Raw genomic sequence first — 121,896 nt, 5'->3', positions numbered from 1 at the left:
GAGTGTTAGCTTTTTTCATTTATTTTTATTCATTTATTTATTCACTTATTCATTCAACAAATATTTTTGGTCATGTCTGTACCAGGCACCCATTTAGAACAAGTTCCTGATCCAGGCATTCAGATGAATAGGAAAAACAAGATCATGGAAATGGGTGGTGAGGGAGACTGATTGGCATCAGAAAGGAGGGTGACTCGTTTCCACTGGATTTCCAGGAAGACCTCACTGAAGACATGAAATTTGTTTGAAGATCTAAAAATAAGAGGTAGCCAGGCATACAAAAAACTAAGGGAAGAAATAATGTTCCTGGCCCAAGGAACAGAAATGCAAAGTCCCTAAAGCAGAGACAGACTTGACAAGAAGCCAGTGTGGCTCTAGCTTAGTGAGCAGAGGGCAGGGTGATAGGACATGAACTCTGAGATGGAAGGAGGGGTCACATCTTAGAGGTCATGAAGACCAAAGTCAGAGATTGGTGTTTTATTACAAGTGGAAGAAAAAGCTGTAAGAGAGTTTTAAGCAGTGAATTAATAGGGTCTGTCTACATTTACATCACTCTGGCTGCTGTGTGGAGAATGAGTTGTAGACTTGCCACAGTAGAAACAGGAAAACTAACAGCAAAGCTATTTGTAGTGGACCAGGTAAGAGGAGGTATGGACCAGGGTAAGAGCAGAGGAAAAGACAAGCTAACAGTGAAAAATACTAGGTTAGAGACTGAGGAGGAGATGAGAGAAAAAGAAATCAACGCCACCTCCTAAAGTTTTGAACTGAAGCACTGTGTTGATGGCTCTGCCACTTCTCAGAGAGGAAAATCTACAGTTCTGTGAAGAGTATGAAATCCAGGTAGGAGAAAGTAACTTACCAGAATAATATACCTGCTAGATTGGAGGAAAAAAGAAAATCAATCCATGTTGGCTGGGCTGCAATTAAGGAGGAAAGAAAAATGGTTCTCCTAGAGTTATCTTTCCTATGCATAGGAGACCAGCAAATAGGCATAAGTAGTTCCATGGACAGTAGCTTGGGGAGGGCGGTGATTGAGTTTAGGTGCAGAAAAACATAGATTCATGGCAGCTTGTACAGAATATTATAAAACACTGATATATTTAATTTCATCATATAAGTTAGGAAATAGTTTACTAGCAGAAATATGCATAAATTATAGAACTGGAAAAGTTCCTAGTATATGGTATATGTTCAAGAAATATTTGTTGAATGAGTGCAAATATGTGTAATATATAAACCAATGAGCATGTGCTCACTAAAAAAGTGACCAACTAATTGGGGAAAATGGGATGACTGTAATTGAAAAACAATTTTAAAAAATTAAGAATATAAAAAAAAGTGACCAACTAAAACACATACTATGTATAGGTATGTTTATTGACATTTTCTTACTAGACAAATGGTAGCAAAAAAAAAAAAAAGGTGAACATATAACAACAGGGTTCCAGCAGGTATATAGTTGGAGAACCACTGGGACAGTAAACTACATTCTTTTTAAATTTTTTGTAAGGTTTTATTTGTTTATTTTTTAGAGAGAAAGAGAGGGAGAGAAACATCAATGTGTGGTTGCCTCTCACACTTCCCCCACTGGAGACCTGGCCCACAACCCAGGCATGTGCCCTGATGGGGAATCAAACCAGCGACCCTTTAGTTCACAGGCTGGTACTCAATCCACTGAGCCCCACCAGCCAGGGTAAACTACATTCTTAACAGGAGCCAAAATTAGATCCAGTAATTAGCTTCTGCATAAATTATTTAATTCAGGACTCTCAAACACAAACATCTACAGATCCTAGAAAGGAAATGAGTGAAAAAGGGATCCAGAACGACTGGAAACGATGAGCATGGAATAAGCTAGACGACACTTGCTTGGTTCCAAGAAACAGGATTTCTCACCTCTAGTAGGTGGTTGCTGTCATGCTGCAGTGAGTGTTCCGTATTGCCAGACTTGTCAGTTTTTTAATACCTTTAAACATTGGCAATTCCATTTTTTAGAAAATGTTGTATATTATACACACACACACACACACGCACACACACACACAGATGTATCTCCACGGGCCAAATTTTGTTCTTGGAATTTTCAATTTGACCTTGAATTCAATAATATCATTTTTCAATGGTTCTTAACATTTTAGGCCACAAACCCCTTTAAGAATCTGATGAAATTATGGATACTTATCTCAAAAAGATGTCCATGAAATGATGTTTTGCATAAAATTTCAGGATGTTTGTGAATAAGGTTGTAGACTATAAGGATTCCATAGACCCTGTTTAAGAATCTTTCCTTGAACAAATTCAGAAATTAAAATACTATAATGATGTCTCTTTTTTCTTTAACTGCCAGAAAGCTCAGATGCAGATCTGTGGCTCAAATATAATGATTGCATAAAATCTTCTCATATCTACTTTTCTGTTTGATTTTCCTCCTTAGTCCTGACCTTCTAAATTTTCTTCTAGGTTTTGAAATTATGAATTCTTTATATTTTAATTTTAGTTTTCTATTTTATTGCCAGCATTTTCACAATCTTTTTAATTTTTTTGAGAAATAAATGAATAACAATAGTTAATTGCAACACGAATAATACTAATTTGCTCGTATACTTCTGTATCAAGCAAAAAATAAGAGTCACTGTGAGCCGAAGATGGTCCTCACACCTTTCTTTCTTTTCTCCTCTCTTTTCTCCTTGTTGGTTATTCCTCCCCTCGCCTCCTGGATGTTTACATCGCCCAGGTTGCTCAGAGTTCTTCACAGTTGTCACTATCCCAACTGTCCCACAGGAGGACTCTCTTAGACCCCTGTTGATGTCTTTCTCTTCCAGCAGCACTTCTTAACTGTCCATCTCATCTTGACAATCATACCCCACTTTATAATACTACTAAATATTTCACATGACTGTGCCATATAGCATTTGGTGTTTTGCCTCTGTTTTATAATGCCCTCAGCATTGATCAAAATGGTGAGCATAAATAAACCTTAGTAGACACAGACACAGTTCAACTGTACTGTTGCTGATTTCCAAGCCCCTATTTTTCCATTTTTTTTCTAATAGGGCAAATCACTCAAGGAACATGTCATTTTTAAAATAAGCTTTCACCTGGTGATGAAATGAAACTGGGATCCACAAGGAAACCTGAGGATTTGGGGAGATGAAGGATATTCCTCTTTGGAAGCTGTAAGAACTAACACTGTAATTGATTTGCCTGGATTCTAGGGATGATTAAGTGGCTATAGATCACTGAGAAATAAAAGATTAACTAGAGAATATGTTCTGTGCTATATAGTAATAAGCTGGGAGTTTATAGTCTTTGATAATTTTTCAACCCATTTTACATTTTTATTAAACTAGTGTTATTAGGCTACAAGTTACCAAACTTTAGATGTAGCTTCTTACTCATTGCACAACATAGCCTTCAAAGAAATGCTAATGTAGCTTCTAAAGGTTAATGTTGCTAGTGTCAGATTTTTCCAGGCAACAGTTTAAAAGGCTTGACATTTGCTGAGTAGCCTCTGAGAAAGATCCTCTTATTACAGGTGTTCTTCCTCCTGGAACATAGCATTTATTGGAGCTAGATTCATTCAACAAACGTTGATTGAGTGCTCTCTATACACTAGGCATAATGGTATGGAAGAAAAGGAGTCTCTGTCTTTGAAACAGTAGAAGTACAGAGATTAAATAAAAACAAACACCTACCCCTGCCCACTAGTGACTTTGGGATAGGGGTTGGGGAATAAAACCTTCCTGGAGGAAAAGACAAAGAAGCTGAGTTTTCAGAGATGGGTAAGATTATGAAGTTTACATTTCTGACATTTGTCAACACCATCTGTTAACTGTCCATTATTTCTTACTTATTAAATTTATATTGCGTAAACTGTCATCTAAGGACCAATAGCTTCATAACTTAACATTTAGCAGATGCAAACTACTACTGGGTACTAGTAATTATTTGAAAAACTATGCTTAATTCAGCTGGTGAATTCATTGTAAAGAGTTTAATTGTATAATTTCTTTATAAAAAAAAAAAAGGAGAGACATTGTGAGCTGGAGACATTCCTCACACCTTTCTTTTCTCTGCTTTTCTTCTTCTTGGTTATTCTTTTCCATGATTTTATGACCTGTGGAATAATAAGGGTTACTAAATAACTACAATTTAGGACATATGATCAATGCATTCAATCTTTTTCATTATCAGTTACAGCTGTATACAAGGCTTCAAAAATTGTTAACTGCTTGGGGTAAAGAGGAAGATGATCTGAATTTGAGAAAACTGTCCATGAGCTAGTTGTTAATAAATCATTAATTTTTAAAGTTATTTTTGTTTATGTCTTAAAATTTTTTATATATTGATTTTATTGATTTTAGACACACACACACAGAGAGAGAGAGAGAGAGAGAGAGAGAGAGAGAGAGAGAGAGATTGATTTGTTGTTCCACTTATGTATGCATTCATTGGTTGATTCTTGCATGTGCCTTGACTGGGGATCGAACCCACATTCCTGGCATATCCAGACAATACTCTAACCAACTTAACTACCAGGCCAGGGCAAATCTTTATTGATTTTTTGCATGAGGTTCTTCTCTTTAGAAGAAAGGAAGAAAAATAATTTGGTTATAGAAATGAATGTAAAAGTAAGAAAAAGTGAGAGAACCACACAGAAAAGACCAAACTGTAACTTGTCTGACTAGAGCAGATAAATTAAGTTGAAGGGAAGCAGATGAGGTGATATGATAGGAACTGAAATGTATGAGTATTGCGACTGCTCTAGTGAGTGGGAACCCAGTTATAAACCCTGGCATCCAGACTCATCATTCAGACTTCTTCTACCATAATTTGGTGTCTGTGCTTTATATTGTCATGAATTTGAAAGCATCTGAGAGACAGAGTAAAATAATAGATGATATTTGCAGTTTCCATAGAGATTGTTTAAAAGAAAGACACAGCAGTTACAATGGTCCAGCATTTTCAAAATCTTTTTTGCGCTTCTCACAGCAATATGTAATTTTTAAATCTTTTTGGGAAATTTTAAATCTTTAGGTAAATTTTATATTACTAAGTTTTAAGAACATATATTTTGATATGCATAAATTAAAATTGTTACCCAATTAAGTTTATTGAGGAACTGGCTGTAATTCAAAGCAAGACTAACAACAATCGAGAATAATCTTAAAACAACATTATTATTCATATTATTTCCATAACCTATTCTTATAGGTTATACAAGGACATTTTGTTACACATTAGTTGAAATGTGCATTGTATAGTATATATGAGACATAGAGTATTTTGTCCCTCCAATGGACCAAGACCTAAAAAAATCTTACAGCACCTGTCCTAGGGAAATTGGTTAGCCACTTCCAATAATTCCTGAGGGCACGTTTGTGGCTGAATAAGGGAAAAGTGGAATCAACAAGTCTCTTGTCAGAAGTAGTCTCCACCATTGAAAGCAAGGAGACTGTTCACAGAATTTTAAATAAAAAAATGAATTTTTTAAAAGATGGCATGATACAGATCAAATTACTGAAATAGAAGAGCATTAAAGATGGCAAAAGGGAAGTAAGTGCATCTCTTCATGTACAGATTAGCTGTGGGCTAACAACAGCTTGGCTTCTAATGCAACCAAATGCAAAGCAATTTGGGCAATAAGATGCTTCTTCCAAAAGCAAATATATTTTTGTAAAAGCAAATCTATAACACCAATGAATTTTATGATGCATTATAATGATTTTTTTTACACCATAAGTAAATATAGAATATGGAGGTTTAAAATTATAAATGGGCTTTTTTTCAGATTGCCCATCCTTAATTATTTTTTGAAAATCATTGGATAGACTTAAGTTCGATTTACCTTTTTTATCAACTTAATTTACTCTATCAACATGATTTAAAAATTCAAATTAATTCAGGAAATCTTTCAAAATGAATCAAAACATTCCTTTAATAGAAAATTGCTAGAAATATTAAATGGTTGAGATAGCTTCATTTCATAGCAACAAGTCTCATATCAATGGTATATTTTTCTGACTGTGAATATATATTGTATTATAAGATTATAATTGCATTTCAAATTTTCATAATTTATAGTTTTTTCTACATGTACGAATAACAGATAAGTCAAATCTAAGACTAATAATTTTTACCAATTTGAACTACCATAGAGAAAAGTAATTAAAATTGAGGATCTTTGTTAACAGCTCACCAGTCATACGCAATTGTTTTTTATTCTGCTTTATTCTTTGTAGTTAAGTTTTGAGATGGACAACTAACTTGCTAAAGACTAGGCATATAGTCCCAAATATATTACGATGATTTAAGAAGAGCAAAACAAGATTTCTGAGGCTAAAGTAAGAGCACATACTTCTTAATGATTATATTTCCCTTTTATTAAATTTTAGTCACTTCTAGGAGGCTTGGAAAGACAAGCCATTCTTGATTGTTCAGAGATCAGAGAGGGCTTTCTGCTGAGTTTTTATCATCCTGAATTCATAGAAGAGTGTATAAGAAAGCCAATACTAAACACTTACAAATATGTAATACCAAACTGGCCACTTATAAAATTAGTCTCCATTCACATAACACAGAATTCTCTATGCCTAAAGCTAGCCTCACCTCTATGCGCTTCATTCTTAAAGTATCTGGAAAATAATAATAAAATACAATGCAAATCAAGTTTCAAGTGAAAATGCAAATATTGCACAAGATGTAAACTTTCTTAAAGTTACCAAATGTCATCATGGAGAACTGCTAGGAACCCAGGCAAATGAAAATTAAACTATTCAAGTACTGGAGAGGAGAAATGCAAGAGGCAAGATGACAAGACTGAAGCTTCAAGAGAGAATTATTTGAATATCAAAGAATTAAGAGAGGCCGTTAGGAAACTATGGATTGAGGAGATCAAGTCACTGTCAAAAACATTTCTTTGTCATGTTACACTGCAAAGTACCATATTTTTGCTCATTCTGAAACTGAGGGTCCTTATGACTTGGATTAAATTTACCTTTGAATTCAAGTTCTAGAAATCCTCTCCTTCTCCTCTGTCACTCTGTCTCTCTGTCACTCTGTCTCTCTGTCTCTGTCTCTGTCTGTCTGTCTGTCTGTCTCTCTCTCTCAGAGACTGAGTCTTTTACCTGGATAATTAGCGACCCTCTGAGGCAGCAGAAGGCAATAGCTGGGGTCTGACTAATGGTCAAATGGTCCGGACCTCTGGCAGCCTAAAGATATCTTGACCTAAGTGATGTTTCAGCACCTGAGCCCTAAAGTAGAATGACCCTCTGGCTCCTTTTCCATGAAACCAGACAGGGATGCCAGAGCACACCTCAGAACTGTCCTCAAGACCTGATGATTTCGTACCCTTACCCCACTTCTGACCAATCAGCTCCCAACATGAATCCTTAACCATGATATCTTATGATTTTTACTCTATGTGATCTGTAACCTACACACTGCAGGCGTGTAGGGTCTTTAGAGCATGAGCTTGCCCCCACTCCAGATTGGCCAATTCCAACAAACTTCCCTTTTGTACTGCAAACTCCTGCATTTCTTTTGACCAATGTACACAGACAGACAAACTCAAGTATTGCGGTCCAGTAGCAATGTTTCATTCATTCTAAAAAATGAACACATAATTGCAATTAGAATCTAAATGTTAAGTATGATATTTATTTTCACAATTGTATTGCATTTTTAAAGTAAATACCCATCAAATATCTTTCACCTTGTTCTCCTTCCTCCTACTCCTTCTTGTCTCTTTTTTTCATTCTTTCTTCAGTAAATATTAAGAAAATTGGAGCCCAGGGTTAAGAGCATCCACCTTAAGTGGACTCTCCCCAGGACCAAATAGTGTCAGATCATGAGAACCTTCTGGGGAAAAAGTAAAAAAAGGAATGAGCTCGAGCCATTTCAATCTCAATAATCTGCAAAAGATGAAAGAGTAGCTACCTTTGGGAGAGAGATTATAACACTTGCTCTGGAATGCCATCATCTTTTGGGGGTGGAATATCCAAATTCTATGGTTTTTCTCCAGTTATCAACCCTTAACCTAACACTGGAGGAGTCTTTTAAACCACAGAATATGATCGGTGATATTTTTTAGTCTCTTTTTATCTGTACCCATCTTATTCACTTAGAATTGCAAACTCTTCTTCAAAATAATGTTTTTAAAGCTTAAATAATATTTCCTTTTTTCTTTTATCCCTTTTTATCTCCTGAATCATCTTGCTTCTCCTGCCTCCCAAGTGTTTACATTCTAGCTAAGGTGTTTGCCCTTCTTTTACTCAATACTTTCTCCTTGAAGGTCTTGAAAATCAGGGATCCTGTCTTTGAATTGCTTTATTTATTTCCTGGAAAATGGGTACATTTTATAGACCTTTCTATATATTTTTCTGCTCCCCCCCCCCCATTTTTTTCTACATGAAAATCAAGTTTAAACAAATGAACAGGCGCAATATGCAAAATCTCCCAAGGAAGAAATTCTCCAATTGCTATTTTGCAGTGTGTGGAACCATCTCTCATATTCTTCCCTTTCACTCTGGATTATTCCCTTTCACACTCTTCCTAATCAATGTATTTTTTTTTGTAATTGTTAATTCTAAGTATCAGAATATATCATCGCCAAAATAAAATTTCAATGTCTCCCTAGCTTAAATACTTGAAAAAGGGCATATGACTAAACAACCTTGCTCATTATAGTTTTCAGCCATAACCATCCGTACAAGTGAAGATTAGGAAATATCGATGCCCACCATCCCAGTACATCCTGATGAACTGTAGGTAGTCTGTTCTTGATCATTGGTCACCCCTAGTTCTAGTATAGATGCATAATAAAAGTGAGTACTAGGCGTACATTGCAGGTTGAGTTAGATTAGGGGCTATCTATACTTGCAAATTATATACTTCAGACACCCTACAATTGGCCTTAATAGATTATTTCAAAGAAGTTTTCATCTATGATGTAGCTCCAAATATAAAATGTGAAATGATTATTTCTTATGAAACATACTTTATACAGAATTTCATTACACTTTACATAAACAGATGTTAAGTAAAATGTGCTTCATCGATGAAATTATAAATTCAACTTGTTTCATGATATCCTTTATTTTGTTTATGCAGAATATTAGTAATATTTTGTTGAAAGAAGCTATTTTCCCATCTAAAATTCTACTGAAAGCAATAAAAAAGGTTTATTATTTTAAAAACAAATTTATAAAGTTTTTCTTCCTATACTTCATTTAATGAGTTAAAATATTGTTTTTTCTCAAACATGAACATTTCTAACTTTTACTATATTAAAAACCATATCACACCTTATAAAACTATGAGTACTATATTTTTATTAAAAATTTCTTCTAGGCTTTTTAATAAATAAACCATTTGTTCTAAGTATATGAAGAACATAACATGGGAAGCTACTGTAAAATATAGAGACTGCAGTACAATCTACTTGGAATATAACTGTACTTCTCTTTCAGAAAGCTTGGTGCTATTTTTCACCTCAAGTTTTTCTTTTCAGGAGTGCGTTGTTTGGAATTCATATTACTCTCTTAGCAAAGTTAGAGTCTTTGTTGCCTTGACAGGATATGCAAGCCTTGATTCATGGTTGCATGGAACTAAACTATCACAGTATATTATACCACTACTGAAACCATTTTACCGGCTTTCTGTCATATTACAAATTGATTTTAAAATACATTTGCCTTATAAAGGCAACAATGGCAATGCCTGTGCTTAACTACTGCATAAACCAAATTTAGTGATCTGTTCATTCTTCATTCTTTCATGGACCAAGTTTGCTCTTCAGAATGTCCGATTGCCTGCAATAATTTACTGCAGAGAAACTCTTTCCTATGTTTCCAGAATCTGTAAACTCTTTAACCTTGTGAATTCAAGAATAAGTCAATTTAATCTTATCCTACTACAGTAATGTATTTGTGTATATGTACTATTATATTTGTATACATTTGATCTTAATTGTAATGTGTAATCACTTATCTATGCTCACTTGATTGTAAATTTAAGTGAAGCACAACAGAAATGCATGCACATACTAACTTATTGACAAAAATTGCACACATATTTCAGTTTATGGAAAAGAAGATGCTATATTCTACTGTTTTATTGTGTCATGAGGTCTATACTGGTATCCTTTGTTTTCAAAGGTTAATGGCAATTTTATTTAGAAGAGCAATGCATAAAATACTGTTTAAAACTGGTATTAGCACCATTTCAAAAATGATATATTTGTTAACCAGTAATACTTGAAATACAAGAAATACTCATTTCAAGTAATGCTTAACAATTTTTGAATGATTATAAGACACTTAGCAGCGCTGAACTTGTCAAGATGGCTTGATCTGTGAACATATTAGTTCTGTAATTTTATTTAAAGAGATACAGTATATAAATGAGAATAAGAGGAAATATAAGGCCATAGTTCTGTTTGATTTGATATTAAACTTATTCTTTGAGTGAGCAGATTAAATAGTTATTTTAATTCAATAGTTTAAAAACTTATCTTTAGGTATGGATTTTCTTTTTACTGTGTCATATAATAAAAAATTACCTTAAGTCTGATGATATAGCTATTTAAATTACAGAAGTTTTTTTTTTTTTTTTGCAGGGGCAGGGGGGGTTCTTGGTTCAGGGACTGAGAGAAAGAATGAGTTAAATTTTATGATTCTCGCCCAATGTGTCAAATCTTCGTTCTGGCACCCTATAATTCAAGAAAGAAAATTTAATTCCTACTTGGAAGTGAAATGTAGAGGAGAAATTTCAAATCAAGCCACATTGTCTATTGATCATAATGGGAGTTGCACCAAATCTTGAAAGGTTATTTTAAAGGAGGTATTTTCTTCTACAGAGGCAATTGTGCACTGACAATTGAAGTTAATAATTTGGTTTTAATTTGAACAAATGTGGGGTTGGCTGAGTTCCTCTTATTTTAAGTTTGGACAAAGAGAAGTATAATAGTAATATTTCACATGCATCATTTACAAACTGCTTTTACTTAAGGTATTCTCACTTGATTCTCACATAAATACTATGAGAAGGCAATTATTATTTCCCCCATTTTAGATTTAATAAAAGGGAAACAGATTGTAAACTCTATGAAAAAAGTGTTGGTTGACCTTAGTCACCCCTGTATTTCCAGCACCTAGGACAGTGACTGGTATATCATAAATTTTCAAGAACCATTGATACATGAGAACAACAGTAAGGACTAATTAATGACTTAACTAGGGTCATAAACCTAGCAAATGGGTGGTCCAGGGCTTGAACATAGGTCTTATAGCTCCAAGGATACTGACCTCTTTTTCTGAGGGGTTTGTTTGTCTGTTGTTTTTGCCAATTTATCATATGTAGTTATCCCATCCACCCCTATTTCCCCTTCCTTTATCCCTTCCAAAAATGCTAATGAATTCTTTTTAAAATATGTATACATTTAAAATATATTTCTCATAAATAGGGATGGAAGGAGACTTGACTTGGGGTGGTGAACACATAATACAATTTACAGATGATGCATTTTAGAATTGTACCCCTGAAACCAATGTAATTTTTTAATTAACGTCACCCCAATAAATTCAATAAAAATAAATAAAATATATTTCTCCTTTTAGTTTTAAATACTATTAACCATTAAATACCACTGGGAAGCAAAGTGTATTTTTCCTTTTCTTGTTCTTTCTCAGTTTTAGTAATTACTGCTTTCCCAGCATCCACATTCACCTAAAGCAATAACCAGAGAGATGTGAAAATCTTTGACACCAAGTCACTGAATGTGGAAATAGAACTCTATTGAGAAGAAGATATGATCAGTAACAATTTCAGGTGATATATTTTACCCACAAGGACTGTCATTTCTTGCTCTGGGGGGGATAATCCAATGTTTCATGGGCTATTTGGACAGTCTGAGAGTGAGACAATATAAACCTGCCACACTTTCTAGTGCTATAGCCCTTGCCCATTTTCTTCAGGTAGCAAAAATGTTTCCCCTTGGGGGCAGGAAGTATCTGATATTAAAACAAAACAAAATCAGAAGCCTTTCGTACTCAGGCCTACTTAGATAAAACAAAAGATTAGATTTCAAACCACACTTTCACCAATGTGAGCCCTTCCCATCTTTGTTAACAATTTTTTTTCATATGAGAAAAAAAATGGTTGTAACTTTCAAAGAAGTTATTATTTTATTTATTTTAATTTTTAAAATTTAATCTTTTTAATTTTTTTCCGTTACCATTCAGTCCCCTGTTACACCCCTCCCCACAGCGACCACCACACAGTTGTCCGTGTCCATGAGTCCTTTTCCTTTTTCCTCAGTCCCCCCCCACCCCCCCACCCCCAGTAGCCGGCATCTGCTCTCCATCTATGAGTCTGTCTCTGTTTTGTTTGTTAGTTCAGTTGGTTCATTAGATCCCACATATGAGTGAAGTCAGATGGTATTTGTCTTTCTCCGACTGGCTTATTTCGCTTAGCATAACGTTCTCCGGGTTCATCCATACTGTTGCAAAGGGTAAATTTTTCTCCTTTTTTTATGGTGGAGTAGAATTCCATTGTGTAAATGCCCCATAGTTGCTTTATCCACTCGTCTATTGAATGACACTTGAGCTGCTTCCATATCTTGGTGATTATAAATAACACTGCAATGAACATAGGGGTGCTCATGTTCTTTAGAATTAGTGCTTTGGGTTTCTTCAGATATATTCCCAGAAGTGGGATTGCTAGATCAAAAAGCAGATCCATTTTTAATTTTTCATATTTTCCTAATCAGTTCAAGGTTCTGGACTGCCAGCCCCACACTACTTTTTATTTTTTATTTTTTGGCCATATACTGATGTGCTCTGGCCCTGATCAGTAAACAGTAATGTGTGCAGTTACTTCACTTGCCAAAAGAGACCTACCTGTTTAGACATGAAATATCATAACCTTTAAACTCAGTTAACATAGTTTTGGCAGATGGTGTGGGGAGGGGAATCTAAGCAGTACCCACCAAGGGAAAGAGTTAGTCATGGAGAACTTGCAAGGTGCAAATGACTTGTAAGTCTCCAGGGATGGAATTTACCCTAAGTAAAAAGAATGAAGAGCAAGTTTGGTCCAGAAACAATGTCCCCAGCATTAATTGGCCAAGGTGATTCTGAGTACAGTATAATCTCTGCCACTTAGTCTTCTTTCATTCATTCATTCATTCATTCATTCATGTGAATATCTGCTACATCCCTGGTGTTATTCTGGGTGCTGGAGGCATAGTAATGAACAGAAAAAAATCTTTGCTCTTTTAGAGCATGCATTACATAAATATATCTAATCAATTACATGAATAAGTTAAATATAAAATGTTTAGCTAGTGATACCTGCTAGAAAAACATAAGAAAGGTCAAGTGGGGTAGGAAGAGTTTCTCTCAACCAGTCCCTCATAGACTTGTGATGTGAGTGTAAAAATCACAACAAAACCAAAAGAGCCAACTTAGTACTCCATTTCTGAGAGATACTGAAGACACTCAATTAGTTGAGTAGGTACAAAGCTGGGGAAAGGGAGTTCTTTTTTTTTTTTTTCCTATTATTTTATTTTTATTTTTTAAGATGATTCAGTTTATTGATTATAATATTACATTTGTGCCAATTTCCCTTCCCTCTGCTCCCCTCCACCCGGTGGCCCCCCTCCCTCCAGTTGTCCCCCCCTTTTAGATCATGTCCATTAGTTGTGCATACAGTTCTTCTCAACCTCCCTCTGTCTATTCCATTCCCTCCTACCATGATCCTTAATTCCTATATCATCTCCCTCCCTCTCCCCATTCCCCCTCCCTGTTGACCTCCCCCCAATATGTTCCCCGTACCTATAGTTCTTTTTCCACTCTCGTTGCCTGTTTAGTTTGCCTTTGTTTCAATTCCCTAGCTTCTGTTGTTTCTTGTGATGCAGTTTTCATTTTAGATTTCATTGTCTTGATCCTCCTTTTTCTAAACCAGTCCCTTTAACATCTCATATAACAGTGGTTTGGATCTAATGAACTCTTTCAGTTTTATTTTGTCCTGGAAACACTTTCTCTGTCCTTCTATTCTGAATGACAATTTCGCTGGATAGAGTATTCGTGGTTGTAGGTTTTGGATTTTCATTACTTTGAATATTTCTTGCCAGTCCCTTCTTGCCTGTAGGGTCTCCCTTGAGAAGTCAGCTGATAGTCTAATTGGGACCCCTTTGTACATAATTCTTTTCTTCTCTCTTGCTGCTTTTAAGATTCCCTCTTTATCTTTAATTTTTGACATTTTGATTATAATGTGTCTTGGAGTGGTTCTCCCTGGGTTCAGTCTCTTGGGAACTCTCCTTGCTTCCTGGACCTGCAAGTCTATTCCCTTCCCCAAGTCTGGGAAGTTCTCCTTTATTATATTTTCACTCAATTTTTCAAGTTCTAGTTCATCTTCCTCGCTCTCTGGCAAACCAATGATTCTTATGTTGGGCCTTTTATAGCTGTCCCAGAGGTTTCTGATCCTCTCATCGTTGCTTCCCATTTCCTCTCACTGCATTGGTTGACTGCTTGTTCCTTCTCCATATTCCAGTTTGTTGAAATGAACTCTGGATTTTTTTTCCTCACCATCTGTCTCGTATGTGGTTTTGTTCCTTTCGTTATGAGTGTTTTTCGCTTCTTTCTCATCTTTTTCCAGATCTTTTGTGAATTCTGTAAGCCACCTGATAACAATGGCCCAGAACTGAGCATCTGACAGGTTTCTTATCTGTTCATCTGTCAGGTTCTCCATCTGTTGCCTGGTGAGCTGTGCCACCGGGATTTCTATAGTTGTCTGCCTCATTTTGACAGATGCGTTTTGTTTTCTTGGGCCGGCTGTAGGGGGCAGTGCCTGTGTACTCGTAATGACCCAGCGACCGGCGCCGTTTGGCAGCCTTTCTTGCTGTGCCGTGGTGCTTTGTCGTCACAATCCAGCGACCGGTGCCTGTCCGCAACCTATTTCGCAGCCCTGTGGCGCTTTCTTTGGGGGCGGGGGTCCAAGATGGATTCACACAGTTATTCCGCTAGGAGACCGGGATCCGTCCTCCCGCCCCCCTGGGCCTCACTGTTCAAGGCGATGTGGTGGTTGCTTTCCCCAGCGTTGGGGTCGCGAACTGCCGGGGGTTCGACTGCAGCCGGGGTTGTTCTCCCCGCCGCTGTCCCAGGTGCGACCGCAAACAGCACCGCCCCCTTTCGCTCCCCTTACCTGCCCAAAGGGAGCCGCTGGTTTATAACTTCATATGTTGGGCTTCCGTGTAGTTTTATTTTCTGGAATTTCTAGTTATCCTTTGTTTTGAAGTAGTTGTATTCCTCTCTAGTTGTAGAGGGAGACCCTAGCGTGTCCGTCTAAGGCTCCATCTTGGCCGGAAGTCGGGGAAAGGGAGTTCTTGTTTGAGTAGAGCAGTGTCGATGATTTGGGATGGGAGGGGTTATGGGGCCCAGAAGGACTGCAGATCTCAGGAGTCTGGGTTAGGCCAGGCTTCTGAGCCAAGGCAGCAGGAACCCCCGTGTGGCTCAGGTCAGAGGCAGACAAGCATTGCATTTGTGAGTAAATGTGAAATACAGCCTGAAGATGTCCACGGTGAGGCAAACAGGGGAGATGCCTTATCTCACACATGAGTAGATGCACTGATGGATTGGTAAATGTTGAACAACTGGCTTTCTGAGTGTAATTCTGGCATATGTTGATGGATATTTGTGTGAATGAGTAAGAACAAAAGTGAAAATTGCTTGTTAATGATATGCATGAATTGTTCATTGCATAAATAATTTTAAATATTGGAGGAATAAATCATCACTTTCTGTCACAATACAAGAGCTACAGGTTTGACATGTCTACCTGCATTATTAACATCATCTAAGTCTAGAAACAACAACCAACAAAACAATACATCAAGCTCTGACTTGTAGCTGTGGCCAATATCCATTGTGTAAATACTATTATGTGGCTGATTTCAAGCTACCTGGGTAATGTTACTGAACATGGGGTTGAAAAGAAATGTTCAAGAGTACACGATTGTATCCTGTAGCATTTCCACCAAATTTAAAAAAAGAAAAAATAGACATAAAAAACATGACAGACAAAAATGTAGTAAAAATTTAGGAAGTTATGAGTTTTGAATATTAATTACCTTTGCTTTAAGAAATAATTCAACTCTAGGTTTAAATAATATGCATTCTGATAATGGATCTGTTGAACAACCAGCTAGTAAAATGCCTATCAATATTGACTCTTGTGAGGCTGTACACCCCATCTACCACACAACTGGCAGATGCCAAAACTACCTAAATGTGTTGTTACTATTAATAATGTGATTTAACTTTATGCTCTGGTTCAGATTTTCCTGAGAAAGACAACTTAAAACAATACTTTGGTTCTTTAATTTTACTTTGTTTTGATTTATCTGGTACTTTTCTTTGAATATTTAAGCAACATATTTCCAAATTTCTCTTAGGTACATAAATGAGCAGATAATCATTTCAGCTATTATTTGTTGATTTCTGCTAGCTTTCCTCTCAGTGTCTTTTCACTGATTCTTCCCCAAATTTTAGGAGTTCTTTAATGCATTCAGCTCTGCACTACCTATAACCATTTCTAGCTAATATGTATCAGGTTGAATCAGATGAAATTGCTGTTATCCAGCCATTTTTTACCTATAAAAGCAGTAATTTCAATCTAATATCTTCACTTCAGTATCTTTGTTCTAGTCAAACTATGTTCATATGATTTTGCCCATCTGAAGTAATCTTCCTACTCCCTTCAAACTTCTCTATCTTCCACAAAGATATCCATGATCATAAGCATTTTCTCCCCTGGCCTTTGTGATACTTATATATGCATGACACAATTGAACACTTGATTATAATTTGCCTCATATTATTTGTATTGTTTCTTGCATTAGTCTTGTCTGTTACCAGACAGTAAATTCTCTGAGGGGAGAGACCTTAACTTAAACTTCTTCTATAATCTTACAATTCATAATTGTTCTGAAAATAAGTCTACTCGCTGGCATTTCAACTGATTTGGCTTTAAACACTGTCCTTTGAAGTTGAACTTACTTAAAACCAAGTTACATAGTTGCTTAAAATGGGCTTTGAAGTCAGGCAGAACTGGACCTGTTTATTTGCTCTGCACTTAGAAACTGTGTGCTTTTGCGATAGTTCTTAAACAACAGAGAGCCCATTTTCCTCTTCTGTACCATTTTTGATTAAGAATTTTTGATAAATCTGGATTATAGACTGTTTTCTGGAAGTTTAAAACCAATGGCATATATTTTTCTCATGGATTCCCCTATTTATTGAACACTTACGGTGTGTAAGGCATGCTTAAATACCATCATGAACTGCTTCATGGTGGGACTACAGTCTGAGAAATGCATCGTTAGGCAGTTTTGTCCTTGTGTGAACACAGAGCGTGCTGACTTACACAAACCTAGATGGCATAGCCTACTACATACCTAGGCCATATGATGTGGCCTATTGCTCCTAGACTACAAATCAGCACCACATGTTGCTCTACTGAATAATGTAGCCAACGGTATCCCAATGGCAAGTATCTGTGTATGTAAACATCTAAAAATATAGCAATATTTCAGTAAAAATACGGTATAAAAGATAAAAGATGGTACAGCTGTAGAGGGCACTTACCACGAATGGAACTTGTAAGACTGGAAGCTGCTCTCGGTGGGAGTCAGTGAGTGAGTGGCGAGTGAATATGAAGGCCCAGGACGTTACTGTGCACTATGGTAGCCTCTATAGACACGGCACATTTAGGCTACACTACACTTATAAACCAACATGAAATTGAATCCAGCACAAACCAAAATGATGTGATTAAGAGACACAGTAAATGTGAGATGTATGAGGCTACTGCCAGCATAACACAGCACACTGTTTCACAGCACATTTCTTTCTTTTTTTAAAAGTATTTATTAATGTGTGTATGTGTGTGTGTGTGTGTGTGTGAGAGAGAGAGAGAGAGAGAGAGAGAGAGAGAGAGAGAGATCTATTTGTTGGTACATCAGGAAAATGCTCTAACGAGCTGAGCTACCTGGCTAGGGTTACAACACATTTCTTTCTATGTGTAGAAAGAGCACACTCTAAAATAATGATAAAAGTATAGTATAGTAAATATCATACACATACCAGTAACATAGTTTATCATCATTATCAAGTATCACGTGTTGTACGTCATCGAAGGTACCATACTTTTACATGACTGGCAACTCAGGTTTCACACACCCCACCCCCACCATGCTAGTGATGTGTTGCACTATGACTTTAAAACAGCCATGGCATATTAGACAATGGGAATATTTCAGGTCCACTATAGTCTTATGGGGCAATCTCATATATATGATTCATTCTTGACCAAGATGTCACTATGCTGCGCATGACTGTAGACTAGGTTACCTTTCACTTGTCCTTTAAAAAAAATTTAAATTATGGCACAAATTTTGATTAAAATGATTACAGAATTTTGAAACACAATGGAACTCAAACTAGGCCAATACTCATTTTCTAAATGAACATTTTATGTGCAAACAAACAGCTGCCCGATTTCAACAGAATTTAAAGCAAGCTGTTTGTAAATTTTACTGACAGCTGTTTTTGGTGATTTTTGTCAACAGAATTTTCCTGCTTTGCATCGCAGCATTCTTTTATTACAGTGTCCCCTCAAAGAATAACTTGCTTGCTTTAATCACGTTTACAGAGATTTATGACTTGATGCTTATTCAGTGGTAGAGCTTCTCAACATAAAATGTCAGTGAGCCTGTTATAAATTGCTTCTGGCATTCCTACTCTATCTTTTATTTGGCTCAGAGTATTTCCACCTGAAAGTGATAAATTCCTGCTATAACCACTTTATGTGCTTCAGTAATTACACTGTACAGAAAAAGGGGGTTTCTACTGAGGTGTCTTCTTAAAAATAGCAGGCAATAAAAGGCAGCGGAATGGGTTGAACCCTGAAGTCTATTGAACAAAAACAATGACCAGTGAAATATCTGTGTCAGCCTGAATGTGATGAATGATCAGGAAATACAGAAGACACCAAAACCTTTAAAGCCACTGCTGTGGGGACATATTAATGTAACTATTATCCTTAGACTGGCTACTTTTGGTCCTATGACAGAAATTTGGCAAGTACCCACAGGAATGGAGTTAACATCCTTTCAAAAACCTTCTCAAAATATCTAGATGCTTCCTTCTAGAGCTTCGGTAATTTTTCAGTAAATGCCAAGGTCTACATGACTTTGAGACTATCTCTATATGTGCAACTCAAAGAGACTGCAGCGTGTCAAAACATTTCGGTACAGTCCACTGCAGCCAATAACCTAATCAATACATATATGAACAACTGTACCCATCAAAGAGGGATTCACATTAATCACTAGGGCATCCATGGGTGCTGGGTTCTATTAGTTTTGTTTCTACTGTTTTGTTTGCTTCATAGAAGCTGTCTATAGCAGACAGGACAAAATTACTGTTTTTTAATTGCTGAGTTTTTTTTTTTTTTTCCCTCTTAAATAAGGAACAAAATGTGAAGAAAAATGCTCCAAGGTAATTAAACAAAACTACAAAGATTTTCATTATTAGGTCCCAATATCATGCTAAGGATGGTGTTAGAAATCCAGTGGATACTTTATTTGAGATGATACTAAAACAGATTATGATCATTAAACAGAATTCAAGCTTCCTTTCAGAGTTATTGCATCATATTTGCAGAGGAATGGCTACAGCAAGTATCTTTGCTCCAATAGTTAAAGAATAAGTGATACTTCTTGCTTATTCATAAAAGAATTTTAATGCAAATGTAACTCGTTTAGTGTAACTCAGTGTTAAGACCACTACTAAAGATGAAAAAAATGTATTGAACATCTATTGTGAGTTATCCTTTAATATATGTATTAAATGAAGTTCAGTAAAGTCCACTGTGAAGGGATTTCCATCAGTTGTGCTGCACTACTTGGTTTAGAAGTTTCATAACTTGCAATTGCTTTCATAACAACGCTACGAGTATCAGGTTGTATACATTAATCCTAAATTTACAAAAGATGAGACTAAGTCCCAAGACAGGTTAAACAACGGACTTATGGATGCAATCCTAGGAAATAGCAAGGCTTGGTGTGGAACCCAGTTGTGCTGGACTTCAGAGTTCTATGCACTTAGTCATTACACCCACACTGGATTCCAGAAAAAAATAGCACAGAGCTCATGACTTTAACCTTGGTTAACAGCCTTTTCACATAAAATGGCTAGCTCTGTCAAATGTGGAGAGCAGACATCACATCCTAGATGCTATGGAGATTTGTTCCACTCCATCAATTACATTTGATTGATCTTTGTCAATTATTCTCAAGCTGAATTGGGGGTGGGGGGTGCTGGGGTAAGGAACTCTAGGTTTCTTGCAAGAAATTCTTGCAAAGAAAATTTATATCTGACAGAGAGAATGTACTCAAAGGTGTCAAAGTGGTCAATCCCACTGTATTACACCATAACTAAGTGCCAGAGAAGAATTAGTGTAAATGTTGAATTTGTGAGAGAGCTTCATGTTCCATGGGAGGAGAGTCTGAGTATTATGTGTGTCCCATTTTGCTTGTTATATATGTTTATCCAAGTGACTATGAGGAAGATTTACTACTTTGTACAATACTTTACAACAGAAGACAAAAAAATTAGCATTTAGAATGCTTTCAATAAAGCATTACATGGAGCTTGAAGATCAGGAAAGAGATCCAGGCCAGAGATGCCTTTGGAGTATTGTAATCAAAGCAATGAGGGAGAGAGCATGGAGAGAGAAGGGTGTGTAAACCGGCTAAAGCAAGCCAATTTGTCTGCTTCAGAATTCCCCCAGGACTGAAGTGATTACACTGGGGTGGAATGAATAATTTTGAAAGAGTCTAAGGTACTGGGGAATACTGCTTAATTGGAAGAGGAGGAGAATAGACTAGGAGTGAAATCGAGCAACAAAGCTAAACTTTGATGTACTCAGGAGGTCCTTGCAGGAAAACAAAAGGCAAATAAGATACCATTAAGCCCTTTTTAAAAAGTGGAGAAAGAATATTGTTAATGCCTTAAGCCAAGGCTTTACTAAGACCCCATAGCTGGACTGGATTTCCCTGGGGAAGTTTTGCTTGGACTAGTTCCAAGATTTTACACATTGTTGCTGAGTTTCATTCTGAATAGGATGCCCGTCTTTTTACCTGCACACATGTATGGACATGAGAAAGAACTGTCTTTTCATATGCAGGATACAGGGCTCAGAGGAAGAGTTGATTCAAAAACACATATACATCTCCATTAAAGCCAAGCATCACCCCTGAAATCAAACAATTATTTAATGGAGGAAATGGGATTAGAAGTGGGACTACGTGGCTCTTGAAATCTCCAATGTACACCATTACACATTGTGGGGTCTCTCCAAGTTTATTTAACATTTTATGTTTTCTAGAGTTTGATTTCATGTAGGCTCTGCAAGGCAGTAGCTAAACAAGGTTAGTAACCAAGGGTTAACTTCTTGGCTACATCTGAGTTAAAATCTTTTTTTGGTTAGTTTAAGGTGTTACCATAGGTCAGTCAAAATACTCCATAAGATGTTGTTAAGTTTGACTCATTCTGCTTCTATGAACCGAGTGTTTATTTGCAAACGTTTTAGATGGCTAGCTACAGTGTACCCTGAAGCTTGGAGGGGCCTTGGAGGGACACACGTAGGCTATGGGAAAAATCCAGGTGTGGATGATACAATTGGGCCACTTGTAGAGTGAAGATGGCGAAAAGTGGTAGATTTGAGAGTAAGTTAAGGGGGAAAGCTGGCAAGGGTTTGGCAGTGAATTGGATGTGAAGAGTGAAGGGGAACTCATTAAATGTTATCTGTAAATTTTGGCGATCAGTGAAAGATCCTCAAAGGGTGATAGACACACTCTTTTAACAAAAGGCTCGGAAAGAGGGAGAAAAAGGTTACTTTCTTAGGAATAAAAAGAGTGGCACTTTCAGCGTCACGAGCGAAGCTTTTTCCCAGCTCAACAGTAGTTGAAACAGCATTCTGTACAGGTAACGCGCAACTAAACGTTTCTGAGTTTATAGTTTTTCATCGGTGAAGTTCAGCTGAGGGTGCTAATCTTGTTCTAGGAGAGCAGGAACAGGCTTTTCTCATTTTTTTCGATCTTATTTATTTATTTTTGCGTTTATCCCCCCGGGAGAGAGAGGGCGTCCCCCTGGGCCCGCCCCCTCTCCTCGTCCCCGAGGCCCCGCCCACAGAGCTTCGGGAGTGAGGTCGCGGCTCCGCCCCTCCATCCCGCGCGCCGGGATTTTGGCGGGTTTCCTTGCCCCTGCCCCGCCCACACCGCGCGTCCCGCCCTCAGGCGTTCTGTCCGTTCAGACGCGGGAATCTGTGGGGCTAGGGTTCAGGCTAGAGGCCTGTGGCGTCTCGGTCGTAGTCCGTGTCCGCCTTGCCTGCCGCTTTCCGAGGAAGCTTTCCTGCGAAGGCGGGGCGATGCCGGAGAACCGGCAACTGAGGGTCCGCTCGGGGAATGAGCCTCGTCCCGCGCCCACCATGGAGCCGGCGGCTGGCGGGGCCTGGGCCCACAGCCGCGCCGCGCTCGACCAGCTGGAGAAGCTGCTGCGCTGTTCGCGTTGGTAAAGACAGACCCTCGAGGGGGTTGCCAGGAGGGCAACGTGGCAAGGGTCGCCCCAGTCTTGGGGGTGGGGGGGTCTCTCCAAACGTCCGGTTTCCTACTTCCGTTCCCGTCGCGCCGTCGGTTAGGCGCGCTGAGTTAGTACTTGCCCGGGGATCTGGTGTGAGTTGTCCCGTTCCTGGCTCCCATTCACGTTTCTGGGTGCCCTTCTTTATTTTTATTTTGGCAGCAAAACCAATTAAGATGGTAGTTCTCGAATTTGAGCGGGCAAAAGAATCGCCTGACGCTGTAGTTAAAAACGCGGACCCCGGGCCCCGCCCCCAGAGTTTGAATCTGTGGCGCTGGGGGCGGGGCTCAGGCCTCGGCACTGTTTACCGGGCCCTGGGTCTTCGTCGCAGGCCGGTTCCAGAGTCAACGCTGAGTTTCAAGCAGCTGTTACTCTTCGCTGAGCTGGCTTCTTTGATGTTTTCTCCGTGGCAGTTGTTTGGGGGGAGGGAGAGCGTTTGGCGGGGGAGGGCTTTGTTGAATGTAGGTTGAAGACTGCAGTGTGATGAACACGGACACTATTTCTCCTTCAATTTCTCATTTCCTTGGTTTGGTCAGACAACGGGCGTGCGCTTCCAGCTCTTACAGAGGCGACTTATTATCTTCCTTTGCTTTTTGTTTTCTTTCATGCTGTTATACCATGTGAGTCAACTGAAGATATCATTTTCATGACTCCTTGCTTCCCCTTTTCCAGCAGGTCTTCATGGTATGGAAACCAAGAAGGATTATAAAGCCCAAGAAGGGCTTGTCTCTTTTCATTTCTTCCAAAAGCGTTTATCGAGCACCTGCTATGTGCACAGCTCAGGATTTCTGCATCACTGTCACTCTGGCAGGTTTTCTCTTTTTGTCGCTGTCCCCATCATAGTTCCTTTTTTGGACTGTTTTGATATTTTTCGCCTCTGGTTTTCAACTTGCAGAATGTAGTTATATATAAAGTATAAGTGACAAAGGCTTTTTCTTGAAACAGGAAAGGTCTTAATGGTCACAATTTTGCACTTGTTTTGTTTTACAAAAATTTGAAGGCCTGTGACAAACATGACATTGTGGCACTCCTTGGAAAAGCGGCGCTTTTGTTGAATGAGTCTATGGAGACATTGAGAGTTGTGTGTGTTTTACACAGCACAGGGGTTATCCATCTGAGAATAAGAAATTTAGAACTGGCTTCTGCTGGTTGCTATCAAAGGAGCAATTTTAGTCATAACTGAATTGTCAGTTCAAGAAAAGTTAGGCGTTCAGGTGGGACATTTCTGTATGGGAGGCAGTAGGGCAGCAGCCTAGTGCGTCACTTGGACTGTACAGTCCGGCTGCCTGATTTTGGGTTCCAGCTTTGACACTGTTGAATGGCCCAAGTCATTCAGCCTCTCTGTGCCTCAGTTTCCCCATCTGAGTGATGGTAGTGCTCGTTGATAGTATGTTCTTAAAAAGTTACAGATCACCGACAAAGTGCCAGACATATTTTAGGCATTTGGTATCATTTAGTGAACAAAGTGGGAAAAAACTCCAACCTTATGAAGGTAAAATATTATGAGAGGGAAGCACCTAAATGAAATTACACATGTAAAGTGATAAGTAATACCCAGCTTGCTGAATGGTTTGGGGGGAATGAGAAAAGTGATTTATATGAATAATCTATGGGTTGTCCTGAAATCTAATAAAGCCAGTTTCACTTTTTATCCCCTGGCAAATATTTTTCCAGTTCCTAATGAAGTGAGCGGACAAGAAGAGCCGCAGGACTGAAAGTAGACATCAGTAGCTAGGTCTGGACTTTTAACACAACTCATCCCTTGACTGGAGAATAATGCTGAACTCTGGTGATTAAAAAAAAAACTTAATACGTGAACCACTGATGGATTAACTAAATCCTAACTATTTCTTTGAATGCATATTTTAACATAGGGCTCTGCAAACTTTTTCTGTAAAGGGTCATACAGTAAATATGCTAGTCTTTGCTGGCAAGAGTCTTATTCTTATTTTTTTACAACCATTAAAAACGTAAAAATTTTTAGCCCAAGGGTTGTACTAAAACAGCCTACTGGCTTGATTTAGCACTTCAGCAATAGTTTGTCAAACTTTGTTTTAACAGGTAAAATGTCTAAGTTAAAAATACTTTTGGGGGTAAAAATTTCATGTGACATGGATTTCATAAATGATTTTGCGTTCCTCCCTTGGTATCTGCATGCTTGGCACTGCCTGTAGTGAATAAAGCATGGCCAGGTGCTCCTTACCCATAAGGGAAAAACATTCTTTTCGCCTATGCCTCTGTCTAGTAGTTGCCTGACATCCTTACTCAAAAGGAGCAACTCAAGACGGTCTGTATCTTGCTTTTGCTACCCACCATTCAAAGCAATGCCATTATTAGAAATTGTGTGTCAGTGTGTCCTTTTACAGAGTTTCAAAGCTCTGCCCTGTGTGCTAGTGATTACCCCATTACCCTCACATTCAGCTCGCAGCTGGATCTATTTTGCAGCAAGCATCATACTTGCCGGTGACAGTAGACTGTCCGCATTACAGGGCATCCTTTCTTGACCTTTAGACAGTATGGCTCCAAGATGAAGCTGATTAAATTGTTCGGTTGTGACATTTGTGTTAGGTCCAAGCTTCACAACCAGGTAGAAGAAGCTATTTAAAGATTTGGGAAAATGAAACAGGAAGTCTATCATTTGAGTAGCTGGCAGAAAGCATAGTAATGTGTTCCTAAAGGAAGCAGGAAATGATAATAGGAGCTGCAGTGTTAAAAGCCCAGGTGTCATATGATACTATCTTATGGATTAAAATAGGTACTTTGACAATTTATTGGGGGCATTGGCATTTATGACAATTTTAACTTGGAGTTCTAGCACCTTTTAAATCAACTTTTAGTAAAAAGTCAAAAAGTAATCTTGCAATTTTTAGGAGAGTTGATTTTATTTTTCTGAATTATCATTTAAAAGGTGATCAGGTTTTGAGGCAGCATAGCTTAATTGTTAAGAGCATGGATTTTGGACTCTGGCTTCAAATCCTCACTCAGTAAGCTGCTTTTTGGTCATCTGCAAAAGGAATTAGTAGTTTGTGCCAAATAAGGTGGTTGTGGGAATTAAATGAGTTAATATTTATGAGGTACTTAGAACAATGCCTGTTAGGTTCTAAGTGCTAAATGAATATTTGTAAAATAAAGGATAGATTTCCTGACTCCAGCAGGCAGCTCTTGTCTTTTCAGGAGTTGCCAATGTTCAGAGGCATTTCTATAGGCTAGTGAACCGTAAATGAGATGATTACTCCTTTCAGTTTGCTCTGGCGCTGATTATTTATTAGAACAACAAGCAACCACTGAAGCATTGTATTAGTGCGGATATGGTGAGACATTTTCTACTCTTAAGGAGCATGTGCTTAATAAAACTAAGGGACAAAATATGTACATGCTTTAGGGTAAATCACGATGAAAGCCAAAGGGATGCCAACAAGAGTACTTGGGTAGAGCCAGTGGAGGAAAGCTTCATGGGCTTTGAATTGGGCGTTGGGTAGGTTTTTATAAATGGAGCCAAGTCGGGGATTATCAGCAAATACTATGCTAAGAAATAGTGTAGAATAGAAGTGGAGTGAGTCAGGTGGGCGAGGAATTAAGGCGGGGCCAAATCACAGAGTGATTAGTAGCCCAACCGACTATTCAGTTGGTTCAGATGCAGGCATACCTTGCTTTATTGTGCTTCACAGATGTTGCAGTTTTTACAAATTGAAGGCAAGGCCACGCCCCCCTGCCCTCCACCCCCCACCCCATGCACACCAGTGAGAAGATTACGACTTGCTTTAATGTGGCATTCAGTTTATTGCAGTGGTCTGGAACGAAACCTGCAATATTTCCAAGGTCGTCGATTGTCGGCAGCCGTCCGTCTCGAGAGACGATGGTGTAGCTTCTTAAGAGTCTATCTGCACCGCCGAGAATGGCTGTGCAGTCCAACTCGGGAGTGACACGGTATCTGTCTCCTCCCGTGTTGAATCGACATCTTGTGATGACGCTGGAGTGTCCTCTCCAGTGAAGCTGAAGCTACAGAGCCTGGGCGGGGTGATATGGAGGGTCTGCTGTTGCCCATGCAGCAGACCCCCCCTCTCTTCGCAGCTGAAGGGTCCAAGGGAAAGACAGAGTCAATACAGCTTGGCTTCAGGTGCGCCGCAGGAGTTGCCGGTGTTGACTACAACGTCAAACCGCCTTAGGGACTCCGGCTCCGGATTTTCTGTCGGGGTTTACTCCCTTAGCCTTTCCCCTGAAGAGGTATGCCGCAAGGCAGCGGAGGTTTTTTGGAGTCAGAGTTTTCCTTCTCTGTATTTCCAAGGTATGCCTGTAGTTACTTGCAAGGAGCGCCGCATTTTGTGTAGCTATCCTGAGAGTGGTGTCCTCATCTATAAAATGATGGAAGTGGACTGATTTTTAAGGCTCCCTCCAGATTCCAGAATTGTTAGGTCCATTGAATGCCGTTTAAAACTTTCTATTGAAGTTTAACATACACACAGAAAAGGGCACAAATCATTGGTGTTCAGTATGTATCATATAGCCCTCCAAATTGTGGGATTTATTTACTTACACGGTTTTTTGGTTGTGTGATCGATACCTGTCTTCAGTTATAGTACACATTTCTTAAGGACAGGTTCACACTTGTAGCCTCAGTGCTGGGCACATAGTTTCTTAGTGTTTGTTGAATTAACACAGGAAATAATTAAGTTAGGGCACCATTTAAGGGTCTTTGAAAATGAAAATACTAGGAGGACCTGGTTAATTCACTTGAATCACCAAGAAATCCCTCCTAAGTTCCTGCAGTTAATGACCCATAGTAAACATGACTGAAGTCCAGGCAGGTATAGAAGGTAGTACAGGTCTTTCCCCTGGGATTTAGAGCTGGAACCACAACATGAACAGTTCCATCACCATTCCCCACACACCAGCTGTTATATAGGGCTTGTGATTGCTAGAGAAACTTAGCAGCCACATTGCGCACCCTTTAATACTGCCCCCCACCGCATAGAGATGGTCTTACAAATGAAATTATTGCTCCACAGGTCTGAGGCTCAGAGGAGAGCTTTTAGGCTGGAAGTGGAAATTTGAGTCATCTGCATATAGATGGTAATTGAAGGCATTCTTTTGGAAGTGAGCAGGGGAGGGTATATAAAGACCTATAACTAGGTCATAGCCTTGAAACTTAACATTTGAACATCAGATAGTGGGGGTGAAGTCCAGCAATTATCTACTGTTTTGCTGTGGAGAGAAGGGAATAGAAGACAGTAACTGAAACTATTTCAGTTTAGGTATACATAATATTCTCTGTGGCTTACCTATCTGCCTCACGTGGTAGAGTCTATTAGTCATTAGTAGATAGCATTCTGTTGTCTATTTGACTTTTGGGATATTCGACTCATTGATTTATTTAGTAGTTATTGACACTAAACAATTAGACACTTTCTTATTTTCTCCACGTGGTTTGCTTGAATGTGGCATATTATAACTATTCAAAGTAAGATGCTTCCCTGTCATTATCCATACCCTTAACTTGTTAACAGTTTTGTTTATTCTCATAAAGATAAACACAGCAAATTGCTTAACTGGCTTGGAGAACCTGTTCATTTTGGTGTTAAATATGTTGTTCCACATTTAAAAATACCTTGGAGATTTTCTAAAATATAAGAGGACTGTGGTAGCTATTTTGCCTGGTATTAAATAGCAGTTGATATTTTATGGAAGCTTAGGGAGCCATTCAGTTAAGAAATAAGTCTGCCTTATTTCTTATGGAAATAATTGCCACTGAATTTACTTTCCTTTTTTTCTTTGCAAAGAAAATTTTCTATCAGTAGGACCTTTTTTTAAAAAAAAAAAAGTTTGTTTTTACTACTTAGTTTTCCCCTAAGTTATAATCCTCTCACTGCACTGATCTTTCCAAAGCAACTACATGTGAAGTAACAGAACTATGACTGCGATGGGAACTTTCAAGGTATAGATATCCTGTTACCATGCCAATGCCTTTTATTCTTCCAAATTTCTTTCTTTCTAATATATATGTATACCAAACAAAAAAATAGGGGAAGGATCAAATAGAATTGTTACTAAACAAGGGTGGGCAGAAGTAGGTTTACAGTAGTGAGTGGCAATCGAGTTAATAAAGCTGTTGTAACAGTAACTTGCATGTCTTTTTCCATATGAACAACTGTCAACCTACTTTTGCCCACCCCGTATTTGCATTTTTGTGTATAGCCTTCCGTTTGGTTCTTTCACTTTATTGAAATTCTGCTATTCATGTAGCACCATGCTAGGCAGTTAACTGTTGGGGAAGCTCAGAAAAAAATGAAAGTCAACATCTCTTGTATGGAGGTCTACAGTCTGTTTTGAGACTAAAAAAATGGCAGGGGGGAGCGGGGATCAGGCAGATAAAATACAAAGTATTTTGATTTCAGCTTGATGCCATCTCTGGAACTTCAGAGCATTTTGTACTTCTCTTAAGTTATGTAGTAACTTGGCTTACATAACTACCCAGCTAGGTTATAAGACCCTTAGGAAAGAGTGTAACACACTCAACTTCATTTTGACAAGGAGAAAATCCTCAGATGTCTTGAATTAAATGACAGCAGGCCAGAGGGTAGAAGGAAGAGGCAGGAAGGGGTTCATCAGTTAACTGCAGTGCAAAACCAGCAAAGACTGCTCACACTCCTTACCGTATGCTGGAATTATTAAGCTAATGTCCAGGTGGCTATAGCCCAGGTGACCCAGAAGAGAGAATAGTGAAGCCCTGCCTGTCCCCAGGAGCCTGCGGCTTGTTTACGCACAGCTGTAAGGGCTCTGCGGGCCTCTCCCAGGACCAGCCGCTCTTCCTCTTCTCACGTCCCCTTTGTTCCGAGCTAAAGTAAACTCTTTTAGAGCGGCTTACACCTTTCTCTTCCCTGTCTGATGTATGAAATGCTTGCAGTCCTCAGGACGGTGGACGTGGCTGTTTCCGTGCCGGTCTCCTATTTTTGCTCGCAGTGGCCTAATCAACCCTTGCTTCTTTAAAAAAAGACTTTCAGGCATGGAGTTTTAAGTTTTTTGTTGTGTTCTTTACATTTCTGATGCGGGGTATAGATTTTGCATAAGTCATGGCATGGAAACTAACATCCAAGAATTCCTGTGCTTCTTTGTAGTGACATTTTTATTACATTATCCTGGACGGTATTTGGATAATGAGGTGGGCTTGAATAGTTTTGGGGAAGGAGGAAGTGTATTCTAAGTGGGGGAGAACGGTTGGAGCAGTTGTGGGCTTGGAGGTGGGCGTAGGGTGTCTGAGAAGTGTTACAGACACTGGCCTGGTGAGAGCGATGAGGTTTTGGTGAGCAATGATAGAGAAGGTGAGGGGGACCAAAGTTTTGCCACGCCAAAAACCACCCCGTGGGATATTGATTTGAAGGTGGTTCGTGAGAAACAGAGGACTTGGAAAGAACCTCTGACTACTCTCCCTCTACCTGCCTAAAGGTATTCAAATAGAAAAACCTGCTTAAAGAAAGGAAACATCGCCATTGGGTTGGGCAAAAAGTTTGTTTAGTTTTTTCCATAAGGTGGCTCTAGTAGTGTTTGTCTTTCACTTCATTAGAAACAATTTTGTTAGATTGTATTGTGACAGCTGTCATATCAGCATGTATTCAAAAGTATCAAAATTGGTGAATTTTTGTGTAGCCATTTTAATATTGAAGGTGGAAGAAGATACACAACATTTTTGGTGTATTATGGTTTATTATTTCCGAAAAGGCAAAAATATAACTGAAACACAAAGATTTGTGCAGTGTATGGGGAAGGTGCTCTGAAGGATAGAACGTGTCAAAAGTGGTTTGAGAAGTTTCTTGGTACTGTTGACATTTTGGCCAAATAATTCTTTGCTGTGGGGCTGCCTTATGCATTGGAAGATGTTTAGCAGCACCCCTGGCCTCTACCCACTAGAAGCCAATAGTGGGAGACAGGAACATATTAAAAATACCCAAATAAATAGTTTTTGGTGAAAATGAAAAATAATGTCTTTTATGGAAAAAAACTAAACAGATTTTTTTGCCAACCCAATATAAACTAAATGTGGCAGACAGGGAGAAGTCTATCAAAGCCTCTTTGTTTAATGTCCTCCTGTTTCCCATGTTTCCTGGGTGGCCCAGCAAATATTTGTTGACATCTTTGTTGTTTCTCATCTTCCTGGGAATTGCAGACCCGTTACTCCCCTCCTCCTTTGTCCAAAATGGTACATAAACCTCAGCTGCCCAGTGTCTTTTTCTGGGTCTTATGTCTGTGGCACCCTTGCATGTACATCCGTAATAAATTTTGGACATTTTCTCCTGTTAATCCGTCTGGCGTTAATTTGATTGTTAGCCCAGCTGGAAGAACTTGGGTGGTTGGAGGAAAGTTATTTTCTGTGCCCCCACAGTTGCCTGGCTTGGGAGTTACGAGATGGTGAAGAAATCCTAAGCTTTTAAAAATTGAAGGTAATACATACGTATGCCAAAAAATTTTTAAAATATAGTATATGGTCATTAAATACTTGTTAAATGAATGACAAGTAGGTCTGAATCCTCTTCTTTTAAGAACCCACTGTTTCTTGTGTGTGCTTTTAAGAGGTTGCCCTGTGTTATGGAAGCATATCTACCTCGGAGGAGGGGGTTACCCTGTGTTTATGGGAGCGTATCTACCTCAGAGGAGGGTGTACCTAACATTGTGTAGATGTGTCAGGGTTTATTGAACCATTTCTTGGTAGAAATGTAGATGTTCCCAGTCTTTCGCTGTAATAAGCTGTGTTGAAGTGCATGTCCTTGTCTATGGGCATTTATATTTTAAGTTTGTCATAAAATTATTCATGAACACAGTTGTAAAGTCAGTAGGACAAAGATTGTCATGACAGTGTCTTTTTTGCCTTATTCCTTGCCACCCTTGAGTTTTATACCACAGTCACTACCTCTTTCATCTTTTTTAGTTCAAATACTTACGTCTGCATTTCCAAACGATGTTTTTATTGCTCTTTCTTGACTTTTTCTCTATTTTAGATATTATTTATTAATTTCCAAATTCTACTCTGAAAGATGAGTTTTCTCATTACCTATGATCTATTAAGTTTTTTTTCTGTGGAAGATGACTGGATATGAAGTTCGAAATACAAAGTAAGTCTCAAGTATTATTTTGATGGCCAAGCATCCTATGTTACTCTTGAGATTCTTGGGCTATTCTGAGTCTTATATATATGTGACATTTAATTTTATTATTTCTTAATCTCTGGAAGCTTTATCTTGTCTAGATATATTTGCGGTTTTGAATTTTCAGTTTTGTGAGGATCTGAGGGTATATCATAGATAAATTCCTGGTAGTGAAATAGTTGAGTGAAATTTTGGTGCATTTACAATTTTGATAGACATTGCCTAGTTACAATAAAAATTTTCTATCCCAATATATCTTCTCATAAGCTCTAGATGTTGCTAGAATATCTGACTTTGACACACATCAATGCCACTATCTGTGTTGTGTTTCTTTCCTTTGAGCTTGTGGGGGCATAAATATAACTTGTCTTCTACCTTCTAAGGTCTTCTAGCCGGGCTAATAATCAAATTTACATGAGACGGATTAACTGGAGAAAGTTTCCAAAATTTATTACAGATATACATGCAGGGGTGCCATCAGACATGAGACCTGAAAAAAGATGCAGCTGGCAGTTGAGGTTTATGTACCCTTTTGGACAAAGGAGAAAAGAAGGTAGGGGTCTGGGACTTCCAAGGAGAAGTAGGCAATTAACAGGTAGATGAGAAAGAGCAAACATGTCAACAAATACTTGCTGGACCACCCAGAAAAAATGGGAAACGGGAGGAAGTTAAACAAAGTGGCTTTGCTAGATTTCTCTCTGTTTGCCACATTTAATTTATATTATGCTGGTAAGGTGACACTTCTTCTCTCTAAGCAGGTTTTTCTACCTGAATTCCTTTAGGCAGGTAAGGAGGAGGGTCAAAGGTTCTGAGTCTTTTGTGTCTTAATAACCAGCTTAGAATCAGTATCCCAAGAGGCATATTTTGGGGTGGCAAACTTTGGTTCCCCTCAAACTCTTCCATTAATATTCCTTTGAAGATGGCTCTGCTCTCTCCCAGCTTTGGCTATAACTTGTCTCCCTGCTCCTTTCCCCAATACATAAGCAAATACTTTTCAGTCATTCTTCCATTGTCTTTTCACGCCTATTAACAGCAACAAAAATATTCTATTTCACTATACCTAGAATAATTAGTGCAACTGATCAATTTTCCATAGGTGTTAGATTTATTGCTAATTACGCTATAGCATCTTATTGTTAAGAGTACAGAGTACGAGCTATACAGATAAAGGCTTCACAGTCATCTCAGGAAGGAAATTTAAGTTTCGTCGTCGTCGGCAGCCGTCCGTCTCGAGAGATGATGGTGTAGCTTCTTAAGAGTCTATCTGCACCGCCGAGAATGGCTGTGCAGTCCGACTCGGGAGTGACACGGTATCTGTCTCCTCCCGTGTTGAATCGACATCCTGCGATGACGCTGAAGCTACAGAGCCTGGGCAGGGTGATATGGAGGGTCTGCTGTTGCCCATGCAGCAGACCCCCCCTCTCTTCGCAGCTGAAGGGTCCAAGGGAAAGACGGAGTCAATACAGCTTGGCTTCAGGTGCGCCGCAGGAGTTGCCGGTGTTGACTACAACGTCAAACCGCCTTAGGGACTCCGGCTCCGGATTTTCTGTCGGGGTTTACTCCCTTAGCCTTTCTCCTGAAGAGGTATGCCGCAAGGCAGCGGAGGTTTTTTGGAATCAGAGTTTTCCTTCTCTGATGTACCCTGACTGGAAGATCGAACCAGCGACACTTAGCTCGCAGGCCGACGCTCAATCCACTGAGCTAAACCAGCCAGGGCCAAATTTAAGTTTAGAAACAGAAGAATTAATGCATTGAGTCAAATATTGTCAGAGAAAGCCAGAATGCTGTGGACTGCATCCTGGGGGGTGGGCTGACAGATAGGAAAAGAAGCAGTTTAAGAAGTGCTGAAATAGGCAGATAAATAAGAAAATGAAAACCTTTCCTGAAAGGTTTCAGGAAAGAAGGTGATGTAAATGTTGTTTCACAGAGAGATGACAGAGAATGAGGATCGGAAATGCTTTGGAGAGCAGGTTCAGCAGTGGGAAGTTAGAGCCAGCAAGGTAAGGAGATGGATTTAGCTGGCATACAGCCCCTTTTAAACAACTTCTGTCTTCAAGGAAGGGGAGAGAGCCGGGGCAGAAGATAGAGTGGGAGGCATGGTCTAAAATATGTATTTTTTTAGGTTGAAGGAGAGAGTGTGTCTGCATGGTTAGGTGCAGGTGGGAGAAGGGGACTGTAATGATGAGAATAGAATATTGGGAGCCAGAGACGATACAGGCTCTAGGGACAAATAGACCAGCCCATTTTAAGAAGGAAAATGACTGAAGGAGATCTTTTCATCTTTGCCTGGAAGGAGGGATAAGATTATGAGTGAAGAGGTAGAAGTGAGCCCAGGTGGTGAAAGGCTCATACCATTTGGCTCCATTTAGGAGCACGGAGATTATTTTGAATAGCTATTTATTCATTTGTTTGTTTACTCACAGAAGATCTAATACATCACTTTTATAGAGGTACAGAGGTAAAGAAGCTGTCACATAAATTTATAGAGATATATTTGTATATTCTGTTTTTTATGATCATTATTCATAGCCTGGGAGCCGGTGAGGAAGGAGTGAGTGGCCTGTGGACCCTTGTAGCATTACAGATATGCATACCTGAGTGCCGAAGAGGCCCTGGAAGTAGGGTGGTGGTAAAGACATCTCTGAAGTATTGGGTTGGCCAAAAAGTTTATGTGGTTTTTTCCGTAAGATGGCTCTAGTAGTGCTTAGTTGTCTTTGACTTCATTGGAAATAATTTTGTTAGAGTTTATTGTGACAGCTGTCATATCAGCGTGCATTTAAAAAAACTTATAAAAATTAGTCAATTTTTGGGTAGTCATTTTAACACTGAAAATGGAAAGATACACAACACCTTCAGCATATTATGTTTTATTAGTTCAAGAAAGGTAAAAACACAACTGAAACGCAAAAAAGTATGCAGTGTATGGAGAAGGAGCTGTGACTGGTTGAACAAGTCAAAAGTGGTTTTGGAAGTTTCGTTCTGGAGATTTCTTGCTGAACGATACTCCATGGTTGGGTAGACCAGTTAACGTTGATAGTGATCAAATCGATACTTTAATTGAGAACAGTCAGTGTTATACCATGCGGGAGATAGCCGACATGCTCAAAATATCCAGATCAATAAAGTTACTGGTGAAAATGAAAAAATGTGTCTTATTTTACAGAAAAAAATAATATGGATTTTTTTGGCCAACCCAGTGGTTTACTCCGTGGCCTAGGCTGGATACTGAGTTCAAGGGGCTAATGAAGTGAGTGGAGTTCTTTCATGGTGGAGAGCAGCGTGCAGGTGGAGCTCTGGTTGGGGTGATGGGGTAAAGAGGTAGAGGATACTGTGATAGGAGGATGTGAGTGCTCAGGGGCAGAGCTTGTAATGAAGTAGCATTTAACACACTTGGTTGGGAGAGAGTAGGTTTGTTAGGTCAAAATGAACAAAAATTATAGAAGCAGCGTGAACATTGTGTTACTGGTGAAAATGAGTTCTTTTGTAGTGCCAAGAGAAAGGAGTTTCAAACACCACATGGATGGAAAAATTTAAAGGTGAGGGCAAGATTTTATTGGGGTTAAGGGAAATAGTACACTCTTGGGGAAATAGAGGTTGGGCAGGCTCTAGCAGCAACTTCCCTGCAGCTTCTGTTAATCCTCCATATGTTTTCCTGGTTCTTGATAATGATTATGGTGCCATTCAGACCATCCAGTCCAACTTTCTGATTCTTTCTGTGCTTAAATTGCTCCCTGCCCCCGTCCAGTCCCTTTCTGTGACCTGCTGGGGTTCCATGCCCTCTGTCCAATCTGATTACCGTTCTAGTTTTTCCCAAGCGAGGCTCTGCCCCTTTATGTTGCCATTTTGATTTTACTGCCATGTGCAAAAGTAGAAACACCTCTTCCCCCTGTGCCATCTTGACTTCTATCACACGTGTCAAAAATTTCTGTTAGTCATTTGGTTGCTACTGTGCATGTGCCAGCAGAGGAATTTGGCCCCCTCCTCCCTCCGATATGCAGTACCATGCCAGGCCAGCAGCATCCTCGGGGGGATTTCCTGTCTGCTTTGGGGACCACATTCCCTCCTCACTAAGTCCCCTGTCCTCAGCAGTGCCCCGGAGTGTGTGAATGAGTCTGTAAGTGCTGTGGCATCCAAGTAAGCTTAATGGAATGCTGTCCTAGTATCTAATTCAGCTTCCCAGTTTATTAAGTTTAATATCTGATTTCCTTTGCTCTCTCATTAATAATTAGCTAATTACCTATGCTAACAGTTACCAGAATCACAAAATTGGCTGGCACATCACAAGTCATCATCACTATATTTTATGTAATATGATAGAAAAATCACATATTGTGAGTTTTTAAAACATAATGGGTGGGTTTTATAATGTCACTCAGCACCATTTTTGGTAACTTGAGAATAACATAGTGGGTTCAGAGTCTTGTTTTGTTAATTTTTAAAATCTTTACTGAAGACATAGTTTCACTGCCTGTTTTATTTATTTATTTTTTTTTTGAGAGAGAAAACTATTGATGTGAGAGAGAAACATCTATTGGTTGCCTTCTTGTACGTGCCCTGACCAGGGATTGAACCTGCAACCTGTGTATGTGCCCTAACTGGGAATTGAATCGACAACTTTTTGGTCTATGGGACAGTGCTCCAACCAGCTGAAGCCACACAGTCCAGTGCTGCATACTCTGTTTTTAGCACTCTTTTTGAAAGCTGAATTTCACTTTAAGTTCCTATGTATTAAAATATGCAGTGTGATACTTTTGATCTTACAAGAAATGTATTTAAAATTGTTTTTATTGATATGTGGTATGTGTAAAGAAGTAACTGGATAACGCGTAAATACCTAAAGGTCCTAGGATTAGGGTAATAAACCAAGTACAAAAAAACCGTTCATCCTTTAAAATCTTCTGTTTGCTCTTGCTACCTTCTGCCCTCTGAATATAATGACTTGGTGTGTGTGTTTATTAGTAAGTACCATTACCTTCTTAGGATTATCAGCTATACCAGGTCTTTTGATGGACAGCGTTGGGAATAATTGGGTTTCTGTCTCACTTTCCACAGTGCTGTGAATCTCATTCAGTCTGCAGATTGATTGTCAGCCTGATGATTCCTATTTGCACTTGCTTAAGAACAAAACAGTTGACTTCCTGTGAACTGAAAGAATGGCTGTGTTTTTGACAAGGCACCTATGAGAATGGGTGGCTACTTAACAGTAGCCAGCACCAATGTTTTGTTATGAGAACATTGAATTCTTAAGGGCAAGGTGATTGGGTGTCCTGATTTTCCTGGGTCCCTTGTGATGAGGCCTGCTGCTCCAGCATCCTATTCAGTTACCACTCCTCTTCCCTCTCAGAAATGCTCTCATTTGGATGATACATTGTATGGTCATTCAGCTATGGGTCTCATTTGAGATTTAGGATTTACTCTTCAAATCATTATCAAATCAGGTGAAGATGTATCTTAGTAGTTGAAGCAGCCTGTGCTTGGTTTTGCCTGTTGTAAGAAGTTTAGAGATGGTTGAATAAAGCTACTGCTTACTGTGACCTCTCTGTATATGTTATAAAAAGTGTTACAATTTGTACCAAATTTAGTAGTTGGTATTTGAATTCAGCAGATATGTTATGATACAATATTTAACCAGGATGAATACATCTTAATATATTCAGCTTTGAGAAAAGAAATATGGCAGTGTTGGGCCTTGGATTTATGAAATGTTGGGTAAAAACATTGATCTACCAATGACTAAATCTTGATTTCCTTTTTCAAACAGCAATAATATTCTGAGGGAGCCTGTGTGTTTAGGAGGATGTGAGCACATCTTCTGTAGGTAAGTAGTTATGGCTTGATACATACTATATTGATACATATGTAGCAACAATGTTGTTTTTTTTTTACTATTAACAGTCATGTAATCATATTGATGATATATTTCTTACGTTTGTATAACTGTCTTAGACTGCAAAGTAACTTACTATACATGATCTCATTTTGTCCCTTACAACTGCCTTAAATTACAAAAAAGAAAAAACTTAAAGGAGATGACTTGATCAAAGTTAGAAAGTTTAATAAGCAGTTTTGCTAAACTTGGGGGGAAAATTAATTTCTATTATATAATTCAAATATGTCTCTTTTTTTCCTCCCAGTTAGTTTTGAATCTAGACTTTCCAAATTATAAAAGTCTGGTTCTTATAGTTACTGTATCCATTTCCTAGGGCTGCCATAACAAAGCACCAAGAACTGGGTGGCTTAGAACAACAGAAATTTGTTGCCTCTCCCTTCTGGAGGCCAGAAGTCTGAGAGCAAGGTGGCAGCAGGGTCGGCTCTTCTGAGGGCTGTGAGGGAGACTTTGTTCCATGCTCTCCCCTGCATTCTGGTGGAGAAGCTGGCTGCGGGCAGTCTTCTGCATTCCTTAGCTTGTGGAGACATCACTCGGGTCTTAGCCTTCATGTTTCCATGGCCTTCTTCCTTGTGTGCATGTTTATCTTTGTCTCCATATTTCCCCTTTTTATAAGTATGTCAGTTATATTGGATTAGGGCTTACCCTGATGATCTCATCTTAACATGATTTTCTGCAAAGACCCCATTTTCAAATAAGATCACATTCACAGGTGCTGGGGGTTAAACATTTTGGGGGACATAATTGAACCACAACAGTTACTGTGAAATTATATCCATGTTATAATATGAACGCTCTGGTTTATAGATCAGATTATTAGATTTTTATTTCATCCTGTTTCTTATTCAGGAGAAATCAATTTAAAGAATGAACATCTTAGTTTAATTGTCTTTGAGCAGTGTTAATATACAGCCTCCTTTCAATCAATCTTTTAATTAGTTCAAGATATGACTGAAACTCTGGCATGAACAAGCTGCAATGTAAAGTTTAAGCACATATGAAAACAGTTTACTGTGTGACTTTAGTGGGCTGGGGATATGTGGGAGGCAGCTGTGCTTGGGGGTCCCAGTTTTGTTCTGCTATATGGAGAATATCTGGACAGAGGATGAGGATGGAAATAGTCCCTATTGCCAACCTGGATTATGAAAGGGATTTCAGATCTGCTATGTTCAGAGCAGATCTGTTGATCATCATTCCCTTTAACCCATTCCTGCCTCAGTGATCTTCACAGTAATAGAGGTACTACTGACTGCCAGGTTGCTCAAGGCAGAAACCGTAAGTTGTATCTAACTGCTCTTTCCTACCTTATTCCACATCATTACATTCTGCCAGTTCCATCTCAAAATGTTCCCTGACTCCTGAGTTTCCTCACTTATCTCTCTGTTTACTGCTGCTTACACTTTGGTCAAAGCCATCATCATATTATCTCTCCACAGACTACTGTTAGAAGTTCATAACTGCTTCCCTTCCCCGCTTTCCTCATTCTTGTCCGTGATCTTTTAAAAGTGTAAATCACAACCATACCACTACAGTATTCCCTCACTTATCGCGGGTATTACGTTCCAGACCCCCCTGTGAAGTAGGAACCTTACATTTATTCTATACTCTTTAACCTACGTAACTTTAACAACATACGTATACAGTACCGCAAAATCCCGCGATATAGCGAAAAATCTGCAATAAATAATTAAATATAATATTTTTAAAAATCCTTCGATACATTGAAGCCGCGATAGTGAGGGACTACTGTATTCTCCTTAAGGTCTTTTAGTGGCTTCCTATTGCGATTAGAATAAAATCCAAACTCTGCACTAAGGTCTTCAAGACCCTGGATAGGACCTAGTTCCTGCCTGCCTCTTGATCCACACTTCCCTCTGGCTCACCTGTTCCAGCCATGCCCTTTAAGTTCAGGCAACGGCAAGCTCACTCCTGTCCCAGGACATCTGCATGGTCTCACTGTGCCTAGTATCAGATTAGTGACAAAACTGCTGGAGCATAACAAACTCTGTGAAATTATATGTAAAGTGTGTGTGTGTGTGTGTGTGTGTGTGTGTGTGTGTGAGAGAGAGAGAGAAAGAGAGATTCATACCTATGGTTAATTGGATTCTAAAGGAATGTGAGTCTTAAAACAGCCAATGAAAGATTAAGAGAGGCATGAGATCATCTAAAAGAGAAAATGGTCGTCTTTAGGTGACATAAACATAGGAAAGAAACAATTCAGTACAGTTTTGGTTTATTTTGATTCATGATGCCAGGAATTAGGTAGTTGTTTGTATTGTCTGCCAATATATAAAACTGCTGAGCAATGCCATAAATACCTTGCAGTTTTAAAAGTTGGTTTTGATATTCCAGTCCAACTGAAACATACAAATGGGGGAAGGTTGGAGAGGCACAGATTTTTGTATCATTGATAGTGTTGTGTTGTTTCAAGGTACTTTTTACCAACTCCGTATAAAAGTAGTCCACATACTCACTTTAAGAAATAAGTCATTTGAGACATGGCAGGGGGATTCGGACATTTTGGTCTCAGACCACTTTATACTCTTAAAAAAATTGAGGACCCCAGAGAGCTTTTGTTTGTGTGTGTGGGTATGTATGTGGGGTATGTGTATGTATTTACCATATAAAATAGACATTTTAAAAAGGCTAATTCATTTAAAACCAACAATAATAAACCCATTACCTACTAACACAAATAACACTTTTTTTTAAGGAATAATAACTTTTACGAACCAAAGAAAAAAATAGCGAAAGGAATGGCACCGTTTTACATTTTTGAAGATTCTTGTATCTCCTTATTGTTTTCAGTCTGTTGTGATAATCTAGGTTTGATTAAAGTACGTGAAGAAAATCTGATCTTACGTGAATCTGTTGTTGAAAAAGGAGGATAAATAATTATGTATATTCTTCTTTGGTACTTATATCACTTCTTGGCAAGTGATAGTTTCTTAAATTTGAAACAGTGTAGAATATACAATCATGTTAATGGACTTCTTATCTGTTACATTAAATTCCATTGGTGTAATCCTGTACTTTGAATGGTTCTTTTATCCAAGCATGATTTTATGACATCATACATTGGTCATTTGGGGAATATTGGCTCACCCAGTTATGCAGATTTACTGAGAAATGACATATTTCCCCAGAATATTGGGTTAATGTCTAAAAATAATTTGAGAACAATTATAAGACAGACATTATATTACAGAATAGATAAAATAGATCTGAGTACTGGTGTAGTGCTGGGTAAGTGTCTTTAACTGGATCTCATTTTCTTCATCTGCAGATGAGGTAACTTTTAATTTTATAGATTTTTTTTTTTTTTTTTTTTAGAGAAATAGAGACTCCAATTTTGTTGTTCCATTTTAGATGCATTCATTGGTTAATTTTCTTTATTTTTTATTTTAGAGAGAGGGGAAGGGAGGGAGAAAGAGGGAGAGAAACATTGATGTGAGAGAGAAACAACAGTTGATGCCTCCGCACGCACCCTGACTGGGGACTGAACTCACTACCCAGGCATGTGCCCTGATCGGGAATCAAGCTTTCGACCTTTCTATTTGCGGGACTGCACCCAGTCAGCTGACACACTGGCTGGTGCTGTTGGTCGATTCTTGCATATCCCCTGACCAGGGATTGAACCTGCAACCTTGGTTTATCAGGGTGATGCTCAGAGCAACTAAGCTACCTGCCAGGGTGGTTATGGTTTTGATGAGTGGATTTGAATATATTTCACTAGTTTCCTCAAATTATTAAATTCTGCATAACATTTGACTTAAATCTCCTGAAGACTCAGTTTACATACTTTATGTGTTCAGGTTCCAAGTGAAGAGTTCTTAACCACGAGCAAACAGACTCAAAGAAGTTCATTTAGAGAAAGGAATTCTGTATTTGTTGAATCCAGTGATCTGGACTGTCTTTTCCAGCCCCAATATGGTTTATAAATTGATTTTACAACATTTGTTGAGTTACTTTGATTCAGAAATCATGCTTGGACCTAGAGATACAAAGATTAGAAATGCCTCAGGCTTTTTCTTTTCTTTTTTAAAGATATTATTTATTATCTTTACAGAGAGGGGAAGGGAGAGAGAGAAAGAGAGGGATTAAAGAAACATCAATGTGTGGTTGTGTCTTGTGTGCCCCCAACTGGGGACCTGGACCACAACCCAGGCATGTGCCCTGACTGGGAATCGAACCAGCAACCCTTTGGTGCACAGGCCAGCATTTAGTCCACTGAGCTACACTAGTCAGGGCAGGCTTTTTCTGAAGGGAGCTCATATTGTAATAATCCCCTATGCTGTAAATGAGTGGATCACCTGGAAAGGAACCTAGTGTTTCGGGGAGATGAGTATTTTTTTAAATTTTATTTTTTATTTTTGGTTTTTCAATTACAGTTGTCCCCTTTTCCCCCAATTTCTCTCCCCCACCCAACCCACCCCCTCTCCCGCAATCATATCCCTCCCCGTTGTCCGTGTCCATGAGTCATTTATATATGTTCTTTGACTAAACCCTTCCCTTACTTATCCCCCTTCTCTCCCTCCCCCCTCTACCCTATTGACTGCTATTCTGCTCTTTGTTCTATTTAGTTCTTTTGTTTGTGTTATTCTTAAGCCAGGGCAGAAGGTTTTTATGACTATACGTTACCCAGTCCAGCTGGAGCCTGTCTGGTGAGACTAAGGAAGAAGTAGATGTATAGGTTTCTTATTTTGGAATTCACCAGCGACTTCGGAGGAGATTGTGACCCCTCCTTTTGTTTTCACAAGAGCTTGTGTATGTCTTCATTAGCTTTGCAAAGGGTTTTAACCCTCACAGGTAGGAAAACCCTTCTAATTATGAGACTGTAACTCCTGGATAGATAATCCAAGGGAATTTAATGGAATCTACATTTATGCAAGTACCTGAAAGAACCAAAGATCTTTTCTCAGAAAGTACTAAGCCTTTAGAAACTCGTCCAAAAATAAAACAAAAAGTACCTTTCCTGGTCTCTTTGTGGTAACTGTAGGTATTTTCATGGAGCGCAGTGTTAAGGGTTAGGATAGGGAGGTTGAGGTGCATGGCTGTTGTGTATTAAGTTTTAAATGTGTTTTTTATGTCTTTCTCTGTGCTCTCATCCTTTAGAAGCTATAGATTTATTTGTAGGGAAAAATACAGACTAAGAATGTCTGGCTGCATAGTCTCTGCATTGCAGATAACCTGAGCAACTTTAGATTTTGTGTATTATACTCTAAAAACACTATTTTAAAAATTATAATTGGCCATTGTTAGAACAGCCTTTTCTTCATTTATTTCTCTTCAAACACTGTTTATATCTATTTTTGAATGCATTGATAATTATACATATGTGTTTTTAATCCTTTTTAAGTAACTGTGTAAGCGACTGCATCGGAACCAAGTGTCCAGTGTGTAATACGCCAGCCTGGATACAAGATGTGACGATAAATAGACAATTGGACAACATGATCCAGCTTTGTAGGAAGCTTCGAAATTTGCTGCATGGGAATGAGGGTTCAGGTGAGGAATATCACTGTCTCTCTTAGTTACGTAGCTGGTGAATTCGTATTGGTCATACAAAGATCAGGAATTCTGAATGGTATATTTCAGGTTTTCCGATTTGTGGTGTTTGGAATCATTTTGAGTGATACATACCTCAGATGTAATTAAGTCTGACTCCCTTTTTTATAGATGAGAAACCAAGGTCCAGAGAGGTTAAATGATCTTGCCTAAAGCCACACGTAGTTAGTACCAGAAACAGCGGAACAGCGCCCATTTCTTCTAATTGTCAGTCCAGAGACATTTTTTACCGGCTTCCCTGCTTTTTCAGTTATGACAATTTCTGTGTAATATATATAGAATAATGATTTTGTCCTTACCCTCACTTAAATACACTTTTACAAGACAGAGTACAGCCTTCTTGCATGGAGCACTTTTCTAGATTGAATTAATTAGACAAGCATATTTTGAAAGAGCAAAAATCTAATATTCATCTTCATTCTATTTAAATAGGGGTTAATGTTTTCCAAATTGTTCTTAGACTCTGTATATTAACTGTGTATCTTCCTATTGTGCTTTCTTCTGAGAACTAATTAGCTGTCGAATGTCAAGTATTTTGAAGCTTCATAATTAGATTTTGGAATTGTCCTTTTATTGACCAGATCTCGGCCTTTTAACTTGTGTTTCTTTATAGGAGAACCTTTTCTTGATTGGCAGTATGCCACGAAGGATTGATAATGCTCTTATAAAAGGGCTGGATTTCTGTTTTAAAGTCTTTTGATCTTAGTTTTCTGAAGTGCTGTCAACTATTAAAAGTGAACTGATTGGACAAAATGAAGAAATGAGACAAACACTTTTTGAGTCTTCTTAACCAGGTCCATATTTTTAAGAAGATTTAAAATCATAGTTACCTACAAACAGTTTTCTTCATCTAGTTATCTGATTATTATATTAGACTCCATTCTGTTATCATAAAATTGCTATAGTGATAAAGTTTTATTGGTTTTCAGATGTAATTATATGCATACACATTTTAAAGTGCTTACCTTTTTCAAAATACAATATTGTGTTGTAAATCTCTTTAGAGCACAATGAGGGAGAGTTTTATTATTAAGTTCATCTGTATCCTTTTCCTTCTTACTCAGAGACAGTGCAGTAGTGTTTTATTTTTTATGGAAGAGATTAGTGTATGGTCTGGTCTGCTTCCTCAGCCCCATTACCCCCCATCACATTGATTAAAGCACCAAGTTCTTAATCAAGAGTCCATGCGTCTTTGGCAGTGATGGGGGTGGAGGGAAGGATTAGTGAGCCTCTTAAGTGTACAGTATGAAAAATGTTCACGTCTCTGTGAAAGTGGTTTTCATGAGATTCTTACCGGTGTCTGGTCTGTTAGGAATGTTGGCTAAGTGTTGGAATTTGGGGTGCTACTGCGAATTCTGTGTCCTGTTGAGAGTATTTTGATTTGATTCTTCTCCACTTGCTGTGTAGTGATTATTATTGTTAACATAATGATATCGGCTTGCTAGGGCTGCCATAACAAAGGGACGCACCACACACTGGGTGGCTGAAACAACAGAAATTTCTTCTCTCACAGTTGTGCAGGCCAGAAGTCTGCAATCAAGAGACTGCTAAGGTTGGCTTCTTCCAGGTCTGTCAATGTATTTTATGTGGTACCTTTATATTAGTTTATCTAGCAAGTACTTCTAACACTAAAGTGATTTAAGGTGAATGAGGTGAGTAGTCAGAAATGATAGTTGGATTGAATAATGGTTGATCTCCTTTATAATGAGGAAATGGGAAATGATCTTCTCATAAAATAAGAGTATTAGGTTAAGTGATTCCTAAGGTCTAGCTCAAAAATCAGATGGTTAAATGGTCAAGTGTTGAAAATGAATTAAGAGAAATGGTAGGACATCTTCCACATTTTCTCTTTTTAAACCTGTAGTTCACAATTTATCTTCCAAATGAACCTTGTTATTTGCATTTACTATAGAATATATAATTACTGTAATTAAGGTGGATAATTAGGAAGGACTTATCAAGTCATGAACATAGTGGATGGTATATACTGGAGATAAAGAAGGCTGATTTACAGTAATACTTTCTAAAATGAGCTTCTAAATACTCAAACAGATTTTTCTCGGTTCAGTGTATTTTAAAGCGAAGAGACAGTCATAAATTTTTCTGACAACCATTTATGGATAATTTTGCCTTATTCTTTATAACATAATCTGCTTCCTACTAATGGAGTTAAATTTAAAAGTTTTTATTTTCTCTTGGCTCCATCATATTAAATCAGACTTTGCAGGTGCTGGTCAGGTTCTGTGAAATATATATTGATGTTGGTGACATTGAAAAAAATTATGATTATGCTTTCACGGGATCACAATTTTATTTTCTGGTTTCAGGAGAGATGTTGGTCTTTCTGTGGCGAATTATTTAGTGTTTCAGATATGCTATGACTTTTTTATAATAGGTGAAGATGAGCATTTGAATAGCTTTTGCTTTTATTATTATTTTTTTTTTAGATAGAACTGAATACTTACAAAATAATCATTCTTCAGTGAAGGCGTTAATGTTGCACAGATGGTAGCAAAGTAGTTTCCTTTGATTTTTTTAATAAGGGGCTAGTCCGTCGAAGAGATTTCTCAACTTCTGTTGTGAAACCTATAATAGATGATAATTTGAAAGGCACACAATGTACATCATTATAATCCTTTGATGTAGATTAATGATAGCTAAATCACACTTTCTAATTGCCTCCCTTTTCTATAGTTTATTATTCAATTTTAAGAATAAACTTGGCTAAGCAGCTCCTTGGCAACATGTGCACCTCTGTTCCTGGATAGTTTGTAGAGTACTCAGAAATGTTTAAATTCAGAGAACAGAATTCTTTTAAATGTCATCATTGTGAAATTTACTTTGTAGTGGAAGGACTGGTATTTTTTTTTTTTTCTTCTTGAAATGAATATGATAATTTATTATGCTTAGAGGCGTTCACCCATAAAAACTGTTGTAGCTGTTAATAGTGCGGTTTATGTTCCAACAGTGGTGGAGGTTTTGCTTTTGATGGTCTTAGAGATGCTGTGTAAGACCAGAGTTTGCACGTCTGTGGTTGTGCTGCTTGCTTAGTTAGGACAGTATGTACAATGAAAATATTGTTGAGGAACTTTCGTATTACTAGAAGACTAGTAAAATTATTGTGTACCTATAAATTACATGACTATATGCTGTCTTCATTTACTACTTTATAAGTTAAGAAATATGTACACCTGAGTGAAATTTGTTGTTTTTTTAGATTTAGATGTTTTAGTCAATTGAATGTGTTGCTGCTACTTAAAAGCTTTAATTTTTTGTTAAATGCCTAATTCTACATTTCATAAGTTTCATAAGCATTGAGGACTTCAGGATTTGACTTTTCAGTTGAAAATGTCATTATCTATATTTAAAATACATTAAAAAATAAATACAAGCTTTTACAGACTACCAGAGGATTAACCTTTCGTCTTTGTAACCCTCAGTCTTTCTTAAAGAGTAACCATGTTAGCATTTCATTTTGACCTTTTCCTCTAGACTTGAGATTATATCAGAAGTGACTTAGTTTTGAAATCTACTTATCACTGCAGAGGAAAGACCTTGTTGAGTTTAGACATTAAGTCTCTGTGTGAATGGATCCCTCATTCTGTTTGTTTTGATTTCCAAGATCCTGTCCTAATAATACTTTTGTGAACCAGGTGAAGTTCAGCTAGGGCATTAGAAGGGATGCCAGAGGGTCTGCCCTTACTCAGACACACACTTGCTCTCAGCTGGGTTTACCAGTTATTGTCTTCCAGTGTAGTTCTTCCATTTCTCTACCAGGAGGGAGTGGTGTTTTGTTTTGTTTTTAATTATTTTTTTATTTTTTATTTTTTATTTTCTCTGCTTTATTGGTTCTTTCTCATTTTTTGTGTATGATGATGAAGATGGGATGCCCGGTGCTTTTCTCCGTCCCCACTTCCTGGGACTGTTACTTCCGTTCTTGGGCCTCCTGTGGGGTTAGGTTGCTGTCCCCAGAAAGTTGCTCCAGAGACGATTCCATGAGATGATGAGGATAATAAACACCGAACACGTTGTCTGGAGCAGAAGGACTGCTTGGTAGCCATTAGCTGCTTGTCCAAGTAAAATACTGCACCCAAACCCATGTGTTAGGGTTTGCTTTGAGAAAAACGTGGATGGTTTGTCTGAATGGGGTTGAGCAGGGCACAGCCTGCCTAGCTGTCCACGGCAGCCCTGGGCCATCAGTACGCCCAGCATATCCTTTTCTTTAATGCTGCACCATAGCTGATCAAAACCTTGATGGAAAAAGAACTTGGAGATCTTCTGCCCCAGGCCTCTGCCTTCAGACAAGTGAAGGTCTCAACCATGGGCATGAGATAGTAGTGGTACAGTTGAATCCTGAGTGGAGCCTGCTCTAGGTTGGGTGGTCAGGGAAGGCTTCTCAGAAGAGGAGACAGCTGGGTTGAGATTTGATGGCTGAGAATGAAGCGCCTACGGGACGGGATCGCGTCTTTGTAGTCCCACAAGTCTGTCTTCCCCCTGACCCCACAACCGTCTCGGGTTGATTAATTTGTTAGGGTAGCTCACAGAACCCAGGAAAACACTTTACTTAACTACATAACTGGCTCATTACAAAAGGATATAATTTACAAGAGCCAGATGGAAGAGATGCACAGGGCAAGTTTGTGGGAAGGGGTGTGGCGCTTCCATGCCCTCTCTGGGCACACCATTCCCCCAGCACCTCCCTGAGTGCAGCTCGCAAGCGCTCTGAGCATAGTCCTTACGGGTTTCCGTAGAGGCTTTGTTATATACTTTGGCGTGATTGATTAAATCATTGGCCATCGGTGATTGATTCAGCCTCTAGCTGCTCTCCCCTCTTGGAGGTCAGGAGATGGGACTTAAAATTCCTGCCCTCTGAACATGGTTGGTTTCTTTTACATCAGTTTTGTTTGTATTTGTTTAATTTATATATAAATACAAGAGAACATTTTTTTCCACTGATATAAGTGGTATAAAAGTGTGTAGAGTAAAAACATGGAAGTCTGTCTCCACCCTCTTCTCTCAACCGAAAAGCACAGATCCCTTTCTTTTTCAGAAGTACTGTTTTCAGTTGAACCATCTCATTTTTCTTTAATAAATTTATGAAAATATTTGGACATAAACATAATAGAATTTTAAAAATATAAATGGGATTTTTGCCACACTTAGACATATCTTCAAGGTCTTTGCATGTTAGTTAATTATGTAATGGCTAGCTAAGACTGTGTAGTATAAATGCTCCATAGTTAACTCATCCCCAATTGATGAACACTGACTTTTTTCCTAATTTATGCTACTATAAACATTGCATGATTAACAAGTCTTGTACACCTGTGGTTGCAGGCACATGCATGAATATTTTGTATATTTTATAAAATAGATTACTAGAGATGAAATTGCTTTGTGAAAGGGTATATGCATTTAAAAATTTGCAAATATTTTTTCATGTTGTCTTTGAAATACCTGATTTGATTTGCTGATGTTTTATTTAGCAGTTTTGCATCTTTGATCATAATTGGTAAAGGGCCCATCATGGATTCTTTTACATGCAGTGAGCTTGGGGAATTGAATATTTTTGTAATAAACAGAAATTGGCCTTCTCCCCCCCCCCCCCCCCAACACACACACACAGATACTGCCATATCTGTCAGAGTTGCTTGCTGCCAACAGTTCTGAGAATTGGCCTGGCTAAAGAGCAACCAGGGCCCTGCCTTTTTGGTACACAATGCAAGGACATGCAGGGATGCTCAGGACCCCAGGCAGATGGTCTCTCTGATCGCCAGTGTTGATACTCCCTAGGTGCATTCAGTGGTTTCAGGCTAGACACATGTGAATCATCCTTGTCACCTCTTCCCTCTTGTATTCATTTATCACCAAAGTCTTATGAATTGTAGCTCCTAAAATTTTTTCAAATAATTCTACGTGTTTCTTTTTCAATCACCGACTCCCTAGTCTTCTATCTTTCACCTAGACTCCCACTTTGGTCTTTTAACAATTATTCTTGCTTCTACTCTGCCTTCTTCCAATCTGTTTTTCCGCACTCAAGCCAAGAATGATCCTTCGAAAACACAAATGTAGTCTTGCCACCTAACTTATGTAAAACACTTTATTGGCTTTCCATTGCTCTTAGCATAGGTATCAGTCTTTAACATTGCCAGCGAGAATTTCCATGGCCTCGTCATTGTCTATTTTTATAGTCTCATCATTATACCATTTTTTTCCTTGGTCTCTGCAAGGCAGGTATACTGGCTGTTGTTTAGTTCCTTAAATACATAAACATGTTAATATACCCTCCTGCTACTGCATCTTTAAACATTTCATCATCTTTCCCTGTCTCTTAGTTTAGTTAATATAATAGTCTTTCAGATTTTGTATCTGATACTTTTTATCATTTCTATGCTACAATCTTTGCTAAAGCCACTGTAATCTTAATCTTGGATAACAGCCATGGAATGGTCACTGTGTCCCCGCCCTTTTTCCCTTCTCAAGTTCCTCTTTTGCATAGCAGCCAGAGTGATCATTCATTCTAAAGCATCAAACATTATTTCCCTTCCCTGAATTGAGCCTCAGTGGGATCCAGCTTGGTTTACATGAATTGTAAGATCTCATTAATTTATTCAGCAAACTTAATTGAGCCGATGTGCTAGACCCTGTAGGCACTGGGGCTTTGGCAGAGTAGAGACATAAATATTTGCCTTTAGAGAGCTTATATTCAGATGGGAAGAGAGAGAGAAGACACACAAAACATAAGTACAAGTAAAACAAGTAGGAAGTGAGGATTCCTAAGTTTAACTGGGATGTCAGGGATAGTCTCACAGGAAAAAATGCCATTTGAGCAATGACCCAAAGTTGGTGAGAGATTGAGCCTGCAGTTATTTGGGGAAGTTCTCTAGGCAAAAGGTCAGCAGGTGTGAAGGTTCTGAGGCAGCTACATGTATGGCTGTTTGAGGAACAGCAGGGAGACTTGGTGGCTGACATGGTGAGTAAGGAGAGAAGAGATGAGATAAGAGAGGGAAGGAGGATCAGGTTGTTTCTGGCCTTGTACTCAGCTACTAAGATTTTGGTTTTTATTCAGTCAGGCTGGAAGGTGTTAGTGGCTGGAGGGTTTAGAGCCATGGTCTGGCCAATTACAAAAGGATCACTGGCTGCAGTGTTGAGAATAGGCGTATGGGGGATGAGGCAAAGATGTGAGCAGGGAGCTGACTTAGGAGGCTATTTAGTAATCTAGTGAGAGATTGTTACAGAACCCCTGGGCTGCTCCAATTGAAAACAAACCCACGGGCTCTTTAGTTAGGGGCCCGATTGCCCGCCGCCAAAATTATAACTCTCAATACCAGAGTTTAGTGAAAAGAAAAAGAATTGTTTATTTAACAGTTATATAGATTTAGTTATTTGCGGATTTCTGTTGTTAAGTCTTATGCTCTTTAAAACACCCACAAACACATATCCTTGCCTCCCCCGCTTCCAAACCAGGCTAGTTTTAGGAAAGTCAGAGAAACTGTTTCCCTACTTTCCAAACACAGTTCAGCTTTACCAGCAGCTGCCAATCATTCAATCTGATTGGGGAGGTCCTTTCTGTGCTGTGGTGCCCTCCAGCTCTCAATGCAGAACCACCTGGATTCTCAGCCTCCTTGCAAACTGTCTTCTTCCCGCAAACCGCGTGGGTCTTCTCTTCTTCTCAAAACTGCATGGCAAGAGCCTCTTAAAGCAGCCTGGAGACCCCTTCTCCAAGCCACATGGAGAAGGCCCCTTCACCAAGCCACGTGGAGGGAGCACACAAGAGAGCGAGAGCGAGAGCCTGAGAGCGAGAGCGTGAGCCCGAGAGCGAGAGTCCCAGAGTGAGAGCATGAGCGAGAGCCAGAGAGAGTCAGAGCGCCAGAGCGCCAGTGAGAGCCAGAGCCCGAACGAGAGCTTGAGAGAGTCCGAGCTAAAATGTCTGCAGCTGCTTATATATCCCTGACTGCGTCATCTGACGCAGTGGGCGTTGCAAACAGTTCTGACCATTCACAGACCCTTACGTAGGCTCTGTGTGCTTTCCATACCGTCCCCTGGTTCAAGACTCCTCCCATCTGCCTGAGGCTTTGGATGCATTAAAGCCATTTGCATAAGAAAGACAGTAGCCACCAGCCTCAGGCATGTGGAAGCATTTGAAAAGCTGCTTACTTCTCCCCATCCCCCAGCAGCAAACTCTGGGGATTTTTGGACTCCCCTGTTTCTGTAACAAGATGATGGTGTTACATCTGGGTATCAGGAGGTGAGGTGGTGAGAGGTAGTCGGATTTGGCATGCGTTTTGCAGGTAGAACTGATAGAACTAGCATTTTGCATCAAGGGATATGAGAGAGACAGCAGAGACAAATTTGACTCTTATGGTTTTTGTCCTAAGCAACAGGACTGATGGATGTGCCATTAGGAGTGGTGAGAGCAGACATGTTTGCCTTGTTCTTCATAATAGGAAGGTAATAGGAACCAAATAGTAGCTTCAGTCTTCCAGAATTAAGCATAATACTGTCTGTGTTTACTTTTGTAGATGGCTCTTCATCAGGCTGAAGGTCCCTTCTTTCCCTGATTTGCTCCATCTTAAAAAATCATGAATGGCTATTGTATTTTTTTTTCCAATATTTGTTAAGAAATCACATGGTTTTCATTTAGTTTGTTGATATCGTGCATTATATCGATTGATTTTCAAAAAGTCTTGTTAAAAAACTAACCATCAGTTAACATCTTATTTTTTTTACTACTGCTTATTAAATTCCATATCTGCCTATTTATTTACTTAATATCTCTTTCCTCCATGGCTCTTATAACCACCAGCATACTGTATGCTCTACCTACTTATTTGTATATTCTGGTCATCCCCAGTGGAGCTTAAGTTCCCTGTTTTGTTCTCTGGTGTATATCTAGGTCCTAGAACATTGTTGGGGCTAAAGTAGGATTCTGTAATTATTTTTTGAATGACCGAATATCTGTGCTTAATGGAGTTCATAGTGTAGGAGGGGAGAAAGGGGAACACAAATAAAAGGTGTGCTACATTTTAGGAAAACCATAGACAAAATTCTTTGGGAGCTCAACATGGGAGAGATTAAGTTCAAGTAACAGATTTCTTTTCCTTTTTTCTACCAGATTTAAAAGAAGACACATCCAGGAAAAATTTATTTAATGATGCTGAAAGTAAGAAGAAATCAATAAAAATGTGGTTTAGTCCTCGAAGTAAGAAGGTCAGATATGTTGTAAGTAAAGTTTCAGTGCAAACCGAGCCTCAAATGATGAATGATGAAAATGCTCAGCAGGCATCAGCGTATGAATATGTTTCTGCAAGTCCTCCAGCAGAGGTGTCCGCGAGGGCTAAGAAGGCTTCGGCGAGATCTGGGAAAAGACGGAAAAAGAGAATTTTAACCAAAGTCAACCGAGAATGGAATTTAGAGACAGACAAAAAAGGTGGTGAACTTGACTCCAAGGAGGGATCGAAGGAAAAGCTGGTATCTTTCTGCCTCCAGCCATTTGTTATCGCTAGTCCGCAGAGAAATGGTGAAATAGACTTACTAGCCAGTGGCTCCGTAGCAGAAGATGAGGGTTTTGGAAACTTAACTGAAGTCTCTTTACCATTGGCTGAGCAAATAGAGTCTCCAGAAATTGAGAGCAGGGATGAAGTAGTGACTCCTGAAAAGAATCCCTGTGAAAATGATCTTACATCTAAGAAATCCGTGCCTTTAGGTCGTAAAGGAAAACGCGGGCGTCCCAGGAGACTGCCCAGTCCAATTTCTAAGAGATGTAGGCGCAGCATTCCCAGCACCAGTGGAAATTCTCTTAAGCAAATGGTGCTTTCAGAAAACATCCCAAAGCCTGGCTCTTCCTTGCCACCTTCAAGCAAACTTAAAGTTGGTGGCACAGTAAGGAGGAAAAGCAGTAGTGTATTAGATGAATCCATTAGCTCTTTACCAGCTACACCACCTTCTACACTGAATAGTGCAAGTTACGGAAGAATGCTGTCCAGTCCTTCAGCCGTGCAGCGGCCACCCAGTCACCTTACGACTGTGAAGAGAAATCATAAGGGAGAGACTTTGCTCCATATTGCTTCAATTAAGGTACAAAGCTTACTTTGAAGTACAATTTCAGAATGAGACCAACTACTAACCAGTTTCTTTGGAGTTAGCGAAAAACGAAACAGGTTTACTAGGATAGTTAACCTACCACAGATGCGATACTGTTAAAGATTGAACAAGGAGTAGAATTCATAGGGACTGCTTGCCCATCTCAGTAACAGCAGTGGCCCCTGGGCCTGAGGAACATGATCTTGCAGGGGAAACCTATGTTTCAATATTTTAGCTTCTACTTTGGCCAGTGCTTTCGCTTTTGCCTAATCCATAATGGTTTTGTTTAGTCTTCACCATTTTGTTCTATGAATATAGATGATTGCTAACTTACTGCTGGTAACATGTCTTTCCTAGCAAAAGAGCTAGGGGCACTGCGAGAGGTGTCAGGCTTTTCTGTCTATTTGACATTCCTAGGGGCGCTGTGGGAATTTGAAAGGTTGAAAGACGTGATCTGCATGTTTCTCCCATGACCAGGACATTCGACTGTGTGAAGTGCTCCTGTGGTTCACCACAAAGGAGCTTCTCCGCCCTGCAGCCAGCAGTTCCTTTTACTAGCCTGCTCATTGAAGTTAATTCTCTTTCGTGCCCAAATACCTGGGGTGTTGTGTGTTTGTTTTGTGGAACCTGGCTGGGTTTCGGAGGATGAGGTGGTTGATCTTTGAAATTGACGCAGGTACTGCACATATAGAGGAGCAGTTAGCACCGTAGCTTTATATACTTTGTCATGAAAATGTGACATGGGAGAGATTACTACTAGATTAAGATTGGTTTTTATGATCTTCCTGTAAATTCTTGGGGCAATCTTTGCTTAGGTCTTGTGTGTGGATAGAGAACTTGGGAGGTCTGAAAGGATCCCCTTCATAAGGTTGGTGACATAAAACATCTAGGAAAAACATGGAGTAAACATTGAGTTCAGGGATCCCTGGTATTTTCGTGTGGAGAGAGGGAAAAACACAAAACTGACTTTCTCCCAACTCTTAGTGTTTTATTATTTTCCTTGCTTTACCTTCCAATAAATGACTAATGTATAATCCATCTGATGCAAGAAAAGGGAGAACCTGCAATATGACCACATATTCGGAATTACATGTCCTTTGAACAACCTGAATTTTCAGAGTTAGCTCTGGTTACATTTTAGTTTGATTTTTGCAAAGCATGTTTAAAAAAAATCAGACTATATATGTCTTCTTTGTTATATATAATATATAGGCATATGCATAATATACATAGGCTGTTATGAATCTTAACACTAATGTTATTAATGCTTCATAGACATAAGTAGTTAGCATAATAATTATTTTCTGTTCAGTTTTTCTGAATAATACATAAGAATGTGGCTGCACCGCCCCTTACATTGGTAGAGAATTTTTCTTTTAACCAGAAGAGTAATTTATTTTGATTAATGAGGAGCTCTAGGACATAGAGGCTAGGCCATGGTTGGGCAAACTACTTCCTAAAATTGCAATTAGAGTAAATATTTTCAGCTTTGCAGGTCAGATAGTCTCTATGACAACTCTTCAACTCTGCCTTGGTAGTGCAAAAGGAACCATAGATAGTATGTAAATCAATAAAACTTTACATATAAGATCAAGTGTCTGGCCCGCAGGCCATAGTTTGTCTCCCCTTGGCCTAGGTCATGGAAAAAAGCCAGAAAATAATCTTAAATCAGGAAAAACTGGTTGGCATGATGCTGCTTGTGAATTTTCTTCATTAAAGATGGTTTCATACAAGTTTTGTCAGATTGTCAGTTTGCTTAGAGTCTTGACAGCATTAGTTACCCATTTTGATTATCTTGAACTTATCAGATGGTATTATTGTCATTAGTTGGCAGATTCTGATACAGTACACTTACGAAAAGTTAATTGATTTGTTTTTTAAATATTTAACAAGTGTCTCTTTGAAAAATTTATTATGAGTTGAATATGCATCCCCCACCCAGCTTGATTTTAATAGAACAAATACTTGAAGGAAACTCAATGGATATATTTGTATATTTTTCTTTTTATAAATAATTTTTATTTCATTTTTATCCTTATTTTTTCATTTGCAGCTGAAAATGAACAATTTATTTGTACTAGGAAACCGAATATTGCAGTTCTGCTGTCTTAATTTATGTTTTATACCCATCTATTTGAGAAAAGGATTAGAGGGACTCTGAAGTTAAAACGACTATAAAATGAACAAGGAGCAGGGAAAGGGGAAAGAGCTTCTGCAGCTGAATAATGAGTAGCGCTTGACGACCTTTCAGGCGTCCAAAGCAAATAAGGGGAAGTACCAGGTTTGTCAAAGATAGGTTTTTGTCATTATTGTTTATAGTTGTCATTTTTCCATAAAGTGTCCTGGCAGATGGGCATTTTCCATTTTTCCCTTGTCCCTCAGATTGGGAGTCACGGTTGCGTGATGCGTGCTTGGTGTACGCAGCGCACGGAGGGCAGAGGACCCCACAGCAGTTAGCATGTTCTCTCTGCCCGTTAGCTGTGCTGGTGGCTTTGCAGACTGATCTCTGAACTTGGTAACGTTATTAACAAAATCCTTTAATGTCTTGCTTCAAAACAACCTCTAGGCATCTTTGTTGGCCACAGCCTTTTCATGCTGCTCCTCTTTTCTTGCCTTGTTAATTTCCTGTTGCTGTTACAACAAATTCCTACAAACTTAGTGGCGTAAAACAGGCACATTTCTTTTCTTAGGTCAGGAGTCTGGGATGAGTCTCACCAGGCTAAAATCAGTTTGTTGGCTATGTTACTTTTTGGAGGTTCCACAAACGAACCCATTCTTTGAGTATTTGCTCTGTTTTTAGGAACTGCATGTTCCCTGTGGTTGTAAGACTGAGTTTCTGTTGTCTTGCTGGCTCTCAGCTAAGGACCTACTCAGGTTCTAGAAACTGTCACAATTCCTTAGTTTGTGTCCCTCTTCCTCTGTCTTCCAAGTCAGGAACAGAGGGTGGCATCCTCAGGTCATCTTTGTGACCTAGCCCGGAAGTGCCCACTGCCTTTAAAGACTCCCATGGTTACACTGGGGCCACCCTGACAATGCAGGGTGCTCTCTGCCATCTAAGGTTCAACCCTCAGTCACATTACAAAGTCCCTTCTGTCATGTAAGGTAACATGCAAGGTCTGGGGATTGGGGCAGAGACAGTTTTTTTGTGGGGGTGGGGGTCATTATTCCAACCACCATGAACTATTTTCTTGCTCTGCTTTCTGGCATTCAGATTTCTCTTTGACAGCCATGGTAATCTGACCTAAGCTGGAACTTGTCATTTCTCAGCTCCCTACCAGTGACTTCCTAGCCCACTTGGAAATGAAATCCACCAGCCTCCCCATGTCTACATAGCACTATGTGATCCCTCCTTCTGCAGGTTTCTGCTCAAATGCCACCTCTTCAGAGAGACTTTCTAACTTCTCTAAAATAGCAGTCCTTGCCATACCTTTAGCTTGTTTTGTCTTTCTTCCTATTATTTCCTGACATTATTATTATAGATTGCTTTGTTTTCTCTCTTTAGAGAACAGAAATTCTCTTTTTTCATTTTTATGTCTTCAATATCTAGAACATCGCCTGGCACATAACAGAATGATATTTGTTGAATAAATGAGTGAATTTTCCACTCAGCCATGACCTGAACCCCATTCTGCTGTCACATTGAACTTTAACCTTATCAATTATTCAGAAATATTCATTAACACTGCCAACATTTTCATGTGTCCTTTTCTCTGCCTCTTATGTCCTTTCCTCTACAGCCTTCTCTTTCCTTTTCTGGTCTTTTGCATATTCTACCTTCTTAATAAGGTTTTATTTTGTTTTCCAGAATTCCCAGAGTTAGTTTCTTCTCTATGGTGATATTTTGTTTGCACTTACATTTACTTAGCTTTCTCTTTATTATATGACTCTTCAGTTAAATTTTGTGGTTATCCAGTGTATATTCCCTCATTTAAAATTTAATTTCAAAACATGAGTAATAAACTTCATGTTTCTGAAATAAAAATTAAAGTATTTATAGTGGAAAGCCTCACTTGCATTTCTGTCCCAGCCACTGTTGCTGACAAGTCATTCCTGCTAGCCACCTGTCTTATTTTCTTGTGTGTATTTTGTGAATTTCCTTATGTGAATAAGCAAGTGCTCTCCATATTAGTGCACACTTTTTGTACATATTTATAGTAGCATAGCTTTCCATGAGTTTTCATTGTTTAACTAGTTCCTTACTGTTGGGTGCCTGCTTTTCTTCCTTTTTCTCTTATATACAGTACAGTAGTAAGCAATATTTGTTTCATATATGAGCAGGTATATATTTTTAGGATAAATTCCTAGAAGTGGGACTTCTGGATTAATGTGAAACGTGTTATCTTATTTACCTTGGCAACAGCAGGATCTTATGAAACATGTTCAGGCTGCTGGAATGTAGAGAGGTCATCAGCAGATACTGTCTGGATTGTCCGCTCTCATATCCTTTCTCCCTCAGGGTCATGGGCGTACAGGCCAGCCAGCTGGTTTTTAGTTTCTGGGTATATTCATCCCCATCTGAATGAAAACGGCACAGGACTGTTCTTGAATACCTTAACTGTACTTTAATGTGGTTAAATTATAGGGATGTTGTGGATATTCTCATTTAACCAGAACAAAAGCTGAGACCATTAGGCTCTTATTCCCCATGTTACTCTTAGTGTGTGTGTCACCTGTGGTTAAAATGCTGAGAACATGTTATAAATGAGAGCTTTTATGAGGAAGCATATGCCTACATAGAAACTAAGATATATACTCATATTCTTTATTCTTCTGATTTAATGAAAAAAATATCTCAGTATTTGATATTTCTTTAGACATGAAGAAAATTTTGATTTGTTACTCTATTTAATATCACCTTTGCTGAGGAATTTAGGTGCTGGGAAAAACCTCCCCAAAGTTCCCTGGTATAGATACTTAAAATGGTAATGATGACTCATAATTCACATCACAGCAGTGAACGTGTTATGAAATACAAAAATGGCTTGAAGTTGGCATGTCACATGATGTATTTGTTATGCAGACATAACAGATAGTGTTTTGAAGGCAGTTTACAAGGCAGGATGTGCTTAGCATAACAAAGGTGATGAGGATCTCCTGGGTAGAGAGAAAATCCCTAGTGAGGAGTTTAATTCATTACACTTTAAGGCAGTCATGTTATATTGTGTGTAAAGCCACATCATTACATGTCATCCATACTGGCTTCCTGAGACAGTAGCAAAGGACTCAAAAGCAAACTGGCATCTGTGGTATTTTCAAGACCTTAATTTCTGGAGCACCTCTTGGAGTCAGTATCCATTTTACCCTCTGTCTGCCACCTAACACCTTTGTAATGCCAGTAACTTGGGTCACAAAGACTGGTTGTCAGAATCATCTGTGAAACTATTTTATTCAGTAAACTCTGGCTCAGAAGCCAGGGAAATGTTTAATATATTAGAGAGCTCCATTCCAGATGACTAAAAATAATTTTTTTTTTATTAATTAATTTTTTAACAAGGTTATTTTATTTATCTTTTTAGAGAGAAGGGAAAGGAGAAAGAGAGGAAGAGAAACATCACTGTGTGGTTGCCTCTCATGTGCCCCCAACTGGGGCCCTGACATGCAACCTAGTCATGTGCCCTGATTGGGAATCGAACCAGTGACACTTGGTTCGCAGGCCGACGCTCAATCCACTTAGCCACAGCAACCAGGGCTTAAAAAAATTTTTTAATGACATCTAGTTGCTAAAAGAAGTTTTAGGTACTTGGTCAGTTAATATATGTGGAAAGCTTAACCAGTCTGGGTAACTCATTATTCTTACTGCAGTTAATCATAACGTCCTATACAGTAGTCCGTTTCTCTATATCGCGGTTCACTTATCGTGGCTTCACTGTATTGCGGAATTTTTAAAAATATTGTATTTAATTATTGTGGATTTTTCACTATATCATGGGATTTTGCGGTACTGTATATGTATGTTAAAGTTACATAGGTTTAAGTGTAGAATATGTTTAAGAACATAAGTAGTGTTTATAAAAATGTGGAGAAGGTTAATAAGGCAGTGGGAAAGGTTAATAAGGGACTGGGAACGGTTTATAAGTGTGTGGGAAGGGTTTATAAAACCTTAAAATATATATAAATACTAAAATAAATGTAAGGTTCCTACTTCGCGGATTTTCACCTGTCGTGGGGGGTTCTAGAACATAATACCCGCAGTAAGTGAGGGAATACTGTACTATTTTTATAAAGATGTTTATTAATAGTATTTTGGAAGCACTAACCTTTATAATAAGGACAAAGCTTTGTTTGTGTGTGTGTGTTTTGTAATGTTAATTTCTATTGTTATAGTATGCATGAATGTGTGAAGAGTCCTTTGAATGAAAGATTAGCAATAGGAAAATTCAAGGAGGCACGCATTCTTCCTTATTTTCAGCCTTTAAGGTGTTCCTTCAAAATATCAAATCCATTTAAAATTTCTTATAAGCCTTGGTAAATACTTTCCTCAGATGATTTTCTTTTCTTGCTGTGGTTTAAAAAAAAAAACAAACTCAATTATTATTTTTTTAAGTTGTGAGGAGCCTAAAAGTGAGTGCTTATTACTCATAAAATATTCTATCACAGAAGCAAGTAATTTAAAGAAATCAGAAGCAGAAGTTAATTTATTTCCTGGAAACTTCATATTGGTTCAAGCTCACCCAGTTACTGTGGACCCTGTCTAATTATCATAATTTTATTTATGTGCATGACATTAAACTTCCATAAAGGAGAAGGATGAAAATATGACAAACTTTTAAGTATGAGGGAAGAGGAAACAGGTTGGGTATTAAAAGCAAGCAGTATGCAAATCCGCTATACAGTTCAGGAGAGTCTAGGGGTGCAGTGTTAACAGAAGACATCTTTGATAATATGAAGAGGTAACATGAAAGAAAAATACTGCTGTCTAGCAGCCTTTGAGGATTTTCTTCTTTAGTTTCTAAACTCACTCTGTTCCTATGTGACTATTCTTGTGTGACTCTTCCATTCCACAGTTGTGTTTATATTATTTTATAGGCTTCTTTAGATGAATATGGTTTTACAAACACCATGTAATTAGAATGAGAAAATTTTTGAGAAGGTTTTTTTGTCCACTTCTTGTATTTACTTTCATGTTGAAGGTTGGGAATGTGTGTGGTTCTTGCTATTCATCTGCCCCAGATTGTTTTTATCAAATCATATTTGTATGTTGACATGTTCCTTAATTCATTTGGAACTGACAAATATATAGAGCAAAAGTTGCTAAATACATGTTAACTTGCACCAGAAATACAGAACTTGCACCCCTCAAGAACTACGGGAAAATGCTCTATTCAAACTGGAGCATTTGATTTGAAATATATCATTCTTATTTTTTAGGTGCATTGCATATTTAAGGTCATTTTGTTAATTTAGGAATATAGAAAAATATGTTGCATGTGGATTTGTCTTTTAGAAAACTAAGTAAGCTACCATTTTAAGATATTCAGTATTCGAACCCTGGCCAGGTGGCTCAGTTGGTTGGAGCATCATCCCCGTACACCAAAAGGTTGGGGGTTCAGTCCCTGGTCAGGACACATACCTAGGTTGCAGGTTTGATCCCTTGTTGGGGTGTGTACAGGAGGCAACCAATTGATGTTTCTCACATTGCTGTCCCCCCCCCCCCGCCCCCCCAAAATCAATAAACATATCCTCGGGTGAGGATATTTTTTAGAAGTTTAAAATAGAAGATATGCTGTATTTGAAAGGTGACCCAAAACAATCAAATAAAGGCAAATCATACTGTATTAAGGGATCTTAATAACTTCTACATTATCAACCTATAGAGGATAAGATTTTGTTCTCCCTAAGGGACTGCTTCACAAGACACAATGTTGTCATAACTAACATTTGTCAAATATAAATTTTAAAATTTATTTTTCAGAGAAATCTCTGTTAGTTACTTTTGGAGAAAATAAGCATTGCTTCTGCCCAGAAGTATACCTTTGAATGAATAAGGTGAATATGAGCTAGATTAATGTATTAAGGATAGACTAAGAGCCCATAAGACAACAGGTTTTGGCAGTTTTAACATTGGTTTTACTCTGCGGTCTTCTTGGCTTTAATTTTGTTGTAAACGATACTCGGAAACCATTTTCATATATGCTCGAAATGGATGTTTTTCACAAATGAAATGCCTTTAAAAACTTTATTATGATCAGATGTGGCTAGTGTCCATTATTTGGTATTTTGAAATGAATTTCAATATGGGTTGCTTATTGCAGAGATTTTGTACTCTATATTCAAGGATGAACCATATGGGTTCTGGGACTTGGTGCCTCAGAACAATGAATACATACAAAACAAAATCTCAGTATTTTACTTTTTTCCATTATGATTTTCAATTTCTTTTCTTCTTCTTTTTTGTTCTTATACTAGGGTGACATACCTTCTGTTGCATACCTCTTACAAAATGGAAGTGACCCGAATGTCAAAGACCATGCTGGATGGACACCATTGGTAGTTTTCTGTTTGTTTGTGTTTTATTCCAATTCTGTTGATGTTTTATAGTTATTACAGTTTATAGTTACGTAATTGTCTATATATCATTCTCTGCCTTATATACACTTTTTAAATCTGAAAACTTGTATTTTCACCAAGTAAAAGAAAATAATTATTTTTCATCTAGCTCTTAATTGTGATAGGTATGAAATGAGCTACCTTTTGAGTGACTACCTTTAGATTTAGGAAACCGGTTACACCATATACTGTATTCTGAATTTACCAAATGTGTGGAGAGGTAACTGCTACAACCAGCATCAGGCTCTGTTCTGCAGCATTGTGTGTAGCTGGAAGCATTTCATGGAACAGGAAGGGGTCAGAGGAACTGGATGGGTTAGGAATGTATCACAAAGGCAGTGACTCTTACTGAGGATCTGTCTCAGCCTCACTCAATATACCCTATCCAATTCCAGATATATAGAGGCAGTAAAACTTCGCTTCATTAATTATTTTTTAAAATCTCTGTTTATTATTACTAAAAAGCAGCATGAAGAGTAGTCTGGAAAAAGAATGGCACAAATACGTGGGAATAAGTGCTACACGGGCTAATTAGGACAGTAAGCATGTGATTTGAATACAGCCTTAGATGTGCCAACAGATGAAGTGTATGCCCTTATTCCGGGAACTGGAAATTAACAAGAATTAGGAGCGCTTCATTAGGCCAGGTGCAAAAAAGGTTTAAAATAGTACATAATGATTTCTCTTTGCCAAATGTAAGCTGGGAGGGTTTAGTCAGGATCCATCTTTGTGGTTTGGACTCTATGAACCAGCTAACCTTTTCAAAGAAAGGTCAATTTTTTTTTTTAAGCCACTAAGGCAAATCGTAGTAAAAGTCGAGTGATTTAGAGGACCTGATGCCAATCTGGATTATTTTCTCATAGAAATAAACCTATAGGTGTTTAGTACATACTACCTATTATGAATCGAAGAGCACAATATGCCAGAGACTTGTCAGATTACAAGAGTGGCATTCTTAGCAGTTCATTAGACATAAGGTACGATTTGCACATGAGATATCGTTGCACATTCCATTGTTACCAGTTACGCCTTCATTCAGTAAGCCCCTCTGAGGGTCTACTCCATGTTTTTCTGTTATCATTGACATCAGCCGTACAGTAATCTCTGCATGTGCGGTTATACTACTTAGCTTACGGCCAAACACCTGATTTAGTGAATTCTATTCAGCCTTGGAGAATTTCAGATTTTATGCATGACTTGGTTGTTAAATACTTTCTAAGTTTTTTCTTCTTCTTGTTTTAAATTTCTTTTTGTAGAATAATTTAGGAGCTATAATTGGTTTAAAAGTACATTTTCTTCTATAAAATGAACTCTTCACCTAAGGCTCAAATGAAAAATCTTTTTGTATGAATTGCATAGATTCTGATCATCATGTATCTTATTACAAAGATTATTAATAGTGGCTTTTACTTTGTCAACAACTTATGGTATGTATGAGTAGGTAAGAACCAATTTACTGACTGAGGTTCACATTTTTCTAAAATGTGGTTTTATTACAATATTACCCATTGCTCTTCCTTATCACTTTTTCACTTCTTTTCTTTTTAAAAAATTAGCACGAAGCCTGCAGTCATGGGCACCTAAAGGTGGTGGAATTGTTGCTGCAGCACAAGGCACTGGTGAACACCACTGGGTATCAGAACGACTCCCCACTCCACGATGCCGCCAAGAATGGACACATGGATATAGTCAAGCTGTTACTGTCCTATGGAGCTTCCAGGAGCGCTGTGTAAGTAGTTTAACATAGAGACTTTCTGCATGGACTTGAATTCCTAAATCAAGGTCTGTGATGAAGCAAAGACTTTATTACCCAGTTGATGGCTCGCTTCTCTTTCACAACTAAAGTTAGATGTGACCATTAAATTCTGCATTTAAAATCAGCATTCATGCCATTTTTCTTCATGATACATATTTAAGGGAGATACGCTTTTAATTCAGAAATAGTTGGTACAATTTATTTTAGAGCTTTGACTTTCTGTACAAAATTTAGTTAGATTTTGTAGTATTTAGATTGATTAATACTTTTTTAATAAGAAAAGATTTAGAAGCATAGAAATAACTTATATTTTTCCTAATACTTAAGCGTTGTTTTAAATATTCCATTCCTTCACTGCTTTTTCTGCATATTTAGAATAAAAACAGTTAAAATATGTAAGAATTCAGACATTACGCAAGGGCAGTCAAATTATTTCTTAGGTTTTTCACATCATTTAAATGAGGCTTTGGGTGAGTTGTGTTGCAGTGCCAGGGCAGAGATGCATTCGTGAGTGCCGGCTGCTGCATTTTAAAATTGTTACTGTAAAGATTGTCAAGCAAATGCTGTATGTGGATTTTATATCTTTAATCTATAACTTGGTTCATGTCTCCTTACATATTATTTTACTCTCTTCAGTTAATGAGGTAGTCGAAATGAAAATGCAAGAATTGTCTCTGTGTACCCATTGATTCTGTAGGTTTGGAAGGAACACACAAAAGGTCAGGCTTACTCTGGTTACAGAGGCAAATAAGAATTATAAAATGCACAGCTCCTAGGTTGTAATTTTAATAGGTGGCCATATAACACAAATTAATAATGCAGGAATGTATTATACCTTCATGCTGTTAGTTTCAGTGTGTTTATTATTCTTACCCTATGTGAAAAGATAATTGGGGCAAACTCAGGGGATAAATATTCTTTAAAAAATTTTTTTTTGCCTTACACACACACACCACCCAACCCCCCATCCCCAGTAGGTCTATATACAGATACGGACCTACCAGATATGACCCTTCTATGGGTGTAGCAAATGATCTGATAGAGCACACAGTTGCCTGGGTCAGGGGAAATAGAATAGTTTCTATGCTTGCGCTGTTAAATCAGCTATGACTACTTTAATGAATGAGGCACTGGTCAGGGCATTAGGGAACCCAGCTTTTATTTGTGACTCTGTTATTGACTTTATTGCCTCAGGCAGGTTAATTTCTATGCCTTTGTGTCCTCACCTATAAAACATGGGTGCTGCCTGTAACTTTTCTATTTCTTCAGAGCACAGTGAGGATTAATGAGCCAAAACTCAGAGCTTGTCTTGGGGCTCATACACCATGGGTCTTTGCTACACTGTGAAGCTTATTAATATACAAGGTGTGGGCATGAGACAGTGAGTGAATCTGCCTTCGCAGGTGCCCTCTCAGATAGATGGGTTGTTTTAAATAGGTTTACCTGGTGAAGTAGCAGAAAATGAGAAAAAGATTCCTGCTTCTATACTTCATTGTTGCCTGAGAATATTTCTATTGGTAACTGTTCAAAACTTCACCGGCTGTCCTTCTTCCCCCCTGCCTCCATTACAGCCCTGTGTCCCCAGTGAACCTGAGACAAGTGCGCTCAGTCCCGTCAGAACCATGCTGAGTGAACGGAGAATATCAGATGCTTTAAAAACAAAAAAACATACATAGTTTCAGATTTGGTATTTGGGTCTGCCATTAGCAGAGCTTTGCTTGGGAGGATGTAGAATTCTTAATTAGAAAATACTATATGGACCATTGGTCCTTTCAATTGCCTCACCTAATTAAAAAAAAAATTAATCTCCTACAGCAGATAATACATGTTTTAAAGCTTTAAAAAAACGTGTTGCTCTTTTGGATTTCAGTGCTTTTTCCTGCTTCACAGCAAGCCAAGTGACTTGAAAAATTAAAACCTGTGTGCTTGCAATTTCATGGTTGTTCATAAACGCTTTCATTTGTGGACAGTCTCCTGTCAGTTATGACAGATTTAGCATTAGTAAAAATGCCTTTTTGCTTATGTGTGTTTGGGATTGAGCACTCTCTCTGTGCCAAGTGCAAGTTTAAATTTGCCCATCTTTCCCTTCCCCCTTTTAATAGTGGTGCCACTTGTCACAGGCACAGTTGTAGGCAGGTGCTAATATATCATTCTTGAGGGGAAAAGGACAGTAAAGGGTTACACTATATTCTGAACTCCAATTAATACTTCTTTTTCCTCTGTCTTAGTGATCAAAAGGAATTCTAGTGAAGTTTTTTAGGGTCATCTAGTACATACTCTTTGTTTTATATTTGTACTATGCAAATTATTACAGAGCACACATGAAGTATATTATAAAGCTGGGGAAAGTGAAAATAAGATTCAACATTTTAGATGTAACTTACGTTCCTTATCTTCCTTCTGTATCTGTCTTTCAAAAATGCAAATCTGATCATGTTAATAGCTAGCAATTATTGAGCTTTCAGCTTTCACTATCTGCTAGGCAGCGGTTTACGTGCTTTTTGGTATACAAACTCATTTGGTCTTCACAACAACTCTATGAAGTAGGTTGTATTATTGTTCCCATTTTACAGGTTAAGCAACTCTTCAAAAGTCACACAACTGTTGAGTGGCAGAGCCAGGCCATATGATTCCGTGACCCCAGCTCATAACTACTGTGCTATATTGACACTGTCCTTCTGCTTACAACCATGTAGAGAGTGAGGAGTTCAGGGATTCTTGTCCCTTGGATCAAGTTCAGCTCAAACCACCCTTTTGTCCTTCCTTTTCTGGCCACAGCTTACATTTCCAGAACTCCCTTTCTTTCCCATGTGCCTTCTGCCTGCTTCTCTCCCCCACCCCTTTCTCTCTCCCTCCTCGTTTCTTTTTTCTGTCTCTTGCTCTTTTTCTTTTTTCTTTTTTTGGTGTTCTAATTTGCCACACTAGCTCACTTCATTTAGGGCCTCTGCACACACTTTCTTCTCTCTTGGAATACTTGTATTCTACCGCTCTACCCACTTCTTTTTCTTCTTTCATGTCTTTGAAGTTTTGCAAGATTTTTAAGTCCTTCCTATTTACTTCCCTCTGCTTTGGCTCACTGAACTCTGGGAGAACAGGAACTACCTTTCATCAATTCTTTAGTAACTAAAAGCATTCTTAGAGGTAATTCTTGAGTGAATATTTGCCAAGTTGATTACCAAATGATATTTGTAACTTCTCCCCTATGTGTATATACATGTACTCATTCTGTGTGTTTTGAATTATTGATAGTCCTGGTACGTATATGTATGTTATTTATATTAATATATACAGCCATTTTTACATAAAACCTTAACCTATATCAGTATCATTGATTCTTCAATATTTCATAGTAGCATTTGACAGCAAAAAGCAATAACTTAGGAACACTTAGGTCTTCTGCCGATATCTTTTAAGTTTAAAATCTTCAGTCATATCATTAAAAGTTTTATATGAAATATATTTTCAAAGTTATGATGGAAAATCACAGCTAAAGGAATAGAGCAGGAATACATTAGAGGAAAAATACTGGTAAAATTTGCCAGTGTACTATATTGTGAAGACAGAAAAAAATTCAGTCAAAAAAGTATCTTCTTGGTTAGTGATTATGTAAAATATTTCAATAACCAGAAAAATAGAATTTATAGGATTTAGTTTAGATAAAGCATATTTTCTATGTAATCATTTTGAAGTCACCGAGTTGTAAGAGGCTTTCTTTGATAGATCATTAAGGGAACTGAATTGTCAACAGTGGTGTATATGACAGGTGTTAATATATTGTCATGTACTACAGGTAAATTCCACAGTGAAGATGCTGAACATAGTCTTCATTATATTGGTGTTACATTGGCCCATAGAGTTTAACAAACACTGTGCCTTTCCATTTTCACAGCTCTGTGCTGCTTTTGTCTCCAGTGTCCATTGCTTCGTGCCTGATTATTCCATCAATTTTCCATATTGTATTTGGCGCCTACACAGGAGCAGGAAGTCATTGGTCCCTTCAGCCTTGGTGGAAGGCTGTCTTCCATTAATTCCATTCATTTCAACAGTCCTGTTGGTATTTCCTCCACAGGCCCTTCACGTTCATCCACCAAATTCCAGTTTCTAGTCCAGGGTTCAAGGCTATTTTGTTTGCTAATGTGTATTCTTTACCTTCTTTGGAATCCATCTCATATTTTACCTCATTACTTGTGCTTTGGTTTAAACTTCATCGGTTTTAAACTTACCTGTTGAATGAATAAGATTACAGGCAAGGACAGGATTTTCTAAGTTTTATGTATCTCTCCAAAATACCTAGTTTACATGGTAAGGCTTTAGGTTAAAGTATGCCAGAAAATAGAGGATATGCTATATTTAAGAACATTTAGAAGAAAAAAATCAGTCTATAAAAGCACCCTTGGTAACCCATTTTGATGAGATTATTGATGTTTAAGTTTGAGTCCATGGTGTTGCAACAGATCTAAAAAAAAAAAAACTTCCCTATGTAGTAATGGAGAATAACTGATTCATCACTGTCTTCAATTTATAAGCAATCACATTGATAGTCCCTTGTGCATGTGACATGTGACTTTTCCTCCATGTATTAGCTTTATTAAAAAAAAATTTAATTAATGTATATTTTAAACTGATTTTTCACACAGTCTATAAGCAAAGTGTTAGTCCATTCAAATATATCATTATGGGAATAATAGTTTTACGAGTTTTTTTGTGCCCCCATAATGAAGTATAAATCTTGCATATGCCTTGTCTTCTCTTGCTGTGGGTTTCTGAAGGTGCCACTTTAAGTCTTGTGTCTAGTTCCAAATTTCAGTGGTCCATGACACAGCAGGAACATGACAAGATTTAATAGGTTCCATCTCCCATGATACAGGGCTGAGGTTTAAGCAGTTGTCTTTCAAACTGTAGCATTTGTAATGTACCATTCTCAAGTCCATTAACAGTACAGGAGGGTTAGGGGTCTAGTGAACTGCGTGTAAGCAGAAGCTGTCCATAATCTAAAACCACGCGTTTAAAGGCCAGATGAAATAGTAAGTGTTGTTCAGTAAGGATGGTAAATGTAAATTAGAATCCTGCTAGTCATTTTATGAAGCAGTTTTTCAGGCCATAAAAGCACCTTAGAAGACCATGGTTTTACTTTTAAGTCCTCACTAGATGATGGTCGTGGTACTTTCATTACCTTTTTTTTTCAGGTTACAGTGGAGTTGATTTGTATTCGGGTAAAGTATGCTGCAGGTACTATGCCTTACAGTGCACATGATTGGGCTCTTTTATTTCTTTGATGTGTAAATTCTACATTTGTCTTTGTTAAAAATTCCTTATGTGTGCAGTGATTTTTTTTTTTTTTTGATGGCATATAGTGTGACTTTTTGTTTTTTATTTATTTTTGCACATGGTGGATTAAGACATAGAATGTTGGTTTTCTCACTCCAATTTCTGTTTTTTGATTGTTATACTTACACAGTATGCCTGTGAAGAGATTCTGTATTTGTTATGTGTGCATAATAATTTAGGGAATGAAACTGAGAAGTATTAAGTATAGTGATGAGATCAGCTACCTTTGAAATAAGCTGAGATTGTCTGCTGTAACTATATGGGAATTTACGAAGACCCAGATTCCAGGATGAAGACTAGTGTCAAGGCTGGAAATCAGAAAGCTGAAACACAGCTGATTGTAGTATGCCTTGTCTGGGAAAAGACTGTTGCCAGAAAGAGGTTACACGGTACTGGACCTGGGCATTCAAGGGAATCTGAGAATACAAATTTATCAGTGTTTACCCAGCACTGTCCCTGTAAGAAATACTCACTGAACCTGGTAGTCATGAGTAGCAGCCATTAGAGAAGCATTTGCTGTGGTTCATTTTTTTTCATTCACCAGCTTTCTCTTCCTACTGTGCCATCAAAACAGCTTTTTCCAAGGTCATTAATGACCTTGTCCCTAAACCCGATAGATGCTTCGGTCTCTTTTCCAGGTGTCTTTCATCTGTGTGCCCTCCGTGCAGCATCAGAGATGAGGTCTTCCTCCTCCCTCTTCTCCTAATGTTTCACTCTGTTTCCTTCCACATCTTTTTCTACGCATTCAATCCAATTGTAAAATCTGATATTATACCATGTTTATCATTTTATATCCTGTTTCATGCACTATATTTTCACGTGAACTTTGGTGGCCGTTACGGAGATATACCATTATCTTAAAAACCATGAAAGATTATAAAAGATATGCTCATTTTAGAAAACTTTCTGCTATTGTGTAGTATATTAGAATAATTTTGAAGCCATATGTAAGGAAGTGGAATAGTAGACACAAGTTGTGTAGTTTTTACAATTTACTGATGAGTGAAAGACTAATGATGGGCAATAACAAATATTCCTGTAACTAACAAGGAAAACGGGAGTCAGGGGGATCTTCTCTCTTTGTTTTCTCATCAGTGAAATAGGAGAGGCATACTCTGGCTCTAAAGTCTCCTCCAGTGTAATATTCCATGACTTGTGAACTAGCACGTGGGGAGAGGTCTGCATCACCTTGTTCTCTGAGCCATTCCAGTTTGTTCCTGCGAGGGCTGTGGTTACCATAGGTTGTAGTGTACATACATATTAAACTTAATTTAAGAAGTGTCCTGGTCACTACTTTATTAAATTGTTTGTCTGTCATGTGGCATTAACTTTCCTTCTAGTCCCTGTCTTGTGAACGTATCGAATTTCTATACTTGTTTATATAGATGATAGAGCCTATAATTGCACGGTCAATGATTTTTATTTGCTTTTGAAAACATCTCACACATAGTGATTAATGATTATATTGTAAAGTGAATATGAGCATAGAATTATACAGAGTCGGGGAAAAAATTCATGTGTAAGTAACAATATATTCAATTAAAAATACCCCCTGTAATGATCCAGTCTCAAATGAAAATTTCACCTTTTTTTTTCCCATTGAATTCTGCATCTTGTGATACTTGATCCTTATGCTGCTAATTCTGAGTCATTTATTTTAGTAAAAATTATTATTAAGGAAGTTGAAAAAATTATTTTGCTAGTGCATCTATTTAGTTAGGAATCAAGTCACATATTTTATTTACTTAAATGCATCTGTACTTATTTTACCAGTAACATATTTGGTCTGCGACCTGTGGACTGTACGGAGAATGAAACTATGAAATCGCTGTTGCTGCTACCAGAGAAGAATGAATCATCACCAACTAGTTATTACTCAGTAGTAAGTATGGATTTACCTTTGCGAAATTTATATCTTTTCCTGAAATTGATTATGAAAGGAGCATAATGGAAAAATTTCCAGTTAGCAAATTGCTTTTATTCACTGAACAGTTGTTGAGCACTTCCTGTGTATGTAGCTGTTGTGAATCTGAAGACAATCGGAATAAATGTGTCAACAGCTATGTATTGAGCCCTGTCCCCCATATATTAGGCAGCATTCATGCACAATAAATGTGACAGAGCAACTCTTTTTCTCAAAGAGGTTACATTTCAGTGAGAGATAGGAAACAGATGGTAAATTTGTAAGCTAATATAAATAATTCCAGGAACATACAAATGAATGCTGTGACAAAGGGTTTGTAGATTGTGAATCAGGAGAAGTGGTGGGCTCCAGAAGAGATGCTGCTTTTCATTAAGGTCATTGGGGAGAGCCTCTAAAGAACTGATATTTGATTTGACACCTGCATGATGAGAGGCGGCAGCCAAGTGGATACCCAGAGAACAAGTGTTCCAATCAGAAGCAGCAGCAAGTGAATAGTCTCCTCAGTGGAGGAGCTTGTCATATTTGCGGGTTGGAGAGGTCAGTATTACTTGCCAGAGAGTATCTAGGGGTAATGATAAACCACTGAAAGGCTTTAAAGGAAAGGAATGGCATTACTTAATTTATGCTTTAGAAAAGTCGCTCTGTCTGCTTTGTAATAAAGAGACTGTGGGGTGGGGCAGAAATGGAGGTAGGGAAATTATTAGGATTTTTTCATTGTGAGGGATAGATACCACGATGACTTAGACTAAGGTAATAGCAGAGATTATGAGAAGTAATGAGGTCTAGTGTATCATTTTTGAGTTAATGTCAACAAAATTTTCTGATGGATTATCAATCAGGTGTGGGGCAAGAGTAGAATTGGTATGACTGTAGCAGTGGAGTAGATGGTGGTCCCATTTGTTGCCATAGAGAAGGAAATGGATAGTTCTCTTTGTCAATTTTATGTTTATATGCCATCAAATGAAGATGTTGAATAGGCAGTTGGATATTTGAGTCTGAGCTTAGAGAGGTAAAAGCTAAAGTGCAAAGAATTCCAATTTCTTAGGAACCTGTAGTTCCTGGGGAATATAGATGTAAAAATATTTATTGCACGTGTAATAAATTCATAATAGGAGCCATAACAATGCACAGTAGAACCAGACAGAAGGAAGAAGCTGACTTCAGGAGGAATCAGGGATTGCTTCACAGAGAAGGTGACGCAGAATGAGTTTAAGACCTTCTCTGTGAAGCCTTTAAAAATAAAAGCTTTAGCGAGGTATGTAATAGAATTCTGTTGTTACAAAGAATTTTTACAACTCAATAACAAAAAAACAATTTGATTAAAAAATGGGTAGAGAATTTGAATAGACAGTTTGCCAAAGAGTAATGTACATGGCCAATAGACATATGAGACGATGCTCAGTGTCACTAATCATTAGGGAAATGCAAATCAAAACCACAATGAGAATCACACCCGTTAGAAAAGCTATTATCAAAAAAGACAAGAGATAAGTGTTGGTGAAGGTGTGGAGAAAGGGAACCCCTTGTGCACTGTTAGTAGGAGTGTAAATTGGTGCAGCCATTATGGAAAATAGTATAGAGGTTTCTCAAAAATTAAAAATAGAACTATTATATGATCCAGCAATTTCACTTTTGGGTGTTTGAAGAAAATGGAAACACTAACTTTAAGAGATATACGCACACCCTGCATTTAGTGCATCATTATCTTGATAGCCAAGATAAGGAAGCAACCTAAATGTTCATTGGCGGATGAATGGATTAAGTGAAATATATATACACATACAGATATATATGTATACACACAGAATGGAATACTCTTCAGCCATAAAAACAAAAGAAACTTGCCATTTGTGACAACGTGGATGGGCATTGAGGGCATTATGCTAAGTGAAATATACAGAGAAAGACAATACTGTATTATTTCACTTAATGTGGAATCGAAAAGCAGCAAACAACAGTCCCCCCCAAACATTAGGTCTAGGATATAGTGAACAGATTAAAAGTTGTTAAGAGTAGATCTTAAAAGTTCTCATCACAAGAGCAGAAAAATTGTGACTGTGTATGGTGATGGATGTTAACTACACTTATTGTGGTGATCATTTTGCAATATATACATATGTCAAATCATGTTGTACACCTGAAGCTAATTAATTTATATGTCAGTTATATCTTAATTTTGAAAAAAAAGAAATGTTAGCATCAAATAACAGAAAACTGTCACTCAAATGCTTAAAGATAATCCCAATATAGGATAGCTTTCCACACGGTTAGTTCAGCCGTGAAGTGGCTGCACCATAGACACCTAGACTCTTCCTGTCTTTGTACTTCGCAGTCCTCAGCTTTGTCCTCACTAACCCCTCCACCCCCAGTAGTTATAGAATGTTGGCAGCATTAAAAGGATGAAAACCTTTCCCAGAGCCTTCCAGTAGATTGCCCTTATGTGTCATTCCTCACAGAATTTCTTTTTGACACACATCATAGTTGAAGGTTTGGATTCTTATAATGTGTAGGAAGTGAGGATGGCGATCCCAATATAAAGAACAGCAGCTCAGATACAAGGACGCAAAAAGAAAGGGAAATTTGAGAAACTAGAGTCTAGTGTGAGAGGAGCATACGGTGTGTTAAAGAGGAATTGACAGTGAAGAGCTAGGTTGGGATCAGACTGGAAGGCCTTTAATTTCCTGAAGAGGAGTTTAGACTGCTTCCCGGTTAATGGGGCACTCCTAGCATTTTTTTATGGACTGGGACAAGACTGAGCCTGGTTGCTAGGAGGCTGTCGTGGTGGGTCCCAGGTGTGCAATGGGTAGGACTGAAGCTACAGGTGGCGGTAGTGGTGAGGGATGGGGAGGGTAGCAGGTTTTTAGGGAGTGATGGATGGTGGACTCTATTCAGTCACTACTCAGATGGGGGAATGAGAGAAAAGGGTATGTTGACACCTACGACTGTTAGAAATAACTTCTGGTCTAGGAAGGGCAGTGGTAATGAACTGGAAGAGACCCTAGAAATCAGGTTAATTCCCTCATTTTAGAAATGAGAAAGTTGAGACTAGAAAGGCTGTTATTTGCCCAGGGTTAATCAGCCATAAAAACATTTTTTATTTATTTTTTACTGGATCAGTTAGAACACAGATTACTGAAATCTTAGGTCAGTATTCATTCATTCTCAGCATACTTAACCACTGTAAATTGGCACTTACTTTATTCAGTTGAACTTGAACTCTTCTGGCAGAACATAGTATAACTAAGTTGTCACTTGCCAGCATTCCTTTTATGTAAAAGCTGGAGAAAGATTATTTTAAATGTGTCAAAAGTAAAGATATCTTTATGGTATTCTTGGAATCTGAGGATATTAATGCCCTTGAGAGAAGAGCAAAGTGATTATCTTCCTCCCAATTCAACTATCCAGGTCCTGTTGTGGTTTTATTAAATGTAGGAAACCTATACTTTTTGCATGTCACACGGACATGACCAGTGAATATCATTACTTATTACCTTTATAGGTGATATTTGACTAAGGAAAAGAAAATGAATGGTAACAGATTCTAAGCTGAAAGGGATTTTCCTTTATGTGTTGTGTTAAAATCTAAGCTCTGGGATTTGCCTTCCTGCAGTCACTACCGGGTGCCACTCATGCTTTTTCAGCCACATGGCCATCTTGCTGTCTTTTGAATCCACCAAACATGCCCGCCTTCAGGTCCTTGGTGCTGGCTCTTGCCTCTGCCAGGGGCAAATGTGGGGAACCAGATTCCACGTGGCTCCTTGCTCTTCAGGTCTGACTCCACTGTAGTCCCACCAAAGAGATCTCTGCACTACATACACTAACTTGCATCCTGCCAATCCATCTTACCTGATTTATTGTTATTTTGTCGATTTTTCTTCCCCAACTAGAATATAAACTATCCGAGGGCAGGCACTTGCCTCTTCTATTTACTGTAGTAGCCCCTGCAGTGAGAACGGTGTCTCGTAGGTGTACGTGGAGTGTGTGAGTGATGACTGCAGGGTCGTTCGTAATGGGTGCTTGCCCCTGAACCCAGCACAGCTGCTTGGTAGCTGAGTTTGCCATCCTCACATCAGTGACTTCTAAGCAATTCTGCCAGCTGCTTCAGGAAGCATGGCGCAGAAGGGAAGGGGTCATGAGTGGGTGGGGTTTGAGTTCCTCTACTTCCCATTTAGAGGTTTTGTTTGTTTCGAGTAAAGATTAATGGCTGTTGGAAAGCACTTTTAAATTAGAGAAGCAGACTTTAAGCTAAAGACTTAAAAAGCTGCTTGCAGTGTTCTTTTTGTGACTCCTCTGCCCGTGAACCCTTATAGCAGCATGTTTATCCTTTTTCTTTTCATATTTTTAAACCCTATTTTTTTATAAACTCACTAATTAAGAATAATTTATCTAAGAAAATGTTCCGTATCAAATTGTCCTTTAAATAAGAGTTTAATGCTAGTGTACATAGTATCTAATCAGGGTATTGAACCCCTTGGGATATTTTTTAAATGTCTTTTGAACCTTATGGTTCTTAGACTTTTGCTTATTCAGCCAGATGCCCCCCCCCCCCCGACTCCCCTCCCCTTACCTCTGCCCCTTGTTAGACATGTGCCCTTGGTAGCAGTTTGCTTTATGTTTGCTTGTGTTTTTAAATAGCATTTCTTAACTGTTGGAAATTAATGCCAGTTTCTTTTTTTTTTAATACAAATTTAAAAACTGATAGGAAAAGTCTTGACCGACTTTGTTGTATTCCTTCTGTTGGTAGAAATAGTATCATATTCTGTATTTAGAATTTTTACTCTTGTATTTTGTGTAGAGAGCTAATTTAGCTGAAGTGGAGTTATGTAACTTGAAAAGTAATATGTCCTATTTAGAGCTGTTTTATTGCACTTATTTGTATAACTGACAAGAATTATTGAAATACTATTTTTTCAAATATTAACCATCGCATAGTAATTGAACAATCCATAAAGTACATTGAACTATTTTCTTGTTACGGAGTGTTCACAATGTTTAGTGTAGACATGGTTACATCAGGCTGTAATTTAGTGACTAGGAAAGATGCATAGGCAGAAATGTGATGTAAATGTGTAATGTGCATAGCATGTCCAGTAAAAATATCTTTCTAACTTGACCTTAGGGCAATAAAAGTGCTGAACATTGCAATTTAAAAAGACTTACGAAAATCTTTTTAAAAATGTTTGCATATATACTTAACACATAGTAGACTCTCATTTAATGTATTTTGAGTGAATGAATTATTGAGATCAGTCTACTTATAGATGTAACCAAGAATTTAGATGTAATATTGTAGGTCTTCAGACTAGATAAAGGGTCACTACTCTGACAGGTGAAGTGAGTATATAAATACCGACTTTTTCTAATCTAGTTGCTGAACTACTCGGGTGGTCACACTGTCAGTGTGACACTCATGTCCCTTGGAGCTTTGAGGTCCCAGATGTCCAGTACATCACATATTCACACATGTAGGAGGGCCATATGCCTTGTATTTGAAAATTACAGTACTATGTTTGACTTACTGTTCTTTAATTCAGTAGTGCTGATTTACCTTTCTTTTCTTCTTTGCTCAGTCATTGCTTTTTCTTTTAATCAGGTAGCTTTCAGCTCTCATTCCAGTTCCATTTATTAAATTTCTGTAGGCTACTACTGAATATACTATCTCATTATTTTGAATCTTTCAGTTCTAATCTCTAATACTGTTCATTGTTGACTTCTCTTTATTTTTGTCTTTTTTGTCTCCTGTAATACAGTGCTAAGTCTTTCTATTGAAGTAAAAATATTAGTCTTTGTTCATAGAGCACATCTTTCCCTTTCAGGAGCTGCATTGACTTATTACTGTGGTGAATCTGATCTAACTTTTGTGTTCTCTTGTCTATTTTCATTTTCTTGGTTTTGAAAGGTAACTTTCAATGTTAAAAATTCATTTCTATCGTTGATATCAGTGCTGTTCAGGAAATCTTAGTGTTTTTTAAAAATTTTCACATAATCTCAGTTTAAACTAAGTAGACCAAGTTCGAGTTCAACTCTACTAAAATAGTTAGTGGACAGGAGATCGGCAATTGATCATTTTAAGTGATTAAAGAGACCCAATTTAGAATCAAATAAACAAGAAGCCCTGGGTATATGTAGCTATCCCAAGTAACGTTTTGATTGGGGGGGCGGGGGTTGGGGTAAAGAGAAAGAAAAATAATTATTTAAATGAATTGAGCGTTAAGATTTTGAGTGATGATTCAGTGGAAATTATTGGGAATTAGTAGATGTTGCTAAGTAATGAAATTCGAGCTTACATCAAGCAAGGGTCAGTTGAATATCTTCATCCGGTCTTTAAATTGTTTTAACACTGTGGCATTTCCTTTTTTGTTAACAGGTGAATGCTGGTCAGCGTAGGGATGGACCCCTTGTACTCATAGGCAGTGGGCTTTCTTCAGAACAACAGAAAATGCTCAGTGAGCTTGCAGCAATTCTTAAGGTTAAAAAATGTGCTGAGTTTGACAGTACAGGTGAGGATTATTTATTTATTTTTGGTAGAAAATAATTTTAAATAGGTAATTCCTTTGAAGAGCTCCATTGGGAAGTGTCTGTATACTTTGAATCTTGTAATCTAAAATATTTCTGTTGTTATATACTACTTATAGGCTTAATTTGGTTAGGAAGTGTAAAGTTTAAAGCTCTGCCCTTGGTTTAGGACAGAACAATATTGTAGAAGAGCAAATTTATGACTTTGCTAATGACAAGTAAATGGTAGTGAATGTAAATGCTTTAATTCCTGAGTTTTAACTTGAAAATAAAGGAAAGAATGGTTTATGCTAATGTGGTTTTAAGATATTTGTTTTATGATCTGATTTTTCATGTTGGTGGCCAGGCTAGAGAATGATATTAAAATAAGCTTTATACCTAAGTATAAAAACTGCTTTTGAGGAAAATTCAGATAAAAGTTTATAAAGTGTAGACTGGTTATAAAATGCAGACTGGTTAAAGTATTGTTTTGGTTTATATCTCTGTTTCTTTTATTGCTTTTTTGTATTCTAGTAACTCATGTCATTGTTCCTGGTGATACAGTTGAAAGTACCCTAAAATGTATGCTTGGGATTCTCAATGGATGCTGGATCCTAAAATTTGAATGTAAGTGTTGGATTAGGGGGAATTACAAAATGGATTAAGTAGACTAATTTCATTTTTTATAGTTCACTATTGCCAATAATTATTTCAGGAACTTACACTCATTTTTTCTTACCTGCAGTTAGCCACTTCATTTGGCAAAAGCTTGTCATATTACTGGTATCATTTTGATGTTCTTGGTAAATGGCCACAGATATGTTCTGGTTTTGAAGTCTTCTTTTTTTTTCCCTACAATACGAACTATTTTAATAAAGCATAAATGGATTATATAGTAGACTTCTAAGGCCACACAATCCATATTAGTATCAAATGATAAGTTTAATTTAATAAATGAATGTTTTACATATGTTACTATGAAATGAAAGTAGTTTATTGCTTTCTCTCTCTGATTTCTAAAAGCTTTTATGTAAACACCCTTTTGCTTTCTTTGCTAATGTGGCGTGTTTTAGGGAAGCTGCTGGGAAATGCAGACAGCTTGTCCTGCCTGATTTGGGGCAACAGTACCAGCGACTATGTAAATCTCTGAAAATGTACGCCCCGCTACCCACCTCTTGCTGGTAGTCCGCCGCCACCATCGCAGCTCCCTTTCACCTTCCCGACTCTTGTTTGCGATCTTAACCTTGATTCACTTAGGACTTAAAGACAAAAAAAAGAAAACTCATACAGGGTTGTTTTCTACTCAATAGCAAAATTATCTACTTTTGTTACAGTTGCTAAAATACGACAATGGATTGACCGTTTTTGTCAACCAGTGGCTTAGAAAAGAATGGTGATAGCGACAGACTCAGAGCAGGCTGGCAGCTCTGGGGGCGGGGCTTAGGGGTTGGAAGGATCAAACAAAAAGGAAAAGGGCTCAGGGACATGGACAACAGTGTGGTGAGTATGGGGGTGCGGAGTATAAGGGGGACAAATAGTAATGGAAAAAATACAATAAAAATAAATTAAAAAGAGAATAGTGATGGAAAGGTGTTACAAGAGGGTCTTATGATGATACGGTTTACTATCTTGATCCTAGTAGTGTTTACCTTTCACAAGGCTACACAAGTAATTAAATTGTAGATCTACACACACACCCCACACATACTACGTGTATCGGCAGCCGTCCGTCTCGAGAGACGATGGTGTAGCTTCTTAAGAGTCTATCTGCACCGCCGAGAATGGCTGTGCAGTCCGACTCGGGAGTGACACGGCATCTGTCTCCTCCCGTGTTGAATCGACATCTTGCGATGACGCTGGAGTGTCCTCTCCAGAGAAGCTGAAGCTACAGAGCCTGGGCAGGGTGATATGGAGGGTCTGCTGTTGCCCATGCAGCAGACCCCCCCTCTCTTCGCAGCTGAAGGGTCCAAGGGAAAGACGGAGTCAATACAGCTTGGCTTCAGGTGCGCCGCAGGAGTTGCCGGTGTTGACTACAACGTCAAACCGCCTTAGGGACTCCGGCTCCGGATTTTCTGTCGGGGTTTACTCCCTTAGCCTTTCCCCTGAAGAGGTATGCCGCAAGGCAGCGGAGGTTTTTTTTTTTTTGGAGTCAGAGTTTTCCTTCTCTGATGTGCCCTGACTGGAAGATCGAACCAGCGACACTTAGCTCGCAGGCCGACGCTCAATCCACTGAGCCAAACCAGCCAGGGCTTACATACCACGTGTATATACATACACTAATGCATGTATAACTAAAATGTGCTGTTGGATTGTGGATGTCAAATTCTTGCTTTGGATATTGTGCTATAGTTGTATAAGAGGTTAACTTCGGCCCCTGGACGAAGGTGGATGGGACTGCCCTGTATGTTTTTCAACTTTCTGTGAATCTATAATTATTTCACATTAAACAGTTAAAGAAAAAAGTGTATGTTTCTGATGAAACTTTTTAAGAAGCAAATATCAGATCAGAATATGTTTAAAAAAACTTTGTTTTTATGGCTTTGTGCTTTGAAGGTTTTATGGTAGATATGCTTGATTTATTAAGATCTTAATTATATTTTTTATTTAATTTTGTATTTTGAAGTTGATTTGGTTTGTAAAACTGTTTTCTTTTAGCAATTGGTATTCACATCGTTTTTAAATGTAGCTGCTTCTTCTCTTGTGATGCTAGTATCCCCTGATGTGTCCATATCCAGCTAAGGGGCTGTGAGCAGCAAGGCACATTCTCTGTTCTCACAGGTCTATTATTAGTCTCTCCCCGTCTTCCCCGTCACGACCAGCTTAAAAAGTGTAAGAATTGGACTAACGATTTACATTGGAAAAAAAGTTTTCCTTTTTGTCTTACTCCTATTTCTGAAACTTTTCCTTTCTAAATCTGTGGCACGTCTTACTGGGTCTCAATGTTTAAAAAATTGATTTAAAGTGGTTTCATGATTATAGATGCTTTTGTATTAAATCTCTGCCAGAAATCTTGCCTGTGGTTATAGGAAGGAATGGGTTTTCATAATAATAAAGTCTCAGTTATAAAGAAGCCATGTGAGATTTTGAATGTTATGGCATTTACCACTTAACTTTGAGTGTATAGTTCTTGTGAATATGCTGAACTTGCATTTGGTTACGTATACAGGCTACATGATTCATGTACATAAAATCTGCCTTCTTCAAGAAATGGAAGTTTTTGTCAATTTAATGGCTTGACCATGTCATTTTTATAGAATCACTGATGGACTCAAGCTGACTTAATGGTGTGCTATTCGATGATTCTCACAGTAGTGAATATCATATTCTAATATCAGTGGTTCTTTTAGGTTAAAGGATGGATGGAATCTCTTATTGAAGTTTATATCCCCATATTTTCTAATACAGAGTCCAAAGAGAAATTAACATCCTTTGATCTAACAATTTCCCTTCTCAGAATTTACCCTAAGCAAGCAAGATAGATTAAAAAAAAAAAAAAAAAGACTATTTGTGGTGTTATTTCTAATTGCAAGAAGTAGGGAGAATGGCCTAAATGTGAGGGAATTAAGAAAATTTTGGAATGCTTAAACATATTCTCTGAAAAAATTGGTATTTTATATGATTATTAAGATTGAAGTATTATAAAAACTTATTTTAGTTTCAAAATGTATCAAACAATTATATCTTTAAAAATATATAAATGTGGAATGCATACAGCAAAGAAATAATCAAAAGAAAACAGTGGTGGATTAGTAAGTAGGTGCCTGTTTATTTATAACAGTTTAAGAAACAGTGTGTCTATTAAATGAAATTCTCTAGGAGGAAATTCAACTGCTCAAGTTCTGATAACAATATCTTCTTAGTCTTTTCCGGAGAGTAATTGCATAGGTAAGTGCTTCAGTCTCAGTCAGGGAAATCAGAACCTTCAATCTGATAGACCAGATTTCTGGTACATGTTATGCAGACCTTGCAGATACATTTTGTTATGGTGATTGTCCTAATAAAAATACATATTCTTACATAAACATTTGAACTTTAAATTTATGACTGTATGAGCTTTTTAAAATTATTTTTTGTTTTATTTTTTTCCATTACCATTTATCCTACCTATACCTTCTTCCACTTCTGCCCACCCCTTTTCCCATGCAGTACTCTTGAATAAATTTTAAAATTATTTTACTAAAAACAATTTTGGTCATTAGACTGAGTTTTGTCTTTAGCCACATCTGTAAAGAGAATTATTTTGATATTATTACTCATAATATCATAGAATTTGACTTGTTTCTTAATATGCATTAAGTAAAATAAATAGAATATAGTGTCATGTGAAGAAATGTTTTTACATATAAATATGTTTATAATTAAAATACTGACTTAAATGTATTCAGAAATAACCAGTTGTTAAATAGTATTTATGTGGAATCACAAAATCTAATGATCTGTGACAGTTTTCTGTGATATCCCAAATCTAGATATTTATGCTGGCATAATTAGAGTATGTAGCTCTTATTTTACCATTTTAACCTTTATTTCATTGTTCTTTCACTCTTTACTGTGGAATTTCATAATAATGGGTTTATTTCCTCTTTTTCTTGCCACCCAGTTTTTCAAAAATTGATGTGAATGTAAGTTTTCCTTTTTTTTTTTTTTTATGTCATGGGTTTAAACTATTTCCTCTAGTGATTTTCTTTTTTCTAAAGTTCAGTCATCTCATATCCTATTTGACAAAAAAGCCTAATATAAAAGCATTTAAAAAATAAATTATTTTGTTTTTATAACGTGGGTATTGTTTTTTAATAGAATCAGAGGGAAATTCTTCAATTTTTCTCTAATATGCGGTTGCCTTAAGTTACGTGCCTGTTTTAGATCTAATGACATATTTATTAAGACTTTTGCATTTGACATAGAGTGATGTCGTATTCTGTATTTTAATTGTTTTTAGGACATCTGGTGTTAATTGGGAGTAGTACTTAATTGTGATTTTTCAGTGCTATTTCAGTTATAAAACTAGATGCTTATGATGGCATGAATGGGGCATTTAGCTTTCATTTTACTTCTTACAGTGGCTGCAGAAGAGGAATGATTCTTTAAAATAATGGATTTCTTTACTGCTCTAGCTTTTGAAAGGGGTGAGCAAATTCTTTGGCCTGTCGTAGAGGGGTGATTTCCCCCTTTGTACATTTAACAGATCTTCATGTGGAAGCTTTATTCTGTCTCCATTGTTCTGTAATCATTTGGGCGTAGCAGTGGATTCAGGAATCCCCTTTTTTCCACTCCTTCTCATTTGTATGAATCTTCTTGCCTTCTGAAATGATGAAAAGTCACCAAGCTTAATATAGACCACTGGTTCATGCAGCTAAAATGAAAATACACATCTATAGATATATATGCATTTGTGAGGTAGGAGGTAAGAATAGCTACTAGAGATTTAGAATAAAGGAATGCCTTTCTGTATATTACAGACTTCTTTCTTGAAAAAAATATATGGTAACCCAGAATTCATAAATGCTTTAGCATGCAAAGATTCTAGGTTTTGCTTAGGTAGCCAGAGCTACCTTAGTAACTTTGAGTTAATAACTTTGAGTTAAGCAGTACTTAAGGAATGGGGCTACTTATCTATATATGTAAAAAAGTAATGCAATCAGAGCCAAAGGAAAGCTTACCTGAAATGGTAGACATGATCAGGAATACATCTGGGCTAAAAGAATCTCAGTTTTAATGAGTAATTTATTCCTCTATTTCTGCAAAATGATAGCTTTAGTCAAAATTTAAAATATATTGAAACATGTAAAAAGTAAGAAAGGATGTAGAGCATATTTTATAAGGATAGTGGCTTGACACATTTTAAAGTGTATCATTTTGGTATATGCAGAAATCTGTGTCTACATAAATAACATAGTTTATTCATGTAAAGTCATTCCAGTTTGGAAATTAATAGCTGAGAAAGCTAATAGGTAGTCTGGCATATGCTTCCTTCTTCAAAAAAGAACAGTTTACCTTTGTGCTAAACAAGTTTAGTGGCAGATGATGGAAGAATATGGACTTTGTTAAGTACATGACTATAAAATATAATTTGGTTAAGTTTTTAAAAGTATCTTTATTGATGAACAATAACCTGTTTTAAAATCTTTATGTGTGTTATGGTATACATCATACTTTAGATGAGTTTATGAGCAGGAATGTTGGGAAAGTTCTGATATTTTGTTTAACATGGAAATTAGGCTTAAGTGTTCTTGTTGCAGGTTAACTTTTATTGAGTCAATAAAACCTTAAAATATAAACCTGTTATTTAAGCCTTTGGCTGGGAGATTCTTCCGTTTCCTCAGTGATGTTAATGTATCAACATTTAAATTGCTGAAAGTTTATTTTATATTATTTCATTCTTATTTCCTATTTACTTAGTCATCAGTACAGTTTATCTCAAAAGAGGTTCACTAGGAAGTTGGTATGAGTTTGTAATTATCATAAATGTCTACTGTGCGGTACATCTTCATTCTGGAACTCCCACGGTTCAAATTAGAGTGTCAGCTTTGCCAGTAGTTAGGTTAAATAAACTCACTTCTTTTGTCTGCTGACGACAGAGCCTAGTGTATGTTCTCCCACACCTCCTTCCCTAGGTAGCCAGTGTTTCTGCCATTTCATATCCTCGTTGGCTAATCTCTTAAAAATTATTCATTTATTACTCATTCATTAAGTGATTGTGTGACTTATTGTAAGAGAGTCACAATATGTTAACTCTAAACAGAGGATGCCTGGCATTTCATAAGATAGTTTTTAAAAAAATAAAATAAAATAAAAGATTAAAGAAGAATAAAGGTTTTTAAACTGGATATATGAGTTCTCATCTCAGTTGTGTCACGGAGAAAGTTGCTTAAATCTCTTAGGACTCAAGATTCCTGTGAGAGGAAGAGGCTGATTAGATGCAGCATCAGGAGTTTCAGCGTGGCAAAGGGCCAGAGCAAACAATTCATGCGGTTATGTCCAGCAGACCCATTTTATCTCTGTGTCTTTACGTATGATTTGTGTTTTCCCATTCGTTGCTGTCCCTGCACTTCCTACCAGTTAGCCCCAGGCTCCTCACAGGGGCGTGCAATCTGATTGGCCTTTGTAGACACCATTGCAACACTTGGACTAGTTGCCATCCTTAGCTTTTAAGAAATTCTTGATGTTTCCTATGTTATGACAGTAATTCTAACAGAGCACTTTGTTTTCAGAGGGAAAAAAACACGCTGTATTTTCTTCTTTAGTCGATATTAGGTGGCCTAGAGAGTTGGCACCTGGTGACTCAGAATAAGAGAATATCTGAGGAAGGTGTTCTTCATTCAGCTCCGTAATTAAGCACGGGTTTTCTTCCTTGACCGAAATTCACTGCACAGGCGCTGTAAAGCTGGCAGTTTACACCATGCAGCATAGCCACACAAGGCGGGCACTGGCGTCCACCTGGGGAAGCGCCGCCTGCCCCCTTGGCACCTGCCGTCCCCTTTTCTTGATGCCTTGCTTATCGCATGCTTGTCGTATCTGTTAAGGCTGCCTTCTGTTGGGTGACTAAAGTCAGCACAGTACCGGGGTGAATAGCTAACACTTTACTATGGTTTTTGGACACTACGTAAATGAAGCCATGAGGGATAAGCAACAAGCATAAGCATAGCCCGTTTATATACTTCTGTGGTTAGACATGAGCCACTCACTCGTTACCGTAGATACCATAGGAGCGTTCAGTGTTAAGTCCTTAGCTTTATAGGCTGGCCTAGTCATTTGTCTAAAGATTATGTTGCAAGTATTCTGCAAATATCATTAGGAAAGGAGGTTTAGAAAGAGGGCTCCATGCTTGATGATGAAACGTAGAAGTAATAGTTTACATATAAAATGATGAGTTTGATGTACATTAGTGATTAAGCTAGGTTGCTAATGCCTTTTGGGGTTGGTGTTTCATGTGGAAATAGTGTATGATGTAATGTGTACACACTAGCGATGTTTCTGGTAGGATACTTCGACCTAGTCAAAAATGTTGACACTGATTTTCAGTACACAGTAAAGTTATTGTTTTATTACTAGCTTCATTAGAAAGATAGTTTTTTTACTAAATGAGCAATTATTAAAAATTATAATATTTGTAAAGTATAATTTTTACTACATAAAAACAACAATTTTCATAGAACCGTGCTGTTTATGATAAATTAGTGAGAAGAATAAGATTTAGAAGAATGGGTTCAGCATAGCAGACTTGGCTAACTGTGATTCTTGTACTAAAAACTTTGGAGGAAAGGGGCAGCAAAGCCCAGGCAAAACTGACAAGCTAAGAATCACGTGATAGGGGATCATAGACAGGCCAGGGTTTGTGTGGAATATGAATGTGCCCCAAGTCAAGACAAAATTTAGTCTCCTGACAAAGCTCTGCTTTTGGAGCGATGCAGTATTGAGTTATTAAAATCTGACGTTAGTGTGGTAAGCAGCATCTTTGAACATCTCAGTTGCAGCAGCTCTAAAGCACTGGAGATATTCACCAAGTCATCTCTAGAGTGGTGACTTCAGTGTGCACCTGTCAAACCCCAAACGTGCCTTAGGCTCTGCCTATTGGTTATTTAACAATACTGTGGAGCCCTGTGGTGTGGCCGGCTGAGCTAGGTGCTCTGGACCAGAGCATTTCCCTTCACCGCGGATTGCTTGTAGTCTTGCAGGAGACTTGACGTGATTGTGAAAAGGAGCATGCAGGTGATAAACATTCAAGTTCAGGTCACTGCGGGCTGAACTGAATGAGGGACTTTTTACTCACCTTCATTTTGATAATTTAGATTTTTATTTGTGAAATTGTGTATTGATTTTACTTTTTCAGAAGGGAAACAGGTTTGTCAGTGTTCAGTACTACTTCATTGCTCAGTCCTCTGAGGAGAGATTTCTTATATTTTCTTTATTTGGAAAGCCCATTTTATTACATTTGTTTCGACCTAAGGTTTCTATTACTATTTTGAAATACTTCTTATAAAGAAGAAAAATCACTTAGGTAAATGCTTACTTTCAATGAGAAAGAAGTGGTGCCCACTTGGGATTTATTTTGCTTTTCTTCTTTTTTGTCAGGGGTGAAAGCATGTCTACAAAGCAAAGAATGTGAACAGGAAGAAAAGTTTGAGATTCCTGGAGGACCACAGAGAAGCAGGCTCAACAGAGAACAGCTGGTATTTCTCTTTTGCCACTATTTTCATTTTTCTTGTTCTTATTCTATCTGAATATTATTATCACCATCATGAAAGACTTCTCCTGCCCTTTCCGCAAGTACAGGTGACTGATTAAAATTTTAATTGTACTTATTCAAGCCCTTGATTCTGAGAGATGATCACGATGAGCAGTAAAATCCAGAAGGCAATAATTTCATACTGTTAATGGGTTTTTGGCATCTTGAATGTTCCCATAAACCTTCCAGAATCTGCGGTGAGCTGCAGACGCAGGAAGTATCTTGAAAGCAGACCTAGAGCTGCTGCTCGGGTTTAGTAACCGTAGGTCTTCATTGCCGTAGACTGCAGTCGTAACGGAGAACACTCCGGTGTCCTGTGGGTGTCTGTTAGAAACGACAAAGAAAAGTCTTCAGACAAGGGGAGTCTGAAACCTTTTTTTTTCTTAGAGTACACAGAAGTGTGCTTCATAGCTCATTTGATCCTTAGCCATGGCTTCATAATGTAATGTGCCCAGGGAACACACCTCTGCAGGCCACACCGGCACCGCCGCTGCCCTGGAGGTCTGCTGCTGGTAAAGTACAGGAACCTGAATTGGACGGGCGGAATTAGAGGACATCGTGGAAGGGATGCTGCTCTTACCATCCAAGTTTAGTCCGAGTCCCTGAAGCGTATTTCAAATACCCAGGAACCCTTGGCCTTTAACTTTAAGCCCCACCAAATATGAATAAATTTTCTGATACGAGAAGTTTGATGAATGGTTTTTGTTTACTTCTTTTGTTTTATGCAAAACACACCTAAAAACTGAGTAGAGTCAGAAGTACTTGAGAAGGTTGACTGAGTCTTAGGAAAAAACATTATAACTAGGAGTGTTGAATCCACCTTGTCCCGACACCATCTTAAGCAACTGCTTAACTGCCATGACTATGTTTAATTCCCTAATTTTTATTCCGGGTTTTAAAATATTTTGATCTGCTTTTAATAAGATTTTCAAAAATTAAAAAAATTTTTTTTAAATTTTATTTTAGCTGCCAAAGCTGTTTGATGGATGCTACTTCTATTTTGGAGGAATCTTCAGACACCATCCGAAGGACAACCTTATGAAGCTCGTCACTGCAGCTGGGGGCCAGATCCTCAGTAGGAAGCCCAAGCCAGACAGTGATGTGACTCAGACTATCAATACAGTCGCGTACCATGCCGAACCAGACTCTGATCAGCGCTTCTGCACCCAGTATATCATCTACGAGGATTTGTCCACTCACCCCCCAGAGAGGCCCCGGCAGGGCAAAGTCTGGATGGCTCCGTCCAGCTGGTTTATAGACTGTGTTGTATCTTTTGAGTTGCTCCCTCTTGACAGCTGAATACTATTATCAGATGAACATTTCAAATTGAATATACTCTTCACTGTTTTGATCCTTCACATTTTTATAAATAGGTAGACTCGTTCATATATTTTTTCTTTGAATTAAAAAAAATCTTATGTCAGATTAGGAATTTATTCTTTGTTTACTGTTTGGATGCTGAAATTGCACTGAAGGATTTTCTGTTTAAAACTGACATATGTTTTGATTCATCATGTCTTTCTACCCAAATGATCAACTATCAAAGATTAATGAGAGGGTATCAGAACTATTGGTTGATGTACAAGTGGTATCATTAATGCCTCAGCCTTGTAATATTTTTTGATGAAATAATCCATACCTGCCACCAGCAGAAATACTTGCCATCCTTTAGTAAACAAAGAATGTTGTCAAATAATTTATTGTGGCTTTATTGTAATGAAAAGAGAGTACCTGGCCTACATATGTTACCATAGGTGATAAATTCTTCTCTCTACATTTGCATTCATTTTACATTGTGTTTATTTAGTATTTTTATAATTGACGTGGATGTCTGTACCTTCATTTTTATCTCTTATTATTATCTTGCCTCTTTATCAGGAAATCATGATTTGAACCTTAACATTAATTGTTCTTTGGTGGTGAAAATCAACATTGGTTCATGGCACATGTTTTTATTGTAAATGCTTGCTTATTGTTAACTATCAATGTGCTGCTATATTTACCTATATGAACACACACTTCAAGCATTTTCTCTTAACATATTTCAGTGTCTGTATTTCTTAGATCTCACCAGACTAGCAAGTTGTTAATCAGATGTTAATATGTAAATTAAATTAGGAAGCAGTCTTTTTCTGGTAAACTTTGCTTACTATTGCTAAAGTAATTTTTTAAAGGTCTTAATTTCTTCCTTCATAAAGGTTTTTTTGTTTTGTCTTTAATTTTTAATTTGCTTTGGATGCAGAAGTTGGGGATTATTTGATTTAGAACAGAATTTATGCAGATGATACAGAAGACCATAACAGTAAGTCTGGTGGTAGGAGTGGGAACAAGTTGCTCATAACCTCAAAGCAGTCAAGGCTGCGGAGTAGTGGACGGGACACCCCTGAGAGCGGGGAGACCTGGGGAGGTAACTCAAGTCTGAGTGTTCTCGTTTGTGAGTCCACACGGTAGATCATTTAAAAACATTTTTAAAGAAGTCGTCTTAGAAATGGAATGTTCTTACACTATTGAGGACACAGGAAGGAGACACGGTGAGGCCTGTCAGTTGGGCCCTCCTGGGCCAAAGAGAACTGCTTGATAACCACTGGATTCAAGTACTGAGGGTCTGAAATTCATGAACATCTTAAAATCCATTTATATGAAAGTTTTAGATTCTGCTCATTGTTCAAAATAAATTTTACTTTAATTTCTTCTTAGACCTGTTACTTTTCCATATCAAGAAATATGTGATTACAGTAATATACTGCTGACCCTGACCTTCAAGGGTGAATCGGCTCTGAAACACTTACTCCAGCCAGTAATGCGTGTGTCCCACCTTTTATTCTAATGGAGAATGGTGAGCACCATAGCACCAAACAAATCTGAGGGTTAGATAACATCTAGATGAAAGAATGTAAGACTGGGACTTGGGCTGTTGTTTTTGATTTATACCTGACTTTTCATCACTTTCTCTTAGCTCATTGGTCACTTTCCTGACTGGTTTGTGTCTGTTCTTCTGATCTGAATCCCTGTTTGTAAAAACACCTTTGGGGAGTTGCTTGGTTTCCTTTATTCCTTTTCTTGGTCTGTCCCCTTTGTTGTATTTTGTCCCCCACCATTAAGAAGTTTTATTTTGGGTTTCTTTAAATATTTTGACAGCAGTTAATTAATGTCAAGCTCTTGAAACTTGTACCTTATATATACATATATATATATATATATATATATATACACACACACACACATAATTATTTTCATATTTCAATCATAGAGTCAAGCTTTCTTTTATGTACTTGAAACCATTGAAAGTTATTTGTATTTCTGTGTTTTCTATAGAAGTGGTTTATTCTATGCTCCTGAAGAATGAGACTCAGGAAGACTGAGGAAATCTTTCAGCTAATAAAAACTACTTTTTTGGCACTAATGCTTTTTAATTATTTTTGGATAGAACTATTTCTAAAGTATATTAGATACATTATGACCTTGAATAATTTTTTTTCTGAATACAATGTAACCTTGATAATTTGGAATCATAGTTTTTGTAGATAAGGGTCACCATTTATCTGTCTTGCTTTCTTTCCAGCCTGCTTTGTGATTCTTAAAATAAGGACCTCTGCATAGAAAATGGTTATGTTTTGGAAGATTTGGAGCTTCCTGTAGGAATAAGAAGATGCAGGGAGTGTTGGGCAGGTCACATTACACATCAGCTATTACTACCTCCATGGGCTGGTATAGAAAAAGTCATTCTGTTCTAAAGGTTCATGGATGTCATCACAGTCACAAGTGTATGTTCTATTCTCTAATCAAAACACATTAAAATGGCAGGAAATAATGCTTGTTTAATAACCAACGGCCACCATTTTGTTTGAAGATGGAACAAACAAAGTATGAGGTGGGGGGTACGGGCTAAAAAAAAACAGTTATCTTCTAGAGGGCAGGCCCCTCATAGTATAGGTTTCCCTTGCTAGGAGAGTGTTTAGGAACCCATTTGTATCACTACCAGCTGGCACTGTTGAGAAGCTGCATCTGGCTTCTGTGAACTTTTTTTGAAGACTTGATGTGTTTGCCTATTTCTTGATGGGTGATTTATGAGTGTACCTACTCACACTGCACTGAGTGTTAAAAATCACATGACCCCCATTCCCCACCCTCCCTGTTCACCCAATCTCGCCTGGAGTGACTTTGTTTCCCTGGACGAAAAAGTTCTCAAAGGGGAACATTTTGCCAATGTGCAAGAAGTGGAACGAAAAAAAGGCAGAATCACTGAAAGGCATCAACGAGTTCAAAAACTTCTGAACAGTGGGACAAACGTCTTAAGTGTACTGCATCAAATGGAGAGTACTTTGAAGGTGACTGAAGCTTAAACATATAAGAATAAATACATGATTTTTTAAATAAATACTGGAGTTTTCTTGGGTCCCTCCTTGTACAAGGTCTGTCCAGAAAGTATCCATCCATGTAATATGTAAATAGACATTTACTGAAGAAAATACAAGAAACGTACATAGGACAATGGCACCTCAGTCCTCTTCAAAGTAGGCACCTTGGGACCTCAGTTCTCCCAGTGTCATTAGTAACTGCAGCATGATATCCCTTCTGCTCTGGTAGCAGAAGTCGTGGAATTAATTTGGCCACAACACGTTTCATGTCAAGATTCTGTGTCAAAATCTGGGACACGGTAGTTTTCGGAATCCCCAGGTCAGCTTCTAGTTCTCCCTCTCATATCCCCAGTCTTTGACTGCAGCCTGTACACGCTCAACATTCTCAGGTTTCCTGCTCGGTGCAGGCCTGCCAGGATGTGGATCACTTTCAACAGATCTCAACTATCTCTGAAGTGTTTGTGCCACACTTTTATTTGTGCTGAACTCATTGCGCTATCCCTGAAAGCCTTCTGGATCATTCAAATGGTTTCCACAGAGGAATGTTGAAGCTTAACGCAAAATCTGATGCAGATTCATTGCTCTACTCGCCGAGTCATTTTGAATGCAACAGCCACACGGTACACATGCTCAGTCAACAGCATCTACCACTGCCCACTCCGACTAGTAAAGTGAAGTCATTGTTCACGCCTGTGCATTCCAGTCCACTCTCCCTGGCTGCCAGGTTACATCAATGTTGCACACACCGTTCTCGTTATATTAACAATGGTTGGTCTTTCTGGACAGACCTCGTGCAGGTTAACAAGAACCCTTTTCGAAGATAAGCATGTCAAAGCAAAACAGCAACAGTTCTTATTTTAAGTTAACTGATGCTGTATTATTTTTGGCATACTCTTATGAATTAGCGATGTTAATTATTTGTGTAGTTTCTAAGGCACAAGGTTGCACCTTTTGATACCTGGACATTTCTATAGAACGGCACTGTGAGAAGTGGGGAAGACGCTAGGCTATTCTGACTGACCTGGCTTAACCATGTGGAAGTCACGTGTATCAAGAGATACATTCATTACTAGTATGTGCTGAAACGTGAAAATTTAAGAACTGCAAATTTGCATTTATTTATGATAAAAATACATGATTATTTTCAGTTACAATCTAGAAATTATTAAACAAGGAAATATGAAAACAATTTTCTTTTCAAATGGAAACAGCTATTGGTAAAAATACAATATTGTTAACATTAATCAGAATCTTCAATAGTTGGCTTTGTAAAATGTAAGTCATTGCAAACAATTGTTTTGCTCAAGACAAATACTTTTCACAACATTTGCAAAAATATTTTGATAAGTGATTCATTTTGGTTGCATAGCACCTAACACATCTTTCCCTTTTTCTGCTTGTGGAGGGAGCCATATTCATGTCGTTAGAATTTCCTTCGATTTGTGTTAGTCACATACAAACTTAGAGCTAGTCATGACCTTAAACTTGTGCACTGATATATGTAACTATTTAAGAAAAGAGTGTATCTCTCAGATCAGCCACAACCTCCGCAGGGTTAAAAGGCTGGTGACTAACAGCTGAGCCCTGAAGAAGCTCCCTTTGGCCCCAGTTTCCAGTGTACCTGTGCAGGCCATTCTGAGGTCAGTAAACCTGTCAGGCTTGGGGATTGGATTAAAGACAGGAAGGGCATGGCTCCCGTACGGGCTTTGAAGTTAGCGGGTTTGTTGACCATCTCTTTACTAGTTGATAAGGTGAGGAGCTACAGTTACGACGTTCGTAAAGGGGGGGAAATGCTGTCCGTCTTACATGGACGTAAAGATGAACAGAAGCACCTTGGAGGCACGTACAGGATCACCTTCCAATACCTCTGTGAGCACAACGGATTGGAGGTGTTTCTAAAAGCAGCTCAGGAAAGGGTTTTGGTAGCATGCTCATCTTGTTGGTTCTGAATAGTCCTGCCCAGCTGCTGGTTGGCTTCCGAGTTTCGCTTGACTGATAGTAGACTTAACAACACCCAGGAACTGGCCTGTCTGGCTGCTTCTCACCTTTAACTTTGCTCTCCATCTGTGAGTGAAGTTTCTTCATCTATGTAGCTGGCCTGCCTATTCAGCTAAGATTTTGTTTAGCTTTCATCTCTTAAATGCACTTACTTCGGTTACCAAGACTGCTGAGAGACTGACTTTTGAAAGCACGGGCCAGACTTCTATCAGCACTGTGCCACAAGCCCTTTGGGCCACCTCAGCCCTTCCACTCTCTAATCTTGGGATAAGCTTACTTGGCATATTTATTTTAAAAGTGGAGGCTGAGCTCTTCTACCTTTAGTCCATAATTTGTGAGACTTATTTTCATTATTAATACTACAATTTTGCCAAATCATTCCCATTTTCCTGATGGATAAAATAATATAACCAAAACGTTTTGCCATCAATTACATACAAAGGCCTTTTCCTGGATTTACCAGTGTAGCTATCTTCAAATTTTTGCATAACTCTGCTCATAGAAGTATTACATAATTACTATGGAAATTTTGCAGAGTACAGAAACACAGGGAAGAAAGTAATCCCCAAACCCAGGAATCATAAAGTGTCTAGTTGTTCTGTTTGGCCTTAATAGTGTGAAACACATTTATTAAATGCTACTGAAGGGCATGTGTGCTTCAGTTCTCCACAGTCCCCACTACTCCCTACTGTATAATCCCTTCCACTTTATTTACTTAAGCCTTGGAAATAGGAAGTTAACCCACAACCCAAAATAACAACTATTAACATTCTTGTCCTTTTTTCTATTCAAGCAGACACAGCTATTATAACTAAGGAGTAAACCCTGAATCAAATTTTACTCCATATTTTCCCATGTAATTAAGCATTTTTATCCATAATTTTCAATAATTGCATCCTATCAACAACATGTATTATAATTTATTTAACCAAATCCCTGCTATTGAATATTTGGATTATTTCTATTATAGCTAAAGCTATGGAAACATAGTGCATTGCAGTATTATTTACAATCACCAAGATATGGAGGCCCAAGTGTCCATCAATAGATGAGTGGATAAAACAACTATAGGACATTTACACAGTGGAATACTACTTGGCTGTAGAAAAGAAGAAACTTTTACCCTTTGCAATAATATGGACAGACCAGGAGAACATTATGCTAAGCGAAATAAGCCAGTCAGAGAAAGACATAGCATATGACTTCATTCATATGTGGAATCTAAGGAACAACCTGAACTAACAAGCAAAACAGAGACAGACTCATAGATGGAGAGCAGATGACGGCTAGTGGTGGGGTGGGGGAGGTTATGGGGTGGAGGGATTGAGGGAAAAATAAAAGGACTCCTGGACATGGACAACTGGTGATTGTGGCAGAGGAGAGGGTAGAGGGGACTAAATGGTAATGAAAAAAGTACAATAAAATATAAAAATAAATAAAAGCAAAAAAAAAAAATAAATTTTCAGTGGGAGGTTTTCTTTAAAATGTAAAGCTAAGTCACCATCTGTCATTACCATGTCTATAAAATGCAGTGCATAGCATATACATTTAAATTAAGACTTACAGTTCTGCTTACAAGATAAAAATGACAAAATGAGCCTTAATTGAGTGCTACGATTTTCATGAGTTAATGAGACTACATGTAAGGTTTAAAGCATTCCAGCTCTTAGGGGTTAGAAACTAAGCAGAAATAGGGGTGGGGAGGTGAATCATAGGAGTTCTAGTAGAGACCTCAGAGATACGTTACCTGTGGGGAGATACGTGCTAAGGTGAGGAGACAGGTCCAGAGAACTAGGTCATACGGCTTATTATTGGCAGGGCCCAGATTAAATGCATGTGTTCTTGTGCCTCACCCCCTCCCACGGTACCTGGCATCTGTAAGTAAATGGGAGTATTTGCTCTTCCCGAGACTGGGATCTGACTTCCACTTGAATGGACTGAGTGGGCTGGTCTAGGACATTTAAAAGGGAGATGCATCTATTCCACATGTGCCGGAAGCTCCACCTCCACTTCAACGGATTTCACTAATTACTTCATCTGTTCTTGAGATCAAAAAGGGTCTTAAAAAATTTCCCCCTCAACCCTTGTTCCCAGTGGCCACAACCAAGTGGTCAAGTTGATACAGCAGATGGATGGATTTGCTGTCCCCAGAGCATAGCAGTTTACTGGAAGTATCGGACATATTTCAGTTAATAATTGTAGCTCGGTACAGAAATAATTCCGAACTGGGAGCACATGCCTGCCTTGGGGGTTGAAGGGTTAAAAAAAACAAACCCAAACGAAAAGCTCGCTGACAGGGAGAAAGAAGAGGATGGAAGAATATAACTTGAAAAAGCCCTCTAGGTGATTTTTAGGCCTGCGCATCCCACCATTGCAAGGCACTGCTTTGACACCATTTAGTATTGAAACTGTACTTGTGACATGGTCATGCCCTGTAGAAACTGTATTTCTGATTTAGGCGCCCATTGCAATGTAGCGCATGTGTGTTTGACTAAACGTAACTGTAGACGATGTGCATGCCAAATCTGATTACCCAAGACACCCATTTCCAAAGCTAAGGTGTGTGGTATTTGCTGTAGAACATGGTGACTGATGTGCCTTGAAGTCATCACCATTCTCATTGTGACAACTATTTCCTTTTATCCCTGAGGTCCTGGTGGTAAATTTGGCTTATTTTTTCTAGGCTGTGGATATGGTGGTGAACAAGTATGACATTTAATTTATTTTAAAAGGGAATTAAGGCATTCTGAAAAGTAAACAAACTCTGAAGATTTTTATTGACCTTTCTTTCCCAGATATATTACAGAAGAACCAAGTCTTCTTGAGAAAAAGGTACTTGACTTTTCCAGTAAGTATCCTCTGATTTATAAAGGGCTGTGCAAAGATTCCCTAGCAATTATGCATATGCATTTTATCCTTTTCTTTTTAAAAAATACATATCTGGATTTATATTTTCAAAGGAGGGTGAATAAGAGTCTGATATGATTGGCTCACTAATTGGCACATTGATTCATTAAACATTTACTGGGAAGCAACTGGAGATCAGGTTTTGTTGTTCAGGTGGAACAACTAAGGTGAATAGGACATGGTTACAACCTGCGAAGGGCTTCCCCTCTATCTGGAGAGCCAAATAGTTACACATGTGGTCGCACAAGTATTGTTTCAGGCAAGGCAGGTGCCTGTTACTGCGTCGGGATGTTCTTCAAGAAGACTACTTCACTCCACAGGCCTCGCTGGGCAGAAGAATCAACCAGTGTTTGCCCTGAGATAATCAGGTTATTTTTGAAACAGTATCTAGGACTCCTTCTTAGGACCAGATGAATTAATATTTATCATGGTATTCACTACACATTTTCGAATTCCCCTCAAGCGATACTTTTAGTGTTTTGCGGAAAAGAATGACATTTTATTAATAGTTTATCAGAAGGTTTTTTTCTTTAATTAGGAAGTCAAGTCAGAAATAGGAAATGTAGCTTGCTTAAGCCATGAATAGGAAATGAGTTTTTTGCTCTCAGTGTTTAATTTGCTAAGTTAGCAAATTTAATTTTATCTACTGTTTTTAAAAATTCATTGTTTTAATCTTCATGCTGTTATTTTTAAAAAATAAATTCAGATGTAGTCATCAGAAAGGAGAAGTTTTTTAATGTAAGAAAGGTGTTTTTAAATGGCTTGTTGGCATTTAAAATTTTTTCATATTGTAGCCAAATAATTTGTGTACCTAGTTTAAAAAGTCAAATAAATGGTATGGAAGGAGACTTGACTTGGGGCGGTGAACACACAATGCAATATACAGATGATGTATTATAGAATTGTATACTTGAAACCCATATAATTTTATTAACCAATGTCACCCCAATAAATTCAATAAAAATGCAAGAAAGTCAAATGGTGCTAAAGGATTTAGTCAAAAAACATCAGTCTCCTGTACCTCCTTCTCAATCTCCACTGAAGAGAATCACTTTGCACTCTGTTAGGAGCTCACTTTATTCGCCTTCTTCATAAGTAGGTATGTGTGTACTGTGTTCTCCTGGCTCATCCATTTAGACATCTATTGACTTCCTGTTACAGTAATTGATCACTTTGGCACTCTGAGATCCCTTTTTCCCTCTGCCCTTCTTCCCAGTAGATAATTTAAATCTCTTTTCAGGCTTTTCACTATGAGGACTATGGAAATAGTGTCCTTCAGAGTTATTTGAATGATTGCAGCTTCTTTTTTGTACACCTTTTCATTTTTTTTCTTGAATTTTTATTAGTTTCAAAAAAATCTATAACTACACTTTTGAACCTTTGTCTAGGTCTTCCACGACATTCTGACATCTCTGGAAAAGGTCTTGCAATCTCATTTTTCTCCAAGACAGATCTGTTTGGGTAATAGACTAGCTTCAGTTCTTCCTGGAAACCGTCCTCTTCCTCCCCGCTGCAGTGTGGGCTGCGTGCCCGGGAGCTCTGCGCGTGGCCTTCCTCCTGAGACCCCCCATTCTCTCCCAGATCCTTACAGACCCCTTTGCTTCTCTTCTCTGTCAGAGTCACTGTTGTCTGCTTTACAGCTATATTCTGATGGAGTATATCCTCCAGGAGCCTCAGGAGGAAGAATACAATCTGTGAACATTTTATCTGAAAAATGTTTTCATTCTGCCATCACCCGTGACTTTGGCTTGGTAAATAATTCTTAGGTTAGAGAAGTGGGGTTTTCCCTCAAAGTGGGGTTTTGAAGAATCATTTGGCTTCCTCCTTTTCTGTGTCTTCTCTATAGGCACTTGGTTTTGTCCTTCCTTCTATTTAGGAAGCCATTTTCACCCATTATATATTATGTTGAGGGTTACGTTTGGTTATTTAATATAGCTTTCTGGCAGAGAAGGGCAGGCCATGAAACACTGCCTTAAACATAGGTACTCATTCTTGTGAAAACCAGAAATTCTTACCTTCTGTACATAGTCAATAAAACATCTGGTGCTTTGCATTACTTCTGCCATTTGGAAATAATTGGGCATACTCTTGTCTAAAAGCATGTGACCTGGTCCTCTGGGAGTAATAATGTTCGATGAAACAAGGCAGGTTAGTCACGTGGGGCTTGGGGCAACTTGCTAACTGAACTTAGTAAACAGTTTCATTTCTCAATGAGGTTTGAACCCTTGAGTGATGATTTTATTATTTTTTATTTATTTTTTAAGATTCTATTTATTTATTTATTTTTAATGAGGGGGAAAGGAGGGAGAAAGAGAGGGAGAGAAACATTGATCGGCTGCCTCTCTCATGCACCCCAACCAGACTGAACCCACAACCCAGGCATGTGCCCTGACTGGGAATTGATCAGGGGGCCTTTCAATTTGTGGGACAATACCCAACTAACTGAGTCTCAATGGCTGGGGCTGAATGATGATTTTTAAATGATGGAATCCTTACCTGCCCAGAAAAAGCCCATTGAGTCTGTCTGTAGTATTCTTCATATAAAATGTCAGTACATTTATGGTTAATATTTTTAGCAGATACTCTTCTCTTTAGGTAGCACTATCGAGATTTAGAAAAGTAAAGGCAGTCGTCGGCAGCCGTCCGTCTCGAGAGACGATGGTGTAGCTTCTTAAGAGTCTATCTGCACCACTGAGAATGGCTGTGCAGTCCGACTCGGGAGTGACACGGTATCTGTCTCCTCCCGTGTTGAATCGACATCTTGCGATGATGCTGGAGTGTCCTCTCCAGTGAAGCTGAAGCTACAGAGCCTGGGCAGGGTAATATGGAGGGTCTGCTGTTGCCAGAGGAGATCTGCAAACATGCAAACAAAAGTCATCTGGTGTAGGGGAGGTGATGGGGATTTTAAAAAGCCATCATTAAAAAAGAACTATCAACTTCTGGCCAAGATGGAGGCGTAGACAGACACACTGCATCTCTCTCCACAACTGAGAAGGAATACAACTACCTCAAAACTAGAAACAACCAGAAGTTTCAGAAAATCAAACTGCATGGCAGTCCAACAAACAAAGATACAAAGAAGAAAAACTCATCCAGACAGGTAGGAGGGGAGGAGCTAGGGCGGAGAGGACGTGGTGTGGTGGTGGCAGCAGCGGCAGCAGCAGCGGGTTGGTGAAAAGTGCAGTCACATGTTTTAAAAAGTCAGGAGGGACACCTGGGGAGCTTTCCCAGCTCCTCACTGGATCTCACAGCTCATGATCCCAGTATCGAGGAAAATCAAGCCATATTGTTTCTGACTGTGCAGACCAGTGGAGGTTGGGGTGGAGGCAGAGACTGCCAGTTTCTCAGCAGAGTCCGCTTGTTTAAAGGGTCCCCATGGTCCTAAAACATCCACAGACCTACCCACTCTGGGAATGACAGCCAGGGCAGCAGCTAGAGGGGCACCAGTCCAGTGCAGAAGTGGGAGAAGTGCCTGGAAAAGGGGTGGGGGCTGTTTAGGCAGCATTGTTCTCTCTCGGACCCCTCCCCCACATACAGCGCCACAACATGGTGAAACGAGTCGTCCTGTACTGACAAATCCCTAAGGCTCCGCCCTTTACAATGTAACAGGAGCAACAGCTCCACCTGGGATGTGGAGGCAAATAAACACAGGCGTCTGTCAGAATGAGGAGACAGAGAGGTATGGCCCAAAAGGGGGAACAATCAAGGTTCCAGTGGGAGAACTAAGCGATGAGGAGATAGCCATCCTAACAGATGAGGAGATAGACAACCTAACAGATGTAGAATTCAAAACACTGGTGATAAAGATGCTCACAGGCTTGACAGATATGCTTGAGTACAGCAAACGCATAAGAGAAGAAGTGAAGGCTATGCTAAGTGAAATGAAGGAAAATCCACACAAAACCAATGGTGAAGGGAAGGAAACCAGGGTTCACATGAATGATTTGGATCATAAGAAAAAAAAACAGTCAACCAGTGCAGAATGAGGAAGCAAGAATTGAAAAAAATGAGGAAAACTTCCCAAATTTTGTGAAGGAGATGGACATACAGGTCCAGGAAGCATGGAGGGTCCCGGGCGAGCTGGACCCAGAGGGAACCACACCAGGACACATCATGATTGAGATGCCAAAGGTGAAAGATCAAGACAGAGTCCTGGGGGCAGCAAGAGAGAGGTGAAGAGTTCCCTACAGGGGGGTGCTTATAGGACTATCAGCTTATTTCTCAGAGGACACTTTGCAGGCAGGAAGGGACTGGAAAGCAGTATTCAATGTGATGAAAAGGAACCTACAGCCAAGATTATGCTCTCCAGCAAGGCTATCATTTGGAATGGAGGGGCAGATGAAGTGCTTCCCAGACAAGGTAAAGCTAAAGGAGTTCATCGTCACCAAGCCATTATTATATAAAATGTCAAAGGGACTTACTTAAGAAAAAGAAGATTAAAACTATGAACACTAAAATGACAACAAACTCACAATTATCAACAACTGAATCTAAAAAATAAAAAGAAAATCCAACTAAGCAAACCAGAATAGGGACAGAATCATAGGTATGGGGATCATTTGGAAGGTTATCAGCTGGGAGGGGGGAGGGAGAGAAATGGGGAAATGGTGCAGGGACTAAGAAGCATAATCATTTGGTACAAAATAGACAAAGGGATGTTAAGAATAATATAGGAAAGGGTGAAGCCAAAGAACTTATATGCACGACCCATGGCCATGAACTAATGGGGTAGGATTGCTGGAGGGAAGGGGGTACTGGGGAGAGGGGAGCAAAGGGGAAAAAATTGGAACTACTGTAAAAACATAATCAATAAAATATACTTAAAAATATAAAAGAACTATCATGATGATTCAGAAAGATAAGGACACCTGATGATGACCAATCAGATATTTGGGGTGGTAGATAAGGTATAAAGCCAGTCAATCTCCTATGGCTGAGGAAAGGGGGAGAAAGAGCAAACACGTTGAAGCAGGTATAATAATTGTTTTATGTCTTTTTATGTCACACTGTAATTTCTTAAGAATTGGCAGGTAAGCCAAGCCTCTTCACTGAAAGATAAGCTTGCAGGTTTTGTGGCTTTTCATCTCTAAGAAAATAGTCATCCAGTTTTCTATTTACCTGTCCATTGTGGGATTAGGGGCAATAAACCACTGAGCTTGCTTTGGGTAGTGAATAATCTATAAACATATATCTAGCGGGTGATTGCTGGGGAATATGTTAAGTGTTACATAATAACTTCTGAAGGAAATGAATTAGTAAAGCAAAAAAGAGGAATTTAAGAACTGAACATGTCCCTGATGGACTCATCCCTACTAAAATCGTCAGCATGTGCAGGAGACTGTGAATTAGCATCTTGATCCTGAGCCATTTCCTTCTCTTGTTTTGAACCTTTTCCAAAGTTTTATCTCTTCATAAATCACTTCCATTTGTAGGTGAGTGTCAGGATCACTAAAAGCAGCTTGCTGCTTGTTTAAAAATGTTTCATCACACACAAGCTAAAAGGCTACAGAACTGGAGCGCAGAGCTCTTCCCCTCCTGATTATTACATTTTCCTTTTTTCTCTGTTTTATACTTGGGCGTTTTCTTCCTGCCAATTCTGTCACCAGATATTTTCAATAGATTCTTCCTTTAATACAGAGACCTCTGCCTCCATTTCTGTTCTATGTCTTGAACCGAAGACTGATTGCATTGTCTTTGGCGTACATTTTTTCTTTTTTTTTTTTTTATTTCTGTTAAACTTCCATTCATGTAGATATCACCATTCTCCTGCTTTGCTCTCAAAACTTCTGAGTGTAGATGCTCTCCAGTTTTTTTCTAACTTGGTCATCCAAGAGGAAAAAATGTTACACAGGATACTTGGAATGGCCTACTTTTACAAAGCCATCAGAAGTTCACCCACTTCAGTGAATAGAATACTATTTTTTCATTTGCCCTTTAATTATTATTATTTTTCTCTCCCTGCCCTCTCCCCCATCCAATCCAAACACATAAATTTGGCTTTTACTTCAACCTTTACTCAGTGTTGCTGTCAAAAAGTTACTAAAATGTTCATTCCCAGTTACCGGTGAAAGCCAATGGTCCTTTGGCTCTTATTTAAAAAACAAACAAACAAACAAAAAAAACCCCACAAAATAAAAACCTGTAATCTAATTTGTACAAACTCCTTAAAGCTAGAACTATAAAGTGATTACAGCAGTGAAAGCTTTCTCATTACATGCCTGCCATGATCAGACACCATGTTCATTGGTTAATAATAATGCTCACCACAGCCTTCATTGCCTCGGTACTAGGCTCTGAGAGCTACAGTAGCTGGACCAAAGTCAAACAGTTAGTTTGAGTCCTGCTGAGAGCTGAGTTCACGGTGTGATTCAAGAGCCCACACCATCTCTGAACCCAGATAAGACTCCAGGAAAGTTCTGGTGGAAAGAATCAGCCCCAGAGCTGACGGAAGCAACACGTCTAAAGAGAATGACCTCTGAAAAGCAGCGTGAAAGACGCAACGTGCTGTACTGGCTAATAAGTGGCTAACTTGAAGTTATAAAAGTTAACTTGAATAACTGGGGCAGGTAACTTCGTGTCTGGCACTGTTTTTCTCTTCTGTAAAAGAGGGACAATAGTGTGTTGATGGGCCATAAAGATGAAATGAGAACATGTAACATGCTTGGCATATATTCAGTAATGTGTACATGGTGCCAATCTAAGCAGCAGATCACTCACATGGATCTGAAAGGCAGTGGTCTGTAGCACGTAGGGAATTATAGCTCTCTTATGTAACATGGGATCTACAGGCAAGTGGTTCAAGACCAGTACAGTGGGTCTCCTTCTCCCCCTTGCAGCATTACTACAAGGTGTTTACTAAGCTCTGGCCATCATGTTTGCATTTTAAATTAAAAGGAGAGAGCAAAAGAACCCCAGTATCTGTCAGCCACACCCCAAATCTGCTTTTTATATCTTATTGGCCAGAAAGTCACAGGATGAGCCCATCTGCAAAGTGTTGACTCTTAACAATCACAAAAATGGAACTGCTGGTAAGGAAGAAGGGGCCAGCCAATATACCATGTTGTGTATGGGCATGTGTGTTTGCACAAGGTGATTACATGTGTGCAGTGTGTTCCAGAAGAGCAGCAGAAAGAAAGAACAAACTGTCACGGAACTAGAGAAGAACCGGAGCAGCGGCCGCTGCGGCCAGCGGCAGCCCTGAGCAGGACCAGCCAGCTGGAAGCGGAGGGACCAGGTTGGGAGGGAATGAAATGTTCCTGCTAGATGGAAAAAGTGAGCTTGACCCTTGCGAAAGAATGGTATGCAAATGCGTATATACAAGTATATTCACATTCAAACTTTAAAATGGGACAACTGTAATAGAACAACAATAAAAAAAAAATGGAGAAAAATAAAAGAAGTTACCTTATTTGGTTCAAGGCTCTCTATTGGGCTTGAACTCCACAGGGATTAATTACTTGCCCCCTTATCCTCTGTCCTTGGTCAACCTTCTCATACAATAATGAATGTGGATTTTTCCACAGCCTATCCCCACTCCCAGGGGAAATGCAGACCAAAACCAGGGAACATTCACTTAAGAGATAATGCGCTGATAGCATTGTTTTTGCTCTAAAAGACCAGAGGTCTGTGATGACAAGCTGCTCATGGTGGGCTTGGGGCATTCCGGCCAGCATAGGAGGACCTGCTGTGTCTTGGTTTAATCTGATTTCATATCCACTTTTTTATGACAGAGACAAATCAAGCTGTTTTTAGAAGTACAGTTGTTTGGCTCTGAGAATGGAGTAAGCTGTGTCAGGATGCCATCATCTCATGTGGTCCAGGTGCTGAGGGGACCCGTTGGGGTCTTGTGGAGAAGAAACTGGCAAGGGTGCCCTTAGACTATAAACACTGAGAGTTTGTGAGGACTATTCAAGAGTTTCTGTCTGGGAGAGGCACACTTTGCTGACCTAAATAGCTCTTCTACGATCCTGAGACATTTGCTCTTGCTGCGGTCAGGAGACTGGTCAGCCCTGGAGCTAACACCTGCAATGGGCCCTGGAGTGAAAACAGCAGAGGGACCTCCATTCTCTAGCACCGTGCTCACACAACAAGGGACTCAGCGTTTCTGCACTGGCAGCTGGATGTCATCTCCGGGGTCGTTCAGCCACCTCTCCAGAGAAACCAGACTCATATAAAAGATACACCTCAAATTAAATTTAGACTTTATTTCTTTCATCTTTCTTTGCCTGCAAGAATAGTGTGATTAATCTGTCATTTGTTTGGAGTATGCTATTTTTTAATTTGGCTTATTAAGAGATATTATCCTGTATGCTATTGGCTTATGAAATTATTATAATTCCCACAGCAAACCTGTGTCAAATAAATGGCTGGCAAAGACAAAATCAGTCTTGAGTATACCTTTGCCACTTCCCAAAGCAAAGCAAAGCAAAGCAAAACAAAACAAAATAAGTACATACTTTTTTCAGCCATATAATTAATGTATTAAATAAAAGAATCTTCACAATTTCCAATGCAAGATGGATGAAACCGATGGAAAGACAACCCAAAAAAGAACGACGTCCGGGTTCTCTGCTAACAGTGAATTTCTTATAATATTGGAAAATGGTCTAGCTGAAGAAGGTAACTGTGATTTTCCTGATCTGCCTTAAAATATGAAGGTAATGTGATCTTAATATGCCCGTGCTTGAGAGAGGAAAGTGGTCCATGTACATTTCTTTTTTTGCCTTTGATCTGATAAAGTTCATTTTTACCCTTTCATAAAATAGTTCACCTCACAGAAGATTTTTGCATTTTTTTTAGGTAAAAAGTACTAGTAACCAGAGAAGGCAGAAATGAGGCAAACTCTGTCTCATCGATTACGAAAGGAACATAACAATTTTGGAGACGTATTTAAGTGCTGACTGTCTTTGGTACCAAAAAGGCAGATTTGAGACTTTAGTGTTGGAGGTTGGAGTCGTCACAGCCTCTGGGCCAAGATAGGCATATTTTTCTCCTGCAGTTATGAGTGGAGCCAGTCTTGCTGTGGCGCTGATGGAGTTTGCTGACTTCAGCGACTGGGTTTTTGCTTTTATAATGATAAGAGCTGATGTAATCATACTGAAGCGTCGGATATTTATGTAGATGTACTCTCTGTGGCTTGAAGGATTCTGCTTTACCCAACTAATTTCAAATCACTGCTAGGCATGATTAGACCAGGACAAGGTTTCTCAATTTCTGGGAGCTTTGCTACATATTTCTGCCACATAAAAGTCAAGGCTTTATTAAATTAAATTGCCATCTCCTGATAATAAGAAATGTGACTGAAACTCATATCAGAGCACCTGCTCATAGCCAAGACTTAAGATGTCAAGCATTTCTGTCTCTATCAGAAAAAATTCAAGTATTTCTGAAACAGGGTTCGATATAACATTTTACTAAGTAATATTTTATCTTATATATTAAGAACAGTACTGAAACCATTAATTTCCTTTGGCTTGTCACCAACAATGGTGACTCTGAAAGCAGGATTTAGTCAGCGATATTTTTGATTTACAAGGAAGAATAGCTTGCATTTTACTATTTTGTAGCAATGTTGGTTTTTCAGAAGAGGTGGCAGTAAAAAGCTTATTTTTTCCAAGTAAACTAGGCAGATGTGAGTCTGAGGACACACAGGAAGGAAATATATGTTCTTCAGATACGCTATTTTGCAAAGGCTTTTTTTTTTACAATAACCATAACTTTATGTCCCCGTCCTTCACAATATTCTGTAATTTGTAATGCGACATAAAATAAATTTACACTTTCCTTTTTAAGTCAGCAGTTGTAAGTTCTGCAATCAATCGTTCAAATTAAACCATATTGTGTGGTCTGAAGCAGCCTGACAGAGCTGCAGGCGCATGAGAGAAGGAGTCGGGGTTCTACATTGAGTTCCTACCAGACCAGTTACTAAGTGTCCACCTGGATGAGGCCTTTCAGAGTCTCATTTTCTTAACCTGAATCAGAAAAATAGTTATTGCCCTGGCCAATGAACCAAAGGTTGGCCGGTTCTATTCCCAGTCTGGGCACATGCCTGGGTTGTGAGCCAGGTTCCCAGTTGGGGGCGTGAGAGGCAACCACACACATTCCTGTTTCTCTCCCTCTCTTTTCCCTTCCCCTCTCTCTAAAAAAACAAATAAAATCTTTAAAATAATAATAATAATAATAATAATAATAATAATAATAATAATTTTTTACTATCCCAGGAGGTTGCATGAATAAGTTGTTAGGTCCTTCATTGATATAAGAAATTATACTTTAGGATGCTTATGACACCAAAATAGGGTCTTTAAATCAAGGGCTTATTTTATCAAGGAAAAATAAAATAGCCAATATATGTACTTGAGCAAGGCAAAATTATTGGCTGTCAGGAGAAATTGGAAGAGTTTCTGACCTGAAATAGGTATGATATTTTAGAGATGGGTAACATCTCCAGAAGTTTTCTAGTTCTAAGAAAGAGATTTGCAATAATTGTAATATTGTCAAAATATTAACAACCTATCTAAATTTGAAATATTTTGTATGTTTTGTAATCAAAGGTAAGTAAAATCAGTGATATCTTTAATAAATACCTGACATGCTTAAAATTATGGAATGCTTTTATTGTACACTATGATTACAACTATTATGTAGTTTGAATAACAATTCAAATTTTTTACTATCCTTCCTTCATGTGATTTTAAGGTAGAGAGTTATTTCTTAAAGAAAGTTATTTACATTCTTGAGAATATATTCTTAGAAGAAATGTTTTATTCCTGAAACTTATAATTTTTTTTTAACTTCACAGTATATAAAAATATTTTCCTGAGCTATTTCTCATAATTACTTTCAGTGGTAGAGGAGAATCATAAATTGCAATCAAGATGAATCTTTACATTAGATTCTCAATCATGCATCGATTCAGTTATCATCTTCAAGATTTAGAAAGGGGGACTTTAATGGCATAGACTATTACATTCACCAAGTAACACATGAGAGGAATCTAAAAATTGTAGGAAGTCTGAAATTTGTACTTTACAGTGTTGTAAAAATAAGTGAAATTGAAATTTGGCTCTAAACTTAGAAGCTTGCTAAACTCTACATAAGAGTATGGGATATATTTTCAGAAACATATCAGAAATCAAAGGTCAATTTAATGACAATAAAATGACATTACCAAAAGTATTTTCTCTTTTTCCTTCCTTTTTTCTAGTTCATTATTGAAGGAAAACATTTCATCAATAAGTGTCATTCTCCTTAAAATGCTCAAAATATTTTCCAAAAGAATAAGTCTTACTGAGATTTTTACACTACTTATCAAAGTCTTCACTCTTTAAACCCCATTTACTTCGGACATTATAAAAGAACATCTCTTGAAAAGCATCATTTCTTAAATAAACATTTACATGATAACCAGGTGTATTATTACTAATTATGGGTGTGTAGATTTTAAGGTGAGAAGACATAGTCTTGTATGCATGAAGATAAATTGGCTTTTCCTAATGGTTTAGCAAGTTTAAGAATCCTTTTAAATCTAGGTCAGATGAAAACAATGGTAATTTATCAACTGACCTAACATGAGAGGGGGTGGGGTGTGTGTGTGTGAGTTACATATTATCACATAAAATTTAGTGGCCTAAAAATGTATCACATTTTATGACCCTTTGGCTTTATTGGATTTTCCTGGATGATTCTATCTATGGTATCAGCTGGGACTGCAGATGTCTGTAGATATGTCAAGTTGGGTCATTCTTATGTCTCACTCACATGTCTGGCTGTTGGTATTGGCTACACGACCTTCTTTGTATCTTGGTTCTTCATATGGCTTCTCAACTTAGATTTGGCTTAGACTTCTAAGAATATGCCACCTTGCTTCAAAAAGAAAGCAAGAGAGAAAGAGAGAGAGAGAGAGAGAGAGAGAGAGAGAGAGAGAGAGAGAGAGAGAGACAGAACTCATGGAAATGGACAATAGAGTGATGATTGTCGGGGGTGGTGGAGGTAGGTGTAGGAGGGTAAAGGGGATGATAAATGGTGATGGACAGAGACTTAACTTGGGGTGGTGGACACAATACAGTGTACAGATGATGTGCTGTAAGAGAGAGAGAGAGAGAGCACACAGTATTTCAAGCAGTGAAGAAACTGCAAATGTCTTGAGGCCCAGCCTCAGAAGTTGTACAGTGTCACTCCCGGTGTTGCCTTTTATTGGTTGAAGCATATCCCAGGGTGAGCCCGTGGCCAGGGAGGGGAAATGGAGCCCCTATCAGTGTTAATGGCATTCTAAAAGTTGTTTCAGATTATGCCATTGTGTAGATGATTACTTTTTTTTCCTAAACATTACTTCTCATTGTGGTTCAAAACAGTTTACTGTAAACACCATGAGTTGGTCTGGCACATAACTTTGGAAAAATATAGGTTTGTAAAATGGCTGCAGGATAATTACCATCAGCACATAAAAACAGAAGAAAAAACTTAAACTATGCTTGTTGGTTAGACTTGTTGGGCTGACCGAAATGTTGTTATAGCTTCCACTTAATCTGCATTGGCCCGATGAACCTGAAGAAGATGGGAAGAGAGAAGGGAGGACTGGGGAACTTGATTAAACTGAGAAGGGTGGACTTCCTCTGTCTCCTTCAGTTTGGGTGTTGTAGAAAGCATGAAAAACCTATATTACCTCTTGGAGCATCAGGAAAGGCAATTTTGCTCAATGAGGTTTAAATCCTACTTCTGTTGAAGGTCCCTCCTGGATGACATGGACTATGGCTTTCTAAAGGCATTTTTCCCTGTGGGACTTTTGGTCTAGGTTACTGTTCACTGTAGAGATTATAGATTCCCTTAAATGTGGTCAAGATCATTTTTCTTTGTTTTTCTTACGCACATCAGAGTAGGGTAGAGCTGTCTAAGTGGACAGTGTGCTATCTCAGTGCAACCTAGACATTGGCATGTAGGCAGAAAGTCTCCAGGGAAGGCTACACATTTGCATAATGTCATCGAAGGGTTGTAGTCCTGTGTTAACTGACAGAGATGGGCAGCGACAGCATGCCAGACAGTTGCACTGATGACAGAGCCTCTGAAAATAGAGTGTCTGTTTTTTCAAGATGATACCAGCCTTCATTTAAAGGAAGATGGGAGGACACCCCAAAAAATAGAGACAGGGAAAGATGGGAAAAGAGCTACCAAGGAGCTGGGAAGGTAGATGGTCATGTTTGATCACTGAAAGGAGAGAGAAGCCAATATTTCAGTTATGTTAGATTTTTGATAACAGATTGTGAAATTTGGCACAAATGGGTTAAGCATTTTATGTAACTAAAGGGTTAATGAGAAAGGAGAACAAATAGATTAGGATGAGACTAAGAGCATTATGGTTATTTTTTCATTCCACTTTATTGATCCCAACTTAAGGTCCTATCTTTTAGGGGTTACCAAGAGGGAAACAGGCCCTAATTCTCTAGGTTTGTGTAGTAGGTGAACAGGAGCAATTTCTGTTTTTTATTTCTTGCCCATCACAATGAACAACTCAGCATGTGGTCCATTTCTTCACAAGAATCCACTTAGGTGTGAACATCATAGAGTGTGACAGACATTACTTGAAATTTCATAGAGAAGATGATTTGTATGTATATGCGTGGTGATTGGGGAGTGGTTATATCACAGAGATCACCACCTCTGTCTCAGCAACTACTACTAAATTTATATTCTCAGCCCACTGAAACAAAGGGTTCTCAGATTGATAGGACCCACTGATTTTAGAAGGCTGAGAGCAATAACCTGTTACTTAAGCATCCCTTCAGGGTTACAGCCAACACCTGAATGGCTCACTGTTGTAGGCTGGGTTCCCAGAAGCAAACCCGGAGATGAGGATTTAAGCACAGTTGGTGTATTTCAGGTGCTCCCAGGAGAAACTGGAAATGTAGTGAGGGAAGCAGAACAAAGAAGGAGGAAAAGTCAAGCAAAGGTGTAATCTCCATGAAGTCCTGGACTTGACCTGATTCTGTGGAGTATAAATCACACCTCATGGTTTGTGACTTGAAGCAAAAGACTGGTCTCCCATTGATCATTGGCTGAGGGCCAACCTGAAGGGTAATAAACTGTCATGCACAGAAGTCATCCCATTCTGTCCACAGTGCATGCATTCCCAGACCCTCAGTGATTCCTGAAAACGTGGGTAGTACCAAATCCCATATATATTTTTTCCTATACATTCTTTTCACTTAAAAGAAATACTTTATGGCTTCTCTTTGACATATCCAAAATGCCAACATCACAACTCTTGAAATTGGAGGCCTTGATTAAGTAAAATAAGGGTTACCGAACACAAGGACTGTGATACCGTGACTGCAGATCTGACATCCAAGCTGGCTACTAACAGACTAATGGACAGGAGCATATAGAACATAGATGCGCTGGATGAAGGGATGATTCACATCCTGGGCGGGACAGAGACGGATGGCAGGGGATTTCATCACACTACTCAGAAGGATACCTACTTAAAATTTATTAAATGTTTGTTTCTGGAATTTTCTACTTAATATTTTCAGACCACGGCTGACCACGGCTAACTCAAATGATGGAAAGTGAAACCGTGGATAAGGGGGGACCACTGTACTTGAGACTCTGTTTGTGCAGGTAAAGGGCTCCAGTAGCCTGAGCACAATCCCTCAAAGACAAGGTGCCCCATGGGCCCTGAGGGGCAGGTGCATATTAAAGCCGGGGTCAAAGGGCACAGAGGAATCCAAGATGGCTCAACACCGAGTATCTGCTACCCTTATCAAAGTGTACTTTCCAAACAGTGAGTGCTCTCTGCAAGAGGAATTCTTGATAGCAACATCTCCCCATCATATTTTATTTGTATTGCCCTCCACCTAAATATTTCCTGTTTCTAAGTATTATAATGAGAATCCATCAAAAGGCAAATTGCTCCTTAAAAATGGCAGAAAGTGGGATGAGCTATACAGGTGAAACATTGGCTTTCTACATGACCTCTGCATGCTTTTGATTTCTTTTGAATATTTTACCCACACTGACTTCCTGGCTCCTGATCTAGCACCCCCAAGTGACTAGTTGTGGTGTATCTGGTGTTTTTCTAGTTAATCTATAGCATCACTGGTTTGGGAGTAAGATCTTCACAGAATGCTTTCTTTCCTTGATCTCTCTAGGCTTTAGCCCTGTTCTGAATTACTGAGATTCATTCTTCACATATTAAAGATAAAAGTGACAGCTACCATTTCCTGAGTGCTCCTCAGGCAATTTAGACATAAATTCTCATTTTGGTCCCGAGAGTGAGTGTTATTATTTTTCTCATATGGATGAGAAAACTGAGGCTAAGTAGGAAAAAGAAATCCAACTTTTCCAAGGATCTTTCTACTCCTTCCCCATGGCACACTGGGTTTAGCATGTCTAACAACTTCAGACCCCTCTGCCCCTTACATCAAGGCTCAGTGCTCTCTCCTGGGCAACTGGCTTTTGAATTTTACATAATTGAGACAAATTAGAGGCAAATACATGGTTGTTTTCTTCAAGGGCAGTGGTAGGTTGTCATCTTTATTGAGGCCTGCTGATGAATGACAATCTGTTGTTCGACCCCTATGTGTGGACTGTCAACTAACAGCCAAAAAGATAGTTAGCTGTTCTTTTTTTGCAGCCTAATGCTATTTTGAATTGATGGTTTCTGTCCTCATTAGAGGCTCTTAGCTTATACAAAAGGTGATTTAAAAATCACTCAGAGAATCCAAAGAGCAAACACAAGCACATTTCAATGTATTCCTAATGAGTCTAGCTACTTCAGTTAATAAACAGGAGACGGCACTAAGAACAGACACGTCCCCCAAGTGCTCCACAGGGATGAGTCCGGGGATGTGGAAGGCTCCTGGGCGTTTGACATTTCCACAATGTCATGAGTTTTGTGACATCACTGGGAGGTAAGAGCAGGGAAAAGATTGGCTGCACTGGGACCAGCCTGGGAGGCTTTTATTTTCTATTTGAAATCTAGGTAGTTTTATGTTATTTTTATTTTTTTCAGGATCTAGATTGGGGTTTGATTCATCTGTCTCTCAAAATTACAATGTTTTTTACTACCATCTCATGATGATCTGGTTATCAATTATTCTATAAAAAACTGGGCCAAACTTAGTGTCATCTTTAAGGAAATAAATGTTATATCTCGGTTTTTTGGGGTCAAGGACTTGGACAGAACTTACTTGAGTCTTTCTTTTACACAGCGAGGTGTCAATTAGGTGATTCAGTGGTCTTTAATGAACATTTGGGTAGTTGGAATAACTCAATGGATGGTTTGAAGTGAAGAATGAATAAAATTGAAATAAGAATTAGTCAGCTGGAAGATCAGATGGAGGTACTACCTATAAAATAAAAGGTTAAAAAAATGGAAAAAAATGAAAAACTAAGAGATAGAAGACTAGAGTTAAAAATGTCAAGCTTATTTAATTATTATTAGTCCCAGAAATAGAAAAAAGAATTAACAGGAAGGAGCAAATAGCTAAATAGACAATCATGGGTACAAATTCCACATACAAAAGTCAGTAGTTATGCAAAACAAGAAAACTAAGTGGAAAAAAAACAAGAAAATAAAATACCTTTTATAGCAACAATAACAACAAAAGAAATGATAAAAATTTCAGGAATAAACTTAACTAAACACACAAGATTTTTAAGTAGACATATTTTAAAAAGCTATTTAAGTTAATAAAAGTAGATTTTACATCAGGAGATACAGTATATTCCAGGATGAGATTGTATGACATAGTAAACACTTAATTTCTCTCCCAAATTAATCTTAAATTTAATGTTGTTCCAGTTAGTTAGACTTTATAAGGATGTTTTTATAAAATTTGAGAAACTGGCTTTCTAAAATTTCTGTGGAAAAATGGAAGTCCATGAATAAACATAAACTTTTTTAAAAACATAATTGAGAGATCTTTTAATTTTTTAAATTTTTCAATTACAGGTAACATACAATATTACATTAATTGCAGGTGTACAGCATAGTAATTTGACATTTATAGACCTAACACGGTGATCACGCCCATACGTCTAGTACCCATCTGATACCATACAAAGTTAATACGAACTTATCGACTATATTCCCTATACTGTACTTTGCATCCTATGCCTATTTTAATAACTGATAACTTGTACTTTTTCATCCCTGTTACCTTTTCCACCCATCTCCCAAATCATCCTTCTTTCTGGTGAGTAACAATTTGTACTTTGTATGTTAATGTGATATGTGGCTGGGTTTTTGTTCTTTTACTTTGTTAGGCTCCACATATAAGTAAAATCACTTGGTATTTGTCTTTGTCTAACTTATTTCACTTAGCATAATACCCTCTACATCCATTCATATTGTTGTAAGTGGTAAGATTTTATTTTTTATGGCTGAGTAATATTCCGTTGTATATATGCACCACATCTTTATTCATTTGTCTATTGATGAACACTTTGGTCACTTCCATATCTTGGCTATTGTAAATAATGCTGCAATGAACACAAGGGTGCTTATATCTTTTTGAATTAGTGTTTCGGATTTTCTTCAGATAAATATCCAGAAGTGGAACTGCTGGATCATATGGTAGTTTATTTTTAATTTTTTGAGGAATCTCCATACTGTTTTCCATAGTGGCAGTACCAATTCACAATTTCTCCAACAGTGCACAAGGGTTTCCTTTTGACCATCTATATGTATGTCCTTTTTGAAGAAATGTCTATTCAGATCCTCTACCCAGTTTTTAATCAGATAAGTTTTTTTTTCTTCCTTCCTTCCTTCCTTCCTTCCTTCCTTCCTTCCTTCCTTCCTTCCTTCCTTCCTTCCTTCCTTCCTTCCTTTCTTTCTTTCTTTCTTTCTTTCTTTCTTTCTTTCTTTCTTTCTTTCTTTCTTTCTTTCTTTCTTTCTTTCTTTCTTTCTTCCTTCCTTCCTTTCTTCCTTTCTTTCTTCCTTTCTTTCTTTCTTTCTTTCTTTCTTTCTTTCTTTCTTTCTTTCTTTCTTTCTTTCTTTCTTTCTTTCTTTCTTTCTTTCTTTCTTTCTTTCTTTCTTTCTTTCTTTCTTTCTTTCTTCCTTTCTTTTATTTTGGTGTTAAGTTGTATAAGTTACTTATATATTTTGGATATTAACCCCTTACCCGATGTACCACTGGCAAATATCTTCTCCCATTCAATAGGTTGTCCTTTCACTTTGTTAATGGTTTCCTTTGCTGTGCAAAATCTTTTTAGTTTGCTATAGTCCCATTTGTTTATTTTTGTTTGTTTGTTTCTCTTGTCTTGGGAGACATATCCCAAAAAATATACATATGGCTAAGATTGATGTCAAAGAGTTTACTGACTATTTTCTTCTAGTTTTATGATTTTAGGTCTTGTATTTAAGTCTTTAATCCATTTTGAGTCTATTCTTGTATTTTGTGTAATAAAGTGGTCTAGCTTCATTTTTTTGCATGTATCTGTCTAGTTTTTTCAACACTGTTTATTAAAGAGACCATCTTTACCCCATTGTATAGTTTTGCCTCCTGTCATGCATTAGTTGACCATATAGGTGTGGGCTCTCTATTCTGCTTCATTTATCTGTGTTTCTGGTTTTATGTTTTTTCATGGCAGTCATTGACAAAGAATCTATTTTCTAAAAACTGTTCTTAATATAAATGTTGATTTAATCCCGGGCACTAAAGAATGGGCAATTTTGTTTCCTCTGTGCTGCACATCTTCACTTTTTACTGCCTTTAACATGCTGTCAAACAGGAATCGAAAAGCCACTCAGGTGTGAAGTCACACCTAGTCTATATTATCTTCTAATGGCACTGCTGTCACCTAGCATTTGGAAACTTGGGTGTTGACTGATAGGTGTGCCCAGAACCTCTTCTGATGAAAGCACATTGGCAACTGTTTTGGGAAGATGAAATGATAGATTTCTTTCCAAATAGAAAGTAAACACAGAAAATCTGTCATTAATATTTGAGAGTTTCAAAAACTTTAAAACTACATGCCAAAATTCTGATAATTTTTTATGGCGATTGTTTTGCTTCTGATTCCAGCATCCAAGAAAATCATACCAAAATATAAGATTGTGTGAATTCTAGTCATATTTATTGATATCATGGCATTATAATGAAAGAAACTACATACTGCTTCTGAATTATATTCCATTTTGGGATAGTTACACATAAAGAGGAGGTTGAGAACCAAATATGTAAACACTTGGAAATATTTAAGGTAGTTCCTGCTTTCAGAACCCTTTAAATACCTTCCTACTCCCTTACTCTCACCTCTGCCTTGATGGGATTCTGAGGAAGCATTGAGGTCTGTAGGTTTTTTTTTACCATTCTTAATAATGGAGATCTGGATTCCATAAATAAGACAAATAACACAAGTAATAGAATTATTCTGCCTAAAAATAGTCCCTTATTTTGTCCTTGGGTATCTGTAACTTTTGAGTAAAAAGTAACACTACAAACACATCTTAAATAATTTCCAAAGACACTACATATCTGAAATGATGATCAAATTATTTTTAAGAAAATCCTCAATAGCAGATTTAATTTTTATTTTTGAAATACCATATGACCTCACCTATAAGTGGAATCTAATGAACAGAACAAACAAATGAGCAAAATAGAACCAGAGACATGGAAATACAGAGCAAACTGACAATGACCGGAGGGGAGGTAGTAAGGGGGAGGGGGAGAAAGAGGGAAAGAAGGGGAAGGGTCTAGTCAAGGAACACGTATAAATGACCCATGGACATGGACAACGGGGTGGGGACTGACTGTGGGAGAGGGGGTGGGCCAGTCAGGGAAGAGCAATGGGGAAAATTGGGACAACTGTAATTGAACAAGAATAAAATAAAAACCTACAAAAGAGAAAAATTAAAATACATGTACATGCATGTGTACATATGCACAAACATTTGTACATATACATGCATGTTATGCAGTTGCTAAATAAATATTTCTTAAATACATGAATAAATCAATAAAATATTTTTTAAACTAACATGAACTTTGCTGTTGATCTGAAAGTACGACTGATAATGTGATTATATTAACCTGTTTGTAAAATGTGGGCTTTTGATTAACAGTTTAATGTGCTAATTATTATTAATATTTAAGTGTGTATTCCTGATTAAAGCATTTCAAATATTAACTATTTCCTCAGGATACAGAAATAGGTTAAGAATAATGAACATACACATATATACCATACTATCTACATTGAAGTATTTTATTTTATTTATTTTAAGCAAGAGAAAATAACCAAATTTAATACATACATATGTATGGGAGCCCCGCATACATGAGAGAGTCAGAGATACCACATGCATGAGAGTTTCCTATGGTGAAGTATTTTAAAGAAAAGTACAGGCAGCATACTACACAGAGAACTTTAAAATTCTCCCTCCTAACCCTAATTCTTACCTTCCTAATCCTCTTCTCCATAATTATCATTACCTTTTTATTATCAGTCCATGCATATGCAAATTATACATGCATGACTAATCCCCCTTTTGTCCCACAAATAATTACTAAAATACACCTTTCTACTTTTATATAACTATATTTGTTAAGGAGCATTTCAAAAATTGCCTCATTGTTTTGAAACTTGCTTTGTATTTTAATGAATAGATATGTCATCATTTATTTAAACTATTTTCTATGGATCAGTATTTAGTTTACCCCCAGTTATTTGCAGTTATAAACAGGGCTATAATTAAAAGTCCTATGTATGCACGCATGCTGTATATGTCATTGTGCTTGCGTCATTGTGCTGCAGGTGCCACAGATTCCATCATACGATTATGCAACGCAGCAATAAAAACATACCTGAAACCAGGTAATGGGTGAGTAAGTAAGTCGTCAATGCAATAGTCCTTTATTGCTACATAATAATTGCATCTTTCCAGTTTAAATTACTATAATAAAGAATTTCAGGCACACAAATTACCCCCAGACTTCAACACTGCTTTGCAATACATCTCTGCTTCTTAATGGGATGTGTGAAATAATATGCAGCATTACTATGGTAAAAGTCCTTTTAACTAAAAAAAGAAATTATGTCTTTGCACTTCTTTGGTCTCTGGATTAGAAAGACGAAAACTTGAAACTTTGAGCCTTTGGGGGGGGTGTGTGGGCAAAAAAGGAAAAGAAAAAAAGAAGGGGGCTCACATAAATAAAGAGCCAGAATCTTGTTTAAATTTTCCTCTTTTTTTTTTTTTTTTGGTCTACTATGTAATTAATTAAATGAGCTGTTTGCATTCACAAGAGAATTGCATTTCTCTTGCTTTATTTTCTCACTAAGTTGTCTTGAGATGCTACTGCTGACAGAGGAAACTCTAGCTCGCATTTCTAAAATACACAACAGCCTCATGTTAGAATTATGGCAACAAGCTTTCCAGGAGAAGATGAGCCACAACTATTCTTTCATATATTTAAAAATATCTAACTGTACTAAAGAAAGACTGTAGGTCATGAAGTCCTTCAAATACTTTTCTTGTTTGCCAATTGACATCTTTGCATATTGAAGGAATTCCCACTGGCAGCCTAAAGACCTTATTAAAGCAAAGCAAAAGCTTGCGTTTTGTAATGTCAAGATTCTAGATAGACACATGAGAGCCTGGACATGCAATAATTCTAAACTACTCACAGTGCAAGGTCATTATGTATGACATTGGAGACGTAGTTTTCTTAAGGCTTTGATCCTTAATCATTCATTCCCCATCAACACTTGGAGGGTTTCCAACAACTACCCAAAACATTTACACCAGGTGATCTTAGAAATATTTTGTTAAGAGGGAGAGGAAGCAGAGGGCTAGTCCTCTGGGAGATCATCTGGATTCTGAGCTCAGGCCACAGCAAATCTTAGCAATGGAGAGGAATGTAAGATAGCTGCAAAATGAGAGAGGAGATATCAAGACCCAGATTTTCTGGAAAGCCAATGGAGCCACATAGCTGTGGGAAAACAAGGTGACACTCCAGGAGCTGCTTCTGTTGACATTCCCCTTGTACTTTCACTGCCCTAGGGCTTGTGTTAGACTGATGTGACCAGTGTGATGATGTCTGGATTCTTGGAATGTGCTGAACAAACCTCTTTCCTGATAAGACAGCTGTACAACAGTGAGAACTATAATGAAAACACTGACAGCAGACCATTGTTACTATTGAACATTTATAGAATGTCAACTGCATGCTTCGTGCTGAGAAAAAGGAGGAATATGATACTGAGGTAGCATGTTGTCTAGTAAGCAGTGGCAGCCAGAGCAGTCTTTGTGCAAGAGATGGGACAAATCTGCTGAATTCAGTGCTTTTCTTTCCCTCCTCACTCAGCATTCTCCTTGGATCTCTCATATCCCACAGCTTAGTGGTTCTCAAACTTGGCTATCTATTGGAATTATCCAGGAAGCTTAAAAAAAAAAAAATAACACTGCTGTCTGTTCTCACCCTCAAAGACACTGAAGTAATAGATCGAGACATCGGGATTTTTAAAGGTCTCCTAAGTGTTTTGTGTAGCTAAGACTGTGAACCACTGTGTTGGTTTTGTTGTTGTTATTGTTGATGTCATTTTTAAATCAGTTGCCCTTCATAGCAACTGCCTTTGAAACAAACTTGATCTCTATTCTCATTTTCCCCCCTCTCCTTATTATAAAAATTAACCTTATTAACCAATTCTTTTTCTGCTGTATCAGTGGAAGAGGTTTTTTGCTCCTCCCCCACGAGGCATGTGCATTTTAACTGGGGTCTTATAGAGATGATGTCTTATCCCTTAGCCAAAGCTGTGGCTCTAATTGTGCATATTTTAAGTGAAATGTTTTTCAGTAAATCTCTGCTTAGCCTGTGAATCCCATTCCAGCCTGTAGTCTGTTTGCTTGGAGCAGGTACATAAAAGGACCTCCACGAAGGTCTCCACAGTGTGCTTCCCAATCAGCTTCAGATATTTGTTCCCAGCCACAGGGATGTTCTTTCTTTACCCAGCTTCTTAACACAGACCCAGGGAGCCCAGGTTTGTTTACAGCTTCTCCCTTCTTTCTGTTTTTTTTCCCCCCAGCATCTAAATAGCATATTTGTTCACTTGTAGGTGCTGGGATGCCATCCTAGGAGTAGCTATTAGGCTAGAACATGAGCATCCTAAGAAAATCTACATACCAAATGTAGACTTATGTCTAACCTCCGCATTCCAGGAGTAGGCTGGTATAATATTTATTGATGCATAACAGATTGTCCCATAACTTAGCAGCTTAAAATAACAAGCATTTATTATTATCACACTCAGTTTCTAAGGGTCAGAAGTGGCTTACCCAGAGTGCATATCAGAGAGAGAGAGAGAGAGAGAGAGAGAGAGAGAGAGAGAGAGAGAGAGAGACCAAAATATAAACAGAAGTGCTTTTTAAAATTATCTTGAGAAATAAAAAAAAAACCTTAAAGTAAAAAAAAAAGTCATTTGATAGTCACAAAATAGTCATGGGATGTAAAGTACAGCATAAGAAATATAGTCAATAATATTATAATATGATGCCAGGTGGGTACTGGAAATATCAGGGGGAATACTTTTTAAAGTATATGATTATTTAACCACTATGCTGTACACCTGAAAGTTATACAAAAGAACTTTGAATGCAAACTGTAATTTTACAGATTTTAAGAAAATAAAAAATAAAATAAATCTTGGAAGTGACATACCATAATTTCTGCTGTTTTTTATTGCCAAGGTAGACCCACTCTGTACAGTGTGGGAGAAAGCTATCTAAGGATGTCAGTACAAGGAGGTGGGATCATTGGGGGCCATCTTAGAGTTATGGCTACCACAAATGGGCTCTAACAAGCACAAGAAGTGTTGTACAAATTTTCTTTTTTATTTAACACCTACTCATTCTACCCAGTTGTGTAATTGTATCAGTTCCCACCAAGTACAGGGTGCAGGTGAAAGTCACTACTCTCACAACTGGGCATTTCTTAGAGGTGGCTCTCTAGTTTCCACAAACCCACCCACTTTGATCGGTGCATACAAGGTGCTTAGTTTCAACAGCAGACTTCTTCTTCAATGATCAATGGACAATGTTTAATGTTCATCACCTTTTTCTGTTTTGGCTTGTTTGGAATATAAATAAACACGTTATACTTTGTATCAAACCATTACCTACATCTTGGCTTCTGAATCTTCCTTATGATTTTAATCTACCATCTGAAGTGGATCATAACTTGCCAGGGATTATGCTTGGAAAGGAAACTTACTAATTCTCCAAGAGATCATGATGACATTCTAAAGCCAGATTTTGGTCACTCTAATGAGCATGATATTTTTAAGTAACAGAGGATTGTTGAGGACTTGAACTCATACCATAGGGATCTTTTGTTGTTGTTGTTCTATCAATTAATTTTTAAACCTTTTGAAAGAACAACTTTAATGAGGCATAAAAGACAAATAATGATCTGTCCATATTTAAATGTACAAATTTATTAGTTTTGACATGTTCATACCTATGAAATGATTGCTAAAATTATGACAGTAAATGTATCCATCACCCCTGAAAGTTTCCGAGAGGTCTTTTGAAATCCCTTTCTCACATCCTTCCTTGCCACCTTCTCCCATCCCTAAGCGGCCACTGATTTTCTTCCTGTCACTATAGATTAGTTTACATGTTCTCCACAGACTTTCTCAACCTCAACACTATTGACACTTTGGATCAGATAATTCTTTGTTGTAGAGTGCCGTCATGGGCATTGCAGGAGATTTACCCTCCAGGAGCACCTCTGTCCCCGATGCACAACACAAAATGTCACCAAACATTGCCAAATGTTCCCTTAGGAGTAAAACTGGCTCTTGTTGAGAACCACTGTTCTACATTTTTATATAAATAGAATCATATGGTATATACATTCTTTCTTGTCTGGCCTCATTCCCTCAGCATAATTATTTTGAGACTCATCCCATAGAGATCCTTCTCCTCAGGCTGATGAAAAAAACTCTGAGCGTGAAAGTTTTGTCATCAAAGTAGGTAGTAAACAGAATATTGGACAATATAAGAGTCAAAAGTCTTAGGTTCTGATTCTAACATTTTTTTTACTAGCTGTTCTGTATTAACAATAAGGAAATATTGGTCTGAGAATTTTGCCTGAGTTATATTACATGAAAGCACTAATATTTGCATTTATTTTTCCAGAGTCTGTAAAAATATAAAGTATTCATGTATCAAATAATATACTCTGTTATAGAATTTTTAAAAATTATAGAGTGCTTACATTTACAGAGTACTCTATGTACTTTGACACCAAATTTTGTTTGTTTTCAAAGAGCCTACAAGACATCGCAGCTATTAGAAATATAAATACATAGGTGAGGTACAGAGGTGGAAGAAAAATGCAAGAGTGATGAATTCATCCAGAGAAGCATTAGCAAAAGGATACTTAGTGTAGGTAAAATCTGGGCTAGATTTTGAAAGATGAGTAGGTCTTACTGGGTGAACATTGGAGAAGGAAATTCCATTACAAGGATGAGGCATAAGCTGGGATGGTGTACATGGAAAGTATGAGTAGCTTAGCATTGCTGTTGTATAAAACAAAAGAGTTGATGCGTGTGGTGGAATATAAGCAATAAGCAAGAGTCAACCAAGAAAGAAATATTTTATCTTACTGATGTGTTTTGACTTTATTTTACAAATGGTGGGAAGCTAGTGAAGTGTTGGAAGCAAGAAATACAAACTGGATAGTGTTTTGAAAAGATTGCTTTGGTGCCAGTGTGGAGAATTCATCTAAATGCCTGTTCTCATTGCTGAAGTCTAGGGATTTTTATTTCATCAATATTTATTGTTTCATTGTCATAAATTAGCATCGGTTTGTACAATTATGTTTCATTACTAAATGGCAAAAAATGACTTCTTAAAAGACAGATGTAATTCCTTAACATGATTTCAATTTAAAGGTCCAGATAAATATATAAAAACTGTTTTATTTTTTAAATGGGTCTTTTGTTCAGTAATGACAGTTTGAAACCACTCTCTGCCCCCATTA

At 38.1% G+C, this 121,896-nt stretch overlaps 1 protein-coding gene across 1 annotated transcript; it reads left to right on the top strand.

Moving 5' to 3' along the window:
• Positions 1–22,283: 22,283 nt before the first annotated feature.
• BARD1 (BRCA1 associated RING domain 1) lies at positions 22,284–88,427 on the top strand. The gene is made up of 11 exons (XM_090283402.1): positions 22,284–22,631; positions 37,593–37,649; positions 43,078–43,226; positions 52,402–53,363; positions 61,776–61,856; positions 63,473–63,645; positions 70,774–70,882; positions 77,292–77,424; positions 77,954–78,046; positions 86,492–86,589; positions 87,612–88,427. The coding sequence occupies exons 1-11, from the start codon at positions 22,489–22,491 to the stop codon at positions 87,942–87,944; spliced, it is 2,331 nt and encodes a 776-aa protein (XP_090139528.1). The 5' UTR covers positions 22,284–22,488; the 3' UTR covers positions 87,945–88,427.
• Positions 88,428–121,896: the final 33,469 nt, after the last annotated feature.

The sequence above is a fragment of the Furipterus horrens genome, unplaced genomic scaffold (assembly GCF_987537825.1).
Source record: "Furipterus horrens unplaced genomic scaffold, mFurHor1.1.pri manual_scaffold_1, whole genome shotgun sequence".
NCBI lineage: Eukaryota > Metazoa > Chordata > Mammalia > Chiroptera > Furipteridae > Furipterus > Furipterus horrens.
The sequence above is the reverse complement of the archived record's forward strand: the minus strand, read 5'-3'. Positions and strand labels throughout refer to the sequence as shown.

Coding starts and splice junctions, on each gene's coding strand:
- BARD1 (XM_090283402.1), top strand. CDS start 22,489: ATGCCGGAGAACCGGCAACTGAGGGTCCGCTCGGGGAATGAGCCTCGT. Junction 61,857..63,472: donor ATGCTGGATGGACACCATTG/GTAGTTTTCTGT, acceptor TTAAAAAATTAG/CACGAAGCCTGCAGTCATGG. Junction 86,590..87,611: donor GGCTCAACAGAGAACAGCTG/GTATTTCTCTTT, acceptor ATTTTATTTTAG/CTGCCAAAGCTGTTTGATGG.